The sequence below is a fragment of the Chiroxiphia lanceolata genome, chromosome 3 (genome assembly GCF_009829145.1).
Source record: "Chiroxiphia lanceolata isolate bChiLan1 chromosome 3, bChiLan1.pri, whole genome shotgun sequence".
NCBI classification, from domain to species: Eukaryota; Metazoa; Chordata; class Aves; order Passeriformes; family Pipridae; genus Chiroxiphia; species Chiroxiphia lanceolata.
This window is the reverse complement of record NC_045639.1, coordinates 18166833-18311011: the sequence shown is the minus strand read 5'-3', so window position 1 is coordinate 18311011 and position 144179 is coordinate 18166833. Positions and strand designations below refer to the sequence as shown.

Sequence of the window (144179 nt, the reverse complement as noted above, 5' to 3'; positions counted from 1 at the left end):
ATTTATTCACTCACTTTATCAGAAAAAGGCCTCTGAGGTGTGGAGAGCCTGTAACATAGATCATGCACAGCTTAGAGAGGCTGCAGTTTTTAGGTACTACTGTGCTATAACGTCTGAATACTAAGTAGTCTTACACACCAAGGGCTCTTGACTTTACTGTTTGCTTTTAGTTGGCATGGCAGCCTGTATTCCAAGTGTTTTTCCTAAAGTTTCCACTTAAGAAAGTTCCATGGAGTCAGGTGTTTCCTGGAGACACATAATTTTGGATATTTTGGTGTACCTGAAATGTATTAAAGGTAATATGTCCAGCTTGGGTTTGGATTCCGTTATTTTAGGGTTTGACCAATGTCATTTTACCTGCAAATGGATAGACATATTCCAAGTGAACAGCAGCTGGTTGTTGCTTTTATTTAAATTCTGTTAGTTAAAAATGTATGTTGAATCTAGTTCCCAAACCATTAATTTAAAACTGATGCTGATCTATCTTCTTAAAAGCAGCAGGGCTAACACTTGCTCTCTTGCTGTGGCCTGGCCACAATGGTGGTAGTGTTAGAAGTTGAACTCTTCCAGCAGTGAGTCTTTAGGGCAGATGGATGGCTTTGCTTTGAGACCTAAACAAACTTTCTTAAACCCTTGTAAAGCCTTAACCAAAATTGTCTGTAGATTTATTGTAATAGCAATTCTAGCACGTTTCTCTGTGGTTTAGGAAAGCAGCAGATTATTCGTAACTGACTCATTATTAATGTGGGCTGTATTACAGTACCCTGATCCTTGGAAAACAGTGTGACTAAAATACACACTGACTAATGGCAGGCTCTTAAAAATTTGACCTAAGCCATGTCTTCTGCATACAACAGTATTTTTAAAATATTATTCAATAATAGGAAATGTCATGGTTTAAATTTTAAGATGGGTGATGTGCTGAAACTATTACTGAGTTTACATGTATTTGAAGTCATTTTCAGGACAAATGAAGGACAGCTTGGCTGGGTATGACGGACGAGGTGGCACCTCTGTTTGTCTACCCTCACCCAACGCTAGGAGCAGGTCACCTGAAATCACCTTGCTGTAACAGCAGCATTCAGGAGCTGTCAGAGGAACCACGAGGTACCTGCAGCGTGGGAGGAGCAGAGGGGCAGCAACTGCATCAGCCACCTCTTCTCCCCTTCCCTTTGGTAATAAAAAACCCCTTCAGTGTGTTGCGTGCTGGGGTAATAATTCATCTCTCACTTTAGTGGTATAAATCACAAGTAAGTTAATTGGAGTTACTTGAGCTGTGTTAGTATAAGAAAGAGAGGTATCACAACTGCTGAGTTATTGGCTCTCGTAAAAATTCCTTAGCGTTTGGCCCAAAATCTGCTTTTGAGGAGAGATGTTTATGTGCAAAAGCAGAACCTCTGGATGTTCTTACAGTCCAGGTAAAAATGAACAGAAATAGGCCACTGAAGGCATGTGAACTCAGTCCTAAAAAGACTGACAGCACAGAAAGCAGGTTTAGCACTGCTTGGAGCAGAGAGTTCTGCTGAAGCCGTTCTGCAGTACAAGGCCAGATACTCTCTTTCACTTTTTGTTACAAAAATAGTCTGATTCAATATATATTTTTAAATCTATGTTTTTAAAATTTATATTTTAAATATCTGTTCTATAATATATGATAATATTGTCCCAAATATTTTCCAATTGGCCTGCACATCAAATCTTTTTCCTAAAAAAATGTTCTTTTCAATCTAATGGAACATGAATTCGTGGTGGCTGTCACACCTTTTCGTCTATTCTCTGTTCCTAGTTAGGGTTCTGTCTCATATGATCGTACATTTTTGGGCTTTTCTTAGATGTCCTAACAGCTTGATTTCTTTCCTGACATGGTACTGAATCTGTTAAGTGCCAAATGTAACTCATTCTGTCATAAAACTGCATGTAGCAGGCCTTCCTCTCCTTTTGTTGATTCCCATTTGTCTCGAGTTCTTGAAATACAGCTTCTGTTGTTGTGTAGCATAACCTCTTTGATCCTTTCTTATTAGAGAAGCTTTATTTACATTTGGGGAGTATAATATGTCAGCTTTTTAAGATTTCACAGCAGTGTTACACTACAAAATAGGGCAGAAATAGGGAGAACTGTTAAACTGACACAAACTGAAGTTTGAATACTACTAGCAGTAGGTAGTTACATAATATGAGGGTGTTTTATTTGGCATAGCACTGAAAGGGTATAATTTTCAGAAAGATGGGTATTATGAATTTTGTAACATAAATGACAAATAATAACTTACTTTCACCTTCTTTTGTGTAGCATTACCTTCACACAAAGTAACTTAAAAGAAGTAATTCAGGAAATATTAAGCAAAACAACATAAAATTGAAAAGTGCTCGGATTACAGTGGCTTGCCAGGAGGTAAGATCTGCTACTTTCTCAATTCTATAAGGACTTTTTAAACCACCTTGCTTAATATTTCCCATGCTGTTGTTGAATGAGAATTGAACGAACTGTCCTCCGATATCTCTAGATGGTATCACTTTCAAGAGAAGTTTGAATATGTGAAATAACAAGACTGGGGAAAGATGGCTTACCAAAATAAGGTGTCGTAAAGAAACTATCACTGAAGTGTTAATCTGGCTTTCTCCTCATTTGCAGCTGAGAAGCATTTTGGGACTTGAACTAATACATTTTAACTGCAAGGCACTCAAGCCTGTATGCAAGAATTTGAGACAGGCTCAGTAGGTACACTGGATAACTTAGATATATAACCTTCAGTTAGCTTAGTTAAGACAGCAGGAGAAAGAGAGAATCCTTATTTGCTTTGAAATACTCTTGTACACTACATAAGAGGGAGTAAATGTCTTGAAAATATGTGTAAACCACAATATTTGAGAATACAATAACTTTTATGATCTTGGAGTAATAAGCGTGAAACAGAGTTGCAGACAATAGCGTGTGTAAGGTGATTGATGTTTAATTAGGGAATTGTAAACTTCTGTGCACTTGAAAATACCAGTGTTTGAAAAGGCTGCTTTCCAGGAACCTGCAATAAATCACAGAATCATTTTGGTTGGAAAAGACTGTTAAAATGATTGAGTCCAACCATCAATCCAGCACTGCCAAACCCACCACTAAACCATGTCCTTAAAGTGACACATCTTTAAAATACCTCCAGAGATGGTGACTGACCACTTCCCTGGGCAGCTTGTTCCAATTCTTGACAACCTTTTCTGTGAAGAAAAATGTCCTAATAGCTGATCTAAATCTCCCCTGGTGCAACTTGAGGCCATTTCCTCTCGTCCAGTCCCTTGTTACCTGGGAGAAGAGACTGACTCCCACCTGCTTACAACCTCAGGGAGTTGTAGAGAGTGATAAGGTCCCCCTGAGCCTCCTTTTCTCCAGGCTAAACAACCCCAGCTCCCTCAGCTACTCCTCATAAGACCTGTGCTCCAGACCCTTCACCAGCTCTATTGTCTTCCTCTGAACCTGCTCCAGCACCTCAATAGCCTTCCTGTAGTGAGGGCCCCAGAGAACTGCATGCAGCACTCGAGGTGTGACCTCACCAGTGCCGAGTACAGGGGGACAGTCACTGCTCTGGGCCTGATGGCCATGCTATTGCTGATATATGCCAGGATGCCATTGGCCTTCTTGGCCGCCTGGGCACACTGCTGGCTCATGCAAGTGCTGACCAGCACCCCCAGGTCCTTTTCCTCTGGATCTCTTTCCAGCCACTGTGCCTTGAGCCTATAGTGCTGCTTGGGGCTTTTTGACCCAAGTGCAGATCCCAGCACTTGGCCTTGTTGAACCTCATGCAATTGGCCTTGGTCCATTGATCCACCCTGTCCAGATCCCTCTGTAGAGCCTTCCTGCCCTCCAGCAGATTGACACTCCCACCCAACTTGATGTCATCTGGAAACTGATGGAGGATGCACTCACTCCCCTCATCCAGATCACCAATAAAGACATTAAACAGGACTGACCCCCACTACAGAGCTGTGGGAAATGCCATTAGTGACTGGTCACCAGCTGGACTTAACTTCACTCACCACCACTCCCTGGGCCCCACCATCCAGCCAGTTTTTACCCAGTGAAGAGTACATCCATCCAAGCCAGTTTCTCCAGGGGAATGCTGTGAGAAATGATGTCAAAGGCTTTACTTAAGTCTTAGTAGATACATCCACAGCTTTTCCCTCATCCACTGAGTGGGTCACCTCATCATAGAAGGAGGTCATGTTGGTCAAGCAGGACCTGCCTTTCACCAACCCGTGCTGTCTGGGCTTGATCCCCTGATTGTCCTGTGTGTGCCATATGATGACAACCAAGTTGATCTGCCTCAAGATCTTCCCTGGCAATGAGGTCAGACTGACAGGCCCGTAGTTCTTCAAAGACTCTTCAGCCCTTTTTGTAGATGGGTTTAGTCACATTTGCCAACTTCCAGACAACTGGGACCTTCCCAGTTAGCCAGGATTGCTGGTAAATGCTAGAAAGTGGCTCAGTGAGCATTTCCACCAGCTCCTTCAGTACCCTTGGAGGGATTCCATCCGGTCCCATAGACCTGTATGTGTCTGAGTGGCATAGCAGGTCTTGTAGGTACTTGTTCAAGATGACCAGTAACTTAGTACATCCAGGTAGCTTTTAGTGCTATAACTTTGATATACTCCACTTGGCATCTGTTATACAGGTTTGCAGGTACATCAGTGCAGAGAGTTTGGCTGTCACCAGTCACGACTTTGGATGGGGACTGAACTGCCTCCTGAATGAGCAGGAGGAAATCAGAACTGAGACCATCTCTAAAAGCAGAATGTGAGTATGCCTGTTTGGCTTATTCCAGATGCTGGTTTGTTGTAGGCAGCGGAGAAGGGAGGTAGAAATCTGTACTTCTATTTGTCTCCTGAATACAGAAGCTGATAACTTTGCCCAGCATAGATGTTTCAAAATTCAGAAGGTGAATTAAGTATTTGTAATGGTGTGTACATGTAGCTGAAACTGTGTGTATGTGCTTGAATTCTTTGGTTGTTCCGAATACATACTTGGATTTTTGTAGCTAAGAAGTTACTGGCATTCAAGCTGATTAATTTTTAACTTCACCCTGGTTAAGTGTAAAATGTTGCCTGATCTGCTTCTGTTTTGGTGTTCTCAAAGAAACACCATGCACTTACGTTTAAATTCATACTTCTTTTAAATATATAAAACCTAGAATAATATGCTCCAGTCTTAAACTACTATTGTTATAAACTGACGTTTAATGTTATCATTATTTCAGTATTTTTATAAATGGGCAAGCACAGTAGGGACATATAAGCTCTCATTTAATTTATCATTTTTAGTACTTTGTGATTGTATTTCATGATGCCTTTAAAATAATTAATTTGAAATGTGTAGATGATTCAAAGTACCTACACCTAGCTTTAAAATTGCTTGATTCAAACATGGGGGGAAAAAAGACAAAACACTTAACCTATAATAGTGAAACAGAAGCCAAATATACTTGATTGCTAGGAGGTCTGTAGCACTTTTCACAATCCACCTTACAAGATGAACTCCACCCTTGCTTTGTCTTCAAGTTCCCTTTTCCAGCTCAGCTCCAGCTTCCTTACAGTGACTGACCACGCATCTTAAGGGATAAGATCTGGTTATCACACTGCAAGGGGCCAACCAGTTCAGAGGGGCTGATTATGCCATTTTGTGCATGCTTTTTAAGTGTGTGTTTCCAGACACAGAGCTTAAATAAGACCCACTATTATATCTCTCCCAGTCCTCTGACCAGAGGGAGGGATTGATCTCAAGCAGCAAAGCAGATGTGGTGGCCTGTGCAGCAGGGGGGTACTGGGCTGTGCAATCCCTGAGGATTAGCCTCCAGTCATAAGAACTCTCAGCAATTTATCTGTCTGATGCCAGGTCTAAATTTGCCTTTTGTTCATTGTCATTGTGCTGCAAGTTATTCCCCCTCCTTTGGGCAACCAAGAGCAGCTCCCTCCTGGTGCTCACGTTTCTCAAATCCTTGCAGTTGCTACTGCCTGCAAAGAGACCCTGCTGAGGAAGAATCCCTGCTGCTTGTGTACAGCCCTCTTGGAGCCCCATGTTAAGTGGAGGAGAGCTGATGGGATTCATTTATTTAAGTATTATTTATTACCCAAAGGTAGCTACTGTTTGTATTATCCCCTCCTCTGCCACCTGGGGTCTGGGAACAGTGCAGGGTTGGGGTGAGCTCCTGAGGTGGACTGTAAATGTACGGGCTGTGGATTTAAAACTGTTTTTTCTTCTGACTATGCAAGAGCTTAGAAATTGTCCTGATGTCTATCATTTGCTGTCTTGCTCCTGTTTTTTGATACATTTTAGCCTGAAAAGGCTGATTGATGTGAAACCCTGCTGGAGTCTTCAGTGTCTATGCTTGCTCTGGTTTCACATTGTATTTTAGGATCAGAAAAGCAAAGATTCATGCCAGATGTTGTTGCTGCTAGAGTCTTCCCCCTTCCCTCCACCCAAGTCCATGTTATCTGGAATTGGATCCACCCTTCCTTAGGAAACCCAGACAGTGAGGAAGCCACAGCCTCTTCATGTTTTTACATTTAGGTGTGCCTGACTGAATACAGATTTCCTCAAAGCTATCACAGCTCTCAGATTGGTTTGTTTTTACTTCAGAGGATCTGAAGGCACATTTCAGTGTATTGAACTAGGTACAACTCTTGTTTGTAACCTCTTATACAGCGGGAGGGGAGATGGGGAAGACAGGGTGGAATTGTGTCAAAAGATTCAATCTCTTCAGTCTTTTCTCTGTAGAACAGTGGCTGATCTGTAGCTGATGACCTGAACTGAAAATTAGACTCCCAGCTACCAAGGTTTGCCACATAATGAATTAGTTCAGTAAAGTGAGATCTTGGAGCTCCAGCCTGTTGGTATGGATGCAGCATCTAGAGCTGACTGCTGACATAAGAAGTACATGCATCCTGGACTGAGGTGTCCTGCCTGAAATCCCTCTCTCCTCACTGCAGAAAACCTCCAAATTAAATGTGGGACAGGAAGCTACTATGTAATAGTAATCTGAGATGTACTCCTGTTGTCTTCTTCACACATTCAATCCAGGCACAACCTTCTGGAAGCATGTGTGTCTTTTCCCAGTGAATGTGCAGAGAGCCCAAGATCCTAATTTAGGAGCATCAAATCGTATCTAACTTGGAACATCACCCTCTGAAGGTTTTCAAAGGTGCAATGTCTTCTTGGCTACCAAGGCAGTATAGTCTCCTTTTGTCTTGTTAACTCACATACAAGCAGATTGAAACTTGAAACTGGAATAACATGGGAAAGTTGGAAAAGCACGGGAACAGGTGAAGTATTTCTTTCCTCTTTGAGGCAGCAAGCTTGGGAAAGGGGCTACTTTGCTTCCATGAATCTTTATATTTAACCAAGCAAAGGAAAAGGTTACCCGCGATATGTGCTCTGCTCCCCTTAGTCACCAAAGGAATCCAGCTGGGACAACACAGGCTCTGGCCTTCAGTACTCAGCTCCCACAAGTATCTCTGTGCTGTGGTATGGCATGCAGTGGGAAATTAAACCATAACCCAATGTTGACTTCTGTTGGAAGTCATCCTGTACAAAGGACTTTAGTAGTTGCCTTTTAGGGCCAGAGCACCACCTTCTCTGGGTAACTGGCTACCTGTGTCACAATAGGGTTAAATTAGTGGTTACAGTGGTCCCTGGGACCTGGGCTCTGAGCCCAGCCCTTGTCTCTTGTCTTCCTCATGATGATGCTTCAAATCCAATTCATCTTCCTCCTAACAGTCAGCCCTTGGCTGTGTGCTGGCTTGGGAAAACTAAATTCCTTTGACTAATCTGTTGTTCCCATTTTTTTGTGCATGTAGTTTCTAACAGGAAAAGGCATGAGGTTTAGTCTATGGCATAAAGCAGCACTCACCTAGGACACCTGGTAATACTGCTTTGTGTGCAATATTCATGTTAAGAAAAATGTTGTAAACCTTATGTGCTCTTTGTAAACTAAAATACTGGATATCCAGTTCAGAATCTTCCAGTATGTAAATGCAGAGGTTAGGAAATACAGGTGATCTACTCTTGTTCTTAGAGATCAGCAGTTGTCTTACACACCTCTGTACTTACACATCAGAGGCATCCTTTGATTTAGATTTTGAACAAAGCCTCTCTGACCCTGGAATTTACAGTCATCCTTTCCTGTAAGAAGAAATTAAATGGGAAACAGTTTTTCTGGTGAAGCTGTATTATCATATACCCATATGTAAGTGTGTGTATAAAAATAAAAAATAAATAAGCAGGCAAAACCCTAGATTTCTTTAAAGGTTACATCTGGTCATAAAAGTCGAGAATGTTTTTAAAAAATTTAAAAATCTTGTTCTTTCAGTACTTACAGTGTTTAGGCCAGCTGAAGCTTTGAGACACATCAGCATGCTTTACTTGAGGAAGCTCAGGTTTACATTAGTTTCTAAAAATGTAATCCTTGACTTCCAGCTTTCTAAGAAAGTCTGGCCTTTTTTCCCTTACATGGTGTCTGGCCACATTATACCAATTCATTCGTCACCTCCAGATTCTGCTGCTGTGGTTTGTTCCATCTAAACCCGGGTTTGAAGGTGGTGCACAGATTTTGTTTGGGACAGCATGTGATGGCCTGCCTGCCTTCTCCGGGCCTTCTCTCTTGTTGCACCACACCAGCCACACAGCCCAGATGTGCCCATTCTTTTGATGGCTGACAAGGAAAAACCTCTCAATATACATTAGATGAACGTAGAATCAGAACTCCCTGAGGATGCATTTTGGAGCTTCCTTAGAAAGCCTTTTTATACTTGGGGCCATAAACTGAGAACTTAGTTCTTGTACCTCTAAATCTTCTCCCACCTATCCTTCTCTACCAAAATATGTACCCCAATGAATGTTCCCTTCAAGAGGGAAGACTGTCAGGCACTACATTGTATCTGCTTAATATCTGCAATATTACAGATAGGGCAACATTGAAAAGATAAGGCAGATAGTTTGGTTGTCCAGCATTTTTAGTTCTGTATTGCTTCTGCAGCCCTTTGTGGATTTTCCAGGATTCACAGATAAATATAAGGTCAACTCTGGAAGGAGAGGGTATTACCAGAGAAGAATAGATGAAAGAATTAGAGCCATAATATATATAATATACAATTAACTTACATATTGTGATTCAGAACTTGCAGAGCTCCAGGAAAAGGCACCATCTCATAAATTACATCTCCACTGTGATTGCATGATTATTCTTATTAAAAATGATGTATGAAATCAAAAGACAAGCCTAATTCTCAGATAATGGGTTAAATTTATAGCACTGGCAGCCAGATAAATCCTTCTATCTACCTGGTAAATGCAGCAGAGATAGAATTGGCTACTCAGAAATGTATTTAATATTGACTGAAGGAATAAAAGGGACAAATGTAGAGACAGAGTAGTGGAGCTGAGTTGTACATGTGCCTCTGAGAGTGTCTATTACTGTTCTGTTGGGTAGGGGACTTTAATGTGTTGAGTTAGAAAGAACTGCCAGACTTAATGAAGGCAGTATGACCTTGCAGGACCAGTGATTAAACCAATTAGAATTAAACTGTGAGTGCAGAACTGTAATATGGGCCCTTGGTGGATATGCAGACAATATGCTGCAAAGCAACTGTAGTAACTTCACAGACACTCATCAATGTGTTGGCATGAATTTCAGCAAACAGCCACATGTGGCTCATCTGCCAGCATTTCAAGTGGAAAGCCAAAATTCCTTTATTACCTTGGTCTGGATGGCTACGCTGTCTGTTTTTTTGTACTGCTATAGGTAAAAAGGAGGTGAGTAAGTTGTCTGGTCAAGTTTTTTTCTTACCACTGCTTCCAATTGCGGCTGTTTCAAGAAAGGTTTAAATGCTCATTGTGTTCCCACTGTAATTACATTGAAGCGTTGTATAGGTGAGGGTGGGGAAGCTATTTTTCTGTGACCACAGCTGACAATTAGTTTATCCCCTTGGAGCATGACAGTTGATATCTTTGGACATTTTTCATTAGCTAGTGTACTGTTAGATACTATTCTTATTCTTACGAATGTCCAATCCAGCTTTTGTTCTCTGAGCTGGCTCTGCCAGAGGATATCCGAGGAGAAGAGAGAAGAACAAGGAAGACAGTGTACTGATGCGGTGTGACTGATGTTACTGGGAATGCATAACAGTAATTGCAGGTTTTTCCTGCCCCAGTTTCCTCTTCCTGTTGGTACTTAAGTCAATGAGGATTTGAAATAACTCTTCAATATTGTGTTTGTATAATAATTATTGACATTATGAACAATGAGGGCAACAGATTGACATGCCTTCAGGAAATAATGTTAAGTGTTGTTGCTGGGGGGCTGAGGGGGTCACACAAAATACAACGCAAACAATATTTATTGAAGTGAGATGGGAAGTCAAAACCTTTCCCAAGCATTTATAGTTAAAGAATTTGTTCTAAATTTTGCCAAGAGAGCAACTTGTCTGAGAAAGCAGTTTCTGCAATAAATCAAATTTATTGTTGCCCTTAGGGCCCCACTGAGATGTTCTTCTCAGATATCAGCTGCATGAGAGATGAAAATAACTGTGTCTTTCTGACTGACTGCTGTTGTACCTTGTCTTTCCAGCAGCCTGGAGAGAATTAACAGAGTCCCGGGCCTGGAGTGAGCATGGAGTCATCAGAAACTACAATATTTGGGAGGCCTGAGTTTTCAGTGAAAACCTCAGAACATGGCTGAACTAGAAAACTCTAAATACAAGACATTTAGCCATTTAATGAAATAAACCCTGTTTATCAGCCCTGGAAATTACTGTCTTTAGTCATGTCTGACCATTGATTGGCAGTAGCAAGTGCTAGTTTTGTTCTGCTTGCCATTCAGTGTAGGGCAACCAGGCAGGAATAAGAAACAGTGAGCTCTGTACTCCTGAAAATGTCGTCTTTAAAAAGAAAAGCTGGAGAGACAATAAGAAATAAACAATCATATTGTGCTCTGTTTTTGAGCTGATGCTGAGTGATACCTGAATCTGGGGACTCAGACCTCCAGGATTATTGTTTGTTTCAACTCTTACTACTGTGATTTTATTCAGGTGCACAAACACTTTATAAATTCAAAATATTTCACCAGCATTTATACAGAAAATGTCCAACTTTCTTCGTGGCTGCTCAACATTTTCTCTTTTTTCTCTCTCTAAGTCTTTCTATTTTGCCACTGAAGAAGTGAAAGAAGAGGAAAAAAAGACATGAAAACTGAAGCTTCTTTAATCCAGGGTTCATTTTTTTGAGAAGACAATTCTGAAAATATTATTTTTGCTAGAAATTAGTATTTTAAATATTTTCTGAAACAAACAAACAAACAAAAGCCTCAAGCTGATAAGGAAAGCTTGTTCTGTTTAAGACTTTGATCCCTTCCTGCCCCTGGCCTTTGTGCAGCTTTTTCTACCCTTTTATAAATCACAGGCTGGTCTTTTCTCTCCAATTTGAGAAGAATGTCAGGTATGCCTGTGTCAAATTGCCGACATAACCTTTTCTGCTTTAAGACACACATCGACATTAAGTTGTCTCTGTGTAACAGTGTCCAAGGTGTCTGGTTTATCTCTGTCACCTCAAGGTGAAGTCACCTTCCACACTTTTTCACGTAGCAAATAAAACCAGTATCTACCCAGACTTCTCAGCTCTGTCATGAGTACCTGATTCTTGGCAATGGAAGTCCCTGCAAACAGAGGCTATAGAGGAAATCCAGCTCCAGTGAAACCTGGACTCAATTTTATCACCAGAGAATTTGAAGAAAAATGCACTTCTTTCTCCCATATTGCTGATCATTCTATGTGGAAATGCCTAGGTCTCCAGAATCCTTTACTTTCTTTCCTTCTTTTTTCCTAGGAAAGTTACAACTTCTTTCAAGTGCTGTCATCTACTCAGCTTATCAGCACTTAAAAATATCTGTAATCACTCTGGTTTCAGTGAATTTTTTGGGGCAGTTTTGATTCTCATCAAGATGTCCACATTTCCCTTGCTACATACCTTAATTTCTGTTTGCAATTTCCTTCTCATCTCAGATTTGTCTATCCCAGTAATACTTAGTTCTGCTTCTTTGCTTATTTCCATGTTTCACACAAAACCTGTTTATGATATTTTCCTTGGCAAAGGCACTTGGAGATTAGAGGCATTATAAGAATAACTGTGCAATGCAATGCCTTTTTTTAATCTCAACCAGACCTCCCTCCTTATGAAGCAAAAGCTTTTACAAGTTGCAAAGAGACAGGTCATCAAGACCGTACAGTGAAACTGCTATCACAGAAAGTTGCTTGTATTTCTCACTGAGGTGTTCAGTGTCTCCACCCAGTCCTTGGGCAAAAACTGAGTTCAGTGACGCAGCTGAGCGAAAATGGAACTATTTGATAATTCTTTCAAAAGATTTTGGATGGTCCAAGTTAAAGCAAGAAACATAAGGATTGCAACTGTGGCCCAGACTGACTTTTCCCATGACTTGTACTGTTCAGTTTCTCTGTGCTCTCAAGTCTGAGCAATGGGGGGAGGATAATGCTGATCATTCATGGAACTGAGGAAAGTTTACAAAGTACTCCTGAGCTGACATCTAACAGACTGCTGTTATATGGCAAAAAGTGTCAACAGTTCACCCAGGCATTCCTAATCTACTCCTGAAAGGGACTTCCTAGTTACTGAAGCCAGCCTCCCTAGAATCCCAACTGAAAAATCTCATTGTCTCCTAACACAGAGGGGATGATTTGGCCATGAGCAAATGGAGAGGAAATGTGCAGAGACATGAGTAGAACCTCATCTTGTCACTGCAGAAGGACTGAGATTGGTTCTTGTCTGCACCTTGGATTTGTGTTCCGTTGGAGCACAGATTCAAAACAACAGCATGAGTTTTGGATGTTTTTTTTTTTTCCTATATGAATTCTTTAATTATTCTCCAAAATTCTGTAGCTGATTCCATTTCACACCTCGCACTTTGCAGCTCTTCAAGATCTCTGTATAGTGTTATCATGCTTGGAGTTGTCAGCTCAGATTCATCCCATATGTCACATATTGGTTGGAAATGAGACAAAAAACAATGGGCTGCAGCATGACAACTTCCATATGACTCTAATGCTATATAAAAAGAAATCACAGATGCTGAAATACTTTCATGACCTCACTGATCTCCTAAGGTAATGGCACTTTAGCATCCGGTGATACTTTGGTATCACAGTGGATACTTTGTCCAAGATCAGTTGTGTAAGTGTTTAGGTTTTGGAATAGTTTTGGTTTGTAGCATGTGCAAATGGAGTGGAAGTCACAGAAGCCACCTGTGTGTAATCCAAAGCCAAATATACTCAAAACTCAAAGAATTTTGCCTTTAAAGTGTCCTTGACTGATTACCTGGTTCTTCCTGTTCCAATAATAGCTTTTCTGATTCTTTCTCTGAAAAGTGAAATCACATTATGAAATTACATTAGTGTGCATTGAGAGAGTACCAGTTATCTGATCTGACATTTTATGTATTGATTGAAGTGCTGAGAGACAAGAAAGTCATGATTTATAACAGCACAGTGAAAAACTGAGACACAGGTGAGGGAAGGTCACAAAACATGAACAGAAAATGGGAGCTGAGCCCACTCAGTTCCTGAGAAGCATGAGCCTGACAGGGCTGCTCTGTGATGGGAAGGAAGGAATATGGGGGGTTCTTATTCTGCAAACCAAGTTTGGTTTGCTTAGCCATTTTATTTGTCTATGTAGTCTTACCAAACTATATGGAACACAAACCACCAATAGTAAGGATATACAGTAATACTTAATCCAGAACTTCTTATCTATAGGTCTCAAAAAATCTCAAAAATACTTCAGAAAGGTAAAGCAGCAGAGATACCCTAGCAGGCTGGTGAGGAAGCCAGGACAGCCCCCAGCACTCATGAACCCCAGTCCAGAAATCTGTCCTTTATTGAATTGCCTCTAATCATGAGAGCAAAAAAGGGTGATGTCAGGGTTGTGTTGTCATCTGCAGTTTGAAATAGCTGAGCAAGTTACATTTAACTTGAGCTGGTTTGTGTAGCCTGTTTGGCTTTGTCAACCTGCCAATGTTGGCCACTGGGGAAGAGCAAGAGTATCTGTTAGGGGAGGGTTCTTTAAAAGCAAGATTTTTGCTTTAATTGCTATTTACATCTTCCACCCTTCACCCTTTTTCAGCTGCAGGGAGATCTTGTTCTATTTTAAAAGCTTGGGCAGGAACTGGAGGCTAGAGACTGCAGCCAAATCAAACAGAAATCTCACCAACCTAATAGAGGGTTGGCTGATAATAAAGGCTATCTTCCCGAGCCTTTAAAGCGCTCTTCTTCCAAAGACACTCCCTTATCTGAAGCCTCTGGCTTCCCATGAGAGGGTATAAACATCTTCCTATGCAGCAGGGTACCCTTTGACATTAAGAGGAAAGCACAACTCAAGATAAGTTGAAGAGGCTTTTATGTCTAATCTCAGTAAGCATTCAGAGGCTGTGAATGTCTTTTTATCCTGAGTTGTTGAGGTTTGTTTTGTTTTTTTGGCTGGAAGCACATTTAAGTTTTATTATATCCCTCATGGCTTCTTTTTTTTTTTTTTCATATGAGCTGTCAGTGCAGGACTTGTTTGGTCAAGACTTGTGTGTTTACTTGGCATCTTCAGTATACAAAACCCGTGCTGTTCACATGGTTTCCATACAGCCAATTCTGCTAATATTTTAAGGCTCTGACTAATGTGGCTTGAGGGTAAATGTTTTCTGACTTTAACATTGTACCTTGCTCACAGGAGCAAATTTTGATGACTTTCTTTCATTGGCAGAGGTTTCAACTTTGTCAATTCACTGCTATTCCTCATTAGAGGTTTTTTTAAAAGGTGTCAAAGCTTTTTTTCTTTCTTTTTTTTTTTTCTCGTAGCTGTTGGGATCCTGTCAGTGAGCAGCTCATAGAAAGCCCAGCTCACTTTCCTACAAATGCATTGGTGTATCTAGGTGATTGCTGAAGGCAAGACCCCTACATTCCCCTTGTAATAATAATCTCCTCTTCCAGGAGTGCTAAGCTCCAATGCACTCTCCAGGACCTTTTCACTGTTCCTCATTTCATGTCCATTCCCAGCCCTTGTATCCCAACCACCCTTCTCCTGGCCAATGCAGAGCAAATGAGGTTTCATTCAGAGCCTGGCTTAAGCGGCCCCATTGTTGTCCTTAAGGACTGAGGCTGAAGGATTTGTGAGGTGCTTTGTGCTAGCCCAGGGCCCTACACTTCTGCTGTGCTCCAAACTGGCTGTGAAGATGCTGGAATTGACCTTTCCCTCCCAGCAGCAGTGCCAGAGGCCTCTCTCTTCTGCTTGCTGGGAGCCAATTAGAAAGAAAGCAAAGACATTTCAGCATAAGATTTACCCCTGTGGTTTAGCAGCAGTGGTGTCTTTACTCAAAGGCTGTCTTGAACCTCCTCTTTATATCCCAAGAATGAAGACTGCGAGTCCCTCAAATGTTCATGGTAATCACCACAGGTCTTCCACAGTGGATGTTCCCCCATGTTCGAGCCACTTTCATTTCTTTCAAAGGGAAAAGGTCCCTTGAGGCTCATGGTGTGAACTTGTTTTTAGACAAAGAACATGTATTCAACCACCATAATTAACCTTCCATTTTAAAACCTCCCTTTGCAGATCAGCTCCCTACAGGCTAATCTTTCTGTTTGCAGGAATGGGTGAGCGATGCACAGATGCTCTGTCGGGATACTTTACCTATTCATTAACTTTGATTAGATATCATTTGCACTCTGCCATCTAAGAGTGCTGCCACTTTCTGATATAATTAGTGTTCCTCCAATTAGGATAAATGGCTGTTTCATTACTTTTAAGTGGGTCATTAAAGTGCCATTCCTGTCTCCTGCCTCTGGAGCTGACAAGGGTACCTACACACTCCTTTTTGCAATGTCAAATCAAATTTCAGAAGGCTAATGGAGTAGGTAATGTACCAGGGCAGACGTTTCTCATGGCTCCTGCTGAGAGCGGTTCCTGGGTAGTTGATTTTCCTGCGTGCTTGATACTCTGATTTGTGAAACAGAAGTTCTTCATTGCTAAGACACCTTTTGAAGAAGTTTCTGAATGCATCAAAACCTGGAAATTACTTAAAATACGTATTGATAAGCTTCTGTTGCCATATGAATTCCTTTTGCAACTGTGGAAGCACGTGGTTGTCACAAGGAAAACACAGAGATTGTGCCTTATCAAGAGCAATCCTTTCATCTTTGTTTACTCATCCCTACATTCAACCACAAGGACGTCTTCTCTCCAGGGGTCATGCTATTTGCTTGCAACCAGGGTGTAGCAGCCCTTTTTGTTTCTCCAAGAGGCCTTGCAATTCCTTAATCATTAGATCCTGGTATGCTATAAACACCATTTTCTGAGAACTAGAGGGCAGATTTCTGGCCCATATCAGAGAACCGTGACTCACATTTTGGGAAGGGATAGAGACACCTCTTTTGCAAGGGAGATTTGAAAGTGATGATTCACCACACTGGTTCCTTTCTGTAATTTTTCAGTTTTAGATGTGGAATTCATAGACAGCTGTAAATTTTACAAATGCTTAAGGCCACATCTGCAGAAGAATAATCTTGATAATTTTGGATGCTGTAAGTCAGAAGCTGGTCCAGCTCTGAGATCATCTGCTTCGCCCCTTTAAGATCTAATACTGTTTTTAAAAATTTCTCAATAAGGGCTAAGATTTTGGAAAACAAAGATTATATTTCTTGCTGCAGAATTTGTCTACTCAAGATGTAGTAAAAATGCATTTTTTTAAAAAAACCAAAACATCTATGGAATTCCCTGGGTATCTTTCTATTGATGAAACTGGATCATATCATAGATTGCTTAAAATGTAAAAAGCCCATTTGTTTTTCTCTACTTTTTTTATTTTCCCCTAGTTTTCTCTGATTTTCAAGCCCTTTTGTTTTCTTCTGCCGTGTGGTCTCTGGTTCTGTTTTTACCACAACATAATTGTGCAAGACTTCTCCTCCCCAGTTCATCCAGTTTACAACCATCTAGATATTGCTCAGGTTCTCATCTCGGATGGCTCATCAAAGCCAAAGCACCCATTAATCAGTCACCAACTCATTGATTAGGTTTATTTCTAGTAAGTGTATTAGCACTGAAGAAAAAATAATTCCAAGATGTTTTTCCCATCCTCCTCAAAGTCAATGGATATCAGGCAGGTGGGCTGCAACCTTTATCCCCTTCAATGACTTCTCAGTGGGTAAATCGAAACATGCAGAGCAGTCACAAAAGCCAAGTGGGAGCTAGGCAGGAGGGATTAGATCTTGAGGAATTTTATTTAATTAACCTTCCTGCTAAAGCAATCACATCTCACTTCTCAGACTCTTACCCTCCTAGATCATGTTTTCTCTGTCAAACTGTGAAGTAACACACAGAATTATATAGCCTTCTCGGTATCTTTGATTTAAAATAAAATTTAAAATAAAAAATTCTGAAGTGACATGAAAGTATAAATAGATGGAGTATGAAGATATTTACTGCTGTGTAAACAGCTATCAGTCTGTCAAAAATGTATGCAGCTGCTGGCTCTCGGTGGGAGGTAAGGCTGAGTCTTGCACCTTAAGCCACTTGTGACAAAGGTTTGCATTGATCCCAGATGCCACTTTGAAAACTGAGGCTCAGTACACCTCTAGTCTTTGCAGGAAGTTGGAATAAACCCAACAGCTTCTGTTTAAAATCTGTGCTGGTTTTGCTGTGGATGGTGTTTTGATGGTGTAGCAGCTTTTAGTGAAGATTCTGCCTTCAGATACACATCCCAGGAGAACAGACTGATATTCTGCAATGCCAGATTTCAGTGATGAAGGCACCAACACATTGTGGTAGCTCATCAGGCATTGTTAATGCATGTATCCTGGAACTAAAGATGAGAGTCTGGCCTAAGGTTCATAGGTTCAGGCAGGATGTGCTGCTTTGTCGCTGCTTTGTCATGCCAGTGAAATACAGTCAACAGGATATGGGGAGATCTCCAACCTGGGTGCAAGGGCTGCCAAAGGGTCACTGAAAGAAAAGCTACTTACTTCTTCTATATGTGAAGCACAAGCTGTATCCCTCCAGAGTGTCTCCTGCTAAGCTTTTTCCTTCGAAGGGGTAAAACTGAGGTCAGAGTTTTAAGTAAGTTATTAAGGTAAAAAGTCTGGATTCTGAGGTCATCTGGCAAATGGCAAATCTACAGAGGCTTTGCTGAGAAGAGCTGCTGTTATGCTTCTGCAAGATGTAGGTCTGTTCAGTGGATTTCATCGCCCATTGCTGTGTCTCATGAATTTAAAGTCTGAGCCAGTTCCTGACCAAATGGCCCGCTCCCATGGGAGAACAGACATATGAGAAATACCACCTTTCTCTGAAAACCAAGAAGGCAGAACAGCCCAGCCATAATGGTTACTTGCAGCTACCTACTTTGTAAAATATTTTTCTGCAGATATTCCTCATAGGTCCCTAAGTTATAGTGCCAGGCCTCTTTCCTAAGGGCTTGCAAATACTGAGAATATGCAAGCCTGAGATGAGTCATGGATCCTTCCTAAACCTTGGACCCCTCAAAGAGCCATGGAGAGTAACTTGAATGGCAGAAATGATTGTTTACTAATAACAGTGTACCTGGTGCTGCTCCCTGAAGTCAGTCAGTGGTGTCTGAGCAGGTGTCCCAGGTTACCTGTCGAATGAGAAGGGTAAAGCTAGTAGAGTGTCCACTGCCACCTCCTCACCACAGGGTCAGCAGGATGGACTAAAAAGGGGCCTCTCTGGTGCCGTTGGCAACTGCCAGCAAGTATGTTGGAGCTCTGTAGAAAACTGCATCATTCTTATTCCTCAGGCTTGCTAAGACTGGGCAACTATTTTATCTTCTGACTATTATAGGACCATAACACATATGCTGGCCTAGTGGAGCTGTGCAGAGGAAGGTCAGGCTTTGTAGCTGTGTGCTTTATAGTGCTGTAACATAAGATGGTTTAGTTCTGTCCCTTCAGCTAACACCAAATGATGTTATAACCCATCCTCAGACAAGCTAACCTCTTCTGTATGCACTGTCCCTCCCTCCTCACAGGGCATGGTACAGGTAGGGAACAGCAAATGTGTCCCCATCGTGTGCATTGTGGTTGGCCCCCTGCAGCCCTGACCTGTCTCTCTCTTCAGGATCAGGCTATTGGCTGACTGGGTCAGTCTTCCCCAAACTATTTACTACAGCTACTCTCAAGCATTTTATAGGCATTCCTCTTTATTGCTTAGCTTCCAGGTAGCTTATTCCTCTCTCACGAGGTGTACGGTACGCGCTCTGACAGCACACGTGTCCTCGTGTGGAAACAGTCACGGTGCCAAATCCTCTAAATATTGTAAAATTCCAAGACCCAGTCCAGGTCTCCTAAAATAGCACGTCTGAGCAAACTTCCTGGGGCTTTTTAAACAGCCTTCTGATGTGTGTGCTGGGGTATGAATGGAACTGCGGATTTCTGAAGTGTCAAGGGGGTAAATGTGTTGTGTACCCAAATGAGAATATTATGAATGAGTCTCTTCAGAGAAGAACACTGATGAAAAGGACACTGTTAGCAAAAACACCCACAGAAGTATGAGCAAATAGTCGAAAGGAAGAACACCCAGGGGGAGTGGGTTCCCACTTTCTAGTGAACTACATTATTTTCTTTTCAGAAGTCATGCTAAATAGGAAAGATTTTCCAGTTTTAGAAAAAAACCTGAAATAACGTCTGTTCTTAGTGTAAGTCCTTCTGGATGTGAAGACAAGTACCAGTGTGACTTTGTGGCCCTAGGACAAGCCTATAGATCTCTCTCTTATGAGAAGTTAAGTAAGCTGAAAAAAGCTAAGTTCTTATCTATCTTCTATGTTTTCATTGCTTCATCGGCACATCGTTTAATTGTCTCTCAATTTTAATATCCTCACAATTACAGCAGCCTTAGGATACAGGGCTTTTGCTGTCCTCCCATGAAAAAGATTATGAAGTGAGGCATGAAGAGGGTGATTTGCACCAACTTCTTTAAAAGTTTCAGGTTATTGACCTCTCATACCATTCTTTGTCTTTCTTTTAGTCACTGCACCTACAGTATGAATAGACACTGAGCTGGCAGGGACAGTGCCCTCTGTAGTAGTGCAGCTCCTCTTTCTTCACACTGAAAACTTGTGTTAGCTTCAGATATGACTTTCTTGCAGCTGTTTTGCTTCTCTGGGTTTTTCAAATCTTTCAAATCAAACTACAGATTTTTCTAGCCTGTCTTTTCTTTCATTAAGTGATTTGTTTCCATCTTCATACAGAACCTGGGCCAGGAGAATTGAACAAAAATGGAAAATAAGGGCAGAAAACTGCATGGGCTTTTCTAAAGCCTCTCTCTAGTTTAGGAACAGAACCGAAGGAATTCCTTCATTATTTAAACTAGCCAAGCTGTGTCAGTCCCAGTTGGAGTCTGTTCTCCATCAACTCACATTCCAGATTGCTCCTGATAAAGAACTGTAAAGACAGAACTGAGTGAAATACCACCAGCTTTGTATTAACCGACAGCCTACATTTTTCCTCTTTCTGGATGTGTCCCTGAAGAGTATCAAGGGATTTTTGTAAAGGTGATGTATATTCTGGATTTCTCTTTGTTCTACACCATCTTGTATTTTCCCTCATGCCATGAGGTCTGTCAGGGGCAGCACTGGATGCTACAGCCAAACACTGAGCTGGCATCTTCTTAAAAAGTCTTGCCTCTGGCACGAAAAAGGCAGCCCACACTTCAGAGGAAAGGCTTTGATTAATCCCTGGGTTTTCTCTTAAGTCTAGGTAGTGAGTATGGTGGATGTACCTAGCTAAATGTTTTGTAGGTCTTTCCTAACTTGTATTTAAACACACAGATATTCCTGCCATGCAGCGTCCTAAGTGTCAGCCACTCTCAGCCCTCCCTCACAGCACAAAATGGTTCCTCCCTGGGTGGGTGCAAATCCATTTGCAAAAGATGGTCCAGGGATGTTTGACAGTGTGGAACTAGGAAGGTTACAAAAAGAAGTTGCAAAGCAATTAAAGTTTGAAATTAAAGAAGCTGACACTGAAAATTGCAAGATGCTTGCAGCAGGCAGTTGGAATGTGTTCACTTTGCAGCTTGAAGGCAATTCTCCTTAGTATAAGAGTGAGAAATTCAAGGCCTGCTTTTCAAGAGTGTTGAATGCTTATGTGAGAAGAGCTGCAGGTGCTAACACTCTTATACAAAGTGAGTGACTCCCCCTGGCATTTCTCACCATCCCAAAGGGAAGGCTGAGTGCATGGGACTTGGGTTTTCCTTTCTGTTGGGTTAAAGGGTGTAAATTCCAGAACATCAGATCTTTGGAATAATGAGGCTATAGTTGTAATATGTTTATTAATTTCTCATACTCTCTACTCTAAATCAAAGGTAATTGTCTCACCTTTCTTTTTTTTCCTTATTCACATTCAATTCTTAGGCTTCATTGTTTTGAAGCAACGTATCCAAATGGCTCATTCCAAAGCTTTTTCCTGATCATTAGGGAAATTTTATGAACTCGGAGTTTCGAAAGAGAGTTCATGCAATTAAAATTTCTTTGCCTTCTCCCTGTTCTCTCTGCTCCATTGCTGCCATTCCCACAGGTCCATCTTCTTGAGGACTATGTCCTCATGGGGCCATATGTCTTCCACTATTTTTCCTGTTGTTCCTAATTTGCAAGCCCTCATCAGAAATACCAGACCATGTGGGTACCCGAAAAGTTGTCAGCGACTCCTAGTGAAATGCCCAGTGAATTCTTGCTCCTATACTTGATAGGCTCAAACCATCCCAAAATCACTGACGCTCAAGTTGGCAACTCTCAATGACTCTTCAGCTACCTTCTCCTCCCCATGAAACTTGTTCTGCCACACATGGGCAGACTAGTGGCACATTAAGTGGAGACCTTACACTGTTAATTAGTTCTGCAGATAAATAGAAAACTTTAGTTTCCAAGGTAATAAAAATGCATGTTGTAAAACTCTTACAAAACCAAGTAAAGAGACCTAATAGCTTATCCTTTGTCAAACCTGAGCTCTCCTCCTAGTACTCACCGTGACCAAAGGTAAGTGTCTTGACTCTTTCTGCCTCAATTCCTCCATCTTTAATGAGAGGATAATAAAATGCACATATCTTTATAAAGCACTCCTAGGTTCACTGTTACAAGGCACCACATGTACCAAATATCTGTTTTGATGATGTAGCTAATCACAGTGCTGAAATTGCATTGCCAACGCAATTTTTAGGAACAGCATCAAAAGACTTCGTGACTTGAAGTGCTTAGTTTTGGGTGGCAACATGAAAAGATCACACTGCCTGGTATGTACAATCCTGACTCAAACCCACCTACCACCTCCCCCCAAAAACCTGCCATATTGAACTCATTGTTTTGTATGAGGATTCTCTGTTTGCTACACTCCTCTCCATCACTGCCCTCCATGCCAGCTTGAGGCAGCCTGATAATGCTGTTCTTTCACTGTGAAATCTTGCACACAGCTGAGCAACCCAGTGCAATGATTGCTCATAAATCCGGTTTTGCAGGAGGCTGGTGAACTGGTAAAAAAACTGTGAACGGCAGCATAGCATTTGGGACACACTAAATAAAAAGTGAAGCCTTCTTTGATACTTACTGATGTTTACATGCCATGTAATTATTATTATCATTGAAAATCCCGACTTCCTTTCTTTGAACATAATGTCTAAACAGGAAAAAGGTAACCTTCCTGTTTGGAGGATTGTTAGTTTCAGAAGAAATATATTTTTTCTCTCTTGCTTGCAGTTCTCAAAGATTTTATTTTTAATACAAATGAAAAAGACAAACAATAGGCTATCTAAAAGGAAGGAAAACTGCACGTCTGAAACAAACAGAGTCTGCTATGAATAGATAGTCTTTGCACTATGAAATAATTCATGTCATACCTACATACTGACTTTTGCATATTGGGAAAGGAAATGTAGACTTATTTTTGGCACCCACTACACTGTATATGCACAGTACAAAAAGCAAAGTTAAGGTTAGAAAGGGAAGAGAAGCCTCCCGTCAATCTGCACTAACAGCAAGAAGCAATCACATAGGAGTTGGCCTGCCCCACTGATGTGATGCAAGGCTGACTAATAAGGCTGAATTTAAAACTCCTGGTACCTGCTTGGCATACAGTGTTTTCTGTGGCTCAAGTCAGTGCTCACAGTGGCCTTCTGGGTAAATCTTGGCTTCCAAACTTTACTTTGCAGCTTTTGTTTAGCTAAAGGAAATAATGATGGAGCAGCACCTGTGGCGCCATTCCAGGTGTATGGAATCTTTGATGGCTGCCAGGAGCAGCACAGTGAGAGTGAAGACCAGGATGCTCAGCTCATCTTTGTGAGAGACAAATCAGAACACAGGTAACTAAAAGCTGAGTATGAAAAAGTGCTCATACCCAAAGGCAGAAAGAGCTGTTTGGCATTCCAAAGGTGTGATACCTTCTCAGAATCTGACGAACAGCCTAATGAAATAACCACCAGAAGAGGCCTTGTGAAGTCTGCTGATGTCAGTTTGTCTCTATGGGAGGTGTTCATGTTGCTACTTCTCCTTCCCATTATTTCATTGCAGTCAAGGCTGTAGTTTTGCTGATCCTACTTAATAGCAACAACTAAAACACCTTGCACAAATGTAAGAGGATATATGTGATGTAAGACCACTGCCCAGAGAGGGCTGGAAAGTTGAAAAGGCCAGCCTGTCTTTTCTTCATCATCTTCCTAAAGTTCTTTATTCATGGTCTGATTAATTCAGATGTTCCTCACAGCTATGCAGAAGTCCTGAAATATTTGGACTATTTCAAAAAGTCTTTCGTATTCATGGACTGCACAAATATCTACCTTCTTATGATCCTGAAGAAAGTGAAAAATGTCTTACATGGTCAAACACCAGACATGTATAATTGTTTCCTAATCTCTGGGGTTTTTTTACATCAATCTTCTGATTTTGGAAGCCTTATTTTACCGAATTGCCTGCTTGCTGTTGGTAATACTGTATAAGTGCAAAGAAACTCTACAAATATTTGCTTGCACTAGTCCTATTTTCAGGTGAACCTGCTTACTACGTCAGGGCATTATGCTGGCTCATGTTTGTAGGGTCAGACCCTAAAGATGTGTATTGTTCCTTGTCTATCTTTCCTTGCTTCATGTTTCCACTTCTCATGGAACCCAAGTCCCCTTTCTATGGCAAGATGGTTCAGCACGTGTACCCTTCCTAAATTAGCTGCTTTGCCAGAGACTCACATGTGAAGCTTCTGCTCCATTTGCAGCATCTTCACCGCTCATTCCTACCACTCAGATATATATCGCTCTTCATCTGTAAGTATTTTGCCAGGTATGAGCCTTGCTGTGTGAGTTAACTGGACTGCTGCTATTTGCAGCTCCAGCAAGAAGAGAACATGTCAAAGCCGTTGTAAAGTAATCACTACCACATGAACTTGAGAAGGTGGGATCCCATGGTCTGAAATGCAGATGGTCTCTGGCAGTGAGACGGAGAGCTGCCCTGCTGAAAAAGACCCAGAAGTCAGCAGAGGAGCTGAGTTAATGATGTGACACAAGAAAATTAAAGGCAGAGTGATTCTGAGCAACGTAGGAGCGTCCCACTCGAAACTGAACTCTGCAATCTCATCTATCCTAGTGTTCTCCACACAGGTAGTGCATCTATTGGGATGGGAGCAATGCTGGATACTAACTGTTAGTAGTTAGATCCATCACCTTGTTAATTAACAAGGTGATGTATCTACCTGCATGTGGAACAGTCTCTCTGAGGAGGGATTAGGGATTGGGATTAGCAAATATAATTGCACTTTGCTGAGACTAGTATGCATGTCAGAGTGGAGGGGAAGCCTGGTTTCACTGTATATGAAATAATAATAATGTGAAATAATAATAATGTAAAATGTGAAATAATACGTAAGCATATAACTGTTGGCTTCTGTTACTCTCCACAGGGATATGTTTGTAGAATCTGGGTTCTGGTCCCGAGTGCCTTGATTTCGAGGAGGAGCCCTTGCAATCCTTGGACTCTGACAGTCTGGATAGCTGTTGCTGTTGAACAATATTGCCCACTTGACCAGTTAATGTTTATAATATATATTGCAATGGTGGCAGGAGGCTTTTACCAGTGAATAGCTGAGCTGATACCACGGGGCACTGAGTCACTGTCCTCTGAATATTCCCTGTGCTGCTACTGCAAATAAATTCACCACCTTCCATCTTAATAGCTTGCTTTAGAGCCAGTGCCACACTTCACACCCTATTCTGGACACCCTCCAACAAGTTAATGTTTTTCACTGAGGAAGGTGAGTAAAACTGATGAGAGTATCTTTAACTAAGGAGCCATAAAATTCTAATAGAGCAGTAATGTTCCCAGCGAGCCTGAAGGAAATCCGATCAATAGTTATGAGGTTGAGGCTCAATTTAAGGCTCAATTTATGGCCTTAATTCATCAAACATAGTCATTCTCCATTTTTGTACAGGATGCTTTTGTGGTTCCTGCTGAGCAGAGGAGTATAAAGTCTGCACAAGCTCTTTCTCGACAATTCCCCAGGCTTTGTCATTTAAGATAGGTGACTCTACAGAGGTGATGTTCAGGGTTCTGGGATCTATTTGAAGGTGATTTTTCATCATATAGGACAGACTGCACCAACTGCATTTGTTCTGAGCATCTCAGGCTTGGAATGGTTTCACAGCGAGTGAAAAAGAAGATGTTTTGGATCTCTTTAAAATTTGACACTGCAGTTATTCATATGCCTGTAGACCGCTCCACAGTCAGGAATGGTTCAACAGCATGTTCTCCAAAAAGCCTTTTACTGCTTTTTGTAGACCCCTTGCAACAGAATTTGAAAGGTGCAGATGGGGGCTGGGCTTCTTCTGCATTTCTAAGCTACCTCTGTGGTAGAAAGAAGTTTTCCCAGCTGCTTCTGACACAGGTATGATCTCTTTAATTTTCAAAAATGGTATGCAGGCACAGAGGCAGACAATGAAATTTCATGCAAAGGTTTTATTAAAATCTTTATATAAAATGACAGATCTTTCCGAAGACTGAAGTAAATGCAACCTTTATGTATCCACCTCCCACCAGTGGCATAAGCATGAGGTAGACAAAAGCATCTCAAATGAAATGAGAGCCATAATTAAAGACATCTATTGTATATACTTGTCATTCCTGCATACATAGGTTAGCAGAAGTAAGTTTTAACTACCTGAAGTGATAGGAGTGTCTTGTAAGTATACAGTAAGGTCCTAGCTGGAGAGGACTCTTAATCAACACTTGACCAAAAAATGTTTTGTGACAATCATTCAAATATAATTTCTAAGGGTGCTTTTAAAATCCCCAACTCTTACACCACGTACAGATCCACAAACAATCTGGGCCTGCAGATGATCTTCATTGTACAGAGTCATTCCTGAAATGCTTGTGGTGGCTTTTCTGACTGCCCGGGGGGCTCTGGGAAGCCAGGGCTGCTGGTGACTTCCTAGTCCTTGCTCTGCAGCACCATTTTCCCCCACTGCCAGCAGCTGCAGTAGCGGGAGGCAGGAGGGGTTCTGGAAACCCGGGCTGTTACCTGAGCCAACAGCGACACCCAGGGATTCACCAGCACAGTCCATCCCTTCTTTGATTTGCAATCCCCCTGTCCCATGCCGCCTGAAAAATATTCCAAGGTTTACCCATTTTTCTCTTCCTGAGTGACTACACTGATTGAGAGGGAAGAAATACTGTAGTAATTATAGTAATTTTATCTATAGAAATCCTGTATACTTGTGCTCTGAGAGCAAATTTGATCAGCCACAGGCACATCTATATTCAAATGACTGCATTCACATTTCATCTCTATCAAAACAGTTAGGATGGTATTATTTATTTGCAGCTAAGGTTAAGACAGACAACTTAAAAACCTCCCATTCCTGCTTCCTCACTACAGCAAAAAGCCCCACTGAGGCCCTGCTGAAAGTATTTTGGTAAGCTTTTGTTGAATAAATGTACAGAGATGAACAGTACCTTCAAGGAGTACATCACAATCAAAATAATAGGTGCAGGTCCTGTATCAGTAAACACTGAGTCAGACTTCTATTAAAATGACCCTGAACAACTCCTTGAAGACACATACCTGAGCAAACAGTGGTAAAATAATTAGAGAAGTAAGAGACTACCAGGCATTAATGACTCCAGAAAAACATTTCAGTAGAAGCAGAAAAACAACTTAGAACTGATCAGGACACAGGATGTGCTGAGAACAACCCAAATTATACAGTACAATTACAAAGTGCAAGTGTACTTCCCAATCCCAGCATGCCAACGCTGTCTGTCAGTCACTGGGCCATTGGCCCTGTCACAGGTGTACAGCCTGCACGGCTACTGAGGTAGTCTCTTGTTTGCTTTTCCAGCCTAGGCTTGCTTCAGATCCAAAGGGAATGCCTGCTCCTCTCTGCAGGGCAGAAGGCGGCTCAACTGAAAAAGCACTGGGCTGAAACAGCAGCAAATGAAGTAGACCAGTGACTGTAGCTTTACGACAACAGAAGTTGAGAAGGGGAAGAGCACGAATGAAGTCCAAAGTTTGTATGTTCCAGTTGAGAAGCTGAGGCTAATTGAGTAGGAAGCAAACAAATGAAATCTGTGTTACAACAATTTAAAGCATAAAGGTGTGAAACAATGATTTGACTTTGAAATGGAGCATGAGAAGTTAAAGGTTCAGAAAGCACAGAAATAGTCCATGAACTGATGGTCAGGCAGTGCCTGAAAGCATATTTGGTCACTCCATGGGCTCTTTTTAAAAAAACAACCATGAGCATCCTTCTCTAACTGAAACAGACCCGTGAAGTAGGTAGTACTCTGAAAATCAGGACTGAATTGTCTGAAGATGAACATCCAAAATGTGGAGTATCTATGATTCATTTAAGTCTTCTGAAAATGTGTGTCATAGTCCACAAAATAATAGTACTTTCGTCTATTTGCTTGGTGCTTTCAAGCTGTCTCTATGTTTTGTAGGATTTATACTGAATCAGTTATCATTCTGTGCCTGTCTTTTCAAGGAAAGAGGAACCAAACTTCTGTTTACTCCTGCCATGGAACAGCTGGAAATGGGATATTCGCCAGGAACTCCCACACTGTCAGTGTGAGATGGTTGCTACAGTCTGCAGCTCAATACCATTGGCTTTCCTTTGCACCTTTTTCTCCTTCAGAATTTGGGACGAAAGGTTATTTAAAAACCAGTCTACATCTTGATAATCTTCAGGCCACCGCAAATACCGACTCCTTTGTAAGAAGTTTCTAATTGGTTTGTGTTTCATCAGTTGATATTGAGAAAGTGACCCAACCACTACCATTATGAGGACATCTTTCAGATCAGAGAAGTACCTGCTCTGGGCAAAATTGAAGGCTTCCACACACCACCCATCTTTGAGAAACTGCCTGGTCACAATACAAATTGTTTTCCTGCTGTTCCAAATGGCATCACGAATATTATTGATATGTTCTTCCCCAGGCAAGAAGTCTCTTTCCTCAAAACACAAGGTAAACCTGTTTTTATCCAAATACTGTGAATCCAGGTGCTTTAGCAAAGCATTCTGGACCCATTCAAAGTCATTTTTACTGTAGCACAGATACGCATCATATCTGTATTCACATTTATTTGTTACTTGTGGATGGCTGGCTATTATTTTTTTGGTGATAGTTTTATACCAGATAAAACAAATCCCCCGACAGCGAGTAAAAATGATGGCTGACACCAGAAACATGAGAAAGGTGACAGAGAAGAAGATGAATAGTGAGAACCTGAGTGCCTGCTGGAGTTCATCTTCATCACAACCATCATATTCTAGATACGACAGGGGTACCCCTGCAAATTCAGGTGGGTAGGCACAGTACCTGTCAGATTCTGAGCCAGCTAGGGTTACATTGGTTTCATTTAGCCACACTAGTAGGCTCTTTAAAGAGCAATCACAGACATACTTATTATGTGTTATATCCAGAATATTCAAAGTCATAAAGACTTCAGGCTCAGGGGAAAGCAGCTGGTTTCCAGATAAGTTGAGGTACATTAGGCTCTCTGGAAAAAGCCCAGGAGAAAGATGAGACAGCAGATTGGAAGCCAGATTAAGGGTTTTTAGAGATGTTAGGCCTCTAAAAATGTCCTGTGGAAGAGCACTGAGGTAGTTGTTATTCAGATGGAGAACCTCGAGTTTGGACAGTGCCCCAAACACATCCAAACATAAGTCTCTCTCCCACACAAGCTGTAACATATTTTCACCCAGATCCATATAGCTTAACTGACTATTTTGTATAGCATTATCACTTTTCACACAGTAAGAGAACCGATTCTGTTTTAAGAAGATATATTGCAGATCTGGAACTTGGAAAAGAATATACAGGTCACCTACATTTGCCAACCAATTTCTTTCTAAATCTAGGTATGCTGTATCTATTCTTGTGTAAGCTACAGTCATTAGCTTATTGTCACCTAAAGAGGCATACGTCAGATGTGGAAAGGAAGGGAGCTTTTTAATGGCATTGTCTCGGAGATCAATTATTTTCAGACTTTCTAAGTGATGGAATGATTTTTCACCAATCATCCCAATATGATTCTGCTGTAAATCAATATATGCTACACTGCGTAGACCCTCAAAAGTATGATCATACAACTCACCTAAAAGATTACTTGAGAGATTGAGGATTTTTAGGTTGCCTAAGCCAAAAAATGCTTGCCTTTCAATTTGATTTATCTTGTTTTTGAAAAGGTTCAGGACTTCCAGATTACCAAGGCTTTGAAAGACTAAAGGATTGAGAGAGAAAATGTAACCCCCTGAAATATCAAGGGAACTAAGATCACTTCTTGCTAGTCCTGCAAAAGTATAATTATCTGGATTTTTTAAGTTTTGAAAGCCAAATCCCGAACCCATTATATGAGTGCTAAATATTAAAGACCTGATTTGAGTCCCTTTAATGGCTGTACAGAAATATTGGACTCTCTCCGTGCTCCAGCCATTTTTGCTAAGGTCTAGTGAGTTAAATGTAATATTTTTGAAAGGATTTGGGCATTTGGCCCAGTCTACACTTTCTGCTTTGTACAAAGAATTAGAACTGAGGTTGAACAATAGAAAATGTTTTCCTTGGAAGCTGGTAAGATTGCTCTGACATAGGTCAGATATGTAGTTGGATTTCAGGTTCACAGTTTTCAGGGCTGTTAGATTATAAAATAATGGATGAGGCTGAAGTCTGGTGATTTTGTTCCCTGAAAGATCCAATTCTTCTAATGATCTCAAATCTTGAAAGTAACGTTCCTCAAGGATGGAATTTCCAAGGTAGTTCCCAAACAAACGGAGTACAGTCAGACTTGGCAAACCCACAAAAGCATCAAGATCTGGTTGAAGAATCCTATTGTATCCCAAATCTAAGATACGAAGGTTTGGCAGGTTCCTGAAAGCTCCTTTCCCTATGGTAACAGGGTAGACCAACTGCGTTCCAAATTCCAACAACAACAAGTGCTCCAGCAGTGGAAACGAAGTTTCAGTCACTCGTATGATATAGTTGTAAGTTAGGAAAAGCTTCACCGTATCCTTCGGCACAAGTGGAACATCTGTGAGGTTGCAGAAAAAATATATGGAGACTTGGGCTTCTGAGTAGCAGCTTCTAGATGCACACACCCCACTAGCTAGTGAGAGTCCAAAGACAAGCACTAGCTGATGACACAGCATCATGAACCTAGGTGAAACAAAGTGAAAATAGAGAGCATTAATTCTGCAGTTGGCTATCTATGCAGTGAGTTGTAGAGCTCATTTTTAACAGTTGTGGAAGAGAGGACTAATGTCACACTAAAAGTTACTAGTGATTTGGGAATCTATCCTTTCTCTGAAGTCTAACAGGTACTATCTGATAGGCTGTCTGGTCAGAACATGGGTCCCGGAATGATGCGAGCAACTCCTATGACCTAAAAAGTAACTCTTCTTTATGTACCTTAAGGGTGGCACCATAACCCCACTAGGTAGGGGCTGAAATCTCAGCCTAGCTATTTAATTTGCGCCATGGAATAGGTAATGCTGGTGTATTAGCTTAATTCCTTTATCAGTTATCCAAATAGGTTTAAACAGTTTGGAGTACCCAAGTAAAGTGCAATCATCCAGTCATCTCAGCAGAGCAGGCCAACGCTGCTTCTTTCCCTGAGCACTCTCCTTATGAGGGTTATTACCTATTTGGAATTTAGATTGCTGTCATACAGAACTACCTAACAGCCTCGAATTTTTAAGAGGAGGACCTCTTTTGGGGTTCCTGGAGCCTCAGACTATGCTGACAATGTGAAATTTTTCTTGAAATGGTTGTGAGATACTTTTGAAAGTATAGGCAGGAACAAGGCTTACGCTGAAGGAACAGAAAAGACACAGTAGCCTGAAACTGTCCTGTGAGATTTCATGTTTCATGAAAAACTGTATTCCGGAACTGTAAGTTCCTAAGTTATACAAAAAGGTGGATAACGTAATGTATGCAGCTTGCTGATGAATCCATTTATTAATATATTCCCACTCTGTATTTTCCTTGCATTATGCCATCTGTCTGCCTGTCTCCCTTTTTATCCAAGACAAAAACCTCTTCGAAGCAAGGAAGGTCTTTTTTACTGAGCATGGTAAAGAACAGAGCAAATTATTAGCCCTAAAGTGATTGCTTGTGTACTGTAGTTTTTAAAAAAATCCCTTCTAACTAAGATTGCAACCATCTGCTTCTGCTTTTAGACAAGCATTTATTGAAATGAAATGGTAACCCAGTGGAAGAATTTTTGTGTCCTCCAGCACAATCTGCTTAAAAATTGGTAAGTGTAAACTCTTGGGGAGCCAAGCCCCCAGTGGCCATCTAACGTCTGCAAAGTAAATCTACTTCAGAGAGGAAAAAAGTGGGGCTTTGATCAATTATTGTTCTGATTTGAGCACACTGCTTCTTTAAAGCACAAGTACAAGCCTCTATGCAGAATATTGTACTATTAAACTAAAATCATCTTATGCTTTTTGCTGCCATACAAAGGGATTTCTGGGAAATAAAAAAGTATGTCAGTAGAAACCACTATGACATTCCCATTGCAAATACCAAAGGAAAGAGAAAGCCAATTTTTAGAGACTATCTGCTACATAGGAAATACAAGGGTATTACAGCACAGTCCAATCTCACTCTACCAAACATCTCAAAGTCATTTGATTATATTAAAACTCTAACTTGTAACAGCTGTGACTACTAGAGTGAGTCTGCAAATTTTCACCCTAGAGGCTCAAACACCAAATGGAAAACACAAACACCTTGAAACTTAAAATACTAATCTTTACACTTTTAGGACACTCTTGTGTGCTTAGGACAAGATCTGATTCTTGAGGTAAAAGAGATTATGAATATAGGATAAGAGTGTTGAATTCTGAAGTCCTGGCATTCAAATTTCATTCGCATTTTGTCTCACTAAGGAATTTAGGATGGGCTGCAAAAAAAGCAAATGTGCTGCAAAGAAAAACAAATTGTAGGTAGTGAGTATCAAAATTCTGTTTTATTGAGCATAGTAAAGAATAGAGCAAATTATTAGCCCTAAGGTGGTTGGTTTTGTACTGTACTTCAAAAAAACACTTAAGAGATTTTAACGTCTTCTATGGGGAATAATTCCAAGTACTAGAATATAATTGTATTTACTACCCTCTTTTTTGACCTAGCATACACTTTTAAAGGGAACATTAAAAACAGCAAACTATGTAATGTTTGTTGTTGTGACTACAGAATGTTGTAGGTTATTAAGAAACACCCAAATATATAACAGGTGATTCAAGATCTTGTCTACATTTTTACATTTTTCTTTCCTAGAACCATGAAAACAAAGCAACAAGTTTCCCTTTTAGTATTTGACAACTGTGACATTGGTTCTTGTTGACATTGTAATATAAGATGTTTAGCACAAATAGTTTTAAATTACATTTATCTTTCAGACTTTTACATTTTCATTCCTTGTATTTGCACAGATGCTATGGCTAGTTTTTAAAGTTTGGGCAAAATCACTGCATTATCAAAAGCAGTGGCAGACAGAAAAATACTTTGGAAGTCAATATTTGATGGACACATGTACAACAGACAGCTAGAAAAAAATCAAAATGCTTAGAATGTAAGAATTAGGAAATGTTGTTGTTTTTAAATTTTAAAATGTTGTTTTATTTTCTTTATTAGAATATAAGAAAATGATGAAAGATTTTTAGCCACCTTTCCCTTTATACTTACTTGTTTTTCCACATTCTTGTAAGTTAACAAATACCTAACAACCCTTTAACAGTTGTTACACTCTACTTCTGCTCTGGTTTACCGACAAGGAAGATTTCACTTGTAAACTCTTTGCTCCTTCAATTTTTTCCACATAAGTTACTACCTTCTCTCCCAAATCTTGTCCCTCCATGAGCAGGAGGGTGATGCTGGCAATAAGTAATGCCTCTTACTGCTCTCATGAGGACAACAAAGACTTGTATTTTAACAGAATCCCATCATGTAGCATTTTATGCAACCCTTCACCACTGTACGTTAGCCTTTAAAATGTTTTGGGAAGAATATTCTTCCCACAAAACGAGGATCCTCCCATTCAATTACATGTCTGTGCATGGACATGGAGATGAAGGGATGTCTAAACGCTTCATTCATAGAATCTTAGAATCTTTAAGGCTGGAAAAGACCACCAAGGTCACCGAGTCCCACCTATGACTGAACACCACCACGCCAATTAAACCAGAGCATTAAGTGCAACACCCAGTCATTTCTTGAACACCTCCAGGGATGGTGACTCCACTACCTACCTGGGCTGCCTGTTCCAATGTTTAAACACCCTTTCAGTGAAAAAGTTTTTCTTGATGTCCAACCTGAATCTCCCCTCGTGGAGCTTGAGACTCTATCCTCTTGTCCTGTCAAGTTTAGAGAATCAAGGCCCAGTAGGAGTGGGATGAAAAATGCAGCAAATGCTTTTGGGATGGGAAGTCCTAAGCAGGCTATGTTTCTGAGCAATGGAAATAACTTTTACAATGCAGGGTGAATATTCTACCTAGATCTAAAAGCATAAGTGAGTGCATACAGAATGCACATACTCTAGCTCTGGTCTCAGCCTCCTGTGCATCTGGATCAGGGAAGGCAGATGCAGAAGCTTTGGGTCATCTGGTACTTTCACTATTGTACTTACTTTTTTGTAAAACTTTTGTTAACCTGGTTTGAAATCACCTAGAAACTTTCACTAGCACAGTAAAAAAGGATGGGAACTGGCAGTACCTGAGAGTGGATGTTGTAGCAGTGCCTGTTTATCTCAGCACAGCTGTATACGCCTTAGGACACCCAGAGAGACTGTCAGTAAGCAAGGCTTGAAGTAAAGCTGAAAAGGGGGACTAAGGCTGTCTCTTTTTGTTACTCATACCAGAGTAACAACTCTCCCATGGAGAGTTAGAAAGCATTTGCCATTCTCCTTTCCACACCCCCAACAAAAATACACTGGATTCCACATAAATAAAGAATGGGTTACATACCCTGCTTCTGTCCTTGCTGAGGCCTGAGGCTTGCTTTTAAAAAGAGTGACCTGAAAGAAAAATTTCAGTCTTAGAAGTGGTTTTGTGCAGCAGCAGCCTCCTGTGCTTCTGTCACATAACCCTAGTTTAAATGAGAATCAGCACACACCAGTGGGAGGGAACAGGTATGAATTGTGTGTGCTTATGAAAATGAGCAGCAGGCCTAAGTGTTCTCAGTTGTCAGCCATAGGTTTTGGGGGAAAAAGCAGCAGAAGTGCTGGCTATCCAGATGGACTCTGGGGAAGACCAGTGTAAAATAATCACCAATAAGATTGAAAGAGTTTGAAAATATTTTTAATAACCTATTGCAGTGACCATGATATCCTTCTAAGGAGATTCTTTGTAGATGACAGCTCAGTCAGCCAGAGGAATTGTGTGCCCACCACATGCACAGACTACTTAAAATAATTCCAAAAAGATGAAGTCCTGCGACCAAGGATATCAGCCATTTTGGTGTTTAGGATGTTGTCAATGGATAAAAAGGTAAAGACAGAAAAAGCTGGTAAAATCTTCATATCTGCACCAAAAAGGAGAAAAAAAGAGTACATTTTTTACTAATGCTAATTTTCATGAAAACGTCCAGGTCCTTTTCTGTAGGTCACTGAATCACAGAAGAGTCGAGTATATACACAATAAAGGTAGCAGTATCTTTTGATGAGTGTGTGAGAATCTCATCTTTAATTGCCACAAGCCTGTTTTAGGATTAAGGATTAAGGGATAAACATTAATCCTTCTGCCAAGTTGGAAGGCTTTTCTTCCCTTTAACTTCATAGCTAAGGGTCTTTCTGTTTGGACAGCAAGATACGAGAGCTCTCTTGGAGCCTGCGTGAGTGCCGCTGTTACCCTGATGCCTTTCTGTGAAACACCACTTAGTTGTCACAGGCAGCACAAAAGCTCCCCAGAGAAAAGGGAAAGATAGGATTCAACAACTTCAGGGTATATTTCTTGCCTGTGAAACCAATGCATGGAAGACAGTCCTCTTTTCTCCCTCTGTACCCCAAAACATTAGACACTAAAGTGGCAAACACTGTCTTAATTGTCTCATTATTTTTTTCTAAAGTGAGATGTTTGTGTATAAAATTACAGACTTAACTTTTGATATGCACACTGCTTTCATCATCAGTTTACAGCCTTTCTTGTGACTGTTTCGAAAGTGTATTTAAGCCAACTTCTTTATGTATATGTCCAGAGCCCAGCTAACTGAACAGAGACTGTTTTCTATTCATTTAATCTAAACCATTCTTCCTATTTTATTACCCCCAGATCTTTCTGCCAGAAACTGGCCGAGTACAGCACTGAGAAACAGTATCAATAAAGAAATCAGCCACAGGTACAAAACACATAGGCATGAAAAAGCTACTGGGAAAAGGAAACAAAGATCAGGAGGAGTTTGGAACCTGTAGTGGGTTGACCCTGGCTGGATGCCAGGTGTTCTATCACTCCCCTCCTCAGCTGGATAGAGGAGAGAAAATACAATGAAAGACTCGTGGGTCTAGGTAAGGGCAGGGAGAGATCACTCGCTGATTACTGTCATGGGCAAAGCAGACTGGACTTGGGGAAATTAGTTTAATTTATTACCAGTCAAATCAGAGTAGGGTAATGAGAAATAACTACCCCTCCCTTCTTCCCGGGCTTAACTTTACTCCCAAACTTTCTACCTCCTCCTCTGCCCGGTGACACAGGAGGACGGAGAACCGGGGTTGTGGTCAGTTCAGACATGCTGTGTCTGCCACAACTTTCTCCTCAAGGAGAGGACTCCTCACACTCTTCCCCTGCTCTAGTGTGGGGTCCCTCCCACAGGAGACAGTTCTCCACAAACTTCTCCAATTTGAGTCCTTTCTACAGGCTGCAGTTTTTCACAAATTGCCCCAGCATGGGCCCCTTCCACAGGGTGCAGTCCTTCAGGAACAGGCTACTCCAGTGTGGGTCCCCCATGGGGTCACAAGTCCTACCAGTAAATTTGTTCTAGCATTGGCTCCTCTCTCCTTAGGTCCACAGGTCCCACCAGGGGTGTGCTCCAGTGAAGGCTTCCCATGGGAGCACAGTGTCCTTGGGACACTGATCTGCTGCCGAATGGGTCCTCAAGGAGCTGTAGGTGGATATCTGCTCCACTGTGGCTCTCCAGGGGCTCCAGGGGCACAGCTGCCTCACCATGCTCTTCACCACAGGCTGTAGGGGAATCTGCTCCAGCAGCTGGAGCACCCCCTCCCCCTCCTTCTTCACTGACTTTGGTGTCTACAGAGTTCTTTCTCTCACACATTCTTACTCCTCTCTCCAGCTGTAGTTGTCATTGCACAGTTACCTCCTCCCCCCTTCTTAAATCTGGTATCCCAGAGGCTCTGCCACCATCACTGACGTCCTTGGCCTTGGTCAGCAGTGAGTCCATTTCACAGCCAGCTGGCACTGGCTCTGCAGGACACTGGAGAAGCTTCTGGCAGCTTCTCACAGAGGCACCCTTGTAGTCCCCACTTCTACCAAAACCTATACAAACACAGTACAGAACATTTGGGTAAGCGAGGGCATTTTTGCTCAGTTTCAGGTTAAGTCTGACTCAGTATAAATGATCTCAGCTAGAAGGACTTTCAGATTTTAAAAGACTCTCAATTCAGGCCAGAAGTTCTAGAACAAGAACTGTAACAAAGAAATCCTTTCTTTCTTTTCTTCTCCTTCCCCTTCCAAGCCCAGTTTACTTTTACTCCATCTTCTTTTCCTCAGTGTCTTTCCCTTTTCACTATACTTTGGCCTAGACATAGACCAAGTGCACCAGGATATAAATGAGGTTGAACTCCTACACTGGTATGATCTACTGTATCTGCCTGGTTTCCAGTGTGTCTTAGTCTGGATTTAAAGGTAAGGCTTCAGTTATCTTGGGAATTTTGTTGTGCTAGCTGCCCAGTCAGAAAAGTAACCCCAAGCAAAGCCTGAGAATGAAGATTAGAAAGCATGCACAAACCTAACACAGCCCATGCATGATTATCTGCCCTATCCCTGGCTAGTGCAGCTCTGATCTTGTTTGCATTGCACTGACCCTTCTGTGGAAACACCCAATCAGACTGAAGCAGACTTGAACAATAACAACAACAAACCAACCAAAAAAGCAAATCAAAACCAGAAATAAAAAAAGAGACTAAGAAGCAATGCAAACAATGGAAACCGGTCTCTGTTGTTTATATGTTACAGGGCTGAGACTTCCTCTAAGGTATCTAGAACAGTTGGGCTGCTTACCTATGACTTTCAGTTTTTCTGAGAATGGCTCAAAGCCACTGAGGCTAGAGGCTGTGACTGTGGGAAGTGGTAGCTCAAAGTGGAAGTAAATGCTAAAGGAAAACTGAGGAGTTGACTATAATACTCCAGTTGGGCAAAACAAGAGGAATACTGATTGGATGCAACGTTATGCCAGGGACATGTACTGACAAAGGGAATTACAGGACAGTAACATCCATTGCTAATTCTGTACTCAACACTGGGCTCTAAAGCTGAAGTCTGGTTATGGATTTTAGCTAAACTAGTGCTTTGGATTAAGCAACCATAATTAAGCAAGCAATATTCTATTCCAAAATAATTCAAGAAGTTTATCTTCCAACCCCTGCTCAGCAAAAAAATCTCAAAATCACCCTAAATTGTTAGGGTTGGAAGGGACCTCTGGAGATCATCTTGTTCAACTGATCTAGCCCAAGCCCCCTGCCAAGGCAGGGTCACCTAGAGCAGGTTACACAGGAATGTGTCCAGGTTGGTTTTGAATGTCTCTCTGAGCAGTCTGTTCCAGTGCTCTGCCACACTCAATCCAAATAAGTTCTTTCTCATGCTGAAGTTTCAGTTTATGGCCATTGCTCCTTGTTCTGTCGCTGGGCACCACTGGAAAGAGTCTGGCACTATCCTCTTGGCACCTACCTGTGAGATATATGTATGCATTAATGAGTTCCCCTTTCAGTCTTCTCTTCTCTGAAGGAAAACTGAACAGGCCCAGCTCCCACAGTCTCTCCTCATAAGAGATGCTCCAGATCTCTCATCATCTTTGTTGTCCTCTGCTGGACTCTGTCCAGTAGCTTCTTGTCTTTTTTGTGCTGAGGAGCCCCGAATCGGACACAGCACTCCAAATGTGGCCTCATTAGGGCCAAGTAGAGGGGCAGAATCACCTCCCACAACCTGCTGGCCATTCTCTTCCCAATGCATCCCAGGATACCACTGATCCTCCTGGCAGCAAGGGCTCACTGCCAGCTCATGGTCAACTTGTCATCCACCAATATTCCCAGGTCTTTCTCAGCAGAGCTGCTCTCTAGTAGGTCAGCACCCAACCTGTACTGGTACTTGGGGTTATTCCTCCCCAGGTGCAGTACCCTACACTTGGCATTGTTGAAAATCCTCACAGCTCTTGCATCCTTGTGTGCACAGCCACATTTCTGCAGGACAGATGGCAGGTACTGTTACCTGACACACTTACGTGCTTACAGCCTTTTGGTTAGAGCAGTTTCCTTGAGTGAGAACCAGACTGAAGCTTCTCAGACTGAGGCAGGCTAAGCACTCGGGTCTTCCACTTCCTTTAATGGTCTAATTGGGCCATAGCATCAGGGACTTCTCTTTTCCTTGGCTGAAGATTGAAAGAAAATGTTCATGGCTCACATGCCCTGCACTAGACTCAAAGCTGCAGCTCTGCTAGAGGTGCTCCACGCAGGCTCCCCTGAGTAGGTCTGCCAGGGGTCATGTTCTTTGTATTGACCTCCCCAACACCTGCAATTGCTGTGCAAGGCTCCTCACCCCGGGGTGATCCCATGCAATGGCTTACACGCACTGGGAGCCACCGCAGATGTGGAGATGCCTTGTGGGTTTATGATTGAAGGAAGGGCCTTTTGGATCACATTTTGGGGACTTGGCTGCCTAAAATCCACTGAAATTCACCTGAATAGAAAAATATGTCTCAATCTCATTCTTCAGATCTTGGGTTCCTTCCTGCCATCCAAATGAATAGAATCTCCCTTGTGCAGCTTTCTCTATATATTCACATGTCAAAATTCTGTAAGGAAATGAGAATCATTCCTACTTCTTCTATCAAGTGCAGAACAAAATATCCTTGTCTAATGCCCTAACATCACTCATATTTTCTTCAGTCATGGCAAAAACTATGGGCATCTTTCCCAGAGCCTCGTGATAAACACTGGCTGTGAAGAACTATTTGTATTTGGCACTTGGTAAAATTTCTAGAAAAAAACCCCAAAGACCTTCAAAGAGCATCCTTTTTCTTTTAATCTAACAGATAGCCTTACTGACAAGGAGTTTGTAATATTTATCTAGGCCATAAAAAAGATCTTGAAAGATATACTGCAAACAGTAAACCTTTGTTCTTAGACCGGTCAGATAAAGGCCAACTGCTATTGTGAAAATTTGTATTGCTGCTGTTATCTGATTAGATCAAATCTACTTACTGAAAGAAAAGTAAAGATCCGAGCTTTTGCCCAAGCTCTAAGCCATCATAATATATGCATTTGTGCTCATAAAAAGTTGAGCAGTGTAAACATACTTTTCATCACGGGGCCCCTCTAGCCAATTACAAACTAAAAAAGAAACTATTTCATTCATCATATGATTAATGAATATGCCCCCACCCCCTTGGCATCTCCCTTAAGTTGCTAGGATTCTTAACTGTAATATAGCATTTTCCAACTTAAAATCAGGAAGCATCTTATAAGGCAAGTGAGTACTGTGGCAGTTCCTGTCACTGATGGAAAAAAACATAAGGCAATAAGGCATTTAATGACCTGACAGAGCAGAAGGACCGTAAAATTCAGCCACTGGTTTGGGTGTAATGATGTAGTTCTTGTTTGTATTTATTTGTTTTGATATCCCATCAGATTATATGATGAGATGCAAACACACAAAGACAGATGTGATTCCGTAATTATAGGGTAAGAGTTCTTTAAAAGAAAACAGTCCCCAGAAGGATAAGAAAATAAACTTGAAAAAAACACGCTCTAGGCTATTTCTCCAGAGGACAGGAGTAAATTGGATAGGCAGAGGGAGGGTGCTGTAGCCCCAGACCCCAGGTCCTGGCCCCAGTTCAGTCGTTTTTAGCCCCTAGCACATTTTTAAGTGTCTCCCTGCTGATTAGAGCCAGGCTGCTCCTTTCCCTGCCTGAGCAACCAGCTGGGCTGGTTGTTCCAGTGAAGCACCCCAGTGCTGGGCACTGGTTCATCTGCCAGCCCCGGGTAGCCCAGCCTCCCTCACCTCTGTGTCTCAGAGGGGATGATGAAGAGAGCTTCAGAAGAAGGTCAAGAAGGTTTCCTACAAACTTCCAGGTCCTAAGGAAATAGGGCTTCAGCAAGGGCAGTGAAGATTCAGGGGGCTGTTGTGGTTTTTTTTCAAGTTGTTGCTACTGTTGTTTCCCAGTAGAGACGTTCATTCAAAGCTGCACAAACAACCTAGCAGTCATAGTCACCACTCAGATACATCCTGAGTCCATGTTTTCCTTTTTTCTTTGAAAAATGTCACGTGAGAACTGCCTGGTCTAGACTAGAAGTCATTCCAGGGAAGAAATGTTTCCTTCTTATTAGCTCCCCTTCCCTCTTAGCTATCATTTTGGACTGTGTTCTTCACACAGTGGATTTAGCTTAGGAGCACAATGTCCTTTTTTTGTGCTTGCAGGATAATTAGAAGCAGAGAGGATTTAAGCTCTCGCCTGGAAGAGATCAAATTGATAATAGGAGAGGAGTCTCAAGAAAGACAGTCAAATTTTTAACTTAGAGGAGGCCAGCTTTCACAGATGAGACAGAAATTCTTGAGGAAGCAGCAGGAAGTGGAGAAGCAGCATTCAGACAGTAACTCCTGGGATCACAAGCAGAGCTCTGTACAGCCTTACCTGCAAAAGTAACCTTTTCATAAAGCTCATCAGCACTGTCATGCCTGTGAAATAGTGGTCATGCATAAAACTGGTAATGGGTTGGTAGCCTGAAGTCAGCAAAGGTGACTAACTGGCTAGCCAGAGGGGGAATGGCGTGGTCACCCCTCCTGCACTCCTGGGACCCAATCTGGAAACGTTATTTAATAAAGAACTACTAAAAAATATGGAGACAGGTGCCTGAATATGTGGAGCCAAATGGAACAAATGATAACAAAGAGATGGTTGCTTTTGCAAGGTTTTTTTACACATACATTTTAATAAAGCAATCAAAAGATAACAAGCTGCAAATGTCCAGTGATGAAAAGACCATAAATACAATACAAAGAGAGAGAAAATCTGCCAGACATTGAAGTGAAATTAGAAACCTGCTCTGCTCTTTCCTGGAATGGAGATGTTGAAAGGATAGTTTCTGAATTTCTTTGAAATAAGCTTTAGATCTGAATAAATTTGAGTTAGTTGGTGGAGGAGAAGAATGTGAAAATTTCACTCACTAGTATGGCTGACATAATCCTGTACTGTAGAACCTACAATGCAATGAAGACCTGTGAAGAAGACAGAAAAGTAGCTGGTAGCCTTTCTGAAACCATTCCTGAGGGAAGCTGTGGGTGAGTGGGTTGTTCCGTTGACTCACAGCATGGTAGTAGCACGCTAGGTCTCACCTGCATATATATTCCAGGTCTGACACCTAGGGACTGCTGAAACAGAAATCTTCAAGCAGGTTATATTTTAAATTCTGTCCCTTCCCAGCTTTTTCCAGAGGGAAAGCTAGCTATGTCTTCATTTAGCACATTAATCTATCAAGTAAAACAGCTACTCTCAGTTCTGTTTTCTGCACAACGCAACACCAAACCATTTTATCTCACACCCCCCCCCATTCACTGTGGAAGCATTGGTTATTCTGGACTGGAGGCACTCTCCTCTTCTGTTACAGCTCTTCCAGCTGAGTGAATAATGTTCAAGAGTTGCTAAATCAAAGACGCGCTTCAGCCTACTGAAGGGTTAAGGGATGCTTTGTATGGGGTGAAGGGAGGGAAGGGAGATCTGCTCTGGGCAGCTTCCGTGTTCTGACTATGCACATGTTCAACCCAGAAACCAATCCTTAGAGAACACCTTGGAAGTCCTTCTTGTCCTCCCCTCCAGTTGCTGCCTCTTACCATCTCAATCAGCTTCTCACATAATGACAGAGCTTCACAAGGAAGCTGGAGGAGGCCAAAATTAGCCTGTTCCCAATTAGGATGAAGACATATGTCCCATTCACCCTCAGGCAGAGGATGGAAAGGGCTGAACTCTCCCACAGCTTGGGTGAATGCTCCCAGCCATAAGCCACGGAATCAAAGATGTGCAGTTCACCACTCCATTTTAAAACACTACTGTGCTTTGGGCTGGCTCTGAGCTAGAAGCATGCCTACATCACAACACCTGTACCACGTAGCTGTATCATATGTTGGCTGGTCAGCCCTGCCAGACTCGGGCACTGCTGGGTGTCTGCAAAAGCATAACGCTTCATGCTTGAGTACTCGAAGTACTGAAGTGAAAGGTGGGAACTGCTGACATCCTGCAAGGTGGAGTCTTCCAAGGCCAGATGCAGGCATGTCTCATCAAGTCCCACCTCTGATGCCTTTGTGCCTCTTAGGGACTTTATACTCCACATACCTATTTTTTCCCCATAAAATGAGGGTAATGATCCTTGTCTGCCTCGGGGAGGGCCGGAAAGTGAATGAATGCTAAGTTACATACTGCTCTGAAAAATGCAGAAGTGCAACCCTGGTGCCAAAACACTCTCCTACGGGTGGATACCCTTATTTCCTGGAGACTGAAAAGGGAACGACAGAGGGGGGAAAGCGAGGGTGACGACCGACCCTTGGGCTGGCGTGGGCTGTGAAGGAGCCATGTAAGGCTGCTACTCAGACTCCCGGCTCCCACCCGTATCCCGGTGTCCCGGCTCACCTCCCGCCGGCGCCCGGCCCGGGGCGGAGCGGAGCAGCCCCGCACGGGAAATCGGGCGGCGCCGGGGAAAAGGCTGGGAACAGCCGCTCCCCCGGGAGCGCCCCCCGCGCCTGTCCCCCCGCGCGTTATTCCCCGCGTACACACCGTCCGGCTGGAGCGGGAAAGCGTGCTCGACCTGCAGGGAATGGCTGAGGATCGGTGCCGGCGGGGGAAGCACGGCTGGCCGGGACGGGAAGGTGCGCCCGGGAGGGAGGGCAATGTTCACAGCGGCCGGGAACGGCGCTGCAGCTGAGCCGCCTTCTGGTGCACGGCGACCGTAAATAAAGGGGCAGCGCCGGAGAGAGCTGGGGTGCCGCAGGGGTAGGGCATGGAGGAGAGTGGTGGTGATGTGCATATGGAATGGAAAAAAAAAAATATTGAAAAAGATAGAATCACCAAGGAAGAAACACTGGGAGGGAATTTCCCCAGCACAGTGGAAATCCTCCCCAGCTCTCCAAGACCGGCTGCTGGATACCGAACTCTGGGGCCCCAACATAAGGGCGTGAGTGTTGGAGCACGTCCAGAGGAGGGTCATGAAGATGCTCAGACGGCTGGAGCACCTCTCCTGTGAAGACAGGCTGAAAAGAATTGGGGTTGTTCAGCTTGGAGAAGGCTTCAAAGAGACCTTATAGCATGTTCCAGTTACTTAAAGGGGGCTTACAGAGAGTTGGAGAGGGGCTTTTTACACGGGCTTGTGATAGGACAAGGGGGAATGGCTTTCAATTGAAAGAGGGTATGTTTAAATTGGATATTGGGAACAAATTCTTCATTACGAGGGTGGTGAGGCACTGGCACAGGTTTCCCAGAGAAGCTGTGGATGCCCTTTCCCTGGAAGTGTTCAAGGCCAGGTTGGATGGGGCTTTGAACAACCTGCTCTAGTGGAAGGTGTCCCTGCCTATGGCAGGGGTGGAACTAGATGATCTTTAAGGCCCCTTCCAACCCAAATCATTCTATGGTTCTGATTCTATGGGAAGGGGTCAGTCAAGGGGAAACCAGACTGAGGGATGCAGCCAGGACACAGGAGTAAGCTTTTATGGGCTTTGCTACATTTTAATCTGTAGGAGATGATCATACCAACTCACCTCAGTGTAAGCAATGTGAAAATTTGTGTTTGCTGGCTGCTTGGTGCTTGAGCTGTTTCTTTTGGTCTTTTGCAGGTGGAAAGAGCCAGTTTATCTCTGCCTCTTACATCCAATACAGCTGAGTCTCTGATGTGCAAGTGCACAAGATAACTGTAAGCAGGTGATCCTCTACTCACATTCTTATCCTATTTCTAATGGTCATTATATTCCATCTCCTACATTACCTTATACTAAGTGGAACACTTAGGTTTCCTAAAGAAGTTAAGGTTGAATGACAGATCTGTAACTGGAGTAATTTATTTGCCTGTTACTGTAATTCTTAAAGAGGAATCCAGGAATGAAAAGGGGAGGTAAAAGAGAGGACAGAGTAATTTTTATTTTAAAAAATTACAGTAATTTAAATTTTCAGGTTGCACTGAAATAAAATTTCTGGAAATTGATGCTGTTTGAAAAATTGACAATCTCTGAGCTAACTCTTGAGCGCACGGCTGCCTGGCCTTAACTGCAGCAGTGAGCTGAGGATTTAGTAACATTGCATGGGAGACACAGGAGCCTAAAGCATTGGATCTCCAATATACAGCATGTTAACCAAAGCATGATCTAATCTGGACACTTGGAAATGCAGAACTCAGGGCCATGTCTTAAGATTCACCTTTTAAATAAAATGAGGCTCCACTCTGTTGGCGTTGCACAACTCTCAGCCTCTTTTGGAATTAAGTGCCTGAGGCAGCTCTTGCTTGTAACTCACACCAAGTTATAGACCCTTCTCCTACCCAGGTGGCTCCTTATGGAGCCTTTCTCTTTTTAATAGGACGTGAACTCTTCTGTCTCTGATGACCCCTGTTGTCACCCCCGACCATGAGGATATCTACAGAGGAAATTCTCACTCTTTCCTGCTTGAGCTGTTCTGCTTTGTATGGAATCGACTGGGCCTGAGATGACACCAAAGTACCTGTCTTCATACTAATCTGGGTTACATACCTTTAATTACTAATACTTATGTCACTCTTGTATTAAGTACTTACAAGTGACTGCATATGCATGTATTTTAATGGTCTTAATGCACTTCTCTGGTTGCCTGGGATATGTTTTACTTATGTTAAATCAGGTAAGAAATTACAACACACCCTGGCACTGAAGCAGTATTTCTAAGGCCACTGAAAACAGGACCTGTGTGTTTGAAGACAAGTAATTTGGAATAGCATGTTTAAACAAAACACAGGGAACTGGAGAGAGCAAACAAATTCTTTAGGAAAAGTCCTATAGAATTCTATCAGGTCACGTGGGATATTAGAGAAGTATCTGTGAGCACCCATTGTTTTGTGCAAATTTGCACTGTGAGGTTGTGATACTTATGCTCAAATAAATAACAACTTATTTTCTGTTTGGTCCTGCTTCTCTCTTACTTAGAGTTGAATAGATGGAAGTGGATACTTTAAGTTCTGAGTATTTTCAAGATTACTCTTAGCTGTAAGTGAGTAAATCTCTTTTCTACTGAGTCTACCACCATAGCACCTCTTTTTATGTGGTGACAGTAAAAACCAGCATCAAGTTTTAACCATGTGTGCCCTCAGTTCACACATCACAATATGTGTCAAAGGTGGATACTTCACTTATAATCCTGTTGTAGCTTGTTGTTGCAGGTGGGAAGCACCCAGGATCTTGTCAAGGTCCTGATTTTGTGGATCTTGCCAGCTTAGGCAAGTTTGCCCATACACCTAAATGGATGAGAAATTTTATACTGAAGCAAGGCCTGGAACGCAGGGACAGTTTGGGTGTCAGCTAAGCCTGTTTCTGTTTGTGAATAAAAGCTTTAGAAGTGGTTGAAGCAGCAGGTAAGCAGGACTGCTGTCCTTTCATGGCTATAGTCCTTGAGCATCTTTTTGTTTAATACATAATGCATGCTTCAGCATGGAAGCAAGGTATTCACTGCTGCTTTTTGTACAGTCAACTGCTGCTAACAAGTGTTCATGAATTTACAGAAGTGTTTTTTGCAAAAGCTTTTGCTAAGTTATGGTTGAAAATCCAACCTGGAACTTTTTTTTGGTTTGGTGCATTGACTGATTTATCATAGAACACTGCTCACTATTATTACGACTGCAGACTGGATTAAATCTTTTTGATTCAGATATTAAAAACCTCCAGGTTTCAAATGCATAAATCACAGGACTCTATAAAGAATGTCAATGTATTCAGCTACTGTGCTTGTGTAACTCAGAGAGAAAAGAAACAGCTAAGTTGTTTGTTATTGCAGCTGTATTTTCTGTAGCAGTGTGCTGACATCTTTCAATGCTTTTCTGCACAGAGAAAGTAATGTAATTCCAAATGATGCAGATGAGCATGTTATGCATGTTATATTTTGATGACAAAAGGCACACCTACACAACCATCTCATGTTGTTTTGTCACTTGCAAGAAACGATGGAAACTAAAACAAAAGCTGTCTTCCTGCCAAGGTGTCTGTGTTGAGCAGAGACATGTTTCTTGCTCCTCTGTTGTCTTATGCAAGTCACATACACACAGCAAACTAGACACCTAGCAGGCACCATAAGGAATTAGGAAGGAGGGGGAAAAGATGTCCTCTCCATTATACACATGAAAACACCAAAAATTAGGAACAATTACTTACAGAATTTTACTGTCTCCTAGATTTATGCAGCTTCTTGAAATTAAGCACTGAGAGATCTAATTTTAAGCATATTACTAATTTCAAGAAAATACCATATATGAAGGTTCATTTATGAAAGGTCAGTAAATGCTCTAACAGATTTTGTACAAATAATCATTTGTCTCACATTTTGATAGAGACAGGTTAATAGGCTGTTTCTTGCCATGGCTTATCAATAGCTATGATGTCTTCTACTGATGTGCAGGTGATATTTCCAGTGTATCCCACTCCATTTTAAACATGCTAATAAAATACATTAATAAGGTGCAACCTTTATAAGCCCCCTTGAAATGCAACTAGGATATAATCTTTATTGCAATAAGACCCAAACAGGTGCTCTCTCTTGTATTTAATGCAGTGTATTTAATACTGCAAAACTGTGCTTGAAGCCAAAGAACAGCCCCTTGTGTGTGCTGGTTCTGCAAATGACATTTGCCAGTTGTAATGAACTCAGACTATGAAATTCTAATAGCCACAGAAGGTTATCTATGGCGAATGACTAATACCTTCTAAATTAAGGTCTGTAATTGCACTCTGGTGATTAATGCATTAAATTACCAATTTCTTACTTGTAAAACACTTGCCAAATGTGTATCTTATTGTACCTCTGAGCTCACCTATAATGTACAATAGGCAGGTGAAATACACAGTCATTTCCCCCAGGCTTATTCCAAAGCAGGCTTCCACCCACACAAGATCAACGCTGTAATAAGGTCATTATTTCTGGAGACGAGGTTTTCATATCTTGCATGGGTAATGCCATTAAGTTCCTTTAACTTATGAGTCTCAGTTAAAATTATCATAATAAATGCCAGGAATTGTTTCGTTTTTTTCCCCCCTGGATTTCACAACAAACATAGCAAAATCTGTGATCTTCTTAATAAACCTCTAGCTTAAAAAAAAAAAAAAGAAAAAGGAAAAAAAAGCCAGTATTTGGGGAATTATTAAAGTGTTTTGGAAAGCTTTTATTGAAGCAGTGAACTCAACAGTTTGTCCACAGAATGTAGAGAATAAGAAAAGATAAAACTCTACACATACAAAGTTAATTATTCTCTCTTTATGCATATAGAAGAATCCAAAATGAGCCTCTGCAAATGAATCTTTTCCTGGTTTAGGGAGCATTGATTTTGATCTCAGTGTGCTTCTGTGAGCTTCATTCTTAGTGAGACTAAAGACTTTGGAGAGGTAGGTTTTGGCATTTATCTGCCTTTATAGCCTTGGCTACCACTGAGTTCAGTTACAAATATGACTGTGTTAATTTGAGCAAAGAAGAGAACAGCAAGATCAGTAAAGGCTAACTGAGCAAAGTTTGATCAACTGATTAATGTGCTCTACTAGTCTCAACATAAGAATAATTCAACACGTTACATTTTAGCTTGAAAATTATATTTTCATTTTAACAGACATTGAAACCAAAGTTTCATATATTGAAATTAACACGGTCAGATCTTCGCAAAAAACCTCAGAGCTGTGCTTACCCTGCTTTAGATTCTCAAAAATAAGGTAAAAATATGCAAAAGGATAGTGTCAGAGGAATTGATTCAGCCCGCTCTGCTCCCCTCCCAGGTCTGAGTAGATTGTAGGAGAAAAATATACTCCCACAGTTGAATTGTATAAAATACAGCCCCAGACTGTCTGACCTCCACAGCTGTACAGGACAAATCCCTATTTTGGGCCCTGCTGCCAGGCCAGCCAGATGCAGCAGCAGCTTCCCCCTGAGGCCACTCAGAGCAGAAGGAGACCTTTGTTCAGGCAGCGTCCACCAGCCAGCCAGCTGTTCCCATATTCTGCAAAGAAAGGCTGACTGGAGCTGAAACCCGGTTTCATACTAACCTAAATACCTGTCAGAGCTGAGACTGCAGTAAAATAACCTGTGACACCTTTCATGTTATTGAGTTGTCTGCCATTTGTACGTGAGTGTACATGAAAGCAGTAGTGCAGCCTCAGGTCTCTGCCCATGGAAACACCCTGGGAATCACACAGCGCACACGGCATCGTGTAAGACAGGAAAGAGCCTCAAGAAATAAGTTTCTGCAGTGTTAACAAAAAGGGAAGATGAAGGCAAAACAAAATCCATTGGTAACACCGAAAGAAATGTCCCATGAAATTGAAAACTGTACATACTGATGATATGCCAAGGTTCTGCAAGCAGCTGGGATTTAAAAGCTGACACCCCCATGACAGCCTTGTGACTCCTGTTGCACTCAAGATATCTGTCAGTTAACAACTGCATATTCAGCTGGGATGGCTGGATTGCTCCATCCTGACCACTTCTCCAAATGTAAAAATGACAGATGAATTGTGACATGCCATGTCGTGCCACTCAAAAGCACAAAGGATGGGGAGAGCATAAAACCAGCACATCACTTCTTGCACTACCAGCAACATTATTCTTTTAAGGATCTCCAGAGTAATTTATTAGCAAAGCAAGTAACATCCTTGAGAAAAACTCCTTAACATTTTTTTTTCACATGGAAAGATGCCTGCAGGCAAGTCTTGATACTAGATCACATTTTTACCAAGAACCAGGAGGAAGTAATCTTTTACCCAGATTCAAGAGGAAGGGCTGCTGGGCGACAACATGAATTCCCAAGCTGAGTGGCAGCCCCTCTGCTGCTGCTGCCTCTGGCCCCCATGTCCAGGGCAGGAGAGGCCTCAGAGTGGTGCAGATAGTGGGACTTGTCCCCCAGAGAGCTGTGCTGGAGACTGTGCTTCCCAGCAGCATCCTGCCACCACAGCCCTCTCTGGAGAGGTGACCTTCAACTCAGCCTCCTGCCCCACAGTATGAAATCACATCAACTGCAGTCTCACCTGCCAGGATAGAAAAATACAACAGTTGTGCTGCAGCTCACTCTACCTCACCCAGTGCCCAATTTAGCCAAACTCCACTAAGTGGTGCTTTGCACTCCTGCTTTTATGCTGACAGCACCTGCCAGCCAGGAGTAACTGGAGAAAGTGCTTGGAGCAGGATGTCACATTGCTTCTGGCTTCATCCACACCTGAGAATCCAACCTTTCAGACGTGAAATATGTTTCACTTTTTTATGGCCTCTTTCTGTACTTTTTCTGCCTGTTTTTAGTTGGCAGCAGTTTCTACTCATTTTGTGCTATCAGTACAAGCCCTAAAACACTGCTCTTATCTACACCTGTTCCTGCCATGGAATGTGCTGCCTAAGGAAAAGAGATGCTGCAGAGGCTAGGCTTCTCTGCCTCCTGCCTGTGAAGCAACCATCACCTCACAAATCATATTTGCCTGAAATGACATGCTTGCCGTTTTCTGTAACCCCACACATTGCTGTTATTATTTACTTTGTACATCTGAGAGAATTTTGTGTCTGGTCACCTTTGCTACTGGCTGTCCTGGCCAATGCTCCAGCACTGACACAGCTGTGTGGGTCAAGGCCCAGTACAGATGGGCTACAGTAGCATAAACTTGTGTCTCTTTTGCCCTAATGTATATGGTGCAAATCCAGGAATAGCCTTCAGCAGTGAACAGCTGTTGTTTTTAAGAGAGCAGAATCAATTCTCTATGATCACGCCAAGTAAAGCAGTTGAGGCTCAAATGAAGCGTTTCCCAGTTATCACAAATTTATGCTTTTCAGTCTTTTTTGCATTTTCTGTCTTCTTCGAATTATATAGAAACATGTGGAATTTAAAATCTATCACAGCCTGCTTGGCATCCGTTGCCCTGTAAGCTTTCGGCATATACTTACTGCTCTCCACAGTCATTCTTCATTTCTTTCTCTGTGGCTCTGCTAATTAAAGCCTCAGGTAATTTTTCTTTTAAGGTCCAAACTCTCTTCACTCTGTAAAAGAGAAAAATACTCATCAAATGTCAAAGGTCTTTGAACTGTTGTGTCTATGTAATCCTGGTGATTACTCAGGACTCTCTCTGACCAGCAGCCTGGGGTTTATGCCTTTCTCACTCAGTAAACAAATCTTTTCCACAGAGCTTAAATATGTAATTGCACGGCAGAGGCTGTTGCTTTCCAGGAAAAGCACTTATGAATATATCTCACATTAAGCTTTGAGATTTCAGTGTAATCACGGGCTAACATTTTTCTGTTTTACGTGCTGGTTTTTCCTTCCAGGATCCTAATTATGAACATGAGATTTCACTGCCCTGTTGTGAACTTCTCATTCTTCAAATGCATGACTAATCTGAAGAGAAAAACGAATGCATGGGAACAACACAACAATGAGGCTACTCCTCAGCTTGATTTTTTATTTATTTATTTTTAAAATTTGCCTAGTTTTCAATGCCACTCGCTTTGAAGCTGATGTGAGTTGAAAATACTCACTACCTCATACAGCTGGGCCTGAAGGACATCCTGATACGACCTGATAGTGTTGATTGCTGCTGATGCAAAAATCTAAGAGGACAAACCAAGGAAAAAAAATTACAAAGCACAGCCACAAGGAGGGTCCCATTCTGCCATGGACTGTAAATGTGCCAGGTTCAGGGGGACTGCAGTGCCCAGCAGTCCAACTTACGCAAGCAGGAGCAGCAAACATGGGTGCTCTCAGAGACCCAAGGCCCACTGCCATTTCCTGCTGATTATTTGGGGAAAAAGGCCACTTTCTACTTACTCCGTGTTCAGTCTTGGACCATAGGAGTAAAGTGCATCAGGTTCAGTCTTCTTTTAAGCCCATTAAATTATTGAGAAAGGATACCCACTAACTTTCTTTATGAAGAAATCTAAGATCTAAATTTATCTTGGGTGTTTTTCTTATAAATTATTTATAGTTTTTCAATTATTTAGTGAAGAAAAAAGCATTTAGAAAATGAGAGAGAGTGGCAGGTTGTTGTTTTTCTCAGGACTGCAAACAAACTGAGGCAATGCCTCTTGTGCTGGAAACCAACAGGCAGATCTGCGAGGATGAAATTGCATTTTAAAACTGAATTTGGAAGGTAGAAAATTCTCTCAAGAAAATCTGTCTGCCTTCATGGATGGAAGTAATTTCCTCCCTTAGATATTCTAGAACAGGCAGATATTTGATTTACGTTTACTGTCTCCTAGTGACATGAAATATGGTTTGGTGACACAGTTTCAATGAAGAAACTGAAGGTCAGGGAACAATTAATCACTTTCTTGCTCATAATTTAACATAAAGATATATAGGCATTTTTAGGATACTTAGGCATCCAAAGATGAAGACAGCACTGTGCTGGATTTAAAAAATATCTAAGGGAACTGTCTCAGTTTCCTGTCAGTGCCTAGAGCAGACAAAGGCAGAGCCCTATGTTGTGAAGGCTTAAATGAATGCAGAGAACTACAATGCACCCACTCAGCCTCGATTTACTACAAATAGTGCAACACGAGTAAAATCAGAAGTCTGGGTGGAGTTTCCGGAGTCCAGAGTCCAGTTTTGCTCTAAAGAAGTGTAATGCTAAACCCCTCCCTTCCTTGGATGGGAGCACATGGCCTTTCTTCTGCTTCTTAGAATCAGGAGATGGGGACTCCAGGCTGCATGGTCAGAAAGAGCTCATTGCTGAAAGGGGTCCCAGTTCCCATCCACTTCACTGTAAACTGAGAACAGTGCATATATCCAGAGCCTTTTGTCTGTAACAGCTCCTAGATGCAAAATTTCAGGGAACAGGAGACTGCCAGACCAGGGAAAACTGAGTGAAGAGGCATCATTACCTTTAATGATGCTGCTTCTTGGAAATTTTCCCCTTTTTTCATAAACCAGAGAGAACACCATCACCCAAGTCTTGTAGGTATGTTTATCTCTACCAAGATGTATTTGTGACAGATCAGCCCAGCACCCTAATTGAAACGCTGGGACTCTTTACAGCTGCCATGATGTCTTTTTTAATGCCAGGCTTCAGCACTCCCGTAGCTTGGTCTACACCGCACAATGGTGCAAGGTGAACGTATATATAAGTAAACCTGGTAAGTTACTGTGGCAGTTCTCTTCCTAAGCAGTTGCCCAAAATCCAATGGAAAACCCAACAGGAGGTGTACAAGCAGGCAGCTGACATTGCCCATTGGACTAACCCTCATTTTTGCTGCAGCACTTCAGTAAAAGCCTATTATACTGAACTCCAGTAATGGCTCTATCAGTGATAGACTGCAGACATTTATAGTCTTCATCAATGAACAGGCTAAGCGAAGCTAAATTGTTCTGCTAAACTTTTTAGTAAGTAATTAACCCTGAATTATTAACAACAGGCAGCTATGGTAATGGTTATGAAAGAAATAACAACTGGTTGCACAGTTATTAACACGAGAGCACTGAACAAGGCAGGCAAACAGCATGTGCTGCCATGGAATTAATAGAAGGGACAACGGTGGCAAATGCGATCTCCCGCAGGGCGGTACAGTTCCAGGGGCTGAGAGAGCTGCTCAAAGACACTTGCTTTGGCAAGAGCAGCATGTACTCAGCAGTAGATGGATGGAAGTCAGAAGCGGATGGTAATAAGGAACGTTAAAAATAAATCTAGCCTCATTAGGTTAAAAAAAAGAAAATACGTGAACCTGACAGCTCAGCAACTGGCAACTCCTTAGTTCAAGCAGTTATCCGGGGAACAAGAAATTCATACTGGAACATCAGGAAGCAGACAGATGAAGTGACCTGCTGGGCACCCTGTGCTTCCTAATTGGACCGTGTCAGTGCCAATTTTGTGAAGCTGTGAGCTCACCAGTTTCAGAAAGGAGGGGGTCTTTAAAAAGTCTTATCTTGAAACCCCCTAAAATATAAGCCAGTTCTTAAAAACCTTGGCTACAAGGTTTTTACAGGAGCATTTGTGTGCACCTGTGAATACTGGGCCAATGAATGATGGTAAACTGATAGTCTTGGGACCGAGGCATATAGACACATCACACATGTAGCAATGTGGGCTCCCCTCGGTGCTCTGCTCTAACCATTTTCATGGACCATTTATCAGCAGAGTGAGGAGCTCTGTGTCCCTTCTTGTCCTCTCTTGCTGAGAACACAAATGAGCAAGGCAAATAAGAGCAACCTCTTAGGAGGGAGAGGACGTGTCCTGCTGGGTACTGCACTGCAATTAAGCAACTTGTTTGGCTTCCCAGCATGACTGAGGTGACAGGATGAAACTGGAACAACAGTATTAGTTACCAAAAAAAAAAAAAACAACAAGAAAGAGAGTAGAAGGATAAGCAGAGGAGAAAAAAGGCAAACAAATAAAATGGAAAAAGTGGATCCAAACCAAAACTAATACCGTTATTGCAAGCAGAACCAGTCTGATGACAGAAATGCAGAGGTGAGGGAAAAGAGATGCTGGACGACCAAACCAAGAAGCTTGGCTTACCTCTCTGCCTCTTGACTTTCTTTTGAACCAATTGTATTAAACAAACAGCTCCCTCTGTCCTTACTGTGGGACATGGGGAACTTATCCATGTACCCTGGACGTTATTCAAATTTAAATGTCTTTTCTTCCTTCTCCAAGTTTTTCTTTAATATATTTTATCAGGTGAATCCAGACTTCCCAGGTTATAAAATGCCCCCATGTAGCATCTTCCTCTGACCTGCAGGATAGTCCCTTTGCCTTGCTGAGGAAAGGTGCCTCAAGAATCCCATCTGTATAGGGTCTATGAGAATTATTAGAAGTCTGCTCTGACACCTGAACAGGAAATAATTGAATCTCAGGCTAATGCCCTTTCTGTTATTGTTAAATAACCTATCTTTCTGTCCTGGAAAATGTAGGGCTGAAAGAATGGACTGTAGGCTACTATATAACGGTAGTGAGGAGAGAAATATATAATGCATGAAGTAAATTATATACATTATTTGGGGAGTGAAGGATTTGTCTGTCTATTCTGGCTGCACACCCTGGCATCAGAGAGTGACAGGCAAAGCAGGGCCTGTCTTCCCTCCACCATAGTGCCTCCTCTCCAGCATGTTGCAATTCCTTTGGGAACCGTGTCGGGGGGACTGGATGTGCCCTTGACAATGGGACATCTCCCTGGGTTTGGGGCAGATGTTTGCTTGCTTTCTAATTCCTTCTGCCCCTGAGTCCTCCCTGGGCATCCATGGGAGATCAAGAACAGGAGCTTGAGATGTGCTTCTCTCATCTGTCCTACTCCTTCTCTGACAGCTGATGTGCTAAGCTGTGCTACCATCCGCAGCAGAGCACGGGAGGAACAAACAGCTTCTGGGGCATGTGAAGCAAGTTTTGCACAAACATGACAATGGTCTCTGCGCTCCACTGCCTGAGCTGCTGCTTCTCATTGAACTCAATAGGTGTCTTCAGATAATTGCCAAGAGAGGATTTACTTCACCTAATGCGCAGCGAGTATTAGAAGGGCTGCCTAAGATAGACATGAAGACCAGAAAATCCCAAGTTTGGATTTGTCACAGAACAGAATTCTGAAATCAATGTCACTAATGCAACAGGGTTTAATTCACAGGATTTTACTGGAGTTGAGCTCACACTACACAAAAGCTTCTGTTGATGGAATAGAGAGTATTTCTGGCTGTGATTCTGATGAGCACTGACCAGTTTGCCCAGTACCATCAGTCTGGAATTAGTCTGTGGGCAAAACCGCATCAGTCAAGTTTAGTTCTCACAAGCTGGGAATCATGCAGAAACAGAATGGGAAGGGCCCCCAGAGCTCACATAGTGCATTTCACCCCAATGTTTTCTTGGCCTGTATTTATTTAGAAAAGTCTTAAAAAAATCTCTCAGAGGTTTTTTTTACAGATGCCTCAGACCAACCCTCCCTCCTTGTAACCATCCCTGTGACTAGAATGTTTTTCCTAATATCTAACCTAATTCCCTCAAGCTTCAATTAAGCCTATTATTCTTGTCCTACTTATATGGATAAATTCCTTCTTCTTTGCAAAATATGCTTATTACAGAAAACCAAATTTCTGTGTTCCCTTCTGTTGTTCACACTGAACACATGATCTGTGACCTGTGAGGACAGGCCAGGCTCTTCCAGTTCTCTCTGCTTGGCCTCTCTCCAGCTACTCTACATTTTCCTTGAAGAGGAAAAAAATTGCTCAACATTTGACACAGTGCTCTAGCTGAGGCCCTGCTAGTGCTGAGTGCAGCTGAAGGATTGCTTCATGCATTTGATAAGTTACAGTTCTGTGTAAACATTCTCATATTGACATTTAACATTTTCACAACAGCCAGGTCCTGTTGACTCATGCTCAGGTTATGATTCACTCCCTGCAGAGCTCCTGTGAGACCTTGGACCTCCACCCTTCATCCAGCCCTCTGCAGGTCAAGCCCTCGTTCATAAGTCAGTGTTGAAGGCTGACACACTTCTCCTCCACTTTTTTTCATTTTTAGAAATATTGGCAGGGTGAAGCCAGTTCTTGTTTTATTTTCCTGAAGTTGTCAGCATGTACCCTTTCCCCTCTCTGCCGAAGGCACACAGGTTGTCCATCCTCACTAACATGCTGCTTCTCCCCTCACCAACAGGGTTTTCTTGGGCCTGCTTTAATTCACATCCAGAGAGCTCAAGGGAAAACAGCTTAATCTGCATAAGATGTGCTCATCCTTCCATCTAGTTTCATTTACATGGCAAACATATCGTCATGATCTTACCAGCTCTGTAGTCTCTCAAGGCCCTAAAAGGATCCTCCCTCCTGAAGGTTTGGCTGCTGAGGGTTTAGGGAGAGCTCGAGGTTGACCTGAGGTTTAGGTCAGGGAGTTGCGGAGTTTTCCAGGCTGGCAGGGTGGTCAGGTTGCTGCAAAGGCTGGGAGGGCACCTGGGGGCAGCCCTTAGCCCAGGACATCAGCTTGTGGGTGGGGGCACGGGTGCAGATCCAGGGGTGGGCAGTCCTCTCATGAGAATTCAAGCCCTATGTGAAAAAAAAATAGCATCAGAAACAGTCCTCTGTTTTCCCCAAATACTCAAGCATGTAAAACTCCCGAACTCAGCCACACAAGTAATCCCCCCAAAACAGCCTTTCTCTAAGTCTTATACATCAGAAGCAAAAAATGGTAAAAACTCTATTACCTTTAAAATATGTATTTAGTACAGTGCTATCAAAGGGCTATCAAACAATATTAATACATCCATGTTTTCTATAGTATTTGCAGTTCTGCACTTTTTAAAATACAAATGGTAAGTCATAAATTTACATTTCTTAAGTTACCATGTCTGGCTCCCTTAACAAAATGACTGCAATACAATACATACAGCAGTGTAAATCCGTAAAACCACAGAGCTCCAAACATTAATCAGAAGTCTTCATAAGAGAAATTAATAAATGGAAGTCCAAAAATTTAATAAGGAATGAAATTTCACAAGCTGTTAAAAGACTTGCAAAGATGGGTTTCATAATATTTTATAAGGCATCTAAAGCAAATTCAACACTTTTCAATGACATTGTGAAACAGAAATCACTTAACTGACTGTAGGCTTGAGACGTGCTTCAATTCAAGGTTGGTATCACAGCACTCCCATCTTTTTTGCTGGAGTGACAATCCTGAACATCAGTTGGTCATGCAAACACCTCTGGAAAGCATGGGGACTAGAAAGGAAGGGGTAGCTAAAATAGTACTAAGACCTGATAGATGTGTCTCTGGGATCAATCTGAAGATGCAGTTGCAACTGAGACAATTCAGTAGAAAAAAAATGCAAGTCTTGTGTAAGCAGGAATGGAGGACAATGCAGAGTATGTCTTATACTCTGCAATACCAATTACTACGTTCTCATCCATCTTACCATAGAATAATTGGCATTATTCTAATAATTGCTTCTGCACCGTACAGTTTTTTTGTCTCCTTCTGCTTCTTGCAGTAATATGCAATTGCTGACAGGATGCTACTAAACACTTTCTTGAATGGTTGCAGCACATCTATAATTCTACTAGCCTGACTCATGAGAGAGGCCACTAGATGTTACCACAATGCAAAGAAATCATTAAACAATCATGAAAAAATAACAGAGCAACTTGTAGTGATCCTCTGTTTAGGGCAATAGAGATATTATTAATTTACTTTGTACATAAAATCAGAACCCAGTCTTATTTTTCCCTTTGGTTTGGATTAGCCCACACGATGGCAATCTCTGTCATTAACATAAGGAGAGTTATTCCTTCAAACACCGCCACTTCAACATATGTCTCATTCGCTCAACACCAAAAATAAGACGAGGAAATCTGCTTGGATTTCAGTAAGTGTATGAAACAGCCAGGAATTTTCCTGAAAAAGAACGAATAGCCTGTAGCACCACAAGGGTGAACCATACAGGCTTTAGCACAATGCTTGGCACAGCATGCAGAGGAGAGAAAAGCCGTGTAGCACCTACAGAAGCTGTGCCCTTGCTGCACCCATTTCACGTGCTCTGCTTAACCAAAACCACTCTCTCCATTTGCAGCTGGATGAAGGATATAAAGCTGAAAATGCACCAGAGCAGGTGTTTTGCTGCCTTCTCAGCCTTCAGCTAGGAGCTGGTAAAAGAAGTTAGGAAGGGAAAAAAAGCGAAAAAAAGGCCAACGTCACAACAGTCCAGTAAGTCAAAAGAACCGAAACTGAACTTTATTATTATGTTCTTTTAAGTATTCTACAATAATGGCTCAGAATACTACCACAACGTACAGGGACAAGGCAGTGCTCTGGGCTATGACTGTAGATTACTCTAGTGTGTATATATATATATATACATATATATATTTATACACACACATTTAAGAGCTTAAGAAAGGTTGAAGCAGGGTGGTTCAACATTTCTTAAGCACATAGTTCATATTTTTATCGTTTTCTAGATCTCTCATTTTATAGCAGGATTTATCAAATGCAATGTAGTCACAGAAGTCTTGCATAAATACAAATATTGATAGTTTACCTTGAATATTGTCTATGATATAAATTCTGCCTTACCTTTAAAAAAAAATCTCCAGATCATTGTGTGACCTGGGAGTCTTTCCTTTTCTTTCTCTTTAAGAGTTTTTAAATATATATATATTTTAATATATAATTGCTATCATACATCAAAGTATATATGAATCCCATCATTTCTGTTATATTTTCTGCAGACATGGTCTGAACCAAAATCACCAACAACTAAATCAAAAGCTTCCTGGTTATCACAGGAAACCCAAAGAGGATCTTTCCTCTTTTTTTTTGTGTGTGTGTTTCAGTACTGGTATTTTTTTAAACTTGCAAGGATTCTTCATAAACTAGAGGTCCATTCATCATTTAAAGCAGTCTTTATAAGCAAATTTACATATTTTGACATGCTTTTGTGAGGCAGTTAGTATCAAAATCCAATAGCATTTCTTACAGAACCATATGACTTTCTGCGATGCAGATATACATTTCATTTCTAAAAAGCCACAGTTCTTTTTTTACATCTGCTCTCATCAAATCCCCAGGATTCATTCATAAAACTGCTGCTGTTCCAAATGCTGATGCTGTTATCCCTGCTGTGGATTAAGACATACACCCAATCTGGTGACACCATCACGTGGAAGATTGATAAGTAGGAAAATACCCTCCCCAAATCCACAGATAGTCTTTTCTTCTCTAAATCCTCATGATTTCATGTCATCCAACAGTGCAATGTGACAAAGACACAACTCAGTGCAGGCTAAGGGTCTTCTTCCATCAAAGGAATCTCTAGGGGAAACAAAGAAATAGCAATGACTGTAATTTCCCTTTATTCTTTTGCAGAGTATTATTGTTAGCAATTCTACAAAAACAGAAATGGACATTGCAAATACCTGAACAAGACATGTGGTATTGCCAATTCTAGACCGCTCGTGCTCTGACACCTATATGAAAACTATTACTAAAACTACCCAGATTTTCTCAAACAAGTTAGGCCCACAAAAACCCAAATGCAAACATCCTTGCTACTACATTAATCACTGAAACAGCATTCAGAGTAGGCAGGGACTACTTTTACTGACATTACCATAATTTCTTCCTCTCCTCCTAGCTGTCCTCTTCCCCTTGTGATACCACTAAAATTATCCTAACTCTTATGAAGCAGGAAGAATTCCTCCACCCAGACCTTCACCCACACTGAATATAGGACCCTGGGCTTCAGCTCAGTGACTGTGGAGAGAAAGATATGAGCCTCTCCTTCTAAATGTCTCCAAGGAAAGCTATCTAGTTTCCTTAACATTCTGAGCAGCACACCATCAGAACTCAGTGAAATGGTATTGGTGCATGCCCATGTTCAATTTAAATGCAGGCAGTAACACATGGCAAGCTCCCTCCTCACACATGGTCCTGTGGGTACATTCCCCTTCTGCTGCGAGTTCCACGTCCGTGGCTTAATGCGCATGTGCCTCAGATGGAAGGGACCCTCTGCTCAGTGCACAGACATGATGAATTTGATAATAAAGGCTGCTAATTTTGACCCAGTGTGAAAACATGATTTATTTTCTATTTCAAGGAGAAAAACCTGTTCTTTGCTGTGAAAGCCATGGCATGTGAGGGATTTGTGAGTGTAGGAGTTGAGGAGCAGATGAACAGATCAGCATAGGCAAGATGATGGTTGGCTCTGCTGCTGCACACAGGTGCTTCCTGACATCCCTGTTGATGAGAATGGGGTCTGGACAGGAACCTTCTGGCCTGGGATTCAAATCACATACACCAGAGCTAGCAAGGACATACCACAGACACAAAGCCCTACAACCATGGAGTTGTATGATTTTTAAAAAATGTCCAAATTAAGATGCGAACAAAAACATGGAGAAAGTATGAGCAAGTCAGGTAGGTGTATTCCTACTCTGCCAGTGCAAACAAATGATGTCTCCTGTTTATGGACTCACCTATTGCACCTATGCAAGACTCACCATCTGTAATATCGATCCGCGGACTCGTGGATGCAGCCTCCCCGTCAGTGCTACGGGATACGTCAGTTCGATCTGGAGCGGGAAGCGCTGCCGCTTGGCACGTCAGGGATGGATACAAACTTTGGAGCAGTTCAGAGGAATCCGACCTACTGTCACAGGTCTCAAATTCGCTAGGCAGCACGTCTGTAATCCTGGGGCCAGGGTAAGCGGGAGGATTCTGATCTTCTGCCTGCAAAATGTGCCCCTGGTCTGTGGTGGCTGAGTATCCGGGTGCCAGAGCATTCAAGCCGCTGCTTACAGCTTCATCGTAGGAGGGCAGCATGACAGGAACGCCATCCACCACCACGAAGTCAGGGTCACCCATGGAGCCCTCCTGGTTGCCTCTACGTCAAACACAGACGAGTTATCACAGAGAGAAGGAGCATGTCAGAAGCACCTCGGAGCAAAAGCTGAACTTCAGTAAACACAGCACTTTCTAGTCATGCAAAATGCAGCTACACGGCCATTAACATTCGCATAAATGTTTGCTTCATGGTTTTGCAAAACTCTCTTTGGATTGACAGGTGAAATCTTTTACAATCAGAAAAATGAAACTACTAATGTGAAGGACAATTTCAAGAAGGCAGGAAAACAGGTGTTTGGAAGAGATAAGGAGCACCATTCGCTGTGCTGTGCGCAGTAGGTATCATGGATATAAGATCACAGATGTAGTTCACCAGCCAAAAGTGTCTGAACCCCCTGGAAAGATGTGTGCTAGAGCACAAAAGTGTTTACAGCCCATGTAAACAGGCACTGGGATGATGACTGCTAGATGACAGGGTTTTGGTGGCCAGATTTTTGGCCTCCCTCAAGTCTTACTTTCAAAGGATGCAGGCTTCCTTTCCTTAACCTGTATTAAGCTGTATTCTTTTTTAAGTAAAAAATATTTCTATTAATTGGGAAAGTCTGTTAAACTCTGAAGTATCTGTTTAGTAGCCAATTAAATCACAATATAGTCCTGGCAGGAGGGAATTGGTCCCAGGTACCTTTAAGACATGAAAATATCTGAAAAAGAGAGGACTTAAAGTGTTTCAATAAGTTAGATAAGTACAGTCTATAGACCTATCCATAGTGCAGCCCAGTACCCCAAAGATCTTCCTGGTGATATAGATGTATGCATAGGTATTTGTATACTACTCCCCATACACTGTATATATTGACACCTCTATGTATAAATGTATATAAATTTACACATTGCTTATACAATCTGCATCTATTTAACATTAAGAACACAAAGTCCTTTCTGCTGCATTGGCAGAGGGACATATTTACTGACACACAGCTTTTTCAGCTCTCATTTCTGCTTGTGGTAGAATAAAGACATGAGAAAAATCAAGTGTAGGAGAGAAGACAAGGTCCACAGTGAACTGAACAGACTGAAAATAAGAAACACGTCTAAGCCCTGATACAATTCTAGCTTTGCCTAAAACTCAGCATGTCTGCCTTTGTTTTTCCAGATGTATCTCATGAGGAGTACTATGTGAATCAATAACTAATGCTCATAGCTGCATGGTATTTTACGGAAATAAAGGAAGATACGGGAGATATTTATGAATCATTATGAAAATAATACTAATGAAGGTAAAGCAAACTTTTAACATAAATTTGTCCATAGAGAGAAGAGAAATTCTTTCTTAAAACTTACATTACTAAGTCTACAGTAGTTAAAAAATTAATTCCCCCGCACCTGAAAATGAGTATTTAAAAATATTGTCAGCTATTTTTACATGCAGAAGCAGCAATTCTCAGTAGCAGAGCTGTAATTACTCCCAAAGTGAATTTGGCAAACTTTCCCTTTTATCTTAGTTGCAGAAAGGACTACTGTAGGTTTTGGGGGGTGCCCTTCCACGCCAGTGATTCAGAGACTTCTGCTCAGAGCAGAAGAAAGTATCTGCAAGGCTTGTGAGCTGCTCCATCTCTTCAGCAAAGAGTGCTGAATGTGAAAACTGAATCAAGGCCATCAATCTTCAAAATAAAAAAGAAAACAGTACAAACCGTGGAAGGAAATGTGTCTTAAATTTGGTCTGGAACATCCTGGCTAAAATAACCAGTAGTAGTACTAATAAAACGCTGGTAGCAGTAAACGCCACTATTTTCCATGTAGTCAGGAGGGTCTCCTGTGTATTTGGCCAAGTTTGTTCTATAACAAAAAGACAGTACAAGAGTTGTGCTTGATTATTACCATTGTTATTTTCTATGGACATTTCAACAATACTCAGAAGTGCCAGTTAGGACAAGACATTTTTTCTATGCATGTTGTAAAAACACACATATGTGTATGGCCAGTCTTCGCAAACGAAGATTTGGGAAGGGTCTTTACCCTTCGAGCCTGCGCAGTGGATTTTTTAGGTGAGACACAGTGTGCGCTGAGCTGAGCCCACCCTTTAATCCTGAGGTTCATCTGCCGGGGCCGAGCAAGCTCGGACGGTGGCAGTGAGGTCCTCAGGACGTAGGTCACTCTATACAAAAACACACATAAACCCAATCCCATATACCAAAAGCAACCTTAACATTAAGCTGTCACAGGGGCTGTATCTTGCTTTTTCCCCTTGACTGTTCTTTTATACATGCAATAATGACTTTAGATTACATACATATAAAAATATCCAGATGCTTAAAAATACACTTGAAGAGGTAATAACCAAAATGGTTTAGGATCATTCAGTATCTTGAAAATGTATTATATTTAAAAGCATCTTAAAATCAATGTTCATCACTTAACCATGAAATAGAGGAAGTTCACCAGGCATTACAGATGTACAAATTTGCTCCAAAAGGAGGGACTACAAGAAGCTAGGATACAAGACTACAAATCCCTTACCTGTTTTGACACAGTATACTTGGTAGGAGGGGAACCACTCTCCGTACTGGCAGGTGATGTACTTGTAGTCGTTGGTGAGGGTGTAACCAGGATCACAGTAAAACTCCACCACCGTCCCATGGTTGTAACGCTCGCAAGGCCGCGGGTGGCAGATGTAGTCTCCATGGCTCACCATTGGAGGTAGTGGACAAACTTAGGCAAACAAACAAAGAGAAAAGGAGAAAGACATTAATTAAATTTGAATAATTAAAGCCAGTAACCCACTGCTGGGTAGCTTCAGTGTGTCAAAATGCACCGGGCACACCTCAGGCTCCCTTTACACTCCCTGCAGTTTTGGGTTTGTCTCAGTGGTACCAGACAACTGCCCAGGGAGCCCAGGTGCCCATCTGCACTAGCAGATGGATGCACATGCCTCCTGCATAGCAACACATGCCAGGGGGTGACTTTTGGCTCTCACTGACACCAACAAGCTTTGATGTCACCTGCTTGTTTAAAGGCCTAAAGATGGGATCTGGTAAGCTTCCAGTCCTCTGTGGGAAAAGGAGGGTGAGAGGAAGACAAAAGAGAAACCATATCCATCAGATGGCTACGTGGGATTGGAGGGAGACAGTCAAAATAAGGAGAATCACTTTCCTTATAAAGCATCTCAAATTCAGCTGTAACATCCTATTTTTTGTTTCATTAACATAATTAAATGGTTATATGCACTAATTAAATTCCTAAATATTGACTTTTAAAAATAAGTTTGCCATCAGCAGCGTTGCAAGAGATGCTCAAGCACCTAGTGTTGCTTAAGCATATACAATCTGTATCACTGTAATGTTATTAAGCTGGGCTTAAACTCTACTGGTGGTATTTGTGTTTTGTTATTTCTGAAAAGCCCCACTGATCTCAGTGGGACCACTGGTGGAGTGAAGTCTTAAATAAAACAGAGGTTGAGCCTGTGTTAATTAAGTACAGTGGTTTACTTAAGGTTAGGTCAATAAGAGAGAATTGCAATATAAACATGTGGGACTTTTACTGTAGGCCCCAAAACGAAAAGCAGTGTAATCTCACATGCTCAGGCCAATGGACTCAATGGAGAACTGAAGGAGCACTCTCTAGAAAACAGCAGTGGGGAGAGCAACTCGCAAGCAGTATTTTTATAAGAGAGAAAACTTTTCCAAGGTGTAAGTGTTGGTTGATTACTGTTTTCTTAAGTGCTTCTAACACAGCAAAAAAACCTTACAAAGCGTAATGATGTTTCAAATGGCTACATACTGACCCAAAAGGGGATTAAATTACTGGATGGCTTGTTTTATTTCCCTTCAGAGGCAGCAGCTGACTGGCTTAGTGCCCCATCTACAGGTTGTTCCCTTCACTTCATGCCTCCCTCATGCGGGCAAGACCTACTGCATTGATTTAAATAATGAAAATGACATCTCTTGGAAGAAGAATCTTCCCAGAAATTACAATTCAGCTGCTTCTCTCTGTGAATCTTGTTACATGAATAATGCATTTCATAAAAAAATACACAAGATATTAAATGAATCTTCAAGAGAGGCTGATTACAATGTGCAGCAATGTCTATTCCTCATCCCCTGGAGACATGGTTTTGTTTGCATTTTCACTGGCAAGGCTTAATAATAACTTGAAATCAGAGCAAGTAATTCACATAAAAATTCACATCCTCAATGCTCTGCATACTTTCCAAAGTCTCTGGGCCCACAAAAAAGAGGAATGCTTTACTGGGAAGTCAACTCAAGACCGAAAACAATTTTCTTATGACTAGGACAAGGGTGTCGGACTGAAACAGTAGGAAAGCACCCTTTGTCTTGATCATTCATCTATTAAAAAAGAAAGTGATCAGTAAAAGCCATGATTCTGGCCTGCCATAAGGAAACCTGGTATATTTTTATTACCTATGCTTAGAGCATGAGAACAAAGGAAGACAGCAATTTAAGTTTCTTTGCTACTGATTTTTGCCAAGCTACAGCCATGTTCAAGACATGTGTAGGTGCCCAGTACCTTTCTAGGAATGAGCAAGTAGAGCACACCTTATCACAAAGAGCAACACTCAGAGAAACTGATTTTCCCCTACAGCAATGTACCTGCTACATCATCCCTAACCTCTTAATATCACTGACAGCCAAAATAGCCTTCTGAATCAAAAATCCCTCAAAGTTGGTGATCCCAGCAACGTGGATCAGCTCAGGAATGACACATTTCCAAGCAGATTAAAAGTAATACACTGGGGAGACAACCCAGATACGGAGCTGTCAGTCTGTTTGCAAATGGAGATGTATTTTATAACACTCAAAAACAAGAGCATCACTCTTTGTGTAGGATACTTCCCCAGTACTAAAAAGGAGTGGCACCCCTTCCACTGACACATCCATATTTCAAGGGAAATGCTCGTATATTGGTGCTGCCTGGGAACTCCAGCAGACTTTTCTATGGCACTGCTGAGCATTAGTCATGAATTAGAGTCAAGCTTTAAGCAGTCATACCTGCCAACAGCTCCTGCATTAAACACTTGCAACCAGCAGATACAATGGAATGGAACAGGTTTGAAAATGAGGGCTCTGAGCTCAAATGAAACAGTGCTTCATTCTTATGTCAATTGGACTATCAAGAGTCAAGGTTCTAACTCACTCAGGGTATCCCTCACCACCTCCTGTAGACTTTATGTTCATCCAATTTCAGGATCCCTCAAAATGTCCACGGGCAAACTGGCCCCCATGTACAATCTGTAACACTCAGGCTCAAAGCCTCTTTTTCTAAATCAAGTCAAACAAGATACATCAGAAATAACCCAAAAGAAACTCGCTTTGAGCTCTGGGCAGTTAGTCGTGCACTCAGTCCTCTTCTCAGCTCACTCCATTCCCGTGGCCATCCAGACCCAAGATCCTTAAGAGCTGAACAGTGGAACAACAGCCAGCAAATGGCCTTAGTTTCAATCACAGAAAAGAAAGATTATGAAATTCTGGAGGGCCACTGAACACTCTTGGCTCCCAATGACAGAAGATTTTTCGTGCAGAGCTAGTCACCTTACAGGATCAGATCTCTTATTTATGCTGAATGCTAGTGTATGATACTGGTTAACAGATTAAAGGAATGTGCCAGATCAAATATGGACGAAGAGTCAGGTGGCAAACCTAATACCACTGAAGTTTTCTAGGGAAGGTAAAATTCTAGCATTCCCAGTGATGACCACTAATTGCATTTGGAAATTACAGGCCATGGACTTCAGGCAAATGCATGAAACTCACTGAATGAAAATAGCCACAAACTGATTAAAATAAAAGTGTATCTGACAAATACATTTTCACTGTCAAAGCCAACAGCAGTATGCACAATAGATAATCACAGAAACAAGGGAATTCTATGTCAGGAAGCTCTCACAGCTTAAAAAAAAAAGCCCTATGTACTGTTCTTAAATACAACATTAAATCTTTACTACCGATAGCTTTTAGTGTCTTCACTGTATAAGGCTTTTGAGACTTTAATGCACTAATTCTAACATCCAGCATGGATGATCCAGTAGTGTCTTCTGATGACCAACATTAAAAGATAACATGTCTGGGTCCTTAACTTTGGATGTTGTCAGAGGGATGGATATAATTCAGACTGTGTCTGCTGGGTTCTGCAGCAGGTCCTCCAGACTGTCGTTGTAGAGTAATTTGCCCCAGATTGTAAGGGGATTTACAAGAACTTTTACAACAAGCTCAGCATTCTCAGCTGAAAAGTTGAATCGTTCATCAAAAATAAAGAGCAATTGTGTTCATATGGCAAACAGATCCCTTGCTAGATGCTCAAAAGTCCTGTTACTCGAGTGAGTTGAAGGGAAGAATTCCTGATTTGATTTGGTGGACTTCCCTGCCTGCTCTTAGGAGCTGCTAGAGCTGAGGGCTCTCCTCTGAGATCCTCTGTGGACTTTCTGCTCTGATTTTAATGATGGATTAGAACCATCAGGAAGAGCTTAAAACCTGGGAAGTTGAGCCTTGCTTTACAAACGGTGTGGCATATTGGCTTGGAGCAAAGGCAGAGGCTGGTCTGCCCCAATGCATGTCCCCTCCATCATAGTCTCCGCAGGGCAAGAGCCGCATCCCTTGGACCGAGGGTACAGTGAGGGTGGCACAGGCTGTGGGTGCTTACTGCCCAGGCACTGGAGAAATAAATGGGGCTCACCCACTAATTTTTCCTCCCCACTGCGGTCAAGAAGCTTTTTAAACTCCGCACAAAGGATGCTGCAGTAATTCTGAAATGTTGACACTGAAACCGTAGGAGGGAGGGAAGATTTTTGGCATTAGCACATCGATGGCACAGAATAAAGACATCACATGACTTTTAAAAGCCCCTGGGGGAGAGACCACAGTGGAGTTACAGACATTCATAGTGCTCAAAACTGTTTTTTTTAGTCAATCAGTTCAATTTGCAGCCAACCAGTTCAATGGCGAGTGAGTGGGTTTAGTCTTTGGTCAAAGTAGATGAGTGGTAAATTATTCAGGTTTTGCCCAGCTTTTGTATGTGAGCCAAAAAAATAAAAGCAAAAATGTCTTGAAATACAGGTTACTTACTCATAAACAAAAGGAGTAGGAATAAGCAAGAAACTTATTTTCCACCTTTGATTTTTTTTGTGTAGTATGTTTTTTTTTCTCAAGCTACTAGCTCACCTTTCATGTAGAACATTAGTTGCTTGGTTATCTGGGTTAGCAGAAAACCCCAGTGCAAGGCCAGCCAGTTCTGTTTGACACAGAGATGGACAGGACTAGAGATACTTGCACCTAATAAAAAAGTAACACTTCTTCCAAACACATCGTGAATGTCTGCTAATTATGCGAAGAGTGAGAATAGATTAAGATGAAACTTCCTGATGAGAAAGACACAGATAAAACCCTGCCAGTTCCTGTCAGTGTGTGGGGAAAATGCTGGTATATCTTGCTCAGATAGTAATCTGAGAGTGGGACACACTGTCTGGTTTGCTCACAAACTGGAAGAGAACAAGAGCTTCTCCTGACCCTCATTTGTCGTTCTTGTACATATCTGGACACTAATTATCACCAGAAATCTGGCCACTGTCATCTGGCTACTGCATTCCAACTAATGTTTAATTCAAGCTGTCATTTAGTCCATGAGACCACAGCTGTACATATCCCAGCAGGTCTGACCCTTCCCATCTAGGGAGGCCTGGTCCCCACCTGAAGCTTTACTGCCTGGCTTCTGGGGCCTAAGGAAGGATCCTTTTCCATATCCTGCCTTCTTAAAAACACATGCTTGAATATGGAGGATCTGAAAATTCTTTTTTTTTCTTTTTACAGGAACATAGAAGATGAAGATTATGTTTCTTTCTTTTCCTGTTTTTTTATGAATACTGTACTAATAAAACTTGGTTCCCTGGTTACTTCAGTGTCATCACCCTTCAGACCTTCAGAATAAAATAAATAATCAACCAAGAAGCCGTTCTCTCATATACCTCAAGAATTCCTGTCCAGTTCACCTGACAGACCTGGCCATTTCCACAGGTATTATCAGCACATGAATCACACCTGCACAGCACAGTACAGAGCCCCAGTTTCAAGCTCTTTGTCCTCTCACATACACATAACACCACATTATAAGGCAGTCTCTACAGAGTGGAATATAACACCTTTCTGTTATGTTCACTTGGTGGAACACAAGTGTCAGTCTCTTTCACAAAAGAAAATGTTTCTTAATAGTTACGAGTTTGTAAAAAACAACAAACAAAAAAGGAATTAAATCAGTAGTGTTCAAAAACAGAGTAGCTGTTAGTTGCGGATTTTTAAACCCAAAAGACACTGCACTGTTTAGAGAATTTACTGATTTATTAGGCAAAAAAGATCTCAATACAAAAATTGGTAGACAAAAATTGGTATTTCTAGAGCAATATCAAATAAGGAACTACATGGGGGAATGGGGAGTGGATGGTCAACAGGAAGAAGAGGAAGCAAAGAAAATTACTTCTGCACTTTGAATATTAAAAAAAAAGAGATTTTTTTCTATTCTATACTTAGACTTCAATTTATACAAATGTACAAAATGAAAAATATTTTAATTCTAAAATTGAAAAAAATTCCCATTAAACTGCCCAGTATTATAAGTAGGATGGAAGAAAAACTATTGGACTCAACTGCTCATATCCAATTGAAAGTTTGAAGAAGAAATTTAGAGTTTTGTAAAAGGAAGTAGCAAATCCAGCTGCTTTAAAATAAGCCCTGTCAAAACATCTCATTCTAGAACAGCTGCTTAATGAGACTTTATTTTTAATGGTACTCTTTGGGAAAGTAAGCAGAACAGGAAGCATTACTAGAGTAATCTTTTCATTTATCATGAACATCATCTTAACAATATCCTAACGATGCATTCCTATAACAAATGCTGCCAGCACTGTGAAGGGAGACTTCATGCATCTTATAGCTGTACTGGAAAAAAGTTGGAGGCCACTGAATTTGTGTTTTGAAAGTGGAGACACGCTTTGATGAACTTTTCTGATTATTCATTCCCATAGCAAAACAACAGCACAAGAGTAATGACAGAACAGAAACTTTAGTGGAAACAACTAAGTGAGCACTCATACATAAAGTAACTCCTATTACACCCGATGGTAGTCATGACTTAAAGCAATGAAGATAGAAAATGCTTACTTTGAACTCTGAAGTTGTCAGCAAATTTATTTCTTGAAAGCCTACAGCAAAAATTATTAAAAATATTGTATTCTTAGCCAATATTATCCAAATTCATTTCAATCTCAATCTTTCTCAATTACTTAACCTTCACAATGCCACTTACACATTTTCTTCTGAAAAGACACCTGACACGTAAGCAATTTCTTTTTGACCATTCAGCAATTCGATGTTTCAGCAGCCAGGAACATACCCCAGGCTTCCAGGCTGCTTGATGTTCCCCTAGACAGTCATTCCTGGGTAATTCTGTACCACCTACAGTAGTGAGGTCAGCCTTTCAATGTGCACACAGTGAGAACTTCTCACCTTCTACGAAGTGCGAAATGAATTGAATAATTAAGTTTTTAATGAAAAACTGCTTCTCTGGTCTAGCTTTGACAAACACCATCTTGCTGAGAATTGCTATCATTGAAACCAGCTGTATGAGCATAAATGAAACAGTATAAAAGTAGTTTCAAACATATTTTAATAACAATTTAACATTAGCTAATTCCTAAATGGAAACAGAAGGTGATTTGCAATCACTTATTGTACACAGAACTTCCTCGTTACTGGAGTTGCAAATTACAGAGCACATTTTGCAGTTCCAGTCAGCTGAGCTCCTACTGGAGCATCACGCCAAATTCACACTCATCCTCAATAAATCTGCCATTCCCAGCACTGTAGCCTGTGACACTTGGATATCAATGGGAAAGTATTTAGTTTCAAATGGATTTCACAAGAGATATGGGATGAAGCACACTCCAAGTGATCTTTTTCTTATAAATTAGAAGTTAAACAGTGCCAGTTTCATTTAAACTACAAAAAATTGATGACAAGTTTGCAGTTAGAGAGCTAGGACTTCTTTTAGCAATAGGCCCATAATTTTAATTCCAGAAATATTTATGCTCATCATTAACCTATGAGTGCTTGGAGCACTGTGGCTCATTTATAGCAGATCGTTTTAGCTTTCTTCATCACTTGCTTCTAGTTTTGTTTCTTTGTTTTCTCATGAGTGGTTGACTTAATGATCAGTAATGGTCTTTTAAGGACTTTGAGAAGCAGATGCTGGGGACAACACAGACATTTTGCAGGAAGAAATTAAGAGAACTCCAAAATAAGTCAAGGCTTGAGTGTTTGACAGACATCACAGGATAACCTCAGGTCTGGAAAAGGTCAAAGTGCTTAGAAGTAGAATGGAGATGGAGGAGAGAGCGAGCAAGCTGTCAGGAAGCTGGCTAAGAAAACCAGACAGATAAAGGCATCTGTCAGGGATATCCAAAGAAGCAAGTGCTCACTGTGAGCTGGACATATCAGTGCTTTTATGTTACTATAATCCCTCTTATTTGAAAAGCTTTTTTTTCTTTGTTTATAAGTAAGAATCCCTCAAGCTTGATGGAGAGAAGGAATGCTGCAATAGACAAGTTTGTATTCCAGGGCTTAGCTGAAAGCTGATGAAATCAAGCTATATCACCTAGAATAAGGAAAAGCACAAGGTCCCATTCCCAGCAGGTGATCTTAGCACTGTAAGTTTATAAACCAGCTTACAAGATTAGGAAGACATGGAAAAACATCAGTTTCTTTGATTTATGTTTAGTTCTCAAGTGCCTGCCTACACTGATTGGTGAAACTGCCACCCTTTAAATATTGGGTTTTATCTCTAGAAAGAACAAACCTACACAGCGAGTAGACTTTCTAATGCACAGAGTCCACAGCTACAGTTCCCTCCATTTGTGGAAGATGTTCTGTGTCCATAAAGCACAGATATGCCTGATTTCAAGGTAGACAATGTAGTGTTCTTTTCCTTTCCAAGGAGTCTTACCAGATACAGTTAAAGATCAATATTATAAAACAGCCCTCAGGGAGAAATTTTGTATGCTTTCCCCCACGTAATCTGCTGCATATTTAAAGCACCATGGAGAAAACACTACACACATCTGGCAGCTAATGTGGAACTTCAGGACAGAAATTATGGTTCCATAAAGAAGTTGGGATGTCTGGCTGATTCTGGAAATGCTAAGGAGTTTCTGAAAGGTAAGAGGTGATAGATTAGGTGTAAACCAATGATTTACTATGACAGTCCTGTGCATCAAGCACAAACAGAAGACATAAAAGAAACAGACTACAAGATGTTGTTCTGTTGCTTTCTTGAAAAACTATGAACAGTGAAAAAGGCATCTATTTCAATCCCTGCCAAGATCAAAGAAGATTTCTGCAATGCAAAAAAGGAGCAGTCACTTAGAAATATAATGCTATTTATCTTCAAACAATGTCTTCAGCTTGGAGACTGTTTTCCAAACCCCCTATCCCTCATAACAAGAGCTGCAAAAAGCCCACTTTGTTGTGTATCCATTCTGTCTAAAATTGTGGTCTGGTTTTCTTTGTGTTTTCCTTTGCAATATATCTGCTGGAGTCAAGAGATTGGATATTTACTAAGCAGTAAGTCCACAGAAAAACATGATTTCTCTGTCTATTATTTCTTGTCTCTGTGTTCCTTCTGAATTCAATTCTTTTCCACACCTCTTTAACTGTGAGTAAAAGTGTAGAAATGAAGTGCAGCCTTTTCCAACAGCACAAAAATCTAGATATTCCAAGTTAAAGTGCTCAACTTCCATACTTATACAGGGGTGCTTGGATACATATAATTTCTGCACTCCTGGGTGACAAATGAATTAACTGTCTACAGTGCAGAAGCATGAAGAATTACTGAATTACTTTTTTCTAAAGAAAACTATCTTCTTAAACTTTATCACGCTTGCTTTCTATGAATTAAGCACCCCCAGGGTGCGACACTATCAGCCTGTTTTATCCTTTGGGCATTAGGCTAAAGGTGTCACTGACATAAAGGTGCTGCCCTGGTAAAGGTGCTTAGAAATATTGTTGTCTGCTGCTGTTTGAGCATCTACTGCTGGTTGTAGTTCCTGAGCTGCGACAAGTATTGTTGTAGGCAGTGAATACATTCTGAAACACCACTGTAGTCAGAGCTATTAAAAATAAGGCTATCAATACGTCCCATGTTAACATTAACTCAGTTAAGATGGATGACCTCTTTGGCACTTGAGCAATATTTAACTTATTCTTCCTCCTGCCTTTCAAGCTGAGTAGGTGTAAACATAAAACAGAATCCTGGTATCTACCTCACTTAATTTCTTAATACCATAGTGTTTCATAACTTACTTGTATTGCTGCCCTCTGCTCCCTTTACAGGACTTTTATCTGTTGGAGATCTGCTGCATCAACATTATCTTCCCTGAGGATACACATCAGTCTGTCATGTCAGACTTTATCTAAAGCCTTCTCAATGTCAACAAAGAAACACAGAGAGAAATCCATTTGTACCAATGTACAATATCACAAGCTTAGGATTGCTTACTTTATTCTGTCTCCTGAACATAACTGATTACAGGATGACTTCTATCTTTTTTCCTCAGTGTGTAGCTTTATGTTCCATCAAGAATTTAAAAGAATTTAGGGGCCTAGTTTATCAAACATATAGCTCGCTGTCAATCACACTTTATGGTGTTAGCAATTGTTAGAATGAAGATTTTTGAATCTTTCCTTCAAACATTGGTTACAAAGTTTCAGCTACTTTGTTTTGAACTATTAAGGGGCTACGGTATTTCACTGGCAATATCACCCTCCTTTCATGCTGTTTACTTTCTAGGTTCTAAGTCAGAATTATCAGCCCCTCCCTATGAATGTTTGTCCACAAGTTTATGAGAAGTAAAATTTTAATTGTTCTGTATTCTTACCCGTTTTTCCAGAACATTTATTTTATTTGTAGCATACTTTGTTGGTTTTTCATTTTCACATGACTAACCCCCTTTTATTCTCCAGAAATTTCCTGGTGCTCCAGGTAGAGGGGTTTTGGGTTCCCTTGATCTTTTTCTGGCTTTGTTGTGAAATCTTCTTAATACCTTCCTTCTCCTATCTTTCTTCCATAGTTTCTATAATTTTCAGGATCCTTTCTGTAGTTTGTGGTTGCTTAGCATTGTATCTTTTCATCGCCCCTCACAATGAGGGCATTTTATATTCCAGAAATTTTATATTCTAGACTTCTGCAATGCCTTCAGTTTTCTTCTCTATTTTTCCTCTCTTCTATTCATTGGTTCTCCCCTTTGATGTCTATTCCTCATGTTTGTTTCATTTTAATTTTGAATCTACCTACAAAAATTTGAAATATTTTCTATTTTACATTCTTTCAAGTTTAACCTCAGCTAGAGAATCTGTTGGTCCCAGCACGTAGAAAGAAGTTTTGATATTGCAATATATTTGATTTCCTGAAGTACTACCTTATCTTCTCAGCTGGGATGATGCTGAAACAAGACATTCCAGATAACAGGATCATGTCCATTGTTTGCAAATTGAATCAAGCTGTTTTCCCTTTTACTCTTAAATACAAAGCAGGGAATTCCCAATGACACTATCATACAACTTCTTTATTTTCTAGCATTATAATCAAATTCTTCCAACCTTTCTTCTCTTTGCCTGCTTCCCACCCAGTTTTTTATAAGAAATATTCTTTACATCTTCTTGGAAGTCTTCCAAAGGGCATGAAAAATTAAAATATAGAGCCCAGATGGCAAAGTGTGTAATCATATGCAGATCATGTTCCCAAAGTACTCATGGCCAAGGGTTGTTTTTTTTGTTTGTTGGTTTTTTAATTTCTCCAAATCCCAAGTAATATCTTTATGCACTTTAAAGTATCATATTAAAAACACTTCTTTTTTTCATTTGACCAAGTTCCATGCAAGTATGTTTTCAAGTGTTTGCTCTCCTCCAATGTTTTTGTAAGCCATTTGATTTCTTTTACAATTCATGTTTATACCCCATGTGGTATTCTCCAATTCCATCAATTTTGCACCCATGTTTTGCATATCAGATTTTACAGAAGGCAATAACTAACTTACATCAATTTCTCCAGATGGATGATTAGCCCCAAATCGGTAATTTAAAAATCATATAAATAAAGAAAAACCCAAAACTATTTTCCTTTGATTTTTATAATTCTTGGAAGCATCTACTGAGTTTCAGTACAAAAGAAAGTTTAAAAAGTTTATGCATAATTATGGAATTCCACTAGAAAGAGAGGAAATTAAGGAAGTTAAAGAAGAAGAAATCAGTGTTAAGATGCTTCATCTTATCCTCTAAATGACTGCAAAATTTTCTTGCTCTGGTAAAACAGCACTGTTTCCTTTACCATCATTCTCTGATACAGCTGAACCGTTTCAGCTGAAGTCTCCCAAACGACTCTGCTTGAGGCAGACACTCGAAAACCAATCCAAATGTTTTAAATTTGGCAAAGGTACAAGCATTTAAAGGTACCAGCAAACACTTGGCAATGTGAGCCGAAGGCATCCTTATTTGCCTGAGCCATAACCACCGCCCTGGTTGGATGCAAACAGCTGTTTCTGAGCAGCCAGTGCACAGCTCTGCACTGTTGGCTGCACTTCAGTACGGGGTGACACAGTGTCTATGCACTGCTGTGACTAAAGCAACACTGATTTTATTGATCAGAAAAAAAAATCTTCTTCCCTATCAGCAAAAATTAGTCTCTCAGCACGGAGCTGGTGGAAGATCCGTGCTTGGCAATACTGAGGATAAGACTGGGAAGCATTAGAGAGCCTGCTGTATGATAGGAGCTGAGTGGTCCCTGGTGTAATCGTTCATTCAAATGGAGCTACAAACCCTTCATTCAGAATTTATGTGGTCTAACAAAGAGGGAAAAATTCACAAGATTGACATACAGTATTTTTTGTTACTACACACAAATTTAAGAAATCCCTTCTGTAGGGACTTCAAGAAGAACATATATCTGAATGAGAAAGCTGTAAGTAGTATTGCTTATAGGAGAATAAAAGTTCTAAAATGGTTAGCAATAGCTTCCTAACAGTCATTTGCTTTTAATCATTACCATATTAAAATACTGAGCAGGAAATGTCATTACAATACATTTTTAATTGAACATGGAAAGAAATAAACGGAATGAATTTGTTATTTGAAGATTTCCTCTGTGAAAAATACTGCTTGGCGAGATTACACTGCACACATAAAAGGAATGCTGAAAAATGAGCTTGACATTGGAATGCAAGGTGCAGAATAAAAAATATGCAGGGAAGGAGTTTGGTCCACTAATTAAGAGTAGTGGATTGTAACAAGCTTCCTGGAGACTAGCACTCCTTGCGTAAATCACTTGAAAAAACATCTCAAGTTGATTTACCCTATCTGGATTTGATTTTGAAATTCGCTACATACCTTCTGAAGCAGCCCTACAGAAGAGTTCACAAAGGGAGTTGTCAGGGGTGACCTTTCAGTGATGCTGCTTTCTATTCTGCACCAAAGCTGAGCAGAACCAGCTCTTGCAAGTATTATGCTCTAGACTTTGGTCTCCTGTGGTTCATTCCACACACGCACTGATGGGATGCCAACAAGAAATCACCATGGAAAGTTTTGACATTTAAAGACAGCCATGAGAAAGTGATTAAAAGGGAGGCTGAACCAAAACCAAAAGTCAGGAGGCATCCTAGATGGCCTTGGCCCAGTGTCTGGCACACACCGATCCCTCAATCACAGATCATCACAGTTGAGTGGGGATGATGACTTCTGACGTTATTTAAAATGTAAACTTGTTAGGGTAGCAGTTCTTATCTCATGTTTTTAATTATCAAGAAAAAGATTCTCTCATGACTTCATAATACAAGCAATAAACAGTGAGGACATGAGTTTTCCTTGGTATTTTGGTAGGAGGCAGAATGCTCACCTGTATTAAGTGAGGGTAAGACAGAACTTTTTCTGCTTCATAACACTTGAGTTTCTGTATTTTAATACTCTTACCTTCCTAACTGAAGAACTGCCGTTTTTATCAAATCAGTTTTATTGTTTGGATTAAGCCTAACAGGGCCCTTCTGATTTTTTAATGTATTTTCCACACTATAAACAACAACAGACAAGCCTTCCAAAAAAAATCTTACATAGAGCTGATTGTGGATTAATCTTTTATGGTGTGTTAAATAAATAGAAAAACCCATCTTGTTTTGCCATTCCAAAATTGCAAAGGCATTTTTGTATTTTGGAACTTGAATTGTAAGTTAAAAATAAGGATCATTTAATTATTTTTGTGCAGTGTATCACTTTGTTGAAGCTTTTGGAAAATTTTTGCACTTCCAGAATGCTTAGCATTTAGTTCAGTGACATAAGCACCACATATGAAATCCTATAATTGCTTTTAGCTAAATTCTACATATAGATAGCTTCCTACAGGCTTGAAATAGAACAAAAACGTAGTCCTTTAACGGGAATGCAAAGGATGTATTTGGATTCTGATGACTCCTTAGGATGTTTCATTCAAGACGTGGTATGAAGATGGAGGAGGGTAGTTCACGCAGTTTTGACAATGTATAGAGCAATTGATTTGGTATCTCTGTTCTAAACGTATGGGATGCAAATATAAAAGCACTACAATATCCTCCATTCCAGCACTGCAGGTTTAGTCACAGATTATTCCATTTGGCTTGGTACAATGTACCTCTGTTTCACACTGAATGGTTTTTATGTTCCTAATCAATAAATTAGCTCAGTCATTTTAGTTGCCAATCCTTCTTTAAGGTTAACTACTATGAGAGACAACAAATGTGGAAGTGTGCAGCATCATGTAGCACTGAATAATGTCTGCAGTTGGCACAGCCCAAACTAAGAGTTTCCATGGAGTATTTTTCAGTTTATCATGGAAATATATCCATACGTACAGGAACTCTGACCATCTGCACAGGAATGTGAATTCCCTAACTTTGATTAGAAAGGCAGCAAAGTATCTACATTTTAAGGGCAAAGAAATCATCATTAGGAGCTTTCCTCTTGCACTTCGGACTCTGAGAGAACAAGCATTTCTTAGGGAACACCGAGAGCTGATGGTGCCGTGAACCACAGTAAGGCTGCAGGCAATGAAAACCAGATAGGCTCTGCACAGCCAGTGGGAACATCACATATCGCGGAATTGTGGTTAGAGCCCTGAGTTAAAATCATATAGAGCATGCAGGTTTTGCAAAATTGAAACATAAACAAACAAGACGACATTTACCTTCCACATCAAGGCACCTAGGTGGGCTATCTGACCAGATAAGGTTATACATGCACTCAAGGATCTCTGTCCCTTCTAGTTTATATCCAGGAAAGCACTGGTAATACACCACTGTTCCTACAGGGAAGGAGGCCTCGAACTCAGATATGTTAATGTAACTATGAGGAAGAACCAATGGCCTCAGGCAACCTGCAAATTAAGAAGAGGGAGGTTTCTTTTATTATGAAGTGCTTATCTTAGTCATCTTCACACATCTCAGTTACAATTTCTAAATCAAGGAGTGTGATATTTTTCATCTTCTCCACTCTGAATGGCACGTCTGCATGATCTCCCTCAGATACATATGCCTCATTATCCTGTTTCAAACCCTTTTACTGTTTAGCCCACACACACTGCCGGCGTGGGATTCGCTTCCAGGAAAATCCAGGAAAGGTTTACTGAAACCGACAGTATTTTGTTTAACAAACAATTCACCAGTTTTGCAGATGGTAATTTCTTTTTGAGGTAGGATCTTTAATAAATAAAGATTGTCCTTTATATAAACCATGAGTTTTATTCCTCCTCTTAAGAGTGACAGACATGTACACCGGCTTAAATATTAAAACTGCCCCTGTGACAAAGTGCACATGACTGTAAAAGATTTGCAAGCAGAATTAATGATTTTGAAATTCCAGTTTGAGAAAGTCTAAAGGAATATGACTTCCCAGGAGCAGTCCCATGATAAACACTGAACAAGGTCTCAGATGAGGTTATCAAAAAATTAAGGTACCTGTTATCACCAGAAATGGTAAATGTAGCCAGAATCAGAGACTACATTCCAGTTCTACTTCTGGAATTACTTCTGAGGGATTTGTATCATGGATGGTACTGAGCAGTGATGGTCAAATGATCACCAGCCATATTTGGGGCAAGAGAGAGCAGTGAATTTAATAGATGGCATGTCTTTTTAGTGGCCTTAGAAATGACCCTCTGGGTAATACTTAATACTGTTGATTTTTTAATTTGCAATAATGTGGAGAAAAGATGACTAGTAATCAGGGAATGAAAAATAGCATTTTAAAGTTATGTGACTAATGGAAGCTGCATTACGGCAATCCATAAATAGGTCTCTTGCCACTACTAGGAATTTGTGAAGGATGTTCATAGGACACCCTTAATTTTAAGCCTGAGGGGGGAAATAAAATCAGTCTGAGAACTGAGAAAGTCTTAACAGCATTTCAAGCAGTCATTTCCTTGTAGTGGTCTTTTGAGGGAGAGGGATAAAACCAAAAGAAAACAACGCAAAAAGCTTGAAAGCTTTTTGCAGCATGCTGTACTACCAGAGCAAAGGTTTTGATTGCTTTTTTACTGGCTGGTTATGTCACTACTCAAATAAAGCTTCAAGTGTCCTATCTACGGGCTGCTGCTCATACCCTGATCAGGTATGCCCCACACATAACACACTAATTCCTGCAATCTGAGCAGTCCACTGAGCAGGATGACATAAGCAGCCTCCAGTGGGACAGAAAGAGCACAGACTGCCTGAGCAAGACCAAGCTTACTCTTCTCTGCAACTGTATCAGGGAAAATTTTGTCCTGCTGACTCAGAATTTTAATGCTCATTATGTTTCTTGTAATGCAGGGCAGAGATTTACTTGAATTTGTATGACAGCCAAGCATTTGTGAAAATTCCTAGGTCTCCAAACAACTCAAGCTGCTTGAAAACTTGATTTTGGCTTCTTTTTTGCCAAGTAATTCGCATCATTCCAGATCAGTAATTAATTTTATTATCTCATTGCAAAAATAGAGGTTGGATTCTTATACGGTCTATAATCCTTTATCATTGCTCAGGCAGAAAAAAAAAGGCATCTTAGTGTCATAAGACTCCCCTGCCTGTTGTAATCAAAGGGCCATAGAAATGTAATTGACAGGCTACCTAGTGCAAGTAGACAAGTGGCTTTGATTTTATTAGTGCTTGACGTAGCAAAAAAAAAATTCTGGGGACAATTTTGCAGCAAGAATTTGGCAAAATATTTCAGATACTTGAACTGCCTATTCTCTGCCTCTCTGGTAATCACAGCACTTGGGTCTTGTGCAATTGATTTCTCAACTTTTATTAGCACTGCTGTTATTCTGAAAAGCAGTTAATATCACATATTGAGTAGGAGCAGTTGATTGGGTTTCACAGTATAAATAGAAGAAGAAAGTAACAAGCCAAGGGGTACTTGGGGGATCTTCTGCTTACTCAATTAATACTGTCTGTCCCAAAATTTCCACATGGACCTTTGGCAAATTAATCTTTTGAGTATTCATCTCATCTAACCCTAAGAGTCTTAATCTACTTTAATTAGATGTGAGGTGCACCCACTCTCAGACATAGTCTGTACACTTCATACTGCCACATATGATTCCACTGCTGACAAGATACCCCAAAACCAGTGTCCACTTTTCTACAGTTCCATGAAAATTCTCCTTTGATGTTAGCACTATTCAATGTGTGCATCTGAAACACTGAGCTACCCTGGTAATATGCTTAAATTTCTGCCATAGTCTAAGACAGGACCTTGGGGGACAGTCTGATGTGCTGTCACTCCTGAGAAGTGTCCCATTTCCCCTGACTGCCTGCTCTCACTCTGCAAATTGATGGGACGGTGCAATTAAGTGCCTACAGAGAACTGTTAGCTTTAGGAGCTGACATATGGGTTTGAGGAAAGTTAAGATTAACCCAGTTTTCTGCTCAGCAGAGACAGTTAAAATCTCCCGATGCTGTTCAGTGGGCCAAGCTTGTTATCAAGATGTGAAGTGGTTGAAACCAAGTCAGTGGTGCTAACACGTGTGTATTAGAAATGTGAAGGTAAAAGGAGTCTAGGGTTATTGAATTTCCATTCACTAAAGCTGGCTTACCCCCAGTCATTTCTCACAGTCTAAGCTGGGCTGGGATTCCATGCTGCTGATACTACTAGTCCTGTAGATAATGGCTTTTCTGGCCAAAATCATTCCTGTGCATACCCTGAATTTTCAGTCAATACCTACAGGTTTAATGGACTGTGAACCTAATCAACAACTCTGCTGAAAACTCTGACAGAAGAACAGGTTCCAGCCTCTCTCCTCTACCCCCGCCCTCTGCACAAGGCAAAGAAAGATAAATTGCAGTTAGAAGCTTAAATCTTTCCACAAATTAATTAGTGAAAAAATGTCAGTTGCCCATCAGATCTTTTGCTGAACTTCTGACTGATTACTCTAGCTTTTTTTTCTTTTTAATGCAATGTATCTGTGTCAGATTTCAGACTCACAAACAAAAAGCAATATTTAAAGTAGTATTTTAAGTATGGGTATGTTCAGAAAGCGGCATCTTCTTTCCTGCAGTGAGCAACAGGGAAGAGAAATCAAAAAAAAACTTAGCAGCAGCATTATTCAAATACTGCACTATGGAACTTATCAGATCACTGACATTCTTACAGTTGTAGGAAAAAAATATTGGCAAACTATCACAAGATGCATGAGCTATAAAACAGGACGTGCTGGAGTACTAAACCTTGACATAAAGGTAGGTTATCCCATGTTCCATCGTCTTGACATATGGAAACCATGTTGTCTAAGTCAGGGTAACGGATCTGGAATCCTTCATGACAGCTGATTATTAACTTATCGCCAGTCCTGTATGTCTTGTTATGAATCTCTGCATCTTCAACATGAGGAACAAGGCAATCTGTGACTTCATGAAAAAAAGAAATAGTAACTTAATTAAAAAAACATGGCTAACTATTCAGTAATCAAGCTCTTAAACAAAAATCAGCATTTAATTTAATTGCTCTGCTTAAACTGTTTCAAAAACACATGCATTTCAGTAAAAATGCCCTTTCCCTAGTCAACCACAATTTACAAAGTCTATAGCACTGCAGTAGAAGCCAAGGTGCTATAATAATGGATCATTTCCCCAGCCTTTTTTAAACAAACAAAATCAGGTGCTTTTAGGAAGACTGTTGTTAGTTTTGGCCCTCCATTCATCATGAGTGCAAATTACAACACAGTGTCTGACTATCCCAGGGTCCCATGTGAAGGCAGACTCTTTGACAGCACTGAGGACAGGATGAAAGAAAATATAAAATACAGATATGGCACAAGGAACACAGAAAGACTGCTGTTTTAGCAGAGACACAGGTGAAAATCAGGTACATTTACAAGGCTTTATCCAGCTCCATTCCACAGAGTTCGTTACAAGAATGTCTTCACATTAATCTCATGGATTATGTTTTAAATCAGATAGTTTTATGTGCTTGCATTCATATGCCTTCAGAGGACATGATTTTTAAGGTCCTGATCAGGATCTCAAGTGCTTGTAGAAGACTCTCAACAAGGGACTACAAACCTGTAGTGATATACAGGCACAGGCTGTATTTCCTGTCTGTGATACATGTATCAGACAGTCATATATCTCTCTGTATGTATCAGGGCTAAAGACACCAAATAAAGAATAAAACCCAGAACGCTGAAAGATTTGGAAAGTGGAAGGGTGAGGCAGGGGAAAAATCCCTCTGCTAATACTGAATAATTAAGAAACAAGCCAAGAGGGTATGAGGGGATAGACCAGGTGACTCAAAGTTCATCCTCATTAAAAATACAAAGTGAGATTAAACAGAAGAGACGAAAAGACTAAATATTGTGAGAGAATTTCTGTTTGTCTGCCAGCAGTCAATCCATGACAGAGATGGTGATAAAAGTTTCCAGGCACCAAAACTCGAGAAGTATTTAAGATAAAAGGAAGACAGTAAATATATTGTAAGCCTGTGTTAAGCTGTTTTCCCCCAACACTTCTACCATGAGAGAATGTGGTGGTTTGGGCTAGGCCTTCCTTGGTGACCAGTCTGTAGCCAAGGAAGGGTCCAGATTTACCCAGTATTCCCTACGATTTTTACGTAAGCCAGATTATAAGAAGAAAGGAGGAGAGGTCTTCGCTCTCTTTCCTTCCGGCGGCTTGGAGGTGCAGGTTCCCTGCTGTTGAGTCTGCCGTGTTGGGGAGCGAGGCCTGGTAGGGCCTTGTCGACCTTGGGAGGCGGAGGTTTGCCGGCGATCGTACCGGAGCGACTCTCGGTTGTCCCAAGGAGAGTGGTGGGATATTTTCTTTGCTAACTCTTAGTTACTAGATCTCGGGCTACTGATTGGGATATATATATATATATATATTTTATTTTGGTTTTGTTCCCTTTCCCTTTCCCCTTCCCCTTCCCTTGTGAAATTCTATATATTTTTAAATTGTGTATATATTTCAATTGTAACATAAGTGTAAATATATTTATATATATCACTTTAGCTGTCTTTCTCTCGTTTCGGGTTTTTCTTAGTTGGTTGGTTTTTTTTTTTCTCTCCCTCTTCTTCCTGAGGTTTGGGGGGGGGGGGGGCTTCTGGTGGTAAGGTTTGGAGACTTGGCAGGGAGCCAGCTTCAAACCATATCACCTTATCTGGTGTTTCCGCCCGGTTTATCTCTGGTTATCTCCGGTTTGTTTTGGTTTTGCCACGGTTGTTTGGGAACAAGTCTGGGAAGGGAGCCAAGTTGGTGCAAACACTGCCCATTGTTTGGGAACACTACCGGGAGAGCTGCCAAGAACCTATTGTTTATATAAATATAGCTTTGTGTGGGAACAAAGAGAGAAAAATATATAAACATGGCCTTTTTATTCATTTTCTTGGTTATTTTGGCCGTTTTTATATATGCTGCTGGGTATCCAGTGAGAACTGACCCAAAAGGCATCTACCAATATCTGCCTTTCCTTAATTATGACATCAAAGGCCTAGTGGCTGAGGTCCCTGGAATCAAAATTGGCCCCAATCCTTACATAAATTGTTTGGCAACAGTTATACTATTTCTAAAAGCCATGGAAGTGGTGTTTAACATTGGAAAGGTGGTGCGGTACTGCTTTCCTTGTTGCAGGAAACGCCAAAACTCAAAGGGATTTGCTGGAACTTTGGGAAGGACCTTGAGAAAACCAGTCCCTGGATGGCAAGGAATCTGGGTCAATTTTGGTAAATTGGTAGGGCGCGTGACACCTCCCATTAGTTGGGATTTCACACCAGAGCAGGTGTTTGATCCTGATGAGGTGGCACGTCGTCTGGCAGAAGGGTGTTTATCTTATGAGGACCCAAATATGCAGTTTTTTGCTTTGTACTGGGGCCTGGCGAGTGCCTATCGAGCTGCTGTGGACTATGCTCGGAAGACTAAGGCTGAGGCGGAAACTCAAACCCTGCCACCTGAGACCAATGCCACCTCTACTACATGCACTGAAAGTGGAACCCAGACTACACCACCTGAGATACCTCTCGCCCCTGTAGTGAAAAGGAAGTCATGGGTATCGACGCCCAAAACTTTAAGCCTACGACCAGATGGAGAGCAAAACAGGTCAGAAGACAACGGAGAGGGGACTGATACTGATGCCAGTGCCAGAACTCCACCTTCACGAGCAGCACCATCCCCAAAAATGGAAACTACAGAGTCGCGGTCAATGACCCCATCAGAACTCCGGGACTTACAAAAAGATTACACTCGTCGGCCTGGTGAGCGAATTCTGTCGTTGCTCCGATGCCGAGACCGTGGGGCTAGAGGTCACATATTGTCAGCTACTGAAGCAGAACAACTAGCTTCCATCTCCGGAGACCGTGAACTTGATCGCTTAATTGCAGAGGAGAAACCTGACCTCAGTCTTTGGGCACGACTTGTCTTAAGTGTGAGACAAAGGTTTCCATTTAAAGACTATTTACCGTGCCCCGTGAGGAAGTGGACCAAGATAGATGACGCCATCCAGTACCTAAGAGAATTGGCATTGCTGGAACTTATGTATGATGACCCTCAATACGATCCCGTCACTGATGACCCAGAGGTTACCGCTTGCACAATGCCCATGTGGAAGAAGATAATCCAGGGTGCTCCTGCATCATATCTCCACATCTTGGCAGGAATAATGCTTCCAAACATGCCAGAAACGCCTGTGAGCATGCTGTGTACGGTTCTGCGACATCTAAAAGAAACAGTAGAATCTAGGAATGAGTTTTCTAGAGACTATTCTGATTCTAGTTACAGACAAAGACCTGAGAGAGATGAACCTTACGGGCGCTCTGATTATGAAGATGACTACAGAGACCACAGGGACAGACGCTACAGAGATAGATCAGCAGACCGGTCTCGACCACGATCTCGATCTTGGTCCCGGTCCCGCTCACGATCTCCTTCCGTCACACGCAGAAGGAGCGAAAACCCTAAGCATAGATCTAAGTGCAGTGAGCTGTGGTCCTATCTGCGCGCCCAAGGAGAAAACATGAGGAAGTGGGATGGTGAACCTACCTCCAGACTTGAGGCCAGAGTGAGAGAACTAAAACGCAAGGAAGCCGATAAGAAAGTTGTCTATGTAGTAGATGCAGATTTCTTTGAGAAAGAACTGAGATCTCCCAGACGCAGGGGGTCTGGAGTCCGCTTCCAGGATGACAAGAAAGCCTCTGAAAAGCCGAAGCAAAGATCCGATGGTGAATGCTCCGACCAGAACCAATAGAGGGGCCCTGCCTTCTGCCAGGAGAAGGAGAGGGACGAGAAAGATAACAGAGTTTATTGGACTGTGTGGGTTCGATGGCCTGGCACATCGGATCCTCAGAGATACCAAGCTTTAATAGATACCGGCGCACAGTGTACGTTAATGCCCTCAGGACATATGAGCACAGAGACTGTTTCAATTTCTGGGGTGACAGGAGGGTCTCAAGAGCTGTCGGTGGTAGAGGCTGAAATAAGCCTGACAGGAGACCAATGGGAAAAACATTCCATTGTGACAGGGCCAGAAGCCCCTTGCATTCTTGGCATGGATTACCTCAGGAGAGGATACTTCAAAGACCCGAAGGGGTACCGATGGGCTTTTGGTATAGCTGCGGTGACTGAAGAGGAATCCAAACGATTATCTGCCCTGCCCGGCCTCTCAGAAGATCCTTCTGTTGTAGGATTACTGCAAGTTGAGGACCAGCAAGTGCCAACAGCCACTAAGACAGTGCATAGGCGACAGTACCGGACGAATCGAGACGCTGTGATCCCCATCCATAAGATGATCCGCAAGTTGGAAAGCCAAGGGGTGGTTAGTAGAACACACTCACCCTTCAATAGCCCCATTTGGCCTGTACGTAAGTCAGATGGCGATTGGAGACTGACAGTGGACTATCGTGGCTTGAATGAAGTCACGCCACCATTGAGTGCTGCTGTACCAGACATGTTGGAGCTCCAGTACGAGCTGGAGTCCAAGACAGCGAAGTGGTATGCTACCATCGACATCGCCAATGCATTTTTCTCCATTCCCCTAGCAGCAGAGTGCAGGCCGCAGTTTGCTTTCACGTGGAGAGGCGTGCAGTACACGTGGAACCGACTGCCCCAGGGGTGGAAGCACAGTCCAACAATCTGCCATGGACTGATTCAGGCCACACTGGAGAAGGGCAAGGCCCCAGAACATATTCAATACATTGATGACATTATCATATGGGGGGACACAGCAGAAGAAGTTTTTGAGAAAGGAGAGGAAATCATCCAGATTCTCCTTGATGCCGGTTTCGCCATTAAGAAGAATAAGGTCAAGGGACCTGCCAGAGAGATCCAATTCCTAGGGGTGAAATGGCAAGATGGACGACGTCAGATACCAACAGATGTCATCAATAAGATTGTAGCCATGGCTCCACCGACCAACAAGAAGGAGACGCAAGCTTTCCTGGGGGCCATAGGTTTCTGGAGAATGCACATCCCTGGGTATAGCCAGATTGTGAGCCCTCTTCACTATGTGACCCGTAAAAAGAATACCTTTCAATGGGGTCCTGAACAGCAGCAGGCATTCAAACAGATCAAACAAGAGATTGCACATGCCGTGGCTCTTGGACCAGTTCGAATGGGACCAGACGTGAAGAACGTACTTTACACTACAGCTGGAGATAAAGGTCCCTCCTGGAGCCTCTGGCAAAAGGTGCCTGGTGAGACGCGAGGGCGACCACTTGGCTTCTGGAGCCGAAGCTACAGGGGTTCTGAAGCCAACTACACTCCTGTGGAAAAGGAAATTCTGGCAGCCTATGAAGGCATACAAGCAGCCTCAGAAGTGATTGGCACTGAAACACAGCTTCTCCTAGCACCCCGACTACCAGTCCTGAATTGGATGTTCAAAGGAAAGGTGCCCCCTACGCATCATGCCACCGATGCTACATGGAGTAAGTGGATAGCCTTGATTACGCAGCGTGTACGATTGGGAAGCTCAAATCGCCCTGGAATTCTGGAGGTTATCACAAATTGGCCTGAAGGTGGGAACTTCAGTCTGGCAGAAGAAGAAGAGCCAGTGAGCCGAGCTGAAGAAGCTCCGCCATTTGATCAGCTGCCAGATGAAGAAAGGCGTTATGCCCTTTTCACTGATGGTTCTTGCCGTATTGTAGGAAGGAACCGGAAGTGGAAAGCAGCTGTTTGGAGTCCCACCCGACGAGTGGCAGAAGCTGCCGAGGGTCAAGGTGAGTCAAGTCAATTTGCAGAGCTCAAAGCCGTCCAATTGGCCCTGGACATCGCCGAACGAGAAGGATGGCCGAGACTCTACCTCTACACTGACTCGTGGATGATAGCCAATGCTCTATGGGGATGGTTAGACCGATGGAAGAAAATGAACTGGAGGCGTGGGGGAAAACCCATCTGGGCTGCTGACTTGTGGCAGGACATCGCTGCCAGAGCGAAGAGTCTGAATGTGAGAGTCCACCATGTAGATGCCCATGTGTCCAAGAAGCGAGCTAATGAAGAACATAATAACAACAGAGAAGCGGACCGAGCTGCACAGATAAGAGTATCACAAGTAGACCTAGACTGGCAGCAGAAAGGAGAGTTGTTCTTAGCTCGATGGGCCCATGATGCTTCTGGTCATCAGGGCCGAGATGCCACCCACAGATGGGCACGAGACCGAGGGGTGGATTTAACCATGGATGTAATTTCTGAAGTTATCCATGATTGTGAGACTTGTGCCACTATTAAGCAGGCAAAAAGACTGAAGCCCCTGTGGTATGGTGGACGATGGGATAAGTATAAGTATGGAGAGGCATGGCAGGTTGATTATATCACACTGCCACAGACCCGCCAAGGTAAGCGCTATGTGCTTACCATGGTGGAAGCAACCACCGGATGGTTAGAGACTTTTTCGGTGCCCCACGCAACGGCCCGGAATACCATTCTGGGCCTTGAAAAGCAAGTCCTATGGAGACACGGGACCCCAGAACGTATTGAGTCGGACAACGGGACTCATTTTAAAAATGAATTAGTCACCAATTGGGCGAGGGAACATGGTATTGAATGGGTGTACCACATTCCCTATCATGCACCAGCTGCTGGGAAGGTTGAAAGATATAACGGACTGTTGAAGACAACTCTACAGTCTCTGGGTGAGGGAACCTACAAGAACTGGGATAAGAACTTAGCCAAGGCCACCTGGCTAGTTAACACTAGGGGTTCTGTCAATCGAGCTGGCCCTGCACAAGCAGAATCCCTCCACATTGTTGATGGAGATAAAGTTCCAGCAATCCATTTGAGGGGAATGCTAGGGAAAGCTGTTTGGGTTACCCCTGCCTCAGGCCAAGACAAACCCATTCGTGGGATTGTCTTTGCTCAAGGGCCAGGACATACGTGGTGGATAATGAGAAAGGATGGAGTGATCCAATGTGTGCCCCAAGGAAATTTAGCCTTGGGAAAAAACTAATTGTATGTCCTGAGTTGTGTTTTTACAGGAAGCCAGTCACCAGATGAGAGAGAGAGAGACCTGAACTAAAGCTGATGCCAATATCCAGTGATGAAACAACCCTAAAATCAGAACTGTAATTGTGACTGAGGAGACCAAAGATCTGGACTGAACTGAACTGATGTCAGTATTGATTTCCAACGACGAGACAACTGCGCCGAGAGACCAACAAGGACTATATATGTATATGTGTATATATATGCGCAGGATGTAGGCGAACGTGAGACATAGGTGTTACGTAAAAATAGTATGGAATAAGGGGTGGAGAATGTGGTGGTTTGGGCTAGGCCTTCCTTGGTGACCAGTCTGTAGCCAAGGAAGGGTCCAGATTTACCCAGTATTCCCTACGATTTTTACGTAAGCCAGATTATAAGAAGAAAGGAGGAGAGGTCTTCGCTCTCTTTCCTTCCGGCGGCTTGGAGGTGCAGGTTCCCTGCTGTTGAGTCTGCCGTGTTGGGGAGCGAGGCCTGGTAGGGCCTTGTCGACCTTGGGAGGCGGAGGTTTGCCGGCGATCATACCGGAGCGACTCTCGGTTGTCCCAAGGAGAGTGGTGGGATATTTTCTTTGCTAACTCTTAGTTACTAGATCTCGGGCTACTGATTGGGATATATATATATATATATATATATATATATATATATATATATATATATATATATTTTATTTTGGTTTTGTTCCCTTTCCCTTTCCCCTTCCCCTTCCCTTGTGAAATTCTATATATTTTTAAATTGTGTATATATTTCAATTGTAACATAAGTGTAAATATATTTATATATATCACTTTAGCTGTCTTTCTCTCGTTTCGGGTTTTTCTTAGTTGGTTGGTTTTTTTTTTTCTCTCCCTCTTCTCCCTGAGGTTTGGGGGGGGGGGGGGGCTTCTGGTGGTAAGGTTTGGAGACTTGGCAGGGAGCCAGCTTCAAACCATATCAAGAGACAATTATCTTCATTTAGGAATGCAATATTTATTAGGGAAAAAAAGAGTTTCAGAAGTCCCTTGAGTTTTGCATAAAAGAGAAAGTTTCTGCCACTTTCATGGGTAATTCTTGCTAAAGAGGAATAGGCAAATCTAAATTTTTATTTAGCAATTAATTGTGAGTATGCACAAAGTAAAGCTATAGTGACAGCTTGTTTGTTTCTGTAGAAGCACAAGTAGAAGCAAGATAAACTGTTATTTAGCACAGCACACACAAACTACGAAGAGCAAATGTATTTCATAATGTATATATTTAGTTAGGCAAACTAAGATGATCTATTATTCTGAGACTCCATCACTAAATTTTACTAACATGAAGTGGGAGAGTATTGCTTTCCCAGTTAAAACATACCTTCCTTTGTGCCTTCCCATCACAGGGATGTTTTCTAAAATACATTGTACTTAGTTAACTTTTGGTATTGGGCCTGGACATATTATTAGTTAAAAATTCTTCCATTTCTCTTTTTACTTTCAGCTTCTTGGCAGCTGCTGCAGGTGCCTCCTGCCGCTGGTAATGGGAAGGGCTGGCAGTCTGCCAGGCAAGCTGAGCAACTGCAGCAAGAAGTTTTCCTAGAATTTATTCATTTATAAATGCCCAAGTCTGGGAGGATGTGTACCCTAACAGAGGCTATAAAATACACTGACAAGGGTGCAGACATCACTTTCAAAGGTCAAACACTTTTCTCTCACTCTCTCTAGCAAGTTAATCAGCAGATGAGACAGCAGAGGATGCCCCTCAAGAAATGCCTTAACTAAGCCTTAAATACTGCCATGAAGAGGCTGTCCTGGGCACCCTTGAGGATGGGATGAGATAGATGGAGAACCTGCTTGGCAGCCATAGAGGAGGAGGTCGGAGATAGATGCCAGAAGATAACATCAATGAACAGATCGCTCTCTTGACATAACAGCTTTCTGTTGCTATACAAATAAAGGAGGTATGTATACACATAGTGCAGTAAAATACAAGATTTCACTTTCAAAGTGGGGGAAACTGATTCCATAACTATGATCTATTGTAGTGACTTCATCCCCATTTTTCCAAGTAACAGGTACGGATCGAATCGTTTCAGTCATCTAGATGTTGGCAAAGAACAGCGATAAGTTGCTCACTGCACTGTCCTTTGCCTGCAAAATCCTGTCTGACTTTGATAACAGGCTTATTACAAGCCCCAGCTAAATGCCAGACCATTGGACCACAGTATTACAGCTCTTATTCCTGATGCCTTGCAAGCAAATGTTTTCCCACTGGCTGAATTCATATTGTTTAGCACTTAGTCAGGCATAAATTGCAGTAGCTACCTCTCCACAAACAACTGGATTAGCTGGCACCAATTCTGCTTGGAAAAGCTGAAAGTAAGTGACTGAATTTTAAAATGCCCTGTCCTAGAAAATAAACTACTTTATTCTAAGTACTTTTCAGCAAATCCGTGGAAGCTGCTAAACCATTTAAGGAAATACATGGTCTTTAGCCAGCATTGAACAGCAAAGGCTATGACTTACACTCTTTTCTTGCAGTTTTACATGATCTGCTTATATCTACCATGTGCGTACTAAAATGGGTCAGCCAAAAGAACACATTTCTTATCTTGCAGGGGCAGAAAGAGCTGGGGTACAGCCAGCAGGCTCAACACTCTGCCAGGTGCAAGGGCTCATCTTGACCCAACTTTCATGAAGATGTAGCTTTTGTACGATAGCAGATCTAGCCTGTAGCAAACTAAGTGTGTCCCCCATCACAGGAATATTGGTCTGAAGAGTAAAATTTGTTAATCACTATAGTTATAGTCTGTTCGTTCCTGTGCAAACCATGCATCATCTCTCAGAACTGCCCATGGCGAAGGAGGACCACCTTTCCTCCTCCCAGGCCCTCCTTGGGCCACAACAGCTACTCAGAAGGAAGGAATGACCTAAACACCATGGAGATAGCCACATCATCCACAGGTACCAGCTGGTTTGGGATGGTGTGTGTCTATTGCACATGAGCACTTACCATCCAAAAATTGTCCCTGCTCCATGCTAATCCAGAAGGTGCTTGAAGGATTTGCTTGGGGAGTACTACTGGAAGTTGGCCAAAACCACATCAGGGATTTTTCTAACACGGTAAGAGTGTGCACAGTTGAAAAACAGTGTCCTGGTCCGTGCTCTGGTACTGTTTTGTTTACTAGTCTGTACGTCAATTCAAATGCAGAGGTCCACTGCTCCTATGTATCTCACTGTGGAGTGGTCTCTAAATTAGCCTTGACTACATCTAGTGACATCACTGACAGGTTGGGACAGAGAGAAACAGGGAGGAGAGATAAAAGCAGCATCATGAAGAACGGGTTTAATGCAGGGACAGCTCATCTGGACCCTTTGCTCTTAAAAGTAAACATTTAAGATCAATATTGTCTCTTGCTTTTTTACTAGTGTTAAGTCCATAGTACTGTTTTATTAGAATAGTTCTGTGGATGGCAAACACAGTAGTTTAGCGCATGTTAAATAATACTTTCCCTTTATTGTCTTTGCTTGTATTACAATAGTGCAGAGAGACTTTATCTAAGACCTGTGGCCATTGTTCTGTAGCCTGGTTACAAACATAGAGTGCTCATAACCATGTTTAAGAACCAGCAAACAGCTGGCAAGACAGATAAGAGATGGGGAAATAAAAATATTTCAGTCATCTCACAGATCCAGGGACAAAGGCAAAGAAAAATGAGAGAAGAACGTCCTACAGGAAAGGTGTAGCCAAACTATGTACTAGTCCACTACTTTCACCGCAGGTTTATCTCCCCTGTCAGTGGGAGAAGGAGGCACTGAGGACATCTCAAAGGCATCTGCCTGAAGAAGCACAGGGAGAGAAGGGCACAGCTCTTTGCTTGGTTGTCATCTCCATGTAGACTATAAGTTTAGATTCAATCTCATAGGAAAGAGCTAACGTTTGTTCCAAGTAGGGCAACAGTCTCAGCAGCCACATTATCACAGTGGGAGAAGATGAGATTAAAGTGTGAACAACATGACATACTGCTCTTAAACAGTAAATACAAAATTTCCACCTTAGAGGTTTGGTATTTATGTGTATAACCATATCAGAATTGATGGAAGTTACAGACACAACATGCTGTAGATCAACAAGAGAATGTAACTCAAAGCACACAGATTTTTGACAGGGCATTTACTGGGCACCTAGTCGTGCAACTTCATTCTCGTACTGACACTTAAAATCTCCTGCATCTTAACGAGAAATGACAGACCTATAAAATCAAATTGATTGGGTGAAGAGCTCCAGGCAAATGTATTAGTTCTAAAATCAATTACATTCTCAGGAACAGGTTGCTTTACTTCCTTTGGCAAATAGCATCCATTTGTGATTAGAGATTGTTCTGGTAAACACATAACAACAATTAAACATACGTAACATACAGACATAAAATCATCCTTAGTTGGATCTAAACTCCTGAGAATAAATGAACTCCAAAGTACTGAGTGTTTTTAGCGTGCAAGTTCAGCTGGCAATATCTGACACTGATATATCCCAGGACGAGAGGCGTGTAGAGCACAGCACAGCCCACAGAGCAGTCAGCCCCCGCTGTCAATGGGTAAATGCAGCATAAAGTTTATTTCGCCTTGTGATAGGTAATGATGAATGGTACAACATTAGCTTCTTCCTCCTCCAGGAGCTGCCAGAAATTTCAGATTTCTTTCCATATATCATTACAGAATTTCTGCAATGTAGACTTTTATGTATGTCATTAGACAGCTGAGAATTACAAACTCTGTTATTATTCTTTCTTAACTGTTCTCCAGATGTGCCATGTTCCTACACTGTCCACCTGCCTACCATGCTCCTCTCTCACGATTCTGCTCCCAGTATGCAAAAGGATCATTCTAAAAATCACTTAAGCAAATGCTTGGGTCTCATGGACTGCCACTGAGCCTTTGTTTAGTATTTCTTCTGAATCAATGGTTCTACTGTGCATTGGATAGAAGAACTAATTCTGTAATCTAATTTCTTTTTTTCTACTGTCAAAGTCTAGGATTGTTTTAATAATACCTGAGTATTATTACAATGTTAATCAGGAAAGTACTTAAGCACTTGCTTCACTAAATCCTAAATCACGGTCCTACTCTTTGGTCCAAATAATAGAAAGCATTTTTGCATAGGCCTAATTTTGAGCACAGAACTTTAACAAGACTAATCACATAATTACAGTTATGCTCAAGCTTAAGTGCTTTGCTTGATCAGAGCATTGGGTAGCAATCCTTTTTAAGTGTTCTGTGCTGGAAAGTAATTATTGTCGCTTAAGCAACTGTTGTCACATCATCCATCACATTCTCATCGTCCAATTTCTTTCTCTTTTGAAAGCACCTGGCTCAAGTGTTGAACACACTGACATTGGTGACAGTGTTGCTTTTGATGGCATTGTGATCAGAAACTTCCTCCTCAATTTCCACTGAATATTGAATATTTAATAAAACACATTAATGCTTATTTTAACAACTGCAGTGGATGATATAGGTAACATTTCAAAGATGCACATCAAAATTCCTAGAAGCTACTTGCAATGGTTAAGAAAACAGATTTTCCAAGCATTAAAGCTTTTTCTGGTAGTTTGAATAGCCAGTTTTGACAGATGCTGCTGTCACTCTACATATATTTTTTCTTAAATAACCATGAGATGAAAGACAAGGTCATTTATGAAAAATGTCTGTACATGAGAGGGCACGATTTTCATACATATGTTATTTTAAAGGCATCAGGTTGTTTCTTTGTAGTTGACCCATGAGGCCATGTGATGAGGTGTTATTGGCCACCCTTTGCCTTTATGTTCCAGATATCAGCTGCCTTCTCAGTGCGAACCACGGGACAGCTCACTACTGTGCCCCTCACAGGCCTGTAGCCTGTGGCCTCACACAGGATACCATATTTTACCAAGACCTCTCCTGCCAACAGGCAGCTACCTGAAAGCCAATGGACTAGTTACCAACTGCCTCTGGCTACTCTCTGCAATATCTCATGCACCACTTGCACACAGGCCGTTGTTCTGGGTTGTTCCCTTCACATGCACCTCCTGAGTGTGCTCCTCCCAGGCCTTGCTTGATCCTGCTGGGGCACATCCCTTTGCACACCCCTGTCCTGGTACAGGCTTCTCAGACTCACTCACCCACTACCATAAATAAGTACTAGCAGTTTTTATACACACAGAGTGATGCATGATCCTATGTAGTAAGTGTGTTTATGAGCCACTTAAGTCTTTGAATACTTTTGAATGAAGTCCATATATTTATCTGATTTTAAATGGTGAAATAGAATTTATCTTGGTCAACCTTGAACACAATGAGGCAATGCTTAATGACTTTGGTGGAGAAGTCACAACACTAAAATGTACACACTTGATTTAACTAACACTTTTCGTGTCTGTCGATTTTAATAGCTCTGTTGACCAAAAATAAATCAACAACAAGGACAAGCTATATCTTCAATATACTTGGTGAAATAAATAATTTGTGCTGCTTGCCTGTACCTTGGCCAAAATTTACACTTATGAAATTCAAATTAATCCTGCTTCTATCTAAGTCTTAGAAGAAGAAAGTAATTTAATGCCCCGATTATTTAAAACCAAATGCAATTTCAAATACAGAATACAATAAAAATCAATTGGTTTATGCCATAATTGTCTGAATTATCTCAGAGTAAACTTCTACCCTGACTTTAAACTTCTGCTGTCTATGCATATTTGATATTTCTACTTGACTCATGCACACATTATAAAACACAATTGTTTAGAATTCCTGATTAGCAGGAGCAGTAGCATTGGAGCCAGATTTTATTTTTCTAGTAAAACACTGCGGAAAGAAACGTTAAGTGGGCAGCTTTAATAAATAGTTATAAAGAGTTTACTTACAGTGGAGGTTGGTTTTTTTTTCTCTGCATTAATTTGTAAGTAGTTAAAAGGAGACATGTATTATCTTTTTTTCTTTCACATTTACGTCCATTTCAACATGTGTACATGCACACAGTCTCTCGTGGTACAAATTTAACTGACAAATGAGGATTATGGATGAGAAACTAAAGTATGTATCCAACAAGACACGGTGAAATGGACTCCAGCCTTTTCTGTTTTGTCCTGAGATACAGAGACATGGTACATGGACAAATGAGATCTGCTTGAAGAAAATTGACTTACCTTCTTGTAGGCACACAGGTTTATCACTTGGTTTCCAGCTCAGGGAGCCATTAAAGTGTCTCACACAAAGTTTTTTGGAAGTACCGTTAAGCCTGTATCCTTCTTGGCAATGAAACCGGACCACCACACTTTCAAAGAAAACACCAGCACTGGGTGTCTTGTATCCATGTTCAGGAGCTCCAGGATCAGCACAAGCTTGTAGGTCATCAAACCCTATGTCAGACAAACACACAATCAAACCGTGTTCATTTACTCCTCGTGCAGCCATAGTTGCGCTTTTCCTAGTTTTATCCATATATCATGGGGACCTTGTATCTTCCATTACTGACCACTAGCAACCCTGCTTGGGTACCAGGTACTCCAGACCCAGGAGAGGACTAACCTCCAGCTACAGATGAAATGCTCAGGTGACAGAAATACTCCTGTCTTTTCATGCAGCTACTGAGGAAGCAAAGTCAACCACATGCTTCGGTAGCTGACCTGGATAAAAATAAAGCACTTGACCCAACCTCCCAGTGGGATTGCTCAGTAATGTATCTGTAATTACTTTTGGGGACTATGGGATTTTGGAGGTCTGGTGCAGTCAGTGGAAAGAATAATAATGTGTCAGAAGCAGAGAGGAAGAGGAAATAAAGAAAGGGGCATGAAACATAACTGCCATCCAAAGATACGGTAACTCAGATACGAAATGAACTGGTAAGTACAAGGAGATCTCAAGATTGAAGGGAGATCTACCACAGGGTGTATTTGACCCCCCCATCACATCAGCTTGGTGGCCCTACTACACTTTTAAAACACAGTTATGGAACTGCATCACTGCATTGACACCAGAAGGGATTTTGTAAAGCCCTTTACTTTCCCAAAATTAACTGTAAAATAACAAACTAAACCCCAACAGTTGCAATCATTAAATGTGACTGTTTATCACTTTATCAAACTCATTTCAATGCCATTTGCATAAATGGAAGCTTTTTTTACTGCAAAGCAACAAAGGTTTAGTGCAGCGCTGAACAAGTGCTGCATACTGAAAAAGCAAATAGTTTTGGAACAGGAACAGCAGGGGGGCAATTAATGCCGGTAGGAGGGATGCCTGGAAAATGTGAAAATCATTGCACTGTAGCTTTAATGTTTTGATTTTAAAAGAATAGTATCAGAGAGCCTCAGCTACTTCCTGCATGATAAGGATGAGTGCCTCCATGGTACAGTCAGAGAGAAGGAAGATATTACAGTAAAGGACTTTTCAAAATAAATCTCTGTTTCCCGAGGCTAAATCATTCCCTCCACCGAAGGGCTCCTTGTGACACTGTAGCAGCCAAATGGAGAGCACTGAAGGTGATAAAAGGCTCTTGCATTTGAACAGTGAATGTCTCCATTCAGTGCCCTGGCTGACAGCTGCTAGTGGAGAATACAAGAGGCCCACACCAATCCACTGCGTTGTACGTCCAATTACCTGCTCCTGGTCGCAGAGGCAGGGAACACAGTTGGGTCACCAGAGCAGATTGCATCTTTCTGACTCCATACATCACTGATTTTATGCGTGCCCAGGTCCTATGCTGAACTCCCCAACCACGCTACAATTTCCAGGAGGTGACCTGATGGCCAGGAATGCCTACGTGCCATGTATGCTGGAGAGAGCCATCACCTACAGCCAGCCTCTGCCCCTCTGCAGTGCTCCAGTGCCCATGGCTCTTCACCTAAAGAGATTTTACTAGCATTCCTCTCTGCTGAAGCAGCACAAGAGCAGCAGAGCATCTGCTCTTATGCGGCTTTACTCCTCCATCCAGTAAAGTTTATCATGAGAACTGAAGGGTCAGTGCAGTAACCAAGTCAAACACGTCTCTGAACTTCACAGCCCAAGTCCTCAAGTGCAAATTGCCTGAGACTCTCTATCATTTGCTAACATGATGAGCAAGGAGAAGTATAGTCATTACATTCATGGGATTACACACTGCAGGAAATATTAACAGAGAAGGGCTGTCCATTTTTACTGGAGATTAAAAAGAAGCTTCTTATGCCTCAGACAGCAAACCCACATCCTTTAATAATGTCAGCGATGATCTTAATTATTTTCCATTAAACCAAGGGATAACATGACATTTAGATCAATTTTGTTACTTCAGTAATCTCAGAATTTGCAGTCAGGCACGGAATATTATAACACACCTTGAAATACGTCTTCTTTCTTACTAGCTGCATTAGGGAAAAGTACACAACTGCCTACTACTTTGGCCTCCACAACAACAGAAAAAAGAAATGAGCTGAGGTCACGCACAACTTGCCTGGTAAAAAAAAATGAGCCAAGCTTGTTTCTCAGTTTTCATTAAGTCAAACCTGCAAAGTTAGAGATTTTGTAACTGTCAGCACAAAACTCAACATAGAAAGCAAGAATGTTTTCTTCCCTGGTGCAGACTAATTTTATGACCCTATTTGCCACTTTTCTGATGACCTTTCACAAGCAAAGATTTTCATTCCTCCTAGGGATCCTTTTGCATTAAGTTGGTCTCTTAGGTTCTTGAGTGCAGTTTGTGAGCAGACAAATCTAACCCCAAGGGGAATTCCCAAGTAGAAACTGGAACACGAATGGGGGAAATTGAATTATGTACCCTCTAGTTTCTGTGAAGTCAGTAGCCAGTTGTTATTCAGCTACTGAATAAGAGATGACACAAGGAATCAGCACAGGATCACTGCTTCCTTGGCTTGTTCCTGAAGCAAGGAAAAAAGAAAAAGCCTCAGGGAATAGCCAGTTAGGCAGATTACTAACTTCTCATGGTAAGATCATGAAAGCAAAGCAAACAAAACTCTAACCTCATCTTTTCTCCACAGATACCAACAGTAGACTTAGCCCAAATCTTAGTCCTACCGAAAGCAGTGGGAGACACTTGTATGGGAAACTTCTTTATGAAGGTGCATATGATTCAGGCACAAAGTAGTGAAGCCAGTGCTGTGCCACCTCATCCTGTGCTTTGGTTGAGGAGGAGGCAAGGACATGTGTGTGGGAGGTGCAGTGAGACTGGCCACCGTGCTGAGGATCTCCCCATGCACCAAGGGCACTCAAGGGGTTCTGAAGGAGCAACTACTACCATCTAGAGAAGCCAGGAACTGCTCTGATTTTCACCAGTTGCTCCTCTCTTGCACAAGAGGTGTGCTGAATGTTGCAACGGCTACTTAGCTGACAGCTAAGTTCATCAGTCTTGTCCAATTTAAGTATGAAATTTCTGGTACAATATTCAAGAACAATATTGTTGAAACATCCCTGAGAATTTCAGTTCTTTTTAGTGATAGCAGACTTGGACCCTTTACATAATAATCCTTTCCATATAATCTCATATAGTTAAACTCCACCCTATCAAAAATTAGTAAGTATATGTCTTCAATGAGATACGGCTTGGTAGATTGTATTTTTTTTCTCATGATCTTTGGTTTCTCTCCTTTTTCAAAGCTATGCATTTAAGAGCAGTTACTCAAAGTAGTGATACAGTATTTTTCTAATGACAAGAGTAATCCTACATTATAGATGAGATTCTATAGACATTTTATGCTTTGATCCCTTTAGAACCTGATGAAAACAGCCAAAAAACTTTTCAGCCAGAGCCACAAGATAAGTCTTTGGAAGAAACCATAAAAGTTACATAAAAGCAAAAACCAATCTTTTGGTTATAATAGAAAAGTGTTGCCCTTCAGGAAAAAGTATATCAAATAAGATAAAAAATAACTCGGAACTACAATGGATTCTGTTTCTTTATAAACCCCTCTATGAATCTTTGGGGAAAAGAAGACTACTGGACTTTTTCTCATGGTTGCAGAGAGGGAACAGGGAATCATCACCACCTACTAGTAAAAACTATACAACACACTTGTCAAATAAAGCAGTAAATTTTCATGTTACCTATATAGTAAAAATTTACTATGGTCAGCAGCCATCATAATCAACACTACATCAATATCAACAACTTTATGGTATGCTGTTGTAGGGCTTTAAATCCCTAAAGTAAAGACTACACAATTACTGCTGGAACTGACTATTCCAGTAATCAAAATCATTTAATATTTAGTCCAAGTTTCGGGACCTTTAATGGACATTGTGTAAAATATAATGAAGAATAATGCCTTCTGGTAAGGTTATCGAGTACCTCTGGTTATAATCACCAGTAAAGCATGCAGTTGATACAGAATATATCTGGGTTGTAGTATTTACCATATTTCTACTGTGGGACCAACCAGAGGTCATCAGAAAATAACAATACTCTTAACCTAGATGAAACACAAGCAGATTATAAATTTACCTAAATTTCTTGGTATTGTCAGTTAGATAAATTATGTCAAATTAATCAGAAGATTGAAAAATAAGCAATGCCCTCCTTGGGGTGTAAAATGAACCTTTGTAAATAATTTGATCAGACTGTTTCTAGAATTCAGCATTGTACATTCTTAAACATATAACGATTCATCTCATCCCCAATGAAAAGCTTGAAAAGTTGGAAGTCAGGGGAAAATTAGATATTTCTGATGGCAAGAAATCATGATAGCCACAACTGAACTTCAGACATGCCTGAAATAGGCAGGAGGAAGAATCCCTCAGTTCATTCCATAAATCTGTATTTCTGTGCTTCTTTTTCTCGGTTTCACTTTTGGTTTTCCTTGTTTCCCTCTTCCCTCACCTTACAGCTCCCTGTAAATTCATGGTGATGGTGAGGTCATTTCTAATCTAGATTTGATGGACTTCTTTGCCTCTAAGGCTGCTATATAACATTTCACTGACATACTGATAATGGATGTGAGCTCAGAACTGGCTGCACTCATTCTTGAACAGAGGCATCACTCTCATTACAGTTTGTTACATACACACAGCGAATGAGAAGTGACATATAATGTGTAATAATATTAAAGATATAGAGTATTTTCAGTATTTGTCTTCAGTAGGAAGGAGAATGAGCTTCTTGTACAGCAACACCTGCACTTGAGTTCACTAAATCAGCAAGTCCTTGCTATCTTGGTCGGGGGTAGGGGGAGGGAAAGGCTTTGCAGCCTGTGGCAGGACCAGACTGCCTGCATGCACATTTTATAAGGAGTCTGTAAACACTGCAGGAGCAGGTTATCTTGGGTCAGCTCTCAGTAAAAAGCCATTCTGGGACTAAAACAGAAGAGGCACAAGTGCAAACATGCCAAGGGTTTGCTTGTCTTGTACGAAGAAAAAGTCGTTTTCATCCCTTATGAGTTTCTGCCCCATTTCAGTGAAAGCCACGCAGGCACAGCGGTTTGTACCTCTGGCTGTTTATGCTTCCTCGCTGTTGATGACATTAATTGAACTATCCATGTACCTCAGTAACAAAAAAAGGAAGGATGTGCTTTGATTAGCATCTAGCCTTGGAAGTGAAATGAATTTATAAAGCTACGATTTCATTAGTGAAATGCCTGCTAAAATCTAAACTCTCTTTAATCCCTTAAGGGTCACTAATTCTTAAGCTTCCCTGAGACTTCAGCAGCTTTGTAAAACCCTGCCCTGTTTAAGATGTGAATCACAACCCCCTTTGCTATCCTTGAAGATAGCACTCCCTCCTCACTTGGCTGAGCCTTATCCAGGAGAGCCTAACAAGCCACTGGAAGAAACAGAGAAGTTAAAATTATTTTGTAGAAGGAACAGAACAAAAGAGCAAAAAAAGCAAAAGAGACCTCTGGAGGTGGGTACTGTGCTTAGGACGCTGATCTAGAGTTGCTGATATATCAAATCAAGAACATCATTAAGCTTCATTCTCCTTATAATCCGAGTGTCATAGCAGAAAAAAAGAAAATCAGTTGTAATGCAGTTCCCAAGCACCAAACCCACCCATCTGCAATGAAAAATGGACATGCAAGCCCTGCACGAAGGGCAACAGGCTCCAAGAGAGGCAACTGATCATTCAAAAGGCTGAAAGGTTGCCTCATTTGCAATTCCTCTTTTTTCTTATCTTTCATCCTCTCTTCTCGCACAACCCCGGCTTCCCACCTGTATTCTCCATACTTCTTCACTCCAACCCACCCCAAGCCAACTCACCATCTGCCATTGCACCCTCCTATCAAATCAAGACCTCTGTGCTTCCAAATCTTGCCCACCACCATGCTCACCACCTCCCTTTCTCCTCTTCTCAGTGAGCACTTGGAAAGGGGCAGTCACTCAGAGCTGCTCTTAAAAGAGATGGTCAGCTCAACCTTAAAATTTCTACTCAGGTGTGACAAGTCCCTGGGCATTTTTGTGCTAAAACAAACTGACATCTCCCTAGAAAGCCTAAGGATTGCTGCTCCCTCCAGAGTGGGCACAGGGGAAGGAGTGTAAGGAGCCATAAGCAGGACAAAACACCCATGGAGGACAAAACAGGTCTAGGAACCATGCCAGAACTGCTTCTGCTTGGGAATATCACCAGGGAGAACTGGGGACAAGCTGCGGTGTCAGCAGGGCAGGTTCAAGGGCTCTGCACAGAAGATTGCAAATGTAATAACAGCATCTTTATTTCAGGGGTCGTGCCTCCAATTAGTTACTCTAATTACTGTTCAACACTCGTGGATGATAGCATAGCCCAGTTGGTGCCTGACCAGTGTCAGGCAGCAGGAAACAAGCTGAATTTTCTACCAACGGAGGCGATCACCATTTTTGATTTTGAACGTGAACCTTGACACAGGATTCTTTTATTGCCTTGTCATTAGGTTAATGCATGACAAAAAATCACTTAAAATTGGCTGGAAAAGGAAGATGGTTCAGAATACAACCATCAAAGCACTTCAGTAAACCCACAGCAAACTAAAAAGATGCATTTGTTTCTTCTCGAAAATGAGTTTCTTCTAATTAACATCTTAAACAGTGCAGGCCTATCCCTTTAATCATAACTTCTCACAATTAATATAGCTATGTCATCATAGTAAATAAGCCATTTCATTTATAATGCAAGAAGCACTTGTTACTTCCAGCCTTTTGTAATCCAACAAGTCTGACTGCATAATTTATGAACCCTTATGAAATGTCATATGCTGCTCTGTGATCCTCTGAACCTCCCATCACTCAAACAAAAAACAAAAGGCAGAAAGTAAATTTGCCGGTGGTTCTGTTGACAGAGCTCCCTTCTTCTGTGTTCTTGTTACAGAAAGTTACCATGGTTATCCTGGGATATGATTAAGAGTAAATAAAAGCCAATTTAACATACAATAACTCCCTCAACCTCCTCCCAGTTCCTAAAATTTTAAATGGGATATTTAGTTTTCTAACAAAGCCACTGAAAATTATAAAACTTGACCTCTGAGGCCTAAACTGAGGTCAGTTCAAATCCAGTGTAAGGCAGAAATAATTAAAAACCCGAAGACAGAGTTTGGTCAGCTTTCTGCAAATATAAGGTGAATATTTTCTTTATCTCAATTTATTCAGCTAGTTCAGTTTAATGACTAGTTTTATTCAAGCTGCAAGCTCTAAGAAATTTAAAATGTACAAAACTAGTGGGTTTTTTTCTACTTTGTGAAAAAGAAGCATTGAATTCTTCAATCTCCAATAATATTTCATGTTTCTAAGTGAATTTAAAATATAAAATGGGCTTAGATAAGCTTATCTTTATGCATATTGATTATACATAAAGTAATTTAAACTACTTTAAAATGTTTCTTCTTGGAAATGGCAGTTCCACACTTCTCATTCAAACCCCAAATATCTATGAATTCTAATTCCTGACAAACATGCTTTGACATAGATGACTAATTTTTGAAACAAGTCAATTTTAAAAAATAATCAAACTACATCTTTTACCATAACAAAAGCAAGGATTCAGTAAAGGCATGCTAAGCTCTATATATGCTTCAATAAATGGGCACATACCTAACACATCCTCCCATTCATTTTCCTGATAATACACTGTAATAAAGATGATATTTGACAATATGTGATTGTTGACTGGTGACCTACAAGAATCATCATAAGGAATTAAATATGTACAAATCCAAAATATAAAATATTAATATATCTCTTATGCCAAGATTTTCTTTTTACTGATTTAAATGAGTAAGTGAACTCAGTACTTGGATTTAAACCAACCAACCCCCTTTATGTTTTCATCTTCAGATGTAACATTTTATATATTATATGTCTAAGGATTTCATTAGAGTTGCAATATTTTCGATGTGGGAATACAGCCTTAGGTCACTAAACCGGATTAATAACAACATAGAAAGCTACTAATAAAAAAGTGTCAAATAAAATAAACCAATATTCCCATAATTTCAAGAATGTTACGGGCCTGCTGTGTTTTTAAAAAGCAGTATCTAAGTATTTTTGTTTATCTGTCCCATATTTTTAGCGCTCTGGAAAAAATTAATTACCGTGAGTTAGTTTGAACAATTTTAGTCTAGACAGGCAACCCTTAGGAAATATAGCAAAAAACAAAAACCAAAAAGAATCATGAGCTAGTTACTATAGTAATATTTCTTCTAGCCAATAGCATATAATATTATTCATCACAGCAAATCCAAAGTGATGAAATGTCACATTGTTCAGCAGAGATCCTTGTTTCTCTAAGATGCAGGAATCAAATACTCAGGGGTATGAGCTGGGGGTTTGGTATTTATGCTCTAATCAACTACAGATTTCCCTAGATAACACTGTATTTTTATTGTATACCACAGTATGGTAATCCAACAATTTTTTGCTTTTCAGCTGTGCTATATAAATTGATTTTATACTTTCCCAAGACCAGGCAGAACTGTATATAGGGACAATCAGGATTAATGTGTGAATATTGTAATATTAAACTTTTATATGAATTGCACATTAGAGAAGACTGAGAGACGTGGGATTTAAAAAGCTGGTGCATACCTAAAGCATGAAAGCAGACACTGTTTCAGCTTTTGCACTGATTCTTTATCACAGATCCTATGGTGCTTCTGGGTACTCTGACAGCTCTTATACCCTACAGTGACTTTTCTCTATATGCACCCACCCATGAAACTATGACCTTTCCTCTTGGGACCTCATTGCAGCCATCCATTTTTTATTCACCTTTTCCTCTGTGTATGTTTTGCTTGCTGGTACTTGTTTTGCTTAGCCTTGAAAAGTTGTGACATTATCTACCTACAGGTCTAGAAGATGTAAAGGAAGACAAGGTGGCTTTGCTGGTTCACCAGGTATTTTCCACATGAGGACTGGCATTGCACCTTTCACAGTTGCTTCACATCACACTGCAAAGCATATCTACTCAAGTAAAGCTTTTAGAGAGCAAGTAGATAATATCCACTGGAAAAAAAAAAAAACAAACCACCCTTATTGATTTTGGTCCTAATCTGGACCCAAGGAGAACTTTTGACTTCCTTCTGTATTGAAAAGTGACTGTATGTTTCTATGTTTTGCTATTACTGTTAGCATTAAGCACAGGCTTTAGTCTGGTGATTCCCTTTGTGAGAATGCATTGCCTGAAGAAAAATGAAACATAGTTGTCTTGCTAAATTGTACAGAAAGGCAACAGAAATCCAGTTGGGCACTAATAATGAAGTATTGTCATCATACCAAAACACTTTTAACTTAAGTTACTCATTTAAAGTGCTCTTTCTTGTGAGTGACTCTGTCTATGCTAAAAAGACTGGAAAAATCAGTGGTAGTTTAAGATGATGCAGAAGGATATTTTTTCCCTTTCTTTTTGATTCACAATTGTGTTCAACTTAATCTTTGTGTGCCCGTTTTCGTCGTACGGTCCTACCCAAGCACTGCCCAATGGCCACAAGGCATACTCTCAATTTTTGCGGCATCATCAAAAAATTATTGGTGTGTGAAGTCCCCTCTGGCCCCGTATTTCCCCTCTCAACACAAGCTGTTTCCCCTCTAGCCAATTTCCTATCAATTCTTCAATTCTTCTATGAATCCAAATCTTCACAAACACTTTCCCTGGTGGCAGTTTGCAAAAGTCAAGACAGACGATATCTGCTGCATTTCCCATCCCTGGGAAACCATCTGTGTCTCAGGAGATTAGCAGATTAGCCTGACACAATCTTTCTTTTAATAGAGCAATGCTTTATTTTATGTCATACCTCCAAGGTTTTTAACCTCACTACCTTAAAACAACTCTAAAATCTCGTGAATTATTGAAGTAAGAGAACCAAGTCCCTGATTGCCCACATCCTGGGGTTTTCTCTTTTTCTTTCCCCTTTAATCTGTGGGTATTACAGATAGTGTTTTAGGGAACTACTGAAAGTCAGTCTCTTTCAGTTATATGGCAGTGACCTTATACAGAAGAGGAGGAAGCTGAGGACAGAAGAGAAACCAAAGAAACTGGAGCAGGAACAGCAGGAGTGACTTGGCAAAGGTACAGAGATGGGATGTAGCAATATACAAAAATATGTTAGCCTAGAAGCTGATTGATAGCTGTTTGGATGGTGATACCACCAGGATGTAAGAGAGGAGGAGATGGGAACACAAAAAGAAGCCCAATATGGTTCCCAGGAGGCTAGAACATGGAATTGGAGAGGGACAAGTGAGAAGGGAGGGGAAAACCCTCAGTCACACGCAACAGAGGTAAGAGGATAGGCAGCGCCTGCAACAAGAGTAGGCCACCAATGCTAGGAAGATGCTTGGCAGAACAACTTCGGAGGCTGGCAACACACTGTGTGAGCCTTCCCAAGGGTTAATGGCCTATCCTTTTGGATCAGAAGAACCTGGGTGGGTTTTTTTTCTGATGACACCTCTAAAAACTATACACGCCATAACGTACTCAGCACTGACAACACTGAAGTTGAGACTGTCAGATTAAGTCTGATACACTTCATATAACATATACACATCACTATTAGTCAGTTGAAAGATTGAGAGATACGGCATTCATGTGCACAGATAACAGGTATTGCTGAGCTACCATCATGAGCTCAAAATATTTTCATAAAAGCCAATCCGAAAATCACATATATTAGTTAAATTTAAAGATTATGGGCTTTTGTTCTTCAGAAAGCATTCACATCCCTACCTATCATGAAAATAGGTTCTCATCATTTTGAAGAACTACAGGAAGAATAAGCTGTTATTAAATTTTTATGGTACTGTAAGTTGATTAACTGGGAACTAGGAAAGGTCTAGAGCTAGCAAAGTGATAGTTCTTTGTTCTTATTCAAGGGACAAGAGCTTTAACCACATAAACAAGCAATTTATTTAAAACTTATTTTCCTTAATAGATATTCATTTGAGGATTTCTGCAGCTTTTTTTCCCCCAGAGTGTTAGATGGTTCTTTTCAGAGCAACAGCTGCAGCAAACCTAGTTAAAATAAAAAGCAGTCGGCACACAGATCCATACATATGCTTTGCAAGAAACAGGCAGCATATCCAGATTTATGTGAGTGCCAGTCCCCTAGGATGTCGTAATTGTGTTTGTTCCTTTAATAACTTTAGGCTCCAGTGATCAGAATAAGACATCCTATGCTGAAGCTAATGCTTCATCCTTAGTTTACCTCACTATCCTGAATTATATAGTAAGCAGACTTAAATAAATGCAGGAGTCTGGCTCCCTCCTTACACCAGATTCCAGCCACACACATAATAGGTTGCCTGATTTAATTCTGGGTCTCTCTGTTCAAATCTTACTTTCTTTTTACAAAATATTTGGCCATTTCTTTTTATGCAGATTTTTGAGCCCGCCTTCCAGCATTCAGTGAATTGCAGTCTCCCTGATACGAACAACACATCAAGCTTCCTGACTTGCAAGAGCAGCTGGATTATTCAGATCATTTTGTTCTTCCTAATTATTATATCTACACTTTACATTTACAGCCTCTTTCTATAAATGTATCTCAAATAACTGAGTTAGTTAAGCAGCTTATTAATTACACACGGCCTTCCAGTAGCTTTTGTGACTACAGCATGCCAGTTCTAATCTTATGATTAGAAATGATTGTTTAACTCCTATAACCAGACTACAGATTACCTTATAATGAAGACAGGTGTACATACTACCAGTTTACATGAGGGGCACTGAAACAAACAGAAATCATAAATAGCACGGGCTAATGGAAGAGTGGTGAGTAGAAAGCCAAACCCCAGGCAGCCAGTACCTAGTCCAATGTGTCATACTACATAATGACTAAAACTGAGCTGAACACGTCTAAATATACTCCCACTTTCTGTTTCTGACCACCTTAGAAAAATTTTTTTTTTCATAATCTGACCGTCTTGAACCTTGTTTGAGACCAGAGATGAACTGCTTCAGGAATGTCAGAAATTACAGAATCATAAAATGCTTTGGGTTGGAAGGAATTTTAGGGACAACCTAGTTCCAATTCCCCTGCCATCAGCAGGGACACCTTCCACTAGCCCAGGTTGCTCAAAGCCCCATCCAACCTGGCCTTGAACACTTCTACGGATGGGGCATCCACAACTTCTTGGGCAACTTGTGCCAGTGCCTTACCACCCAACTCAGGCCTTGCTGGATTAGGCAAGACTAATTGTCTTTCTTTATTACACATGAAATACAAGGGTACTTTTGGCCCCAAATAACTCAAAAACAGTTTCAGAATAAAACTTCAAGCTTGGTTGTTGATAATGTTGATAATGCTGGTGGAAAAAGAATGGTCCCTGCATCAGTTCCCTGACTACCATACTATGTCACCCCTTTGCTCTTCATCATTACTGATCTTACTGTCCTCCTGAGAATAATAATGACCCTTTGTTTCCATACCTCCTCTATCCTCACCCAGCTTTCTTCTGTGGCTCTCTTGGGTGCCACTTTTCAAAAAGCTCTCTTAAAATAATTTCCTTTCTCATTCTGACTGATGGGAGTCACCCAACATGATTTGACATCTAGTGTCTGGTGCCAAAACTGCCTTTCTAGAACTGCCTTGAATCCCATGTCTCTGTGTTATTCCCAGTAACATCTCTGCTCTCATTTTATCTCTGCCAGGACCCCAAGGGCATTGACAGGCCCTAATGGCACTGACTGGCCCCACCTGGAAACCCCCACACACCCTCTGCCCATGGCCCCAGAGCTCCAGGTAGCTCAGCCCTGGGCTCCCAGACCTTGTCTGGGCTATGCTGTAGGTGCACCTGTCTCCAGGCCCATCTTCTGGATGGACCCTGGATCCACGTTTTAGCCCTGTCTCCTCCTGCTCTGACTGGGCTCATTCTCTGGCTGTTTCTGGAGCTATTGATGGACCCCATGACCACCTCTAGCTCTGCTGAGACCCTGTGGAGCTGTGCTCTGGTTGGTGAGAGCACAGCCCCAGTTCTCTTCACTGCTCTCCTTTTCTTTCTTTGTGAAGTAGAAGCCCCTCAGCCTGTTCCTCCTCACCACGTTCCATTCTCCGTTCTTTCTGTGCCCTAATTTTCTTCTACATTCTCCCCAGGATATACTTTTGGTTGCTTAGTTTTTTCTCAAGCCTGAATGTATCTTTTTATGACACCTCCCTCTTCCCCCATTTTCCCCCATTCATGTCCAGCTGCCTTTTAATCCCCATCTCAAAACCCCACTTATTTAAATTATCCTTTGCTGGGACCAGCTGCTTTCCACTTTGAGGGCTGTTCTCCATGAGGTCTTTGAGTTTAGGCTGTTAAAATCCACAGACAAGTAAGTATCTTGCCACACTTGGTGGTCTCTGACATAGTTCACCATAACCTTGGCCTGAAAATGTTATTCTTCTACTTAAATTTTTTTATTCCTGGAAAAAAACCCCCTTTCTTCACCTGTGATTAATTTTCTGTGAATATGTCACCGTACCTAAAAACAGGGAGACTGCCATTGATCTGATCTGGCTTATTGTTAAGCAATACTTGTTCCTGGTATGAAAAGCAGGATCTCTGCTCCTGATTTCTGACTCAAGCCACTTCGTAGCCCACATGCTGCTCACCAAAGACATATCAATCATCACACATCGGGTGGGAGTGACCTCCAGAGGTGGTTATGAGTTCCTACACTGAGATATTGCTACATGGCTTGACCTAAAGATCTTTCCCACTCACAAAGCAGGCCTGTCCTTCAGGCATTTAGACCTACTGCTCTCAAGAAACGCATCATCTCGTGCCCAATCAGCAAAAGGAGTTGCAGCAACCAGGTCTCATTGCTGGGTCATGCAGCCCTGCTCCAACTGCCTGTGCCAGCACTGCAGCCTCATTCAAGCACTGACCCTCATCCAGCAGTGAGACCTGGTCACTGCAACTGTGATGGTGGTTGTAGTCCTGATCCACTGAGGTGGTGGTAGAAGTCCCATGGAGTGAAGGAAGGAGACCCTCAACCTTTTAAGTGAAGTCTGAGTGTGGTCTTTTAGAGGGCTCAGGGTAGGTGAGAACACCTCTGGTGAGGTGAACTCCCTGGGGCGGGGAGTTCTTCACTGGATGATTATTACTGGATCAGGGGACATTTCAAGAGTCTTTGACACCTTCTAAGCACAGGTGGATCCATTATGGCCATCAGCAGAGATGAATATCTTCAGGCCATGTGTGTGAACTGATCTGATGTTTCCCTGAGTGGAGTTAGCACAGATGAGTCATTTGTGTAAGGATAAAGAAACAATACCCAACCCTCATAGGGCAGGTGTGTATGACCTCTGAGTTAGCAGCCTTCCAGTCTCTGCACACTGGTGGATACATTCTTCTCCACCCTTATCTTAAGTCCCTCCCCACAGTCCAAATTAGTAGGCATATCTGGAGAAAAGAGAAAAGAAAAAAGCAGATACCAGAGTCTTTGTGTAACCCAGAACAGACTGTTATGTTTGTGGGCAGCTTTCAGGACCACAGAGTGAAAGGGGCGAGGCAGAACATGAAGAGCGAGGAGCGCAGCTTTCAACCTGAAGTCTCGCGAATATTTATGTTCATGAGCTACAGAAAATGAATGAACTGGACAGCGCAAGCTCCCTGTGTAAAAACGGGAATGGCACTACTTAAAACCAGTTGCTTTGGCAACTGGGGGAGATGTCAGTCCTGCCTCTTAGGCTGACAGAGCCTTGTTTGAGCTGGTGTTTGTACCACCAAGCTTACCTAGGGAGCGTGTGGCAGCTGAGCTGTGGCAGCAGACTGTGCATGCACTTCGTCCGTGAGATGAAATGCATTAGCTTTAACTTCTTGCGTCCAGACAATTTGCCAGATGGATTCCTAACAAACAGCAGAACTGAACTGCTGAATTATTTTACATATGCTTGGAAAGCCTGGGAGAAGAATAAACACAAAATAAGTAACTAATGGGAATTGAGTGATGCATTTTCGAGTGCAACAGACTGCATCACTATTTCAAAAAAACTCTGTGCGTTACAACTCTATTTTTTAAAAAAAAGTCAAAAGTCAAAGTAGTTTCCCATGCTAAGTGAGATAATGGGCCGAATTTTCACTCAGTAAAAATCATGTCCTGTTCCTCTATGAGCATACTGTTCAATAGCAATGGTGTATGAATGCATTAAATTAATGCTTACATGGTGCTGCAAATCCTTCAGCTATGCCTGCAAGAAATTCCCTTTTCCCTCTTCACTATGAATCTACATTCCTGCTCCTGTACAAAAGCTGCATTTATTGTTATTATTATTATTATTATTGCTTCTTTTGGTTTGGGCTTTCAATCTTAGGGGGTATGCTTTTTTCCAGCTTTTTTTTTTTTTAAAAAAAAGCCAAATGAAGTTAACGCAGCCACCAGAGGGAGCCTCTAATGTCTTTCTAGAGAAGAAAAAGCTATTGACAGTGACAGAGAAATTAATGAAAATAATTATAGTTGAGAAATTGAATTCCAAGAAGCAGTGACTTTGCCTTAAGACCAAATTCTATTTCAGTATAAGGTTTTGTGAAAAGATGTAATTTATGGCATAACTGCCTCCTTTCAATATGGAAAGCATGCAGAGGAAGGACAAAAATCTGACTGGGGTGAGAACAATTTTGATTAACTGTTGCTTAATCTAAAAATGCAGCAACTCTTCAGCTCCAGTGAGTAGCTAGAAGCAATTCAGGCTACTCAAGAGCATGCCTTTTGCAACCAGATATTAATATATGAATACACGAGGGTAGTAGTATGAAATTTTCACTATCTAGACATAAACCTTTTAATGGAGTTTGCAAAGGAAAACACACAGCTTCTTTCCTATGTGTGATGTCTGTGTGAACACAGGTTTTATATGTGTTACGGCTGCCTTGCCAAGAAGAGACATGAAACCTGAGTTCTCCAGAAATGACAGCAGAGCTTTCTCAGACCTCTTAACATCTTGCATAACCCTATCATGTTCCCTAGACAGCTGACCTTCAAAATGTCATTAAAAATATGAAATATTAAAAATACACTTCTACAGAGTAGCATCTGTACTTCATATCCCATTCCTGCCATGGCTCTTCAGAAGAAATCTGCCTTAAAGCATATATTGCTTAGAGGATAAAAAAAGCATACAGTATGTTTGTAAACTAGTATCTCCAACAGTACATTTAGTGAAATATTCATCACTTGTTCTAGTCCCTGAACTACTTCTGAATTGCTTATGTCATTTCTGAGAAGATACTTGCCATATAAAGACTTTATATGTTGTTATTCTTAACTATCATCCTTCTAACCAAGAAATTTTGCCAGAGGGGCTTTACTTCACAATTGCGAGAACTTATGTTTTAGTTTACTTAGTCTGGAACTGGGATGCTTCCCTTTCTCTTCCTACTAATGAAGGAAAATATTGCCAAGCAAATACCAGACTGACTGCTAGATGATGTATGGTACTCACCATACTCTCTCAAGATGCTTCTCTTGCATGCTAGGGGATTCAGTTCTGGATTTTTTTTCCCCCATAACTTAAGCAAATATGCTACTGGAACCCACACCAGTAACACTGATCAGTTCCTTTAACATATGTGAAATAACTCTGTACAGGCAACCCATGAAGTAACACACTGGGCACAATTAGGTATTTTAAAATCTTGTTCTAACATTTCCTGAAATCCAAAGCTATGAAGCCAGAGATAAAACAAGAATGGAAAACTTCAGTTAAATGTTTCTGTATAAAGTTATAAAAACAAGTATTCCTACCGAAGCAGCTTTAGCTACAGGGATCACTGCCAACTCCACCTTCCCCAACACAGCACAACCCCTCTTGACTACACAGCTGCTCATCACACCTAATATAATCACAGTTATATAACCAGCTCTAGCACAAGGCACTTGATATAAATGTTGATGTCATGGTGATTTTTAAAAACAACATTTCTATTAGCATTCTGTCTTCTGCTTTCCCAGCTGGCTGACTGCAGACCATTTCCCAAGATGTTCCAGCTCCTCCCTGCAGAGCTTTCTCATGTATCTTAATAATAATTCATAACATTTCTATTGCACCTTTTACTTTGACTCCCACTGACATATTCAGCTGTGACTTTCAGAGCAGCAGTAATACTGTTGTAGCTGTGATTGCCTTCGGGATACACCAAGGAAACATTTGTAGGGAAAAGAAATATATTTTACTACACTAATTAAGATAATTATAAAAAACAGACCATCTTGAAGTCACACAAGGCCTTCCTCACAAAGTCTGCTGTATTGTCTCTACTACAGTTATGAACTAGAAAATGCCTGCTTAATGGTGTGCTGGCCAGAAGGTGGAATTCACTGGGAATATGACCTAAGCCAGTTGCAAGGTTGCAAAGGTTTCATGTTTAGAACCAGAGGCAAAACCTAATCAAACTAGAAACATATTTTCAAAAGCACTTTTCCTCTCTCTCTCATCAATACTCTCTTCACTGACCTCTTTCACCTTTTCATACACATGTGAATCAGCGAGTAACTATTTACATTTTATGCGGAAAATTAAGAGACCAAGAAATGCATGTCAGAACAAAGAAAAGAATATAGATCAATCTAATGCAAAAGCAATCAAAAAGAAAATGAGATAAAATCATTTTGCAGATCTGTTCCTAGTATTCCCCCTCTTACCCCCCACCCCCTCCCCAGTTTCAGGAACAAGTACAGCAAGCAATCACATGCTGACACGAATTAGCCCACCTCTAGCAGCATACACAGAAGGCCAAAATACAGTGAGAAAACATCACTGAATATAGTCTAAAAAGCATGAAAAGGATTTTCCTTCTGGAATGGCGGTAAAGCACCATGAAGTGAAGTAACAGTACACATAGTAGAGGGTGTTGCAAATTTCTCCCATCATCCCAGCAGCACTGTCTGGTCCCAAACAGTTAAATTCAACAAACAAGTACAGTTCAGCTTCCACAATCTCATCCAAAACGGGCACCTCTGATGAGACTGCGAAAGGTCATGAGGAGACCATGTGTGATGCAGACATCTGAGCAATAGGAAAATCCATTTTACATTTGTGAGGCCATTAAATATCTATTTAAATGGCAGGAATCTTTTGTCACTGTTGAACTAAGGTCACTGACTAAGGTCACAGCTTTCTTTATCCCTCTGTCCAGATTGAAGGTTTCAAGGCCATCATGGGTTTTATGTAAGCAACTCTGAGATGCTGCCAACAGAGCAGTCATTTTATTGTTACACGACGAAAACGTATCCACACGTTCAGAACCAGATATGGGAAGAAATGTCTCAAAATGCACGTATGTCTATGAAATCAATCACTTTGAATCTTCTTAAAAACTTCAGTTTGCTTATGTGTGGCATATGCTTGCCATCCTTGAGAGACCTTTGACCCTATCTGTCCAGTGGAGGATTACATCTAGAACTGATTGTTAAACAACACCTATCTGTAATAGCCAGCATATTCCAATAAAAGGCAGTTCATTTGACCTTCTGCATCTTGTTTTAACCAAGCTGGGAACACTCCTGCTATGCCATCTGTTCCCATCACGAAAGCAGCAAGACAAGGACACTGAAGAATACGAGCTGTGCCTTAGCAGTTTGGTCCTACTTGCGCCAAGGCAGCATACGGTCATGTTGTGTGTTCATCAAGACACCAATGCAACAAACTTCCTAATTTCAGCTGAGGATGGTAGCCAGACTACATTAAAAACAACTATGTCAGTCATAATAGCAATAACAACGATGGTAGCAGTAATAGCAAACCACAAAAGCATCACCCTGTCTAATGTCTTTATAGTTGTTTTTTTTTATTTGCTGTCATTCCCTTTACTTACATTGCACTATAGATCTCTAACTCTGTATTGAAAGGGTTGTTAAATTGTTTCCCTTAACCCAGTACTACATCCATGCTGGACTAAAGCTAGAAGGGATAGGAGAGAAAGGGGAGGATGGGTAGATTGCATGTGGCCAAAATTAAATATTTCTTAGGCCATAATTCCAGGCTGGAATCACTTAGACTCTTGAACATGAGCAAAAATGTCCACATGTGTGGACACATGTGTGGACAAATCTTGTTGGATACACTTAAATTTTCAAACAGCAGGACTTAGATCTCCATCTGCTTCTTTATGTTATGTATACACCTCAGTCTTGCACCTAACTTGATGTAAGTCCACATACTTTGGACATGACCTGTGCCATCACATTCAGTCATTCCATCACTACATAATGTCTGTATAATAGATTGTGTGTCACACACTTCCCATGTCCTTGACAGGGCTGATAGGCAACTCTGACTGGGAGGCTTCTTCTGATGTGTGTTGATTTGTGGTATATCACAGAATAACAGAACTGTTGACATTGGAAGGGACCTTCTGATCTAGTCCAATGCCTCAACTCAAACAGGAACAACTAGAGCAGGCTGCCCAGGACCGTGTCCAATCAGGTTTTGAATATCTCCACAGATGGAGACTCCACCACCTCTTTGGGCAACCAGTGCTTGGTCACTCTCACAGTGAAAAACCGTTTCTTGACGTTCAGAAGAAACCTCCTGTGTTTCAGTTTGTGCCCATTACCTCTTGTGCTGCCACTGGGCACCCCTGAAAGTCTGGCTCTGTCTTCTTTCCTCTCCATTCGGGTTATTTTTATACATCAATAAGACCTTCCCTGAGCCTTCTCTCCCCCAGGCTGAACAGTCTCAGTAATCTCAGCCTCTCCTCACATGAAATGTGCCCCAGTGTCTCTCTCTTCCTAATGCAGTCCAGGATGCTGTTGGCTGCCTTGGCTGCAAGGGCTCACTGCTGGCTCGTGGTCAAGCTTGTTGTCCATCAGAACTCAAGCTCCCTCACCGCAGAGCTGCTTTCCATCTGGTCGGCCCCAGATTGACTAATAGGATTTATAAGTATCTGAAACTGAACTCCCCTTTAAAATGCGTGCCTGCATAACACCAGACTTGGATGTATATTCACAAATAGAAAAAAAAAAATACTTTAGACTAGACCAGACAGTGGAATTTGTTACAGCTGACTGTGAAGTGTTGATGAGTCAAACATGAGACCTAAAGTGGAGTGCTCAGCTTCCAGCTACCCTGACTTAAAACATTCCTCTCAGACATCCACATAGGACCAGAACAGACAGCTAGTCTTCTGCTTTGAAAACATCTGCCTGGTGTAGTTTGATAAGATTCAATTCTGTCTTGTACAATGAGAAAAGATAAATACCAGCAAACACCACGAGGTTTTATGCCTCCTATGAAACACAACCAATCTTCCACCGTCAAAGGCTTCTTCCATGACTTGAAGTCACAGCCAAAGCACACTACACCTTTCTCATCTTCTGGCTCAACTACCCTTTCACACTAAACATAGAGACAGACAAGGAAGCTACAGAGTTTATAGCTCAGGGAAAGAGCAACACATTCCCAATGATCCAGTATGACAGGTTTGTTTCAGGAGCCAGAATCAAATTGATCTTCCAAATCAAGAAGTGTGAAGGTTCCACCCTCTTCCACAACTACCCCTTTATGGCCTCAGCAGCTGCAGTCCCTCAGTGTTCCCAGGACCAAGATGCCAGAGACAAGACCTGCACCTACAACAGATGCAGGTGACAAAGGGTGTCAGAATTCCACCTCTTCTGCTAAGATATCACGAATGGAATATGACTGTGATCTCAAAACTTACTATTACCAGAATGAAACAAAAGGCTCATGTCACAATCTAGTGTTTTCTATAGGAATTTTCTCAATGAGAATAAATGGGAAAAGCATCGGTAAAAAATTCAGCTGAGTTGCACTCCTGACTAATGCACTGCAGAGGAAAGGTGAAATACATATGGTCAGTGATTGCTTTCCTGACCCTTCTTTTCACAGAAAGTTCTAGCATTGGACATCTTTACAGATTAGAGAGATGCACAAGAGCAAACTGAGGTTAAAAATGTGAAAGTCAAAGTGCACAGTTCACATAATTTCTGCAGTTCTCTCTCAATGCAAAATTCTACTGAATATCAGTCAGATTAATTCTTTTGTTGGAAAATGAATGCAGGATTGATTACCAATGGCCTCATTGCATCTCAAAGGACCTAGTATAAGGAGAGACAGTAAGCTACAAGTGATCACATCCTCCTTCCAGGAGATTTAGAAGACAGTGATTTAGAAAGGGTTAATCTTCAAGAAGCACTCAAAACACAGAATATATTGAGTCTTCAGTTTTGAGGATGATTGTAAAGAAAAATATGCTTTATTTAACATATTTCACAATTTAAATCTTTAATCTCACCAACTCCAGACCTGTTATACAAGGCAGAACTTTCCAGATTCAGAAATAGAACAACCAGAAACCACATGTGAATGATTGCTTACAAAACTAAAATGTTGTATAAAACATATACAAGGCATTAAGAAAACTGAGGTGAGAAACCAGCTTCACTAATTTCTTCAGCCTACACAGGGACATGCCCAAAGGATGAAACTATAATCTTCTAGATGTTATATCTATTCTGTACCATTATAATTTCTAAACAGTCAGAACTTTTGCCTAAGGAGTCTTTCCACTTGGAACAGCTAACACATCACTGAAAAAAATCATATATTAATTTCAAAACAGAATAGAAACACAATTTGGTAACAATTACTTCAGCTATTTATTCCTCCAGATTTCAAATATAAAGCCACAGCTTTCCACCCTTGAAACACACTCTTCCTGCAGGTAGGATATGGGAGGGATTCTCACCACTGTGTCCCAGTGAACTGAACTGCACAGGGACATCTCAGCTGCTCCTGCATGACAAGTGCAAAATGCAGTGGGTCAGCCCATTTGGGGTAGACTATGGAACAGGCACTCCTTTACTTCCAACAGCAGCTTTTCGATGTGGTCATACAAACTTCAGAACAAGACAAATCCAACACTATGGCTACTGATCCTAAGGGTACCTGTAGGCACAAACAGTCCCTGAAGAACTCACATGGCAAGGCCAGAGCAGGGACAATATCTGTGAGCAAGAGATGTGACCATTTCAGAATGGCAGAAGTGCTTTCCTGCACATACAAAAGACATACTCACACAGGTTTTGAATAAGGGAGAGGTGTTCATCCTGAATAATCAGTCTTAGGAACTGTCAGCTGCACTAGTGGAGTGGATAGAAGATCCGTGCTTAAATAAATACAACTTGTTTGATTTGAGAAATCACTGCCTCCAGCAAACACTTGAGTATATATTTACATGAAGAACCTGAGAATGAGTAGGTAGAATACAATATTCTGCTCCATTACAGAAGTATATTGCATAAAAATCTCACAAACCCAAGCCTGGAGCAACGTCAAGATTATTCCACTGCCTATTAAAAACCTGCAATTTTGCTGTTAAACTTGATGTTTGGAGCAAGATTCAATAATGGTCTAACAAGAGGTGAATCCACTGATATGACACAGTCATCTCTGGTAGCAAGGGATACATGACCTCACCCAGAGCGTGGCAGAGGTTCTCAGTTCTGAGTCAGGCACTGGACTCAAAAACAGAAGGACAAAATTAAGAGCCACTGCTGTTAAAAGAGCAAGACAATATAGGCACTGCCCTTGTCTAGCAAGCACCCAAGTCTGTGAGCAGTTCTGCAGACAAAGTAAGCAGAGCTGAACAGCGCAGCTGAAAATGAGTCCTCTCAAGGGCTTGGCTAAGGGGATCAGACTGTAGCTCTGATGTGTAGTTCTAATGCTTAAAATGTATCCATTTAGAAAACTTTTCAGCTTAGTTCATTCAACTCGTAGTGTATACAGCATTATCTATTGACAAATAACCTTGTAAAGTCTAGGAATAGGAGAACATTTACTAAAAAACTGTCAGATTTAATAGTTTCCTGGTTGCAGCTGACTCATTATGAGACTTGAAACTTTATATTTAAATCCAGTGTGTGTGCACAGTATGTCTCTTGGTATTTACTTTGTTTTTTTAAATATGTTGTTAAGTGAAAAATGTTCTGCGGTACAAAGCAAAGATGCTGAACACAGTTAGTCTTAAAATACATACTAACTTTTCAACTGCTATATTGCATAAATAAGTATTTAGAGTCTGTTTAAAAGCAGATTATTTATATAACAGTTCATAATAAATCCTGTACCAACAGTACCATTTTCATGCAAATTTGTACTGAATGTCTAATTTCAAAATATACTCCTTTTGTCTAATATACTTATACAAGGGTAAAATAGTTCAGAAAGCAAAGCCCTATTGAGCTGTGCAGTTTTCAATATACATCAGCTTCAATTTTGTTAACATATTGGGTGAGATTCAGCTGTGTTATAAATCCAGAGCTGTCAGAATACTCTGGAATTAATATTTCCTGCCTTTGCAGAACACTGGGCAGATGGTCACATTTTAAAGAGATTTTAGTACAGTGGCCAGAATTTATTCCTCACTAATGGTGTCATGTGATTAAGGTGTCTTAGGTCAGGATACTGATATTCAAAAGATAATGCAAAACTGCAACTTTCACGGACTTTTACTAAAAATTTGGGGTAAATCATCTCTGAAAATGAAGTCCTTCAATTAAATCAGTGGTGTCCAGTGGGGTTTTTTTATATTATTAACATTTGATCTTGAAATGCCACCTCATGTATCAGGGCTCAGCCCCAGGCAAAGATTTTTCATTAAATGGGAAAATAAATGCTTAGAGGACAAACTCTAGAACCTAAACAAAATGCAAGCCATCAGTTGTCCAAATAAACTGGAGACATAATCTAGCTTTCAGAGAGACCCAGAGTCTCCCCTGCTCAGTTTTACAAGTTACAGGATCAGGTAGGGAAGAACATGTTTGTTTTGCTGGCATTACTCTTCTACAACTGAAGTCTACTGAACAGAAATCAACTTCTAAATTGGTATTAAGATTAAAGATAATTGAAAAGCGAGTTAAGTTTTATATTTTTAAATGCTTTCAATGTCTATAAAGTATCTCTAGAAGTATGATCTTAAATGGATCATCCATGGGGTGGTTCTGTGCAGGGCCAGGAGCTAGACTTCCATGATCTTGTGGATCCCTTAAAACTCAGGATATTCTATGATTCCATGGTAAGAAACTGTTCTATTCAAATTTGAAAAATGAATTCCTCAACCTAATTGTGACATTTTATTCCTGATGCAATCCAGAGCAGAACTCCTGTGGTCTTCACTGAACCAGGCATTCAGAAAATCCACAGAGGAGGCCACAGCAGCAGCCTTGTGTGAAAACTGGCTGCTAAATGTAAAACTTCCAGGGACAGGAGAACAATTTACTCTCTTTGCTGATTCAGTACTGGCTTTTCCTTCAGCGGTGACAGCAATAATTATGAATTAGTGTCAAGTGGCCCAAGGCTATGAGACAGACAGGTATCCCATAAGAGTACGGTAAGAGAAGGCCTTCAGGTGAAACCAGCTTCAGATTCAGAGCTAACCTCCTCCTAAAGGAAGAAGGATCGATGACCAAGTACAAATCCCTGTTGTACTCAGCACTCTTGAATATACAACCACTCAATATGCATTTTCGATTCTTTTACAAGTCGACGTTTCAAACCCCTGCTCCTATTTCTGGCTGCATAACTTTGCATTCCATATTACCCGTGTATAAAGAGCAGGATTACTGTGTACAAATATATTTTTTCTTGAAGCAATGCATAAAGGAGTGGGTGTTCACATATGTGTACGGCATATGTGTGAGCATTCATCCATATTAACATTTTTGGTTTGTCAGTGGCTAGGCCTGTGTGCAAGTAATCAAAAGACAGGTTGAGACACAACACGGAAATCTGTCCCATCTGTAAAATTGAATCAATCATGTGCTGTCAACAGAGATTTAGCTCACAAAGAGTTTGAGTCTTACAACATGTTATTGACTTAAAGGCCATGCTGTTAGAGAAAATTATATAAATTAAGCCATTTCTCACCACAGTATTTAAATGTCTAACAGGGGAACAAGCAAACAAAAAACACAGCTTTCCAAAAACATTACCCAAGAGGTCTATAATTCAGTGACCACTGCTAAAACCAAGGTGCCAAGGTGACTGGAAATCTTTCCGTAACCAGCCTTACACGTCAGGGATACTATCTGGGGTTTTTTACCTTCCATCTCAAGGTTTTTTTGCATCCAAACAGTGTACTGTAGTTGACACAATTTCTTTTCTCTGAAGAGCAGAGAGAAGAGAAGTCATCTGAGTTTTGCTTCTCTGCCTGCTCAGGGGATCTGAGGAAGCAGGGAGAACAGATGGGCAAAGTAGCATGTGCAAAAGTATCTATGAACCCAACAAGTCACTCAACAGAAGACCTAGAAGGGACACTTCAGCTGTCACTTTCCCATAGGTATCAGATAACACTTTGGGGGCTGGTTTTTGTTGTGTTTTTCTTTTTTAATCACAGGTATTTTGATTTATTAAGTTTAAAATGAGATTGTCTGTGGGACTTCTGGCATTGACAGCATTCAGTTAATCCAAGATACCAACAAGCTTTGTCTGCTGGGCGACAAATTATGACCTTCCAGGAAAGGGCTTGGATCATGTTATGACTCCAGAGTTGCCCAATTTCACTAATAGAAATCACTACAATGAGCACAGGAAGGGTACAGCCAAGCTCTGTTCCCACCATGGCACTTTATTTCCTGAGTCTGGGTAGCTTCTCACAAGAAAAAGGATTTACATCCTAGCAGCATTTACCACCCACAGACCCTGACAGATTTAGCAAGAGGTACAGTGATTCAGTACACAGAGGATGGATTAAAAATAGTGACGTTGTAGCTAAATTGCCTCCACTGTGTCTCTAAACATTGACAACCTCAAAGCAGCCACTTATGATACTTGAAAACTACCTGTGAGGTTGTAGTTGTGTGTCCCCATGCCAAGGTCATGAAGTATCCCCTGGACATTAAGGGAACAAGGCCAGAAAAAAGACAGCTTGGCCAAAAATCCTGATTGTACATGTATTTACTGAATAAACCCAGTATTTCCTATTCCCTGCATTACAGCTTTAAAAAAGAATGAGTCAAGAAAGCAAGAAGAGAAAGAAGCATAGCACAAGCTCAGCAGCGTCACTGTGCCCCAGGATATCATAAAATGGATAGAGAAGAGCTCAAATACACAGAGAGTCTGATTCTACCTCTACCATCCGCAATCTATGTTTGTTCTGGGATAAAACAACCACCCATAATCAATACTGAAGAAATGCTGGACTGTGTCTCATATACTTGAGCAACTGATCAAGAAATAATTCATCCCTGTGCAAAGCTTACCCTTGTAAGTCTGCCAAGGTCAGTGTCACTTTAGGTTATCAGCTGTTGGAAGTGCTGGCTAAGTTAAACTGCCTACAGCAAGCTTTAAACTTACATACCCGACTTCTTTGACAAAATGTCTGTGTCTTACTTTATCTGAATTTGCAATCCCCTGATAATGCAAGGCATATTCTTCCCCCATATTCCTTACTGTCTGTCCTTACTTTCCTTTTGGGCTCAGATAAGTCTTCCATACGTAGCAGAACAAGGCTTCATTTCAGAGAATATACTAGCATCACTCAGTTGACATTCACCATCATATGTCCCTCTTAAGAAATAATTCAAATTAGATGTAAATCCTGGGGGGTTTTTTCCATTAAAAGGTTTCATTATGTGTAGTTTCCCACTGTGATTAAAAATATAATTTTTTTTTCTTCAACTTAACATAAAAACAGTAATCTCATTATCAAGTATGCTGCATCACCATTATGAGCTATGGTCTAGGACCTAAACCCCACATAATCAGAATGTAGGTTTTTGCATTGGTCATACTTTTAGCAAGTGTCCCAAAGGCTGTAGCACCTCTGTGGGCTGCCCTGTAACTTCACAGTAGCTCGGGGCCTTTGTTTCACTGCAAGTTTATGGACTTCAAGTTTATTTCAGTGCTTAAGCAGTTCTTAAACTCCAAAGTCACTTAACTGCTTTTTTTAAGGTGTAAACATGTTTTTTTCTTCAAATCTGACAGTACCACCAGTCACCTTTACTTCAAAATTCAATATTAGAAACTGGAACTGCTTGGGTGCAACAGAGGATTGTAAGGACCAGTTATTTCCCAGGTAACCCTGGCAGAAACGCAGAGGCCATGCAGCCTGGTAGGCTTTACAGCGCTCTATAGGATTAGGAGCAAAAACTTTCAGAAATCATTGTATTTTTCCACGCTGAATATGGAGCAGTTATTCCATGACAAAATGTGATTTTTCCTTTATTATATCATTACCAAACGTCTCACTTCTGAAAATTTTTCTTTAAACATAAAATAATTAATATTCTGAAGGGAAATGCTTTGAATAGGGCAAACCCAATCCACAGACTTCTGTGTCGCTGTTTCAGTTAAATCAGTCATATTTTCTACTTTGGCTGTTTCTAGCAACAGTTGCAAAGTCTATGTCCTATGCAAGGATCTGTACTGTACCAGAAGAGCAGAGAGCTATTCTCTTAAGGAGCAAGTCTATTACGAGTAGAAACCAAACAGATGCATGGCAGAAAGGGACCTGGGCGTTTGGATTGACAGGAGGCTGAACATGAACCAGCAGTGTGCCCAGGGGGCCAAGAAGGCCAATGGCATCCTGGCCTGTATCAGGAACAGCGTGGCCAACAGGTCCAGGGAAGTGATTCTTCCCCTGTACTCAGCGCTGGTGAGGCCACACCTGGAGTGCTGTGTCCAGTTCTGAGCCCCTCAGTTCAGAAGGATATTGAGGTGCTGGAGCAGGTCCAGAGAAGAGCAACGAGGCTGGTGAAGGGACTCGAGTACAAGTCCTTATGAGGAGAGGCTGAGGGAGCTGGGGCTGTTCAGCCTAGAAAAGAAGAGGCTCAGGGGAGATCTCATCACTCTCTACAATTCCCTGAAAGGAGGTTGTGGCCAGGTGGGGGTTGGTCTCTTCTCCCAGGCAACCAGCAGTAGGACAAGAGGGCATGGTCTTAAGCTCTGCCAGGGGAGGTTTAGGTTAGATATTAGGAAGAAATTCTTTACAGAGAGGGTAATCAGGCATTGGAATGGGCTGCCCAGGAAAGTGGTGGATTCTCTGTCCCTGGATGTTTTTAAGATGAGGCTGGATGTGGCACTTAGTGCCATGGTCTAATAACCACGGTGGTAATGGATCAAGGGTTGGACTTGATGATCTCAGAGGTCCTTTCCAACCCAGCTGATTCTATGATTCTATGATTGTATGATTCTATGATGCTATGATCTTGCAGAAGTCTGGTTAAAAACAGAAACATGAACATTAAGCCTCTCAGCAATATCAGATTGTTCAACAAAAGATTCAGCTGGTATGGAAAGACAAACCTTTGCTCCACTGTCTCTCCTTCGGAGCTAAAAATAATAGTGAGTCATGGCAGTAGCAGTGTTGCTATTCAGCTTTACAAATTCAGGTCATGAGGCTTAGATGTACAGAATCATTCCTTTCCTACCACAGATCATGAAACGATAGTAAGGAACACTCAGGAACTGGGTAACAAACAGCGCTTGGTTTCAAAACTTGATTTCAAAAGATAGCCCAGGAACAAACAAAATGAATACAGTCAAGTTCAATAAGAGAGCCAAGACTGAAATTACCATTACAACTACTACAAAAAGGGAAGCTTTATATAAACCTCTGAATAGTACATCCCTCAATCCCCTTTTCCCCTATCTAGCACATCCCTGTCTTTTTTTTTCTGTCTCTTATTTTGTATTTCAGATCAAGGCAAATGGTTATAAAGTGTTTGTGAAGAAATTTTTTAAAAGCTAGATGATCTAGACAGAGAGATCAGATGACCCGAAGAAGGCTGAACAGGAGCCAAATTACAAAAAGAGATATATTAAACATTTTCTAAGTGCCTTGTAGCTTCCCAGAGAATCACCCAGAAAATGCACTAGTTGACCTGTTTGTTTTATTTTCAGGTAAGAACTTCTGAAAATTGGTCAGAGGAGAAGTATGGACTGACAAGGATATAAGGGAGAAAGAATGAGTGGTCTTCAGATGCTGAGAGATTTGACACCCAACCAGAAGGACCAGCATCATCTACTGTTCTAGAAATGGGAGATTTTCTTCATCCCTGCAGGTAAACTGAGGTAGGGCATTGTTTTAGAACTGTTTCATGAGACCGAATCTCTTCTTCTCATACAAACTCCTCTCACCTCTATGTCCTTCATTCACAAGGTCAACTGTAAGAGATAATACAGAGGATCCAGATTTGCTCTTGTAGGAGATTTGGCACTGCTGCTGGTGACCAGAGTACCCATAGCCTGGATGATTGCCTTAGAGTGAGAAAGGAAATTCACAGGAGAAACCGAAAGCTGATGAATAGGAAAATCCCTACATCATCCTATTTCCAAAGACGTTCAGACCAGGGAAAAAACCAGCAAATGGTATTTCCAAGCTAACAAACAGCAGTATCGTGTTAACATTCACAGTAAGCTGCCAGTCTCATTGGCTCCTAAAACACTGCTGCAGATCCCTGTACTGCCTCGGTTTTGTACTTCAGAGGAGATTTTATGATAACAGAATCACTTGACTGCAAGGACAGAAAATACCAGCATATGAAAAGTATTTTTTATAACAATGTATGTATATCTATACTACCAAAGGACTTTTTAATCTCCAATAAAGCAACCAAAGAATTAAACTGAGATTAGGTATGGCATAAAGGGATCACAAACAGCAAATGCTATGATGAATCACAGTTGCATCTGGGAGCAGTTATATTGTTGCCTTGGAAAAAAATAAGTATCTGATCAGATTTATAAAATATATAAAAAATCAGATCAGATTTATAACTATTTTCTCTGAAAGTCTGCATTTTTAAATCACATCTTTAAATCAACAGGTCAGGATGGCAAATGTCATGAATCATTTACCTGTGATACTAATGCACTGCATCAAAATCTCTAGCTGACATAATCCTGAGCTACATTAAATGAGTGCCCCCTTGTATTTAGTAATATTCTAATAATGCTAGAATTCAAAAAAAAAGTTTTAAATAGTATTTTTTTTCAGTCTGCTTTACCAAATTAGATCCCTGTAACCTTGGCCTGGCCAACATCCTTTCTGAGCTGCGCAGATCTACCTGCTCTATGTACGAGGTTTCTCAGACAGCCTCTTGGAAGAACCAAGAAAACTCTGCCACACGCAGAACCCAGAGTTAAAAAATACACCTATCAGTAACATCGAGGAAACACACCTCCTAGCACATCAAGGCTACTGCAGAAAGGCATCTTTCATCCTGGTTTTGACAAAATTCCTCTCCCCACAGCGAATGTAATTTATCTGATGGATTTCTCTTTGAAATGAGGAATGAAGTCCTTCTCTGTAATGTTACGGTATATGAAATAAAAATGAAATAGAATCTAAATATACCCAACACTATTCTGCTCTCCATCCCTCACACGAATCCAATATCATTCTTGCACCTAAACAGAAGCATTAGAAGCAATGTTCATCCATTTTTCAGTGTAAAAAGCAACCTTGTAAATGTTAAGAACAAGCATAAGAACCTTGGAATGACTGCCAATGAGAGTACTATTTTTTTTTTTTGCCATTTCATTGCTGAGTTGCTGGGGTTTATTTTAGTTTCTTACTCTTATCCAGCATATATGCATCTATCTATCTATCTGTCTATCTATGTATCAATCCACCTATCCGTAAGATTAACAAGGGCATGCTTAAGTGCATTCATGCATTGCTGCATAAAAGACAGATGTACCCCTCCTTCATCCCTCCTTTATAACCAGCTGCCCTTGCTAGCCCATATGCCCTTTCCTGCAATTTCTTCCACTGGCACCTTTTACAGTCACAGTTCGGTGGTGTGTCCCATCATGATCTAATTTCCAAGAGATCATAGGTTAAATAGGGTTGGGCTTCATCTACATACATTGTGCAATCATTCATAAAGTTTGTCTGGTGAATATTTCCACTGGGATTTTCCCTTTGGACTAAAATAGCCTCTACAGACCAGACTAGTCTTGACAAAAATCACTCCTAGACTGTACCTTTCTGGTCTCTAAGACAGACACACTGGATAAAGGCAGCAGTGACAGATGCAGACACACAGGCTATCGGCAGGGAATGACTCTGCTAGACTGGAGAGGTGGATTCTTCCATCTGGGCAAACATTTCTGAGTGTAACTCATCAAAAAGAGAAGGGGGCAAAGCCTGAAACAACGACCCCACTTTCTGGTACGCGAATCACATAGCCAAGAGAGAGGGAGAGTTTTAAAATGTAGGTACTGTGCTGTCACAACCATGTCATACCCTCCAGCTCACCCACGTGACTCCGGGTGGTATTAACCTGGAAATATGTTTAATGAAAAGAGAGGCTGTATCCTCCATACTTCTTCCCTGGACCCAAAGAAGAACTGCAGGTCTTGGAGAAAAGAACAAAGGAGTGCAGAGAAGAGAGTATGTGTTTGTATGAGACAGCAATGAGAAGAACTGCCCAGACTGATTATCTCTGAACCTAAGGAGTGATAGAGCACAATCTAGTATTGTGGTCACAGCAGTGTGGTGCTCCCTCAGAGCTATGACTGTACATTTTGGGGGTCATGACCTCCCTTCAGAGGAGAGAAGAATGTTCTACACTTCACAAGATCAAGACAAATGTGTGTGTATTCTCATTTTTACTATTGCTTATGATAACACCATTTTATCTTAATTCCTTCAAGATTACTGCAAAGTTGGTAATTGCAATCAAGCTATAAGTCCAATTTACAGGAGACCAAATTATTTATTATTTATTTCCAGTTCTAAGTGGATCATTTGTGTTTTCTCTGAGTAATATGATGTGTACAAAATATCCCTAAAACTGTCAACAAAGTGGAGAGATACAAAAAAATTACTCTCTGTCTCATAAGTACCCATGGCTTTCAGAATACAAACCATTCTTATACAAACACAGGAATAGCATGGTAGTTTTACACAAAGTATTACAAATACAAAAAAGAAGTTCTTTCAGCTAAAAGATTTACCCAAACAAGTAGTCCTGTTGACTTCACTCCCCGTACCGCTGCAGACCTCCAGCTAATTCAGCTCTTAATGTTGCTCTAAATCTCTTTAACTTCCATTTTAGCCTAATCAAGCAACTCCTCCCCTCACACTCTTCCCATGCCACTCCAGACTCCTGAATGACACAATCTTTCTGGATTCCCACAATTAGCAACCATTTTACTGGGAATGGGAACTCAGGCACTAGGGGTGTCAGCTGTTAAGTAGCTGCTTCTGAAATTCCAGTTAAAATTGTTTATTTGCAAACACACATGGAAGTCTTAAGCTATTGACCGGCTTTTGTGTGGGTCTAATCTATTACCACAGGGCTATTCAGTATATACAACTTCACTCAGTCTACAGAAATAAAACACAAATTCACTTGGGTGCAATTTACTGTGGCAATAACCATACTGTTTACATCATGATCAAGTACAAAGAGTTGGTCTAATATCCCCAAGGAGAACAGACTGTGTAAATAAGCATCTTTTATAAGAGGGCTCTGAGATTTATTCCTGATCCTTTCCAAGTGTGACTTTGGAAAATCCTTGCAAGCCCTTCTAAACTAGCCAGCCAAAGCTGACCTTTTTGATAGCTGCTGGTAAGGCATCTCATTGCCTGTTAAATACAAACTTAGCTGTGACCTTAACTAAACTAGAACAATGGAAGTTCCACCATCGAGAATCACAATAGCTCCTTCTGTGCTGGTAGAAACATATGAACATTGGGCAGTTACAGCTAAACCTTGGCTTCCAGACTGTTAATTAATACCTAACTTTTCAAAGACACTTTGCTGAACTGGAGCAGTCTGGATTCTTCCAGCCTGACCCAGGGAAGTGATGGCAGCAGTCAGGATGGCTAAAGACACAGCACTGGTGGATTTGCACTGACAGCGTGGTGGAGGAAGTAACACTTGGGAATCCCACACTAGAGACATAAATCCTCACAGTCCTATGTTACAGCAAAGATTACTCAATTTAGACTTGAGAAAAACCTTTTTAAAGGTTAAGAGAGTGAAGCACCGGGATAGATTGTGGAGTTTCCAACATAAAGCCTCAAATTACAGCATCCCTGAGGTATGTGTGTGGGTCCTGTGTGCTGGGCAGGAGGATGAACTGCAGGTGCTTCTGAGGTCTTTTTCAGTCCTATTTCTGTCACTCTGCTCTCGAGTCTTTTGTTACACATCCTGAAAGATGGAAATGAAATTTCTGTTCCATAGTTTTTTTAGTGTACACACTCACTGGTGCTAATGATAGAAGCAAGAACAAGACCCCATGTTTACAGGCTTCTTTTTCTGAGCATCTTCTCCTCCCTCCCAGCACATATGGCAGCTTTTCTCTTGAATCTGTATGGTGTTCTCCAGTCTCCTGACAGATAAACAACTGTGAGTGCTGCTGCCTTTCTGCAGTACCAAAAAAGAAGACCTGAAGGCCTTGCATTTTCAAAGACAACCTCTTCTTTTTAGCATATTCTCTCAGTCTCTGGAATGGGAGTCCAGTGATATAATGATTCCTCTGATTCATGCGTGTGCCATGCCCCGATTTTTCTTCTGCAGTGTACAAGAGTTTATTTTTAGGATAGTATCTCATGATACCCTTGATAACCCAACTTCTATATAGTCTAACCCTTAGCAACATAAACTATTTTCTTCCTCAGTCTATTGCAAGCCCTGTTTCCTCTTTTCAGTTTCATGACTTTTCCCCCCTATATTTTGTAAATTTTTACTAGTTGCAGAATTTGGCTTTACAAAAAGAAACTCTGCTGCACCCTTAGTCCTGCTTCGCCACGTGCAGTAAGCGTCAAGGGACTAGGCACTATACCTGTTTCATCCTTCTGTCCTTCATGCTCCTCTACATTACACCTTATGTTTTCACGAACAAACATTTGTAAGCTGAACTCATCTTTTTACGGGAGCACATTATACATCCACTGATTTCTAAAGTGGAATGGGCAGTATCAGGCAGTGGCATTCATGCCACAGTCTGCAAAGAGCTGCCTGGTCATGTAATGTTCATTCCCCTCTAACTGTTCAAGTACATTAGAATTAATTTAAAATCACATGCAATACTTCTCTACGGTTGCCCTTTCATGTAAACTACAATCATGAGCCAGATGATTGAACAAGGCAGAAATACCAGTCCTGTTAATATGCGCTTTCCACCATGAGAAACATGCATAACAACATTTTTCAGGGCTCTACCCTAACTTATAACATTAACTCTTTTCGTTGTTGTTATTCAGAAGATGTTTTTGGTGTCTGGAAAAATGCCACGTGCTATCTCAGACATAAAGGAGTCAAGCAAACAAACCACATTGGAAAAACTCCCTCTGTGATTTGCTTAAGTAGCAATTTATGTGAATAGGAAATCAGCTGCTCATCTCAGTTAGAAGACAGTCACAGCCAAAGAACCTTATTATAAAGGCCATACCATAAAAATGTGGATTAGGAATTTCCCTGAGTTCTATTTACAGAAGAAAGTGCTGAATGAAGATCCAAAGGATCTCTTCCCTGTCTATGGTAACATCTGTTTCTAACGTGAAACGTGTCTTCAAGACATTTAATCTTGCTACAGTCATTTCCCCATCTACAAAGGGATATACCAAAACTTACATTCCTTTATAAAATGCTTTGAATTCTATGGATGAGAAGACCTATATGAAAAAAAATTAATATTTTTATCCCTATTGTTACTCTTAAGCTAACACAAGCAAGAATATTTGTCAAATTATGGGTTTAATGAGGTATGCTTATCAAAAGTAAGCAGGGATGCTGGCAGAAAAGCCCCATATACTACAGTTGGTCATACTGACAAAATCAATTAATACATAAATGTTCCTGATAAATTCTGGAACCTCTCTAGATAACAAAAGCTTGGTGCCATCCCTTAACAAAAAGCAGAATTGCAACTCAGGATGGACACTACTTAGTTTAAAAGATTCAAGGGTCACAAACGTGGAAACATATCCAACACATCCGCCCCACAGGATCTCAGGGTGCACAGATGGCACCAACAACCACTTCCACTGTTTACAGTACATGGAGAAAGAAACACCCCAATTCGGATAAATCCCACCAGCAGACTCGCTGTTCAGGAAAACACATCAGGAGATCCTTCTGAAAAGCAGGTGGCCAAATTCAGTCTTAACAGAAGCAATGGGATAAGATAGTCCGAAAGTAAGCATGGATATCAAAAACTGCTGTTATAAACCACACCACTGTGAAATGTAGTAGATGTACAGCCTGTAATTGGTTTCATAATGCCATATCGAAGAAAGCAGCTGAAAAGATGTAAAACCAAGTGAGGAGATGTCGGTTTCACAGTTAAATTGCTGAATTTCGTAAGATAATTGTACCTTCAGTGCCCCTAATATGTTAGCAAAGCAAATTTTTCCACTTACTGAATCAAATCGTACACACTACACCACTTTATCCCTCGAGCTCATTTTCTGACTAAGCAATGTTCACCACTAAGTGTAGCCCAGTCTTCATTCACACTTGCACTGACATATAGCAAATAAGAATTCAGTCCACACTTTGTTGTCCTTTTCATGCCTAAAACCTTACGGAAATGCACAGCACAAGTGCAAGGTTTTCTACTTTTAATAATGTGTATTTTGGTATAAAAATAAATGAATCGCAATCAGAGTTAAACAATATTTGGAAAAAATGGAGTACATGTTCAAAGATGTAAAAAAAAAATCTCTAATAATCTGTGAAAGTCAAAAAAAGATAACATCTGCCTAATTCTGGTAAGAATATTTAATTATTAAACCACGCATATGGCAACAACAAAAATCATAAATTTGGTAAACTTCAGTTTGTATTTTGTTAAAATTCCTATTTTTTATTCCTGTAACATTTTCTTTGGGAGGTTCTCAAACTGCTTCATAACATGCCCACAAAATACATCCCTTATCTACTTTACAGAGGAGAAAATCAAGCAAAGCATAATTAATTAATTATTCTAAAGTTGTAATCATCCCTAATATAGAGATCAAAGATACTCTATTGCAATCCTGGGAGTAAGGGAACAAACAGAGAAGCAAAGTTAACCTCAGCCTCCAAATGCCACGGTACATCAGTGATAAACCTCCTTCTTGCAGGGTGCTAAGAAACTGATTTAAGATTAATCTGTCAAATATGCCCACCCCTCTCAAGGCCATAGGTAGAAGGATGTGCCACTAAGACAAATGATGAGCTCCCACCCTACTATGTCCCTGGCCTTGCTGCTTGCAATCAGAATGGCTACAAAATGGTACTGAACTGCCAGCTTAAGCCTGTAGAGAGGGGAATGGAGGTTGCATGAGGTATATACTGAGAATAATATCCTGTCATGGTGGGAAAAATCTGTTCCCTCCAAAGCACTAAACTTCTCCAATAAACTGAGGCTCAAAAACAATCCTGCAAAATAACTGATGACTTCATCAAATGTACAGGGAACTCAAGGCTGAAATGTCTATTCTGCTTGACAAGCGAAGCAGACGCACTGAGAGGGAGTGAGTAAAATACATTAACTACAGACCTAGTGAGATGATATCAGAAAACATTCTGAGTTTTCACAAAACCTTCTTTACAATCCCAGAAGCACATGCAAAGCAATTAGGGTGAATCTTTGACTGGCTTCTCTTGCTAAAAACAACTGCAGGTTATCAAAAAGTAAGCCCTGTGGCAGGCCTGCATCATCAGCACACACAAAAACTTGTATCACCCCAGGGAAACAAGTCCACCATTCTCAGAAACCTGAGGGATGTGTTTTTGGTGGTCAGTACATCCAAAGTCAGTGGTTAGATACTATAACCAAGGCATAACCAAGATTTCAATCAAATGCAATACACTCACAGAGCAGTAAAATTCAGCTTTGGTCTAGAAAAAAAACTCCACCACTATTCCTCATGGTATCACTAACATTCAGTATGTTCCAAGGCTTCACAACATGTCAGATTTCCTTACCATCGTGCATGATGCACAGTACTTCACAGCTTCAAAGCACCCACCTATGTGCAGGGATGTTGCCTGCAGAACATGCAACTGGGAAAACACAGCAAATTGATTGCAATGCCAAAAAATAAAAAAAAGCAGTAACATGGGATAGGAACATCTGGCCAGGTAACAGCCTTGGAGTTGCAGGGAATCCAAAGCTGAATATAACCCAGCAGCATCATATAATGACAGTAAAGGTACTCAAGGTGTCTGAACAGGAGCAGAGGCTCTAAGACACATTCCTCAGGTCTGTTCAGCGCTGGTGAGGCTCCTGGGTAGCACATTCCACAGGGAAGTGGTTCCACGACAGCAAGCTCATGGTCTGAATGACCAGCAGTCTAGCATGTATGATACAGACTTAGGACTAAGTCCAGAGAAGTTGGAGCCATCCAGTCTTTGGAGGAACTGGAGTCTGCATTTGTGCAGAAGATCAAAGAGATTAAAAAGAACACAAAAGATAGCCAGAAAACTGAGGGCAAGAGGCAAGACAAGGTGACAGTCCATGGCCCCATCCAAGCCTACAGAGATGTGTGACCACAGCCCTGAGACTCCCCATGGGGCTGTCCAGAAGACACTGCAGAAGAACAGAGTTCACCCAACTGACCTAGGACAACAAAGCAGATACATGCCCAGGAGATGTCTCGATACAATGATAAAATTCTAAGACCACATGACAAGCCTCAAAACCAGAAGCTTACTGAACTTTTTTCTCCCTCTCTTTTTAGATTTCTCTGTCCTCTACACAATTTTAATATATTTCCAGGAATTTGAAATATATGTGAAAATATATTGTTACAGCTACTATCTCCATACTACAGGTTTCACAGTGAAATTTGTACAATGCTTTAAAACTCCAAAGTAACTTGTCATCAGCTCTGTCCACTACGCATTTCATTTTTCCTCATACTAGCCTTCCCACCCTGCTCCTACTTTCTCACTTTCTTCTTTTGCCCCTCCCTACAAGAAGGACCTGGAGGCACTAAAGTGTGACCAGAAAAGGACAACAGAGCTGGTGAAGGTTCTGGAGTACAGGTCTTATGAGGAGTGGCTGAGGGAGCTGGGGTTGTTTATCCTGGAGAAAAGGAGGCTCAAGGGGGACCTTATTCTTCTCTACAACCTGGAAGGAGGTTGTAGTGAGGTGATGGACAGTCTCTTCTCCCAGGTAACAAGTAATAGGACAAAAGGAAATGGCCTCAAGTTGCACCAGAAGAGGTTTAGAATGGGTATTAGAAAACTTTTCTTCACCAAAAGGATTGTCAAGCACTGGAACAGGCTGTCCAGAGAAGTGGCTGAGTCACCATCCCAGGAGATATTTAAAAGACATGTACATGTGGCACTTGGGGCCCTGGTTTAATGGTGGGCTTCACAGTGCTGGGTTAATGGCTGGATTCCATGATCTTAAAGGTTTTTTCTAACCTAAATGATTCTATGATTCTGTAAACAAAAATGATTAGATGAAAGCCACAAGCTGAAGGACGAGAGATACACTTTATCCTTGGTATCAGCAGAGTTAAATACATCAGGGAGGTATATTGATAGCTGAAAGGTTTGTTCACTTGAGTTCACTTCTACAGCAAATTTTTTCGCTAGATCCACTTTCGAGAAAGTCAAAGTGTAATAAAGAGAGTTATTCTCTGTAGGGTTATTGACAAGAAAAAAGACTTATAAATAGTATTGATTTGGGGTGAAATGGTAGAACGTGACAATCAATAGAGCTTAGTCAGATATAAAATAGACGGAGTCACACAAGTCATGACAGGATTATTACAGGAGGCAAATCCCGGTATCAGCTAAGGAAGGGAGGAAGATATAAATGGGATCCAAAATATAAGCTGTGGATTGCTTTATAGAAAAAATAACCCTAAACTATCCATTTTCATGTTTTAATATGTGAAATAGTTTCTATTTCAGCATATTGTCACTGCTGTTTTTCTAAAGCTTTTGAAACAAATTCTTTCCACCTCCATAGTATTTTTATCAAATGTCATCAAAGCTCTTTTCAAATCTCTGAGAGAAGTATGATTATCCTTATTTAACAGATAATGAGAAGATAGAAAGAGATTGGGACTACATTTTCCAAAGCAGTCAGTAATGCCATGTGCCTTCTGTCTGGATACGCAAATCCATAAAATGAGAGTCCTACAGAAACAAAATTTTCAAAGGCCCCAGGAAATCACAACTTTGATCGATGTCAACAGCTGCTTACAAGTTCCCAAACTCTGGGTCGCAGGCTGTAGAGCCAAAAGCTGAGCCTTCACAGCGAGCACAGCAAGATGTGTAAGCACAGTAAGCTCGCTCAGAGATACAACAGAGCCTAAAATAGGAGGGATGCTAATTCATGGTCCACTGTTCTAATTACAAAGCTCATTATTTTTACCACTCAAATGACTCAGGGTGAAAAAAACCCAACACTGTATATTCTACCACATGAAAGAACTGTATATTTGCCGGTATTTATATAGTGCCCAGCTTCCGAGCACGACCACACTGGAAAGTAATAGCAATAATAATAACAGCAATGAATACTTTTTGCTGGTGATTTTACCCATGCACAGTCATTCAGTGTATTGCCTTTTCCTAGACTCCGCACCAAGGAAAAATAAATTATTGAAAGGTCCTAAAATACCTTACAAATGAAATTTGATACAGAATTAGTTACACTACCAAGGTGAAAGGCAGTGGTGTTAATAACGATCAACAGCACACAAGAATCTATTGCAGGCTGTGATGAAAACTATTCCATTCAAGGGAGATACAAACCATATTTTGAAGAACCGCTTGCACTAATAGGCTAAATAAATGCCAACAATCAAACTGCAGGATATACAGAGCCTCAGGGAGGAGGGGGCTTTGGAACAGTTTCATTTTTATGAATGGAGCCCTAAGAAGGAGGTTAAGAGAAGGATGGGAGCACACACAACTCCAGTCTCGAGAAAGGCACAGGACAGGCAGGATGGCATCACCACATTGAAACACGAGCTGGCCAGGAAACCAAGGGTAATAAAACAAAATAAATAATAATTTTAAAAAGCCATTGATTTCTAAATAGAGATTCATAGTGACTGCAACAGTTTAAAAGCTTCTTTAGCTGGAATCACATTTGCAGTCACAGGATTTCTATTGGAAAATGGCATTATCATCTCCAGAGAGAAAACTAGGACTGAATCACATCAGGAGGAGGATGGACAAGATGACCTTTTGAAGTCTTCTTCAGCTGTATTTCTGTAAGTCCATATTCAGTGACTGAAAACACATCTGGACTGGAGCTGCTGGGGCTTAGGCATTCAAGTTAGAAAATTTTGGCATAAGTCTTTGGCATGAGAGGAACCCCAGGCAATTTTTATATTGGGCTCTGTCTGCCATTAGCGATGCGATTCAATCATAAAATGGCTTATTCCCCCAACACAAATATATAATAACACACCGGAGTAGAAATGTGAAGCTGCTCTCATTATCACAGCTAAGTTCATTTTGCAGTAAAGCAGTTTACTTTAAGACTTTTCCAGTAATCCAAGTCTAATTATGGAATCAATTTAAAACAATTTTGTAATTAAAATTACCTGCTGAAAATATCTCACAGGCTCAATAATTTAAATGATAGTGTAAAAAGGTAATTAAAATTAAAAAGGCCAAATGAGGCTGGGTCGCTCCTCCACCAAGAGAGCGCTGAAGGACGTTGCATTTGCAGACCCGAGCCGCCTGCTTCCTCCCCAGATTTCTGCTTTCCCTAGCTGCATAGGGATTTCGCACTAAGAGTCATCCAAGAGATGTCTGGCCGGACCGCGGCGGGGCACGGCTTTTTTGGGGGGTTGTTTGGGGTTTTTTTTCCCTAATTCGAAAAATTACACTGTTTCAAAACCAAGCTGTACTTACATCGCGCCAGTGCGCCCTAGCCGGGGCCGGGGTCGGGGTGAGGCTCCCTCCTCCCGGGGGTCCCCCCACTGGGTGCCGATGGGGAGCTGGGGGCGCGAAGGGGAGCGGCGCCGCGCTCCGCTCCGGGTGAGCTGGGGGGGAACTTTCCCCGCTCCCCCCGGGGTCGGGGCTGCGGGGGCGGCCGGGGAGGGGGTGTCTCGGGCCGGGGTCGGGGCGGAGGAGGGGGCCGGGGCTCCGCACTCACTCACCGCCCGCCGCCGGCCCCGGGCCGAGGTTCAGCGCCAGCTGCAGCCACAGCGCCGCGGCCAGCGCCCGCCGCCGCGCCGCCGGGAGGGCACCGCCGCCGCTCGCCTGCTTCCCATGACACATCTTCTGCCCGCCAAAGGCATCCGGTTCGCCGCCACCTGCAACGAGAGAGCCGCTCCGCCTCGCCGCTGCCCGGGGCTCCACGGGTCGCCCCCGCCGCCCGCGGCGCGGCTGCCCCCGCACCGCCCCCCGCCAGCCCCGGGACACGCACCCTCCCTCCCCGCCGCCCTCCCGGCCCCGCAGCTCCCTCGGCCGGGTCCTCCCCCCCCGTCCGCCACCGCCGCCGCTACCTGCGGGGGCCCCCCCGCCAGAGCCGGCGGTACCTCCGCGGCTGCTGCCGCCGCCTGCGCCGCTGCGGCTCGGCAGCCTGCCGGGGCCGGGCGGAGCGCACACGCACACACAGAGAGACACACACGCACACCCAGGGGCGCGCACACCGGCACACGCGGGCACGGCCGGCCCTACCTGCGAGGGGGGCAGCGGGAGCCGCAGCGCGCACCTGCCCGGCCCGCCCGCCCGGCCGGCCGCGCAGCCGAGCGCCGCCGCGGGGAGCCGTGCGCTGCGGGACCGCGGGCAGCCCCGCCGCGGCAAACACGCATGGCAGCCGCGGGCAGGGCTGCGGCGCCCCGCCGCGCCCGGCACGGAGCGCTGTCCCGCCGGGCGGCACCCCGGGGCTGCCGGGCGGGGAGCCCGGGCGGGAGGGAGACTCGCTGCCCCGCTCCGCGGGGCGCCCGAACGCTTCCAAGGGCGGAGGAAGGCGAAGTTAAGGCTTCGCTCCTGGTGGTTTCTGGTCGTTTGCGCCTCAAAAGGGGGTTTCACGGTGGGCAGCTCTGAGGGAGCATCTTTAGGATGACCTTATGCTTCGTCACGTCGGCATAACGTTAGAGATGAGACACAGTTTACAAGTGTTGGTGCCAGTGCCACATCATTCACAGTTTTTGGGAGTGGGAAGGTGTATTCCAGAGTACTCTCACCCATCAGCTGCCATTGGAGAAAGGCAGGACGCCTGGGCCTGCCGGCTGAAGCAATTTGCTGTTGGGAAGCAGCACCCAGCTGGATTTAGTCAATCTGTGAAATTCATTGCAACTAATCACTGAATCAGAGACGCTGTCTCGTGGCTTCAACAGCTGTGGTACAGTTCCTGGTGCCATTCGCAGTGTGCTGTTAGGGATATTGCCCCTCTGCCCTCAGCTGGGCATTGCAGGTCTTCCCTTGCTCAGAGGTAGCAGAGGGTGCCCTACAGCCAAAGAGGCTGCAGAGATGGTGCTGGTGAAGCAGATTAAGGTGTGTGGCACACTCCTGGGTCACAGCGAGGGGAAGAAAACAGGGGACAAGAGAGGACATATTTGTAAGGAAACATACCAGGGCTCCATGCAAACGCAGACCAAGGGTATGTGGGGTCTACTAACAGCATGTGGAAATAGCTGATGCTTTGAAGTCAATAGGCAATAGTGGTGAAGCTGAAGTTCCTTTCAAGTGTCTCAGCTACCTGATGCTGTCTTCTCCAACTTAAAACTTAACGTTCTTCAAGAGGGATTTTAGCTCAAATCACGCATCAGTTCAAAGACCAGTGTAAGAAGCGTAGTTCTTTATCTCCCCTGGAGAAAATGGGCATCTCATAGTGAAATACAGGTATTCTGTTAAGTAAGGAAAAGTACATGGCCAATTTTCAGCTAAGAGCACGCATTATCTCTGAGATACCTTAGCTGCTCCTTTTAAACAGGAAAATTTGGAAACTATAGAGCCTTTTCAGCCAAGAATAATTTCCTGACCAGGAGAGTGTTCACCTCCCCACCCAGCCCAGAGGGGGAGTTCAGGTTAGTAACAGCTCTCTTAAGCCATGCAAATACAACACAGGCACAGTTATATGATAGAGATGTTCTTTAGAGGTAATAAGCCATTGACTATTATGAGTGGTAGGACAGAGCAATAATGCAGAAATTCCTATTATCTGAAATAATAATGGTTTGATGGCTTTAATTTTTAAAATCAAAATAGCAATAGTCCCCAGCGAGCTAGCGCTATTCCTCTTCTGCATCAATTAAAATGCAAAGAGCTGGATGCAATATCTGTCTTCTATGTCTATGGGGGCACCCAGATACATGCTGGTCTTCCAAGGAGGAAGAGACAAATGAAATAATGTCTGTGTCTGTCAGCGTTGATAGGTACTACTTAACCCTTGTTTCTGCCATTTACTACTATCCCCACATGCGTGCATCTGTGCTTCTGGCACCATTGAGCCTGAGGAAGGACAACTAAGTGCTCCAGGCACCTGTCAGCCACCCCATGTGAGTGGGAGTACCACCACTCTGAACAGTACCAGGAAATCAAGGTTTCCTTGTGCAGCAGCTCTTCTTCAAAATCTTAATGAACTGTAAAAATTCACCTCTTGCTGAGCAGCACATGTACGTAGGATGCAAGATGGTGGCAGTGGCTGAAGGGGCTGGGATGGCTGGCCCCCCATGACTGAAGGAGTTTGACAGGCATCCCTGTCAGCCAAGAGCAGGGAAGGGCTTCTGCAGCCCAGGAAAGCCTAAACTGAGTGAGGAACAGCAAGAGGTGCAGGAGGATGAAGCCTTAGGCAACCCTGGCCTCAGAGAGGCAGAGGGAAAGGAGCTGCTTTGCTTTGGCTTGGACTTCATTTCTGGAAGGGGTAGATTGCCTGAAGGGCTACAAGAGCTCTGTGACCAAAACTGACATCTGTAATCAATTTTAGCGCATCCTCCTGAGGTGAAGTGGGACCAGAGCAGTGATCAGCAGGCTGGACTTGAAGCTCTAAGCTGCCGTTACCTAGCACAGACTGTAAAATATAGGAGGATTTGTCCCCTGATGATCAGCCCCAGTGTTTCACAGTCACAGATGTCATGATTTTTGTGCCTTCCTATACTTGGTTGCCCCTCCACTATGTATTTTAAACAATTTTACAGACGTGCCTCAAACCTGTAGGGACTTACCCTGAATTGCCTCCTGTGGGGATAAACCCTCACTGGTGCTGGCACAGACAGGCTGGAAACAAGTCAGAGAGATGATGTGACCTTTCTTTGCTCCACACATACTCGAGGAGCTGTCTCCATCTCCCTGTGCTGCCGCTGCAGCTAAAAATGCCTCTTGTTAGCAGCCACCCCCAGAATGAAGATGGAAAGTGCCAGCATTCAACTGCACCCACCAGACACAGGTTCCTGTTGTTTGGGCACATGAACATCGAGGTGGTGCTGGTAGTGGGGGGAGATCTCTGCTTCCTCCCAGCAGGTTGTGGGTGCTGCCATGTGCTGAGAGGCGTTTCTGGCCAGCTTTGCTGTCTTTGGAGGGAGAGGGCTTCAGCTCCCCTCCAGCTGGTGCACACAGCCGGCTCCTGGATGCTTCTAGCAAGTGTAGGGTGGGCATCCCAGCTAGACTCTGCCTCTCTGTGGGCTTACAGCTTATCTTCTCTTGGGGTTTTTTAATCACCTTCACGAATAAACAATTGTGTGCATATTTGTAGTTGCAGGATTTTATTTTTATCTTGCCGTACACACTCATCCATTTCATTCTCTTATTTTTATCTTCCCACGTGCACTCATTTATTTGATTATCTTATTCTGAGATCCGTACTGAATAAAAGGCTGGATTGAAAAATTCTTTTAAATGCATCCAACTCAAAAAGTGGCCCTTCACTCCAAGCCAAGTGACAAGAGCAGCAACATTGACTCCGCTCAGGACTAGGGAACAAGAAGACCATGCCCACCCTACACAGCCTTTGGCCCCAAGTCCTTAATACAATATAATAATTTTCTCTCTGTGTGGAGGTGTAGGAAGTGTCTTTCAAAGCATCCAAGGCACTGTGAGAGTCCCTGCCATCGCCAGTCTGAGCAGTGCTCTTGCTGTGTATACCTGTGTTGCACAGCTGCTGCCGTGGCATCTAAAGGTGCTCGAGGATGCCTAAGGACACAAAACCAGGGCAAAAGGAGGACAGGAGGAACCAAACCTGCTCATTCACACTGCTCATTGGGAAGGTGTTGGACTAAATTATTTCCAGAACTACCAACAAGTACTGTTTCAAAGGGAACAAATTCATTTGCTTCAAAAAAGAGCTAGGGAATGAATGAGCTTGCTCAGTCCTCCACCATCCCCTAGCAGACAGGGCAGGAGAACTGGAAAAAAAAGAATAAACTCATGGGTTTAGATCAGAACAGTTTAATAATTGAGATAAGAACAGTTTAGTAATCAAAACAAAGTAAAATATAATAAGAATACTAATTATAATAATAATAATAATTAGAATGAAAGCAATGGAAAGAGAAAGAGAGAGAGAAATAAACTCCAGGAGAAACAAGTGATGCACAACACAGTTGCTCACCACCCTCTGACCAATGCCCAGCAGCGATCGGCAGCTCCCAGCCAACTCCCCCAAGTGTGTGTACTAAGCATGACTCTCCATGGTATGGAATATCCCTTTGGCCACTTCAGGACAGCTGTCCTGGCTGTGCTCCCTCCTGGCTTCTTGTGCATCTCCTTGCTGGCAGAGCATGGGAAAATGGAAAGTCCTTGATTTAGAATAAGCAGTGCTTAGCAACAACCAAAACATCAGTGTATTATCAACATTATTCTCATACTGAATCTAAAACACAGCACTTTACCAGCCACTAAGAAGAAAATCAAATCTATCCCAGCCAAAACTTGGACAGTGTGGTAAGAGTCAGCTGGAAAGGAGGTTTTTAAGTCCAAATTTGCAATACGACTCTACTCTCCTCCCATAACTGAAACACCTATTTCTTTGCCTGGGATATACCCAAATTCATTCAGTTCATCTCTTCTTACTGACACCTTTGGACACCCATTATTGCATTATTCCAGCAGTGCCACATGCTCAGCAGCTCAAGAGCCTGAGCCTGACTGGGATCAGGAGACACACATGGGGCTCTGTGTGACCTGCACATTCAGAGCACTCCTTGATGCCAACCAGCCTGGGCTTTCCACAGAGCAAACTGTGGAAACTAGGCCAGAGCAGTGTGGTTCTGCCCATGTTTGCTGGGCATCACAACAGTTAGAGCTCTCATCCAGGAGCTGGGAAACCAAATTCCCTGATCTGAAGGAGCTCAAACTTGTATCTCTTTGCTATAGTGAGTGTACAGACACTGTAGGCACTGAAGCTACATCTACTTAAGTACATTAAACAGTTCTAGGACACCAATTCTCTTATCTCTGTATTGTTAAATTGTAATCACAGCATTATCTTGGGCTACCTAACACTCTGGTTGGCCTCAGTGCATGAGTGGTTGTGGGCATCTTTAATTTGCTGGCCAAAATGTAACTCAAAATATTTGGTACTGCATCTTCGTGTGATTGTTTGGGGTTTTTATTTATCGCATTAAGATATTCCTTCTCCATATTTTATCTGTTCAAAAACAAGGTCAGAAGGAGTTGTGTGGCTGTTGGGTAGGTAAGTTTCATCCTTAAATTAGATTCCAGAAAGGGTGAAAAGGAAGTAGCCAGGATTCTAGCTGAGTATAGTGAGAGAATTTATTTGTGGCACTGTCAGACTGTAAAATAAAAAGACACCAGGGAATAATAGTGGCAGTTGCATGAGTAAAGGGGTGGTCAGTCCACAGGGAAAAGAACAGCTTAACACAGAAGTCTACAATTAATTATTTTAAAATATAAAGTGGCAATGACTGGCATTGAGATTTGGCTGCAAAACCTCATTCCAGACTGTAAGTACATATTGTTGCAAGACATCCTCTAGACCTTCCGACCACAAACCAGCTTCCTGTTTCTTTGGCCACAGGGAAGAACTATTACCTCAGGCTCACAGGTATCGTTTTGTAAACACAATTCTGCATGTAAAATTAAGAAAAATAACTCAAGCATCATCTAACAAAATGCAGAGAGTTGCTAAAGGGAGTTCTGAATGCCTTCGAAGGCACAAAACTGTTGAGGGCTAAGATTTGATAATGACCTTGTCCTTATGGAAGATAATAACCTAAGATATGTTGTATTACTTGTATTCTTAACAAGCTCAAGTTGTCAAGCATTTTCAAATAAAAACCCATTTGTTGAATGCCCAATATAACAGATAAGACATTCAGTCAATTTCTTCATACTTGGAGAATGCTGTATTTCTTTTTCAACTTAGAAATATTAATGAACTGAGATTTCACAAAAATAAGGTGTGCATGAGTGACCTGGGGAGACATATATTATTAAACCATGTAAGAATAAATAGATGCTTTTCAAAGAAAAGTTTTATCTTCTTATGTGTTAATGGTGATGTTTTACTGTTAATATTCAGGAATGAATGACTTGCTGAGTGTTTTCCAATCTATTTCCAAGTGTGCTCTATTTCCAAGTGAGTCTCTAGCAGGGTACTCCTGGAGACCCTCCTCTTCACTGTGACTTTGCCTTTGCTTGATTCTGGAAGAGACTACCCCTCCACACACCTCTCTGGGCAGATCTGTATTGAAAACCTTGATTTCATCATTTCACTTCATCCAT

General features: G+C 41.6%; 2 protein-coding genes and 1 long non-coding RNA gene across 6 annotated transcripts; 1 reads left to right on the top strand and 2 right to left on the bottom strand.

The window, feature by feature from the left end:
* Window positions 1–26024: 26024 nt before the first annotated feature.
* TLR5 (toll like receptor 5) lies at window positions 26025–43924 on the bottom strand. 3 transcript variants are annotated; one of them, XM_032681376.1, is made up of 4 exons: window positions 43542–43924; window positions 34520–35075; window positions 33806–33910; window positions 26025–30710 (listed from the first exon to the last, which is right to left on the bottom strand). In XM_032681376.1, exon 4 carries the CDS (start codon window positions 30704–30706, stop codon window positions 28121–28123), a length of 2586 nt encoding a protein of 861 aa, XP_032537267.1. In that variant the 5' UTR covers window positions 30707–30710; window positions 33806–33910; window positions 34520–35075; window positions 43542–43924; the 3' UTR covers window positions 26025–28120. The 3 variants fall into 3 exon arrangements, with proteins under 3 accessions (XP_032537267.1, XP_032537268.1, XP_032537269.1); XM_032681377.1 differs by having other exon boundaries at window positions 34520–34569; XM_032681378.1 differs by lacking the exons at window positions 33806–33910; window positions 34520–35075.
* LOC116783663 lies at window positions 37219–46011 on the top strand. Of its 2 annotated transcripts, none has more exons than XR_004355782.1 (3): window positions 37219–37408; window positions 44594–44678; window positions 45330–46011. It is a non-coding gene; the product is annotated as an uncharacterized LOC116783663 (long non-coding RNA). The 2 variants fall into 2 exon arrangements; XR_004355781.1 differs by lacking the exon at window positions 37219–37408 and adding an exon at window positions 43558–43938.
* Window positions 46012–58622: 12611 nt separating this feature from the next.
* Window positions 58623–96664, bottom strand: SUSD4 (sushi domain containing 4). The gene is made up of 7 exons (XM_032681247.1): window positions 96397–96664; window positions 82029–82208; window positions 78515–78703; window positions 63776–63967; window positions 62950–63094; window positions 60916–61298; window positions 58623–59728 (listed from the first exon to the last, which is right to left on the bottom strand). The coding sequence occupies exons 1-7, from the start codon at window positions 96662–96664 to the stop codon at window positions 59700–59702; spliced, it is 1386 nt and encodes a 461-aa protein (XP_032537138.1). The 3' UTR covers window positions 58623–59699.
* Between the last annotated feature and the right edge of the window lie 47515 nt (window positions 96665–144179).

Coding starts and splice junctions, on each gene's coding strand:
- TLR5 (XM_032681376.1), bottom strand. CDS start 30,706: ATGATGCTGTGTCATCAGCTAGTGCTTGTCTTTGGACTCTCACTAGCT.
- SUSD4 (XM_032681247.1), bottom strand. CDS start 96,664: ATGGCTGCACGAGGAGTAAATGAACACGGTTTGATTGTGTGTTTGTCT. Junction 61,299..62,949: donor AAGACACATTTCCTTCCACG/GTTTGTACTGTT, acceptor TGTTTGACGTAG/AGGCAACCAGGAGGGCTCCA. Junction 59,729..60,915: donor GCGGATCGATATTACAGATG/GTGAGTCTTGCA, acceptor TGTTTCCCCTAG/AGATTCCTTTGATGGAAGAA.